Source organism: Corapipo altera, unplaced genomic scaffold, assembly GCF_003945725.1.
Source record: "Corapipo altera isolate COAL_440 unplaced genomic scaffold, ASM394572v1 1, whole genome shotgun sequence".
In the NCBI taxonomy this organism is placed as follows: Eukaryota; Metazoa; Chordata; class Aves; order Passeriformes; family Pipridae; genus Corapipo; species Corapipo altera.
The window spans coordinates 42,480,907-42,625,085 of record NW_020884873.1 but is presented as its reverse complement, the minus strand read 5'-3'; the positions used below and the strand labels follow the sequence as shown (position 1 = coordinate 42,625,085).

The window sequence follows — 144,179 nt, the reverse complement described above, 5'->3', positions numbered from 1 at the left end:
TGCATAAGCCCCTTAGAAGAAGATTTCCATTTTTAATGGTTTTAATTAGCATTTATGAAAAACTGGTTTCACATGATATAAAGCAACAGATTAAATTTGTAAAGTGGATAACAATAAAATGTGAGTTGATTTGTTTCACTGGAGTTTAAAAGACTTTTGCTCAGTGGGGCCTCTATGTTAATTCATTAAGCATGCTTTAGACCTTATGGAGATTTTTTTTTGATTTAATTAACAGAGATCAAACTCCCAGGAGATTTTATGTCCTCCACAGCAGTGTGTGTTAGACACAGTAACTTAGAACTTATTTATAGGTCTTTGTGTTCATTTACTTGAAAAAGGGATTTAAAATACTCTATGAAATCATTCTAATACAGCAGAAGCTACTGAAGTTCTTTAGAGTAGGCACCAAATGTGTTTATAAATGATGAAATGGCAGGGGCTAGGGCCAGGCTTCGGAGATCCAGTTTATTTTCCTAGTCCCCACTAACCAAGTTGAGTACCCATTTTCTCCATTAATGTTTTAATCTGTGATGCATAATAGGCCTTTGAGTAGGGTCCAATACCTCTATCTCTCCTTCTCATGGTGTTCATTGGTGGGCCTGGCTGAGCTCTGGCCTAGTTGAAGACAAGAGATGAAAAGCTGTGGCGTGGTTAGGGCAATCTCCTGGGAGGCAGTGGGTTGTAGGTTTCAGTGCTCAGGCTGGAGCACTGTAAAAATTTCTTAATCTAAGAAATTACTCAAGAGACTTTTTCTTCTCTCAGTGTGATTACTGTTGTTTTTCATTGAAGTCAGTGATTTCTAAGAACATTAGATATAGTCTGAGAATGCATCACAGATCAGTTCCCTTCTGCCTGTTTTTGATAATGTTTTACCTGAACTGAGGTATCCAGCTTCTACATGTAAGTTGTTTCTCAGACGATTTGAATTAAAATCAAGGAGGGGGAAAAAATAAAAGTCACTTGCCTGCAAAAAAATAATAATAATAAGGGAGAGAGAAAGAAGCAATCATTGAGGAGTATAATGGCAAAGAACATGACAAATACTCCCAGAAAGATTCTGTAAATCATATAAAAACCGTGGAAGGAGATCTCAACAAGTGTGCAGTGTCTTCTGTGCCTGAAATTCTCCTTTTATCACATGTACCATCAGACTTCTACACTGAATAAAACAGGGACTGGAGAGAAAATATAACAGCATATGATATTGCAATTAAATAATATATCCTGTCTCATACAAAAAGTTCAGAAGTAAATCAATTGCATGCCTTCACTGGCATACAGCATTTAATTTGTTCTTCCAATCTAGGGACAGCACTGAATCTTAGTGGAAGCAGGTTGGAACAGAATGAAACTATGCTGTACTCAGGAAGGTCCCTAATATCGTGCTATAGTCCTTTAAAGAGATGGAATTTGCTTTGGGATTCAGACGTCTGTGTGTCTCCCTGTGAGCTAACTGTCTAAACTCTGTTAAACTTAATGGATATCTGGTCAATATGGTCAGAGCTGCCTGGAGAGTGTTTCAACTGACTAGCTTCTCCAAGGTGAACTAAATTACTATTGGATTGCTACCTTAAAATCACTGACTGTAATGGAAGCTCAGACACCTAAGGCAGTGAGAATTTTTATGAATAGGCATTCTAACTGACATCTCTTAATCTTGAGTTGAACCTCAGCCAAAGAGTCCCCTTGATATAGATGGTTTTTAAACAGTTGATACCTGAAGTACTTCTGCAGCAGTGCACTTTAATCTGTATGGTCTGATATAAAAGTAGATGAGTGCTGGTTTTTACATTGTATTTTATGATTGTACTGATGGCTACTTTATACTATTTAGAGTTCAGTAAAGATTTTTCAGTGGTGGGTAGAATTCTGTGCCTGCTAAAAGGTTTAATGATGAGTATTTTACTATTCTACTCTCCCAGCAATTCTCTGAGAAATATGGATGCTACGTGATAGTAATCAGGCAGAGCTGTATTTCGGTACTTAGATATGGGATTGCTGTCATTCCGTGTTCCTGTTCTTTGATAGTAAGAAAAATCTGGAGCTCTATCTCCTTCGTTGGTTTAGTCGATGACAAATACAAAACGTAAGATTGTATTGAAGGGCTGCTGCTCCTCAGATAAAATGTCAGCACCATCCATCCCAAGCTTGATTTTATACATCTCACAGTTAAGTCGTTATTATTATTATTATTATTATTATTACAGTTATTATTATTCTAATCTGTTGCACTTTGCAGATTTTAGCAGTATTCCTGGGGGATTTTTTTGCATTCCTTAAAATGTGCAATTGTGCAATTATGATCCCAAAGGATCATAAGGATTTTCTCTGCCCAGTGCTATGCCTTTCAATAAAGCATTTGTTTTGTCTTTGAGGACTGTTTTTAGGGACTCCCAGAGGATTACTGTAATTTCCTCTTCACTGCTGTTAATTCTTGGGAATATTTTAATCTGCATAAAAAAAAAAAGAAAAAAGAAATAAAGAAGTGTGAAACAAGCATCTTTTAGGATTGTTCCTAGACTGTAATGATTTAGTACAGGGTCTGAGGCCTGCCTGAGGTCTAGCAGAACATCTGATGGTTTGCCAGCTTTTATATTAGAAAAGAGAATTACATTCAGAAGGAATTCCTAGCAAGGTAACTAACAGAGCTGTTAAAATTGGACTTTCAAGGGAAACTATGTGTCACATATTTATGTGAAATAGTACTTGTGTTGGCAGTTCCTCATATAGGATCCTGGAGCTATATATGTAAGGCAATCTGTTCATGACTTTAAACTCATTACAGTATTAGACAATTGGCCTGTGCATGGAATCATGAGTTATGGTAATCTGAATGTTCTTTTTGAGGGTGCAACTTAGTGTTTTCCTGGTTTCTAACTTTTAATTTTTGAGGAGTAAAGCAAAGGTGACAGTTCTTGGAAGTAAAATATCCCCTTTTTCTGGACATCCTATCTTTTGCAGAGATAAACACGACAGGCAACAATAACCTTTTCAAGGGGAGAAGATTGTATAGTATTTCTAGTCCTTTTTTGGCTCAGTGGATCAATTGCATAGCAAGCTTTATAAATCATGGCATGACTCCTTCCTTTTGAGGCTCCTTGAGAAGCCTCTGCAATTTACAAAACTACTAGTGAGTGGAGGAGCAGAGCTACTACTTAAGGGGAGCTTTTGCTAAGTGGGACTGAAAGTCATCCCACCTAATTTTTATCCAAGAAATGTTAAACATTCACTCTAAACTTTTGTCTAGACTTCCTCTAGAGAGAGAGAGGAGAAGAGGTAGAAAAAGTCCTCCCAAAGTGAGTAATTTTATCCTCTGAAAATTTAAACAGACATGAAATGAATTATTTTCTATGTCTCTATTAAGGAGCCTAGATGGCGAGCTTAGACCACACATGAACTTTCAGCAAGATGAATGTAGTCTGGAAAAAGATGAGAAGGATAAATAAAGCAGAGCTCAACTCAGTAGAAAAGGATAATGAGTGGGCTTATGTAGTCAATGAACTTTCCCTGCTTTATGCTATCAGGACACTTGAGCCACTGAGAAAGCTTCTGGTTTTCTAATTGGGAGAAGACAAAGCATTGGGAACACTGAAGGAAAAATTTATGATTGTAGCATATGACAGAAAGAAAAGCTGAGGTTTTTACCTTGTCCACTAGATGAACTCTAGGGGGTATTGAAGGGGAGTTCTGTCTGCAGACAGGAAAGAGTAGAAAAAAAAGAGATGATCTGATATATTTGGCAATATTTCCACTGCTTGAAGTCTGCAGAAGGGGAACCCCCAGAGAGCTTTAGTCAGCCTACCACGTGAACTTCAGGGAGGAAATGTTCTCCTTTTACATTGTCAAACATCCCTTGTGAGCAAGTTACATTTTGAGCACTCTGAACACTATTTCTACCACAAAAAAGTCACAGAAATTTTGCACTGTGTTAATTCAGATACTCTGTCCTGGTTTTGGAGAAAATCCAGACAATCAAAGTCCTCCTCAGCTCTCAGTTTTGGAAATATTGGGGTGCTTCTACAAGTTTTAGGGTACAGAGGAGGTAAAAGTAAACCCCTTCACATTATTCAGGGAAACCTTAACTCTGTTATAACTTACCTCACTCTGTGAGAGTTTGCTAGTCATTATAAGATGCAATGAGCATGCAGAACATATAAAAAAAGATTAGTTCCTAGAAGCTGCTACACTCTTACAGACTCACACAGAATGGTTGCATATTATCTCCACTTTGCAGCTGGGGATGCTCAGATAGGCAGCTCTTCAGGGACTTGAAGGTGACACAGGAAGCCAGCAGTAAAACTATGCTGTAAGCCCTTGTGACTTTAGGAGTAATGCCCTGCCCACTTATCGCGATTTGTTTGGCTTAATTTGCTTGAGGCCTAAGTGAAGAAGTACCAAACTAGCCCTTTCACAAGGTGCTGCCTCCAGCTAGTTTTGTATAGAAGAGCATATACACTGCTCCAGCTGGTTTAGTTAAAAATGTTGAAAAAAAAAGAACTAGGGATCTAATCTGGCCTATATTTAGCCAGGATGGCTACTTTTTCTAAGATATTTGTGGCATTGATGTTTCTCTGTTTGATTTCTCTGCCTAAACAAGAAGGAACTGGGGCTGCATGTTGCTGTGGGAGGGAGAAACACCTCATTTGGTAAGACAGGGCGAGCACAGTAGGAATGACTCTGCTCCCACTATACCTGTGCTGTCTTGCTGCTCTTGTCTCCCCCATGCCTGTTTCCCTCTGCCAGCACAGACTCCCCCAGCTTCTGTCCCCAGCCCAGCAAAGGGACTGGAGCCTGGCCCACCCCATGGCACAGGGGCAGAGAGATGCCACAGCCCACAGGTGCCCAGTGAGGCATGTGGGGGGAGTCCAGCAGCATGGCTGTTCCTCCCCAGGGCTACCTGCCACCCCTCAGGCTGCTCACTCTGTAGCTGGATGTGGCAAGCACAGGCTACCTTGGGTGTCCAGCTGTCCCCTGGGGAAAAGGCTGGTGGCAAAGTCATATCAACAAGATGGGGTCAAGAACAGACAGCTCTTAAGAGTCTAATATGAAAGTTTTATTTCCAGTCTCCTACGCTTTGTTGCAGAGGCCATTTTGGGGAGGTGAGAAAGGCTTAAAATGATATTGGTGATCATTCCAGATTTTGCTCTCATCTTACTTTAAAGAGCCATTAAAACTCAAATTAAGCAAGACTCCTGCTGTTAGCTCAGTCAGCTGTGAATGGTTCTGTAAAACTCTTACACATCCTTTGAAAGTAACTGAGTAACAGGAGAAAACCAAACTTGTTAAGACTTCCCTTTTGATATAGAAGGATTTATTCAACAAGGATTTTTGTTTGTTTTAAGGCTTTGATTACTTACATATTTTCAGAGAAGAAAATATGCATGATTCTTAGTTGCTTCCTGAATTGGGAAGCTGCTGTATCTTAAGCAGAGAATTAAATTGTTGTGTTCTTCTTGAGGATCTGTGTCTTGCTAATCTTCCAGATAAAGTGAACTCTGCAGTGCAAGTCACTTATCATGATATCTTAATAATATGCACTTCGAAAGAAGTATCTACCCTTTCAGATTACGAAGAGACGAGCAGTGAAAGCAAACAGTACGGTGACTGGCTGGGGACATCTAGTGGAGGAAAAGTAAAATACTAAAAATACCAGGAACGTTTCCTGCTGTCGCTGTAAAATCAAAATCAGGACTTACATGACTGAGCAAAGGTTAGTTCTGCTCTGTTTAAACCCTGAATTAAATGTTGCTGGACAAAATAAAATTGTTTTTTATTTCTAGAAATAGAAATTGTAGTTGTCTTTAGGTAACACATTATGATTAATTTCATTTAATTATAGATGTAGGAGTTTATTTCATGTTGGGTCCTCCCCCCCATAGTTTCATTTATTTGGCAAGTAAATTGCTTACATTTATTTCAGATTCTTTTCCTGAATTAGAAGAATGGTAATACTTGCCAAAAAATAGTTACCAATTATTTTATTAATTTTGAGATGTTTGGATGGAAGATGTTAAAAGCAATATGTACAGGTAGCTTAAATATTCCTTTCTTAACATAGAATCATAGAATTCAGAATTGTCAGAATTAAAGTGGTCAATTAAGTTGATTTGTACCGCTGACACTACCAATGTTACTGCATTTCTTCTTTGACATTTTATATACAACCATACAACTCAACTTGGTTTTGGAACTGTTCTGTCATACTAGGAAGAAAATTGCTTACTTTGACTTCCCTCACCACAGATTTAGAATCCTGAGTCCTTCTCAGGACAAGTTTAAATCTCCAGGAAGTGTCATATTGACTTGCAATGGCTCTAATGAGAGTGCTATAACTTGAGATTGGTCAATTAAAGGACTGTGCATGTCTTAGAAGGTACTTGGGAGTAGTATAAAAACAATTACTGACACGCCATTATGAATATAGACAGGCCAAATAATATTTAATAAACACAATAACCATCCTCCCATCTATCTCATTACACTTACATACCCAATTCAGTTAGAAAGAAATCCACACAGGTATGTATAGGTAGGCTTGTAATATGCTAAATCACTTATGAAGCAGTCTGAGACTGATTTCAGGAGCCAAAGCCTGGGAGGGCAGGTGTTATGATATAATCTTAGAATCCTAGAATCTTCTGGGTTGCAGGGAACCTTTAATGATCAGCTAGTTCCAACTTCCCTGCCAAGTACAGGGACATATTGTGGTAGTGCAGCTGAACTGAGCTATACCAAGGCCCTGTAGGGAAGTAGTACACCACCAGTACATGTTGATTTCCATTTTCCTTGGTGAAAGTCAGCTATATTTTTGGCCAATAGCAGCAGCAGTTTCAGAGAGGGAATGTAACTGAGTAATGGATAAAGGAATGGTGCCATGGCTTTTTAGTTGAGCATAGAGCTTTTGCGGTAGTTCTTCAGAATGGCAAAATTTACAATTACTATTAAAGGGGAAAAGTCAAATAAATGTACCTGAACCCTGAGCCTTTCCCATTAGGAGTCATTATAAAAAGCAGCAATCAGGAAGGCAGGTAGATTGAGGGACAGTTATCTGTAAGCGTGAGTAAAACTGACTTCCTTAGAATCCTGGAATAGTGGTCTTCTTGTCTCCAGATAAATGCCATGATAACCCTTTCTCCCACAAATTGGGTTACATTAGCCAGGTTCTCACTAGTCCTGACTACTGTTTTCCAGAGACTGGTGAGAACAAGGCACTATTGCTATGGAGTTCTACTGTAAGATCAGCAGAGGAAGAGACTCAAATTTTCAGGTGTTGGAATCTATGGGATTGTGATAAATTGTTACTTTATCTGCTATTTGTTTACAGGAATTGTCCTCAGAAATCTTCCCTTCTACATCCTTCATTTTATAAGGACTGAGGGGATAGTAAAAGCCTCTTTGAAGGAAGAATCAGTAGCAAAAGTCTAATAGTTATTTAAATAAAATTTTAAGCTTAAAAGAAATTTAAGATTTGCCAAGATTATGCATCTTACAGCTAAATCACACAGTACAGAAATCCAGCTCTTACTGCAGTGACAAGCAGTCCACTAGGGTCTCTACGTGGCTAAATAAGACAAACTACATTTTTGGGATGTTTTTCGGATATTTCACACTGAGACAGTTTAAATTACAGCTTTGATGAAACGACATTTGAACCGGAAATAGTTAAGGCATAGTGATGTCTGAACAGTGGATTAGAAAAAAAAAATTAAACTCCGTTAGACAAAATTGCACCAGAGACTTTTTCCCTGCTGTAAGCTGAATCCCTCTTGGATCAGTTGACCTCTTTAATAGAAGGAGAGTCTGTCCTTCTGTTAAATCAAAGGGAACAAAAGTCAGTCCTGTAAGCAGGTGGTTGTCTCTGGGTGATGCCCAAGGTCAGACTTTCTAACTCTCGTATGAGTTACTGGGGAAACTGCCCATGAAATTGGAGACATTGTGAAGATAGAGGCTAAACAAGCTGTTCACTCCCCTGCTAGTGTTACTGGGACTCAAGACTAATAGGTCTTTGTGAAAACAGGAAGGCTTAAATTCTCACTCTAGGACTGATGAGATTTTAGACAAGCTACACAGTGCATTTTTCCTTATGGAAGGAAGTTAATTATGTGCTATTGCCCTCTAGACTCAGTTTCAACATCTGGTGAACGAGCTCATTGTGGAGAATAAAGGTATTTTCCCAATGATACATCAACAGCATCTTATTTCTATCTGAGCAAAAGAGAAATACGTTCTCTTGGGTAAAGGTGGGTTGGATCACCTTCAAAATCAGGTGCTAATTGCAAAAACTGAAAAATATTAAGTGAGATTTTTAGGACTGGTTTATCAAAGTGGCACACACAGTGATATAAAGCTACGTGTGGCATAGGTGGGATTTACTGAGGGTTGGTGCTAATCTCAAGACCATTCCTGGTCCCTTTCAAAACAGTGGAATTGTATGGAAGATCTCTGCACTTTTCGAATTTTGATAGGCTTAGGTAATAAAAAAGACAACATTTTCTGAACTCATTAATATGAAAAGTCTTTGCATGGCACTTGGAATAGAACATCACAAAAATCCAAGTCTTCTAAGTTCAGATTTTGACTTCTCAGTCTCAGATTTCTCAAAGCTCTGTGATGTTGCTAGTCCTGGGAGATAACCAATTGTATACTTGGAAAGATAAGAAAAATTTTGCTTGACAAGGAGGTTACTTGCAACTGTGGAAAAGGAGGGCCCTGAAATTTTTAATTCTTAGTGGAAGGGAAGCCTGGCAATATTTTTGTCTAGTCACTAATCTTTTGCCCTTTGTTCTGTTTAAAACACTCACTTCTAGAATTTTAGCTACTTGATTTGAAACAACTGGCCATCATTACTGCAAATTTCTTCATGTTTCTCATATCTCATATAATTTTTGGTTTTGGAGTTGCTGAATAGTTTTTTTTAAGAATAAATTCAGTCTAGTGAAATCTTGATATAATAAATCAAGGTAGAGTAAATAGTATAGGACAATACTAGGAAGATTGACCAAGTAGCGTATTGGGGATTTTTCAGCCTTGTCATTCTCTTTATCGAACCTACTCCTAAACACCTCCAATAATGTTTTCCAAGCAGCCTGTTCAAATATTTATCCATCTTAAATCTTAAAAGGTTCTTATTGGCAGCAAACCTTAATTCTTTTAGTTTTCATCAAATCTACAGAGGGCATAAGGGACAGTAGGTGACATACTACCTGTAAAACCTTTTCATACATTGAAAGAATATTCATGTTTCCTCTAATTTTTATTTTTTTTTAATAAAAGAGAACATTTCTTTTAACATACCTTGGAGATAATATTTTCTAAATTTCTTATGCTGTTAGTAACTGCTGGGCTGTCTCCCAAAGGAGAAGTAATCTCTGTATTACATTGCAGTGTCCAAAAGTGAACACTCTACCCTAGGTGATGTCTCCTACACAGAACTCTTGTGTCTTGTATATAATGCTCCTCAAAATGTGTTCTGGAATGTCCTTTTACAATAGTATCACGTTCTTTACTTAAATCAAGTATCTTATTTAGTGAAAACCCAAAGCCTTTTCTTCAGTATTGCTGACTAGTCAACTATTTCCCTGTTGTATTTATCACTTGAATGTTCCTTACTAGGCACTCTACTTAGCCTTTATTGAATTTCATCATGCTGCTTTCAAGTCATGCCTTTTGTTTATTAACACTGCTGAAAATTTAAATCCGAGTCTGCTAACATTTGCGACCTATTCTAGTTTGAACTCCTCTGCAAATGTGACAAATATGTTTCCTTGTCAGGCGTCCAAAGTATTGAGGAACTTACTGAATGCAGCCTGCAATGTATGTCTACAGCCCGTCACTTGATTTCCTCTCACAATTGGGTGGATAAATTTTAATAAATACCTTGCGAGTGCTTTCTTTTTCCTGGGTAGTTACATACCTATTTTGCAATGTTTATCTATATATACTCTGTTTGTGTATTTTGCTAGCAAAAATGATATTTAAAACAATGTCAGCAGCCTTACTAAGTGCAGTGTATATCAAATATCTGATCAAACCTCACCCTTTGTGAGTGCTGAAGCAAAGATTATACTAACTTTTCAGCCTTTACTATCTGCTGTTCTCTTTCTTACCTTGTTAAGCAATAGGCATTCTTTTTCTCTCTGTCCTCCCATTTCTAAAATACTTTTCTTATTGCATTTTATGTTAGATGGAACTCACATTCACTTTGATCTACACTGCATGTTATTTCTTTATAGTCTTTTTACATCTATATTTGTAGCTCCTTGTTCCTACTTTTGTATTTATATTTATATTTATATTTTTCTGCTTTCCTTTTTCTTTCCCTGGATCTTAAAGAGCTTTTGTTGGAGCCATATTGGTCTTTTACTATGCTCCATATGTTTCCTTTGCATCATGACAGTCTGCCATTATATCTTTAATATACTCCCTTTCAGTAACTCTGAACTCTCTTGCAGTCTTTTTTTCCTTAGAATAACTTCCCAAGAGACCCTACCTTCCAGTTCCCTCAAACTGATGAAGTCTGCTTTTTTTGAACTCCACTGTCCTTATTCTGCTGCTCTCATTCCTCCCTTTCTTTAGATTTATGAACTTTATAGTTTTGTAATTATTTTAACCAAAATTACTTTTTGCCTCTAACTTCTCAACCAGATTCTCCCTATTAGTCAGAATCAGTTCTAAAACACCTGCAAACTTCTCAGTACCTTCTTCCATCTTCCTAAAATAAAGTTGTCCTCAGTGTGTCCTGACATTATTTTCCAGCACTTATCTGTGTATAATTCAAGTCTTCCTTTACAAGTAAGAGGGCGCCCTTTGGATGCTTCTATTATTTGCAAAGAAAAAAAAACCTACCCCAAAAATGTACCAAATCCCACTCTGATATGTCCTTCCGATTACGTTATTTCTAGCATGTCCCTATTGTGACATTGCCTTTATTTTTTTCCTTTTTACATTTTCCCTGAGATGCTCAATGCACCTCTCACCTCTTCTGGCAGTTGAGCAAGGATCTACATTTTTGATGTACAGTGTGGCATCTACTTCTTTTTCCCCAGAGCCTGTCTTTCATAAACAAAGTGTACTCCTTTATCCCAGCAGTTAGAGGAAATAGCATGGAAACATAACCATTACACAGAAGCCACAGACAGCTGCTTAGTCCAACTGGGAATGTTTCTGTGTCACATTCAATAGCTACCTCAGTTCTAGGGAATCAGAAGACTTCAGAAACTTTCTCAGTTTTGTCATATCCTTATCTGTGATTTTTCATCAGAATGAAAGGTTTCAATAAGTTTGAGGCTTAGTAAAGTTGGAAAATTAGTTTATGGAGCAAAATATCTTTAGTGATTTACATACACACTTGCGAAAATTCTTACCTTAAATCTAGACCGAAATGGTGTTAACTGGTCAGAAGATCATGTAATAAACAGAGATAGTATTGTAAACACCAGATTTTAGGGGAGGAAGACATAATAATCTTCAAGCAAAATGGGACTGATTTTTTTTCCTTTCAAAATTCCAGCCTATCCCTGCTGCAGTAGGCTCTCTTTAGGTGTAAACAATTTCATTCACAAAGCTACAGAAATCTTCATACAATTGATGTATCTCTTTAACCCAGTAGGGGTTATTTGGATTACCTGGACTATGAACAAGACACAACAGTCCACTGACATCATCCTTTCCAACACTGAAAGGGCTTTTTATATTTTTATGATGGAAAACACAGCCTCTCCCTGTCTGGTAAATAGTTTTAATCCAAAAAACAATTGATGACGGTTACAGAGCTTCCCTGGGATTATTCCATGATTGTGGAAACTAATTCAGAACATTTTTCATTGTGTCAGAAGTTGTTCCTGGGTCTCTGATGCACCTGCACTGAAAAATCACAGAATCACTGAATGGTTGAATTTGAAGGATCTTTGGCAATCACCTAGTCCACCATCCCTACTCAGAACAGGGTGAGCTACAGCACATTGCCCATTGCCATGTCCAGCTGACTTTTGAATATCTCCAAGGACAGTGACTCCACAACCTCCCCAGACAACCTGCTCCAGCATTTGAACAGTAAAAAATATTTTTTTCTTATGTTTAATTGGAATTTCTTAGCTCAGTTTCTGCCCACTGTCTCTTAGGCCTGTCCCTGAGCACTACTGAGAAAGTCTGGATCTATTTCTTTATTCCCTGCCATCTGGCATTTAGACTTCTTCAGGCTGACTAGTCCCAGCCCTCTCAGCCTCTTCAGGTAGCTCATGTACTCCAAGTCCTAAATCATCTTCACGGTCTGCTGCCATACTCCCTCCAGTAAGCCTGTGTATCTCTCACTGGGGAGCCCAGGACTGGACCAGCACTCCAGCTGTGGTGTTCCAAGAGCTGAGGAGATCATGCCCTTGATTTGTAGGTGATGTGATACTGTTCCTGATGCAGACCAGGAGGAACTACTAGCCTTCCTTGTTGTAAGTGCTCATTGCTACCTCATTGTCTACCACAAACCCCAGGGCCTACTCTGCAAAGATCCTTTCCCACCAATCATTCCCCAGTCTGTACTAGTGGATGATGTTTTTCTTCCCAGGGCTATTTACCTTTATTTGAACTTCCTGAGATTCTTACTGGCCCATTTCTCCATGCTGCTGTGGTCCCTCCAAAAAGCAACACAACCATCTAGTAAATCAGCCTCTCCTCCCAGTTTTGTATCTTCAGTTTTACTAAGAGTACAGCCTGTCCCATCATTTAGGTCACTGATGAAGATGCTGAACAATATTGGACACAATGTTGAACCATGGGGGGACGCTGCTAATGACTGGCCTTCAGCTAGACTTTGTGCTCCTTTGAGTCCAACATTTCAGACAGTTTTTAGCCTACTTCACCCACTTTGCTTGTCTATTCTGAATGTCATCCTTTTGTCTATGAATACACTATGGCAAACAATTGTGGAAGTTAAAGTAGAAAATTGCCTACCTCTGAAGTGGAGGTAGGCATCTACTGTTCTCCCCTCGTTCATGAGGTAGTCATGTCACTGTAGAAGGCTATCAGGTTGGTCAGAAATTTTTTCCTCTTTGTAAATCCATGATGACTACTCCTCTTTGTAAATCCATGATGACTACTCCCAGACACCTTCCTGTGCTTAACTCCTTTGTAAATGGCTTCCAGAAGGATTTGCTTCATCAGTTTCACAGGGATTGAAGTGAGGCTGACTGATCGTTTTCTCTCTGTATCCTCCTCCTTGCCCATCTTGGAAGTAGTACTGATGTTTGCTTTCTTCTAGGAAAGATAATCAAGAGTGACCTCACAAATGACATGCTTCTAAGTCACACGCACTTAGGTAACATCCAGTGTTTTAAATGTTCCCTAATCTGATCCTTCTCCATCAAGGGAAAGTCTTGCTGCTCCAGAAAAATGTTGTAACAAGAGTTGCCAGAGTGTGATGGGGGACTTATCTAATGATATACAGCCCATTTTCTGTCGGAGATATGTTCACAAAACAGAATTTTCTTTGGCTAGAATTCCCTCTAATGTAGGCCATATTATTTATTTCAGACTTAATTTTAAAAATCAAACAGAAATGCCCCACCTTAAAATCCTATTCAATGATATTTCTCTTTCTTATGAAAAACATAAGCCCAGTCAAAGTAAAATGCATGCATTTTATCTTCTAACAAAGCTTGTTTATTCATATAAAGATAGGAGGAGTCATATAATATAGAATTGTCTCCTGAGCAATATGCTAGAACATTAACTTCATTCTGAATAGGACTGAATAAAACACGTAGATATTCTGTAGAAATACAGAATAACACATGTCAGCAAGAAAGTACTTGATGATGATTCGCTGATCCATACATGTACAAATGATACATGCAACTAAGCAGGGAAGTTGTGAATATAACTCTGCCTACTTCTTTGGGATTCTGAAAAATGCAATTGGTATTTACAGCTGTTCCTTGTAGAATGCAAGGTAGAAAGTTCTTCTGTAAAGCTAAGATTATTTGGATTTGAAAAATTTACACCAAGGGTAATGCAAGAGTTGGCAGAGAATTTGTTTTTTTTCTTGGTTGGTTTGTTGGTTTTGGTTTGGTCTTTTTATTTATTTTTTGTTTTTGTTTTTGCTTGCTCTATTGAGAAACTCCCTGTAGCCCAAGAATTCAAAACAAAGCTTCAAAAATAACCTTTTAGATGGGAACATCATATTCTAGAACCATGAATTTCCTTGCTTTGTAGAATACACAGCAGCAACCAAGAATGGTTAACTGGTTATGGCTTAATTTTCTCCAGATAATGGAATAGTTTATACTTCTGGGAAATATCCAGTACAATATTAAATAAATGGGTGAAATACTTCCTCGTTCTTAGTTCTGCAGATGAATAGCCATTGCTGGGAGCTGTGATACAGGTAATGCTGCTTCTGTGTTATTATCATCCTCTCCATCATTCTCAGAGCCTGTGACTACCCTGAGTAGTTTGGACCACAAAGTTCTGGAAACAGATAGCCAGATAGGATGGGGAGCAAGAATGGAGATTTACAGCAGACTTTCTTCAAGGAGAGTGGGTGTCTTTTCAGATCCTGTTATGCAGAGCTCCAGTGGCAGCATGATGGCAGTCCCTGTGGACATGATGTCTGCTCAGGCATGGAGTGGGCCCTGATGGATGTGTTCCCATAGAAGACACAGGAAAGCAGGAGAAAGTTCTGATGGGCAGGGAATTTCTCATTTTGCAGCTATCCCTGGGCTCCTGAGTCAGAACACCAAGCTTCTCTCCTCTTAAAAGGCAAGATTTAGTACTTTCTCTCCAAGACACTCCTGTCTGTTCTCTCTAAGACATTCCTGCCTGTTCTCTCCTTACTAAAAAAGCCTGAGAGGCTAAAAGCAATGCTAATTCATTACTTGAACCAAAATCAATGTGAGCAAAATGAAGCTCTCCATGAGTTTAGATAGCTTTGGATTTACAAAATGCACACGTTGTAACCAAAATATAGATTACTGATTAAAATGTCTTGATCGAAAATGAAATACAAGTAGCTGTCTGAAAAAATGACACTTTGTTGTAATGCAAATATGGCAACCCATACAGCCTTTCTTTCCAGGTATATACCTTATGTATTAAAAGCTAATGCCCTTAGAGTACCTTCTAAAGATTTGCATACACTGAATCAACTATGTAGACAAAAAATGACTTGCATAATGAATCGCACATGCACAAAAAAGAAAGTGTGCAAAATAAACACATCAACTAGCTGAATACTAATTACCTATATGCAAAATCTGGAGACATTCAGTATGCAGAACCAATCTGTTATCACAGTGAACACCTATAACTAATTTCCTGCAGGAAGAAAATTTTCCATTAGCTTTGGTGAATTTATACCCATTATAGAAAGGTTGTAGCTAAATAAATATTATTTTAGTTTAATTGGATTAAAAATTAGAAATGCAAATTCTGGAGCACCATGTCTCTAAGTCCTTGTCTCCCTTTTTATGGTAATACTCTTCTAATGGTTTAAGCCTATGAAGAAAAAACACTGAAGATTTTAACTAGCAGCTTTGCAGGGGGGCAGAAAGGAGCAAAGAAGATTTAGTGGTGAAAAGAGCAAATAAATAGGTGCTCCAAGATTAAAAAGAGGGTAGAAGTGCATGCTGAGCTGTTGAAAGACCTCTCTGTGTTTAAAGAAAAATATTGTTTGGTTCTTTCACCAGTGCATGATCAAAATAAGAGGTACAAATTAGTTCATGGCTGCTGAAGCTACAAAACATCATGCAGAGAGCTGTCTTTGGGAACGTTTTAATGAGGAGAAGAGGTCATCAGACTGTGACATTGCTTTTCAGAATTCTTCAAGAACAACACAGACTTCCTGTTCCAAATGTGGTAAAGAATAAAACAACCTTAGTAGTAATCGTACAACTTTTGAACCATGTTCCTTGGAAATACTGTACCGTGCTCATTTTGTAGCTTTAGTTAGCTATCTCAAAGGAACTCTTCCATATTTTCCATGTGCTCTTATTTCAAAAGTACAGTGAAATAGTAAAGCTTCAACAAGGATTATATTTATAAAATAAAGTTTTATTCAGTCTTCTAAAGAGATTTTAATGTTTTCATTGCTCTAGGTGAAATGGTACACTGTGGCTCTGTTCATTAACATTTAGCATCAGTGCAAAAATCAAGGATTACCACATGCAGCTTGAAAGGACATCCAAAATGACTTTGAAATTAAATTCACTACAATCTTAGTTTTGCAGCATTTCAAACGTGATTTTAAAATGTATAAGTTAAGTTAATGGTATTCCAGGTCAAATATCCCCAGCCCAATAACAAGTTCCACACAGAATATCATTATTTAAATTTGTGACATAGTGTATATGCTGACTAGGATTGGAGAAGTCCACTGTAAATTTAATAAATAAGATGTATTCCACTATGCAGTTTTTGAAAAAAGCTTCCTTGAGGATATTTAGAGAGACAATTAGCAGAGAGAAGATACTGGTTATGGGCATATCACAACTGAAATGTGTTCAGGATTGCCAATAATTATAAAAACCAAGTAACTAGCAATTGACAATGGTTTTACTCCTGATAAACAATTGCTCCTGTGAAAGAAATAGGTATTAAAATCATGATTTCTAAACCTCTTTTTCAAAGGTTTCTAGCAATAAGAAAGAATAAAAATGTATGCCAAAAAACTTTCATGAATCAGATATAATAGTTAATAATTTGGCTAAAACTTGACTTACTTATCTATTCGTTAAAATAGAGCTGTACAACAAACCAGCCCTTCTTTTTAGAATAGTTGTAATAAAATTTCATTTGAAAAAGCATCAGCAACAATAATACAAAGCTGTTGTAGATGGTATTGTATGTGCCATAGAAATTCTATTTTAATTATTTCATTGCATGTTCTTTTAAATTATAATCACAATGTTAAGAGAAGAAAGGATAACATAAGCCGTACTGTATGACACCTGTCTTTCTTTTTCCCCTAAATAATGGAAGAAAATGAATTTGGTAACTCTCTTCTGTAATCAGAAAGGCAACCTCTTTCACAGCAGTTTCTCTCATTTTTTTTAGGTGCAAAGAGCACTAATATCTGTCTGTCACCTGATGTATGTAATTCTAACCCGAATATTAAGAGTTTACAACAAAAACATATACATATTTGTTAACAAAGGTGTGTTCTTGTTGACAAATATATTTAGTAATGAATATTTATTTTTATGGCAATAATATTACAGCTTTAAATATTAATTTTTATCTAGTCATTGCACTCTGTAACATTCTCACATGAATCAGTTGACTTAAGCATTTACACTAATTTTGTCTTCTGTGGTATAGTTTCCTTCTCTTCCACATGAGGTACTAAATAGGCATTTGGGAATATTTTATTTGTCTGTTTTACCTCTAAAAAAATCCTGATACAAATTTTTCCCACAAAGGCTAACAAGTTTGTTGGTTTTCCGTTTAAACCTTTAATCCTGTTTGAATGGATTGATGTCTTTTTCCTTGATTTACCAGATTCTTCTGTCAGTGATTAGGGCCTGGGAGTTTGGACTAATCTGAGATTTCTCCTCTTCTTGTATTGTCATTCTAGTGCCCATTATTCTTCTCTTTTTTTCCCTTCCAAGAATACCACTGTATTCTATTTAATAACCATTGCTCACTGAAAGAAGATGTCTTAGAAAGCCAATTAGCCGTTATGCATAGAGATTTTAGCCAGCATGGTAGCAGTATTTGTTACAGGACTGTAAGCAAAGCATTGAAAAATAAATGTTAAAAAAAAAAGAGAGGGAAAGGAAAAGGAGATTCTGAAATTCTGAATTTTGCTTTCAATTATCCCAAGTACATCTAGTGGCAGTAACGATGTGTAAGTTTTGCAAATCAACACGGTAGGAGAAAAGACTTTGATTCAGTGAATAAGCTGTGATGTAGAAATCCTGGAGCAGTTTGACTAGTAAGTATGCTTTCATAATTAGAGTATCAATGATTCTCTGACTAAAGCAAAAGTGTTACAGGGTCCTTTAATAGCAAATGTGGGCAGTTCTTGGAAAGTTTTATGTAACTGCCATAAAACAAGACACTACTTAATGTTCCTGAATTGAATGCCGTTAAATCCAACTAATAACTTCATTGACTGCAATAGATGTCTTACTTCTCCTTGAGACATAAAAATGTAAGTTTTGAAAAAAATACCCACAACTGTAGACAGTTATTAAATAAGTGGGTACAATCGAGGAAAAAAATGTAAATATGTGTTTGCTGCAGTCAGAGTGTAAACTATCACTCTTCTGTTAAAATTAGTTTTGAATAAAGAAAACAAACAAGATGTACAACAATATCCAAAGCCAGTATTTTAGTTTTTTGGGTTTTTTATTTAGAAGTGATGTTCTTCATTAAATGGCAAACATATATCCTCAAAATGGAATGATTCATAAGCTAAAATATCCATAAGATTGTATAAGCATCATGATATTTGCATATAAAATTATGTTATTATTAGTTGAGTATTTATTTGTATTATTATTAGTGATTTGTTGTCGATTAATAATTTTGTGGTTTTCTTGCATGTATTTTATCTTTTGACTAAAAATGTATGAAATGCAATTTGATTTAGGAGTCTTCAAAAATATTTGTTTTGCTTACATAGGCATTTTCTTTAAAAGTTTTAGAAATATTTTGTAAAATTTATATTGTTATATAAATCTGAAATTTTATTGAATATCAATTGTACAGAGAAATAATTGGTAGTTTTATCAAAATTATTTTTGCAACTTCATTTCATATAGTTTTGGTTCTCAGTGTTTCAGTAAACAAAAGTGTAAAATTTTTGAAACAGACTTATGTGCTATTTTGGGCAAGGTATTACAATAGATCTTGAAAAAGAGAGGTCAAACGCTGTAATACAGAACAGGTTTCTCAAGAACTTTCTATTCTAGAGCATGATGTTTTGACACAGCATTTTTATGAAGAAGCCACTCTAAATGTCTACTGGTACTAAAAAAAATGTCTATTGGTACCAAAGTAAATGCACCTGTGTTTTAATATTGCTGGATTAAATCCACTACACCTCACTTCTTGTTGGATTGTTCCTTAAAATGTTAACTCAGTGAAAACAGACTCTTCCAGTGAGCTACATCTGATGGGTCCTTGGAAAGCAGATGTATGCATCTACATATGATTGTGCACTGCATAAAATAGCAACTGCATTATCATACTACTCATGCTTAGTGATCTTTTCAGGACTTAAGAAAGGTTTTTTATGAATGTGAGACATACAGAAGGACAGTCTAGGTGCTGTACATACCTATGGAAATGATTAAATCAAATGGTTAGCTGATTATATCAAGAAAGTACCAGTGTTACCATATGGAACTGTGAGATATTTTACATTGCTGAGTTATTGTTTGAAACATAAAGTTAACACTGAGTTTTATTGCAATCACCACAGAATACATGGTAGTTTTAGCAGGAGGAGGAATGCTGAACTGTACCCAGCCAAACTCCAGATGAATTTGTTAGACTCAACTGTTGCAGAAAAATACATCCATGGGGTTTCTCACTTCATAACCTATGGCACAGTCCTGCTTATGTCTTTTAAAAAGCTATTATGTGTTGCAGGTTGCAACCTTCTTAGAAGGAAGTTCTTGTACATAAATGGGAGAGGCCATTTATAAAACATGTTTCTATAAAGAACCCATTAGTGACAGGTGAGACAGGTGAATAGAGAGGATCCTAAATCATAGCATTATGAAAAAGGCAGCAGCTCTAATTAATACAGAATAAATCCCAAGAACTCAGTAACTGATGATTCTTCTAGCGATGTGTGTGTGTATATATATGTATATATATATATATTTAAATCCTGATGTCTATTTGTATTACGACAGTGTATGTGCAATCACTTACACTTAATCAGGTCCAAGGTTTCTAGAGTGCCAAGACAGGAGCACTGATCTCTGCTTCTGTCCGTAGAGAAGAGCTGGGATAGCATTTACTCTTCTGCTGAGGGTGATTCTGCTTGTCCTCAGGATCCTTCTATGCGGCCCTGCAGGTTCATGCTCAAAGACTGAAAGGTGAAATACAAGAGGAGAAAATCTTTCTGAAATCTAGCACAAGGAACCTAATAGACAGTCACAGTGTAGTGAGGCAAGGGCAACACATGGCTTGAAGGGGCCTCGAAACGTGAAGGTAAATGGCCTTATCATCTGTCATTATGACCCAATAATTTAGGAGGTCAAACATCCATCTTGCGGCAGTCATGAAAAAAGAAACTGTATCCCAGAAGAACAAGAAGGGAACTGTCTGAGTAAAAAGTATTGGCCCGTTATCCCTGCCAGTGCAGTACAGAAAAATATTATTAAGGGAGAGAAAACAGGAAGAGAAAGTCGCAAAGGGAAGGCAAGTAGTGAGAGGTATAAAGGATGTACAAGATCCTCATAATTGATACTATTCGCTTGATGCTGCCAATTTCATACTCAAGCTGGTAGCTTAAATGTAGTAATTATGCATCAGTGGTGGCATTTATTAAAGCCTCATCAATGAGATTTAAAATCCTGGTCTTAGGACTCAGAACTTATTTAATTATTATAACTGTGAGTAGGCAGAGACTTTGATCCTCTTGTCTAGCTTGTTGAATCTCACTCCATGATTGCTGGTGAGCTGAGAGTTCTACCCGGTGCCATGCACATAGCATATCAACCACCCAGTATGAGAAGTCAGGTGACATTTGCTTATATTTCTTTCCAATCTACTGCAGAACACTTGTGCTACTTATTCTAGAAAAAAAGTTTCAGACATTTTTCTGTTTCTCATTCTCTCAGATCTGCAGATACATATCTATTTTTAAAACTGAAATTTGGGCCCTGCATGTAAACTCTTGTTTACTCTCTAAGCTTTTGTCATGGTTTGAATATAAGTAATAAGAAACTATGAATGGTATCTGCAATCCCCAAGTCTTTTCAGCTATTTGAAAAGGTGCTTTTCTCTTCATGTGCCATGAGCCTTCAGAGTTGAGAAAATAAAAAATAAAGCATGTGAAACAAGAAGAGGGTAAAAACATTAGGTTTTTGTTCCTCTAAAGCAGTTTTCTGTAGTCACAAAATGATATTTATAATCTTGTCCAGGTTAAAGGTTGTCAGTTTTTGCAGATGTTATAACTGTCTAGCAAGGAAGATGAATGATTGCATATATCATTTTTACAACGTCATAGATAGAAGTAAAATTATGAGAGATCAAGTGTTCTGAGAAGTGAGTTCTGAATGCAGGAAACATATATCAACATTTACTTGATAACAGAACTCATCACTGAGATTAGCCATCCACCCCGCTTGTCACACCAGCATCTACCACAAGGAAAAAGAAATCTGAAGCAAGCAAGAAAGACATAACAAGTAAATATATTTGTCAGGATAGGGCAGCCTTAGAGAGTGATGCCATGCTCAATGCCTGAAGTTGTTAGATTAGAATAAAAGTTATCCTGAAACCTATGGAATGAAATACTTGTGCTTCATTAAAAGTTTTTTAAAAATATATGTGTGTTCTAGTGAACATGACAGAAATATCTATTGTTTAGGCTGTCTAAACTTGTTAACCATGTGATTGTTTCTGAATTATTGACTGTTTTTGTTGAAACATTCTCATTCCTGGACATGGACCCAGCCAAATTTCTGTGTGCATGTTTCTATAAAAAAGCACCATCATTTTTGAGAGAAGGTTATGGACAAAATAAATTAAGCCAATGTTAAAACCTCTTATAGTTCCCTATTTGAAAAGCAATTGTGGTACCATGAGGTGGAAATGGTTCTTTACCTTTGCCCAGCAGGCTATAGGGGATCAGAAAGGTCCTATCTACGTAAAACAAAATCTTCATTATCATCACCTCATATTAATGCATTCAATAGTTGTAGATTACATATAATTTCTTGGGGTTACTTAAACTATAGCTACAAAACTCTTGTATCTTTTTGAGCATTTCTCCAGAGTAAATTTGCAGAGATTAAGAAAAAATTATTGGACCACTGACCTTTTTTGTGACCTGCTGGAGGTCACAAAAAGGAGATTAAAGCGATACTTCAGCTTTGTTTTCTGGAGTACCCTTGGTACAGAGACAGGGAGATGGAGAAGAATATAGAAGCAGGAAAGTCAGCTATTGAAAACTGAGAAATATCAAGAACTTAAAACCAGCCAGCAGGTATTCACACTGTCCATGATTATCTGTGTGTTCCGTCTGTCTGTGGAGGAATTTTTGTGCTCTTGATCTGATTTAATATGTAGCAACTCTGCTTCTGGTAACAGGTCTGCTGCACACATTGTTACAGACTTCTCAGAGAAAATATAAGACTGACAGGATTCTGCCTTGCTCTCAATTTGTGTGGGTGGCTGCTGCAAGACTAGCCTATGGTCCTAGAGCATGAGAACCTGGTATTTTTTTCCTATACAAAGGTCACACAATGTATTAGAGTTCAAAGCCTCCTTGGGATATCGTGGCATAACTATTCATGCCATAGGCAGGTTTTATAACCTGTATGCGCCCATTTATTGAATATGTTACTTCTTCTTTCCCTCCCCCCTTAGTACTTGGCTTAAAAAGTTTAATACTTGGTGTAAAAATACAAACAGATGTATTCTTCGCAGACGTATCCCCCAACAAGTATTGTGATTTTATACACTACCTAGGTATTTTTGTTAGTTATGCTCTTTTTTTCTTAATGCCCCGTTCCCTCAAATTTTATGAATATAATACTATTTCATGCATTATGTCTTCCAAAAAAAAAAAAAAAGCTTTTGAAGAGTTAACAAGCTTAAACCCAAACTATGATTTTTAAAAATTTATTTCATTAAATAGCATGCTTTTTTTTACAATTATTGAAATCAGTGGATCCATAACACTGCTTTAGGTGTATTTTGGACAAGGATCTGATCTGAATTTGTACTCTGTACAGGATATAGTATATTTTCATTACAGGGTCTATGGAAATTAAATTCGTTCTTCATTCATCTGAAAGACACCTATTTTATCACAGGTCAAGGAGAACATTTTATTGCATTGCCTAGAAAGTCCTAAAGCCCTTACTGAAGGGACATCCAAAGGACTGCAGAAGGCACAGTTTGGGTCAGGAAGCAGTCTGTCCCTGTCCCCATTGTGCTGAGGCATCCCAACCAACATAAGGGTGACTGCTTCTGGGTGGAAGTGGGAACTCTGGAGGGTCCCATATGTCATGCCTTTTGATTTTAATGAGATACCTCTGTGCATGTCACTGTGCTTGGAGTCTGGTGGTGTCCATTGTCTGACTGTGGGAGGGAATGTTGTACATGGTTGGCTTGGGCAGTGGAGCTGCCTCTGGAAGGATCCAGAATCAGAGTTCCTGGCAATACACCTAGTTTTGATCAGGATGCCTGCAGACTGTCAGCAAAAGTGGTCTATCTTGGGAGGTAAGCTCTAGGAATGGAGAGTGCTGTGTGGAGTCTTCCTCATCTTCAGTAGTCCATATATAGTCCCAGGCATTTAATGTAAACTAATCCTGCTGCTTCACTGAGATAGGGACTCCATGGTGTGGTGCCAAAAATGTGGTGTAACTAGGAGAGGTTACTTCTTCCGTCTGTTTTGGCCAGACAGGATTCTCATGTCTTGACAGTATCAATGTACTGATCAAAGGACTATTGTTGGTGGTGAAAAGGATTAATTTCTTTTATGGAGTTACACAGTTCTTTAAGCATGTATCCTTACAGGCTGTATAAGTGTTCATGCTTTTATATTTTTAAACATATTTAGCTGTATTAATTAGTAAGTTATATAAATGGAAAAAAACCAAACTAAATTGAAGAGTGACATCATTCATCATCTGGACTCTGGATTGCTGGTGAAATTTGCTTCCTTCATATATCCCTGAGGAGCCCCTTCCCAAGGACTGAACTGCCCATCACAGTGGGATCGTCTGTCCCAAGCAGCCCTCACACAGAAGAGTTGCCATTGTGCTGATTTTGGTTCTGCGAGCTGGAAACCTAAATCTAACCGTATAAACAGTGTTGTTCCAAGCTGAAAAGGAATCTTTCAAATCAAACTCCATGCTCTGTGTCAATATACAGACTGATTATTTACAGCAGCTGTAATATTTTTAAAGAGATGCCTATACATAATATTCAGAGTCCCTAATGTTTTCATTAACAAAATTGACAGTACTAATCAGCATTTTAATATACTAATTGGCCATTTGCTGTATTAATTTCCATTTGGAGTGCTGTAAGGACATGTATCTCAGTTATGAACTGTGGATTGTTGCTAGTTTGTAGGGTAATATGGAGTTATCCATAAAATTACTGCAAAACCACCATATATGCTGATATACAATTGAAAAAATAGGGAAAATAAGTTTTTTTTAAAAAGAGGAAATGATGACATTTTAGCATGTTTTCCAGGACAAGAAAATAGATGGTCTTTGATTTAAAAAACCAGAAAATACTCTTTTTTTGTTTTGCTAGTCTTGACAAATGGATTAGTATCAAAGACCCTGGGACAAATATTTTAAGGAACACCCTCCACACCGGAAAGTGCTGTGACAGCTGAGGGCATCTAGAGCTAATGATTTAAAGGTCTCTATTAACTATATTATGGTCTCTGATGTCTGCTATTGTATTAAATATCTTTTGAATAGATTATTGTGATTTTTTTTGTCCTGCAATCCTGAATCTGCCATTGATGCTGAAGGCAGGAAAAGGCTCTGATGTGGAATTTTCAAAGCCTCTTGCTGACTGAGGAGCACGTGCCCTACTGAAAGGCTTCTGTTACAGAAACATTCTACTTAGAATTACACCACAACAGCATATTAGCTAACAGATTTAGATTGCAAACCGGTGGTGGAATTTTAATTTGAGTAGAAAATGTGCATGTATCTACATGAGTGTGCATGTAGGCATTCAAAAAGCAAAACAAAAGTCGAAAGCAAAAATATTGTAGAACACAAAGTGGATAGGCTGGGTAGGCTGTTTCTTATTAAGATAATGCTAACAGGTGACAGTATCTAGTTGTTATACACTGGAAAATAGAAAAAATAGCTGTTACCTTGCAAAAGACTTTGTGACTTTATCCTTTTTCCATGTTTTCTCCCAAAAGATGCTTTTCTGTGATTCCTCATAAGAATGTGATAATAGACCATAGTGGATCACATGAGGCATCTTTCTGGCTCAGTATCCAGTCTTCAGCAGTCAGTAGTAGAAGCCTAAATGTGTCAAAGGACATCTCCAGAAAGTAATTGTACTCTTTCAGGAAGCAATCCCATGTTCAAGCAATCTACAGTTCATGTAATTCCTGAGCCAGAGATATGGTATCTGTGATTTATAGCTCTTCATGTTTTTCCATCAGTTATCCCACAGACTTTTCAAACCTAAGTAACCTTTGCCTCTCTATGTAACCATCTGAAAAAAAGTTATACAGTTTAGATGTAGGTGAAATGTTTTGCTTTTGTTTGTTCTGTGCTCATTTCATCATGGACATAATGGTTTTTCTTCTTGACTAATGCAAAGTATGACATGTTTTCATCTTCAGTCCCTGCAAGTTTTAAACATATCTGTATCCTATCTTTTCTGAGATGTCTTTTCTCCAGGATGGAGAATTTTGCCTGTTTACTTGATCCTCATGATTAAGTCATGGCATAACTTCAACCACATTTGCTGTTCTTTTTAGCAGCTTTAAATTTCTGCAGTGTTGTTTTTCACATAGACAGACAAGAAGGAAATGGTATCTGAGGTATGAATACACTGCATCTAATTCATGACATTACCTGTTTTTCTGTGTAGTTTGTTTCTAATATTGTATCTGCTAATTTGACTGCCACTGGCCATTGGATTTGCCATCTTAGAGCTTCAAAACTTCAGAACTTAGAGCTTTTTATCTTCAAAAGTGTTTCCTAAGTGGTAACAACTAGTTACATAAGTGTATAAACAGTGTATAAACTCAGAAATATGTTCCCCCAAGCACCTCACATAATTTTTGCTGACAGTGAATTTCATCTGCTACTTTTTAACTGTTCAGTCAATGTCAGGAGCCTCTTCAGTTATACTACTTTCAATAACCAGAAAATTTCGTTACTTTCCTCACTATAGTTTTTAGAGATAACTTCTGAACATTTGGAGCATCCAGTGATACTTGTGGGATTTTGCTAGCAGCAACAAAAAGGAATCTAGATAGATTGGAGCACTGGGAAATGATTAATGGGATGCAATTAAACAATCCAAATGCTGGATTCTGTGTCTAGGATGGAGCAATGCCAGGCACAACTATAAACTGGGAGAGAAGCGGCTTGAAAGCAGCCTTGCAGAGAGGGATCTGGGTGTGCTGGCTGACAGCAGGATCAACATGAGTCAGCACGGCATGCTTGGGCAGCCAAAGAGGACAAGCCCCATATTAGGGTTCATCAAACACAGCATCACCAGCTGGGCAAAAGGGGTGATTATCCTGCTCTATTTAGCATTGGAGCAGCCTCACCTGGAGTGCTGTGTGCAGTTTTGGGCTCCACGTCTAAGAAGGATATGAAGGTCCTTGAGTGTGACCAGAGGAGGACAACAAAGCTGGTGAAAGGACTGGAGGGAATGTCCTGTGAGGAGTGGTCAGGGACTTTTGGCTTATCAAGTCTGGAGAAAAAGAGGCTGAGGGGTGACCTTATTGCTCTGTACAGCTTCTGGAGGAGGGTAAGGGGAGAAGAAGAAATGTAGGAGTTTTTTTTCAGCAAAAACCTTATCAGCTCTATCTCCTTGCATTGTGGTAGTTATTGTTGCAATGACCCACCCTTGAGGGGAAGGAAGCTTTCCTCTCCTCAAGAGTTGGTCACCGCAGTTGTGTGTGTTTAACAGTCTCTAACTTTTATAATTCTAACAATTAGTCTGGCCTGAACACCATATCCACACATGCAATCAGTTGAAGAAAGAACTAATGCTAAGCCTTCCCTCAGATGAAGCTGGCAGCAAATCACAGGGCTTTCTCTTCAGCTTCAGAAGACAGCAAGTGAGGGTTGCTACAGGCACAGCCATCCGCACTCCCGCTTCTGTAGGTCAGCAGCTGGACACTTACTGATGCTGCCTTTTCTCTGTTTTTACACTTGTGCATTAGGCTAGTCACTTCTACAGAAGGTCATCATGACACACAACCTTACTGGTGATGTGGGTGGTAATATTTAGTTGTCCCTTTCACACGCTGTAAGGCTGACACCCAATGCAATTGATCTAGAGAGGTGATAGAAGCCGTCAGTGAAATCTAGGGCTGATGGCCAGACCCTATAGCCAAAACAGACCCAGGCATTACATATCTTTATAATCAGTGGTTGCTATTTTGTGTCACCTCCTCCTGCCTTCATAAACAGAAACCCTAATTGTCAAGGGGGTATTGGATTTCCTTGAGCACCTTCATATGAAATAGCTTTCTTTGGTTCTAGTTTGTTTTTCAAACATTAATTTCTAAATCTTCTGACTGTTAAAGAAAGTTTAGAAACAGTACAGACAGGCAGTAACGAAGATGTTGGTAGGAGCTTTTCTTCTAAAACTTGTTTCTATGAGAATGGTAATCAGGGTAAAAAAGAAGTTTGTGCATGAAATCCTGCTACTGCCTTCCCTTTGAGACTTGCATTTTCAAAAAGCTGATGGCAGGGGACTGTACATTTTCTTTTGCTGCTACTCCAGCCTGATCCCTCTGCAGTAGTGACCTCTACACTTATTTTGATTTTCAATGTCTTAAAATTTAGTTTTCTGTACAGTCATTCACACTGAACCCTGAAAAGAAGTTACATATATATATTTATAACAATAAAAAAGAAAGAATTTCTTGACTTTTATGGGCTTCTGATATTTTATTAGCCAAGTCTACATTCACCCTCACCCTTATGGGTCTCCCTGTGGTAGCTCTAGCTCTGCTGATCTTGTAGACAAATGATGGAAGCATCTGACTTAGAGTCTTTTAGAATCAAAGAGGATTGAGAGGGAAAAGACCTGCTAGGTCATTTTGTCCATCCCCTGCCAATACAGGATCATGACCTACTGTACAATAACTTCACTAATGTTTTGCCAAGTCCCAATTTAAACAAATCAAATGGTGGGGATTATATCACTTTTTGGGGGACAATATATCCCTGTTGTTTCATGTTTTTTTATGAAAAATTGTTATTATATCCTACTTAATAGTCTTAATATTACCATAATTACAAGGCTAACTCATTTTCTTCTTGTAATATTTCTTTTTCTTGGTATGCATATTTTTCATATATATCATTTTAGAAGCACTTATTTGTCATGTAATTCTTTCCAGCTTTCTTCATAACTCAGTTCTTAAGTCCCTTATCAATGTTTGCTGTTTACCTTCATTTAATTTTCTTCCACTTCAATAATCTTTCTGGTATAGGCTGCTCAAAAAGATATGTATTGCTAATTAGTCTATTCTAGGTGTGATTCCTCGGTGTTAGTGTTCTACAGCAGGGCTTTTGTCTGAGTCATAATGTCATGTATCTGGATATATAATTCCAAATCTCCTTAGTGTCCCCCTTTATAGCTTTATGCAGCTTTCTGACCAGTTCTCATTCTTGTCTTTTACATACTGCTGAAATTCTATTTTAGTGAATCATCCTTTCAATTCTCAAGTTAAGTCCACTTGCTCATTATCTTCATCACTTAATATTCAAACTCATCCTATTCATTTCCCTATGCCCCTTTGTAAAACGTAAAACTTTTTTTCTCTTTCAGAATTTCCGTATCTTATATTTTACTCCAACTGGAAATTAAAAAAAAACAAAACAAAAAAGGCAGACTTTGAATTACATAAACTGTATTGAATTTTTAAAAATCAGTTTTATCTTTTCCAGAGTTGTAAGGACTAAACTGTTACCAGCATAAATACACATTTATTCCTTGCCATTGCTTCAGATCAGAGTTATGGTTATATTGGATTACATTTGAATATTTCCAAACCAGTATATAATGACCTCGCATTTAAACTTAACCTTCATGCAAAATTCTTATGAGATTTTTTACTTTGAAATAACTCATATATTTTAATGCAGCTTTCAAACTTTTTGGCTTCCGTTGGAATTCTTTGACTTGATAGTCTGAGGAGAAAATTTTGAAAACCCAAAATTATATATTAATAAAAGAAAATTATATTTTTTTTTGTGATACTACTTGATCACTTCAGAAGAAAGCACATCAGGTAGAGGCAAATTATATTTTAAATGACTGTAGGATTTCCTTTTTTAGCTATTTTTAAGATATTGTGCAAATCATGTAAGTTAAGTTGGATTTCAGTTTCAAAATACTAATTTAACTTACTTTTTTCTATTTTAATTGCAAAATTGCTGAGATAAATGAATAAATTATAAATGGAAGTATATTTGAAATGTCTGTATGTCCGTTATACATAACATTTGTATATGTGACTGTCCTCCTGTTTCCCCACTAACATAACTAAAGGATCATAAGTATGCATTCCTTATTAAACACAGATTCCTTCACTGTCAGAAGTAGCTCCAGGCAAAAAGTTGGCGAATAAAGAGTTAACAAAAAAGTCAATGAAATGTGAAGACATCTGGTCCTCAATGTGTACAAAAAATAATATTTTTGGGTTTTAGATGTCTTTTATGTTTCTACTGGTGCAAAACTAGATTTTTTTTTGATTGAACATTTCAGACTTCCATTGATTGAAATAGATGACTGCCTTAGGGCATTTTCGAAAGGGAAAACTAAAAGAAAAAATACTAAATTCCTTTGTTCAGAGCTGCTGTTCTGCATAGCCAGTAAATTTTTTAATACAAAAGACATATCAGTCAATGGGGAGTTTAATTTGCAAAAGGACTGCAAGATTAGGTTCTTAGTATGCAAGTGTGACCACCAAACAGGCATGATAAGACTGCAGTGACCAGGAAGGGTCAGGTACAGCCATCTTCTCAGTTTTCATATTTCAGAACTTTGTGGATATTCATGCTGAATTCGTTTGGTCAAAAAAGGAGAGGGGGCCAGTGAGGTAAAGAGAAATCGTTCACACTGCAGAACAGCTGGGAAGCAACACTAGCTAGTCCCTTGGCTGAGGCAGCCTGGTGCTCAGGCACAAGATGAAGGTGACCTAGGAACATGGGAAGACTTTGGTTTTTACTGGGCTTTAGTCAGGAGCTGACTATGCACATACCTGTAGAACAGGTAATTAATGCAGGCATAATAGATCAAAGTACGAAAGAACTCTCTGTGGCTAAGGAACAACATTAGCAATTAGGAGATATAGTACAATTTACTTTATTTTTGAATCAGCATAGATATGTTAGCTAGATTGTTCCCCAGCTTTTCCTCTTGCTTGTGTCTATTGGAAGGAAATGCTGTGGGAAGCTGCGCTGTAGTTTTTGTGATGTAAATAATATCAGAGCCTCGGTTGAAGGTGCTCTGAAAGAGCAAAGCCAGATCCTTGTCCTTACAATTATTCTAGACACTCAAACATTGCTCTATGCAGAATTGCAGGGGTCAGTATTAGTGGAGTAAGTTTCAGAAGTGATGTTTATTTTGTGAGCAAAAAGAAGAGGGGATACTGGAGTGTTGAAACTTGCATTTTTATGCAGTTACAGTTACTCTCTCTTTAGTGTATACTAGCTGGTAAAAAATACCTTGACAGAGCCTTGGTCAAAAGTAAAAATCTCCCAAGGCTTTGTTCTTCTCCACTGCTGTTGCTGGCACAACCAAGGATGTTCTACATAATATTTTAAAATTTTTGTTTTGTTCTTCAATATGTATTAGTGCATAACAGTTATTTAGTGGTTATTATAGTTTAACAGGTTTGTAAAATTTTTTTAAAGGACCCTAAGCAGGCATTGGCATAACAGGGAAGGAATTCTATGTGCCAGAAACATCACGCACATTTTAAAAGGCCCTGTTGATATACATTGAAACATTGGCTAAATTAATAATCTCCATTTGAATAGAATAGAATAGTTCAGTTGGAAGGGATCTACAGCGATCATCTAGCCTGACTGCATGGCCACTTCAGGCCTGAAGGCAGTGGCTGTTTGGGTTTTTTGGCATTGACTCTGGAGAGAGTCATGAATTGTTTCTACAGGTAGATCAACAGCAAAATGAAGACTAAAGAAAAAGAAAAATTATGCACAATCAACCTGATAGACTTCTACAGTGAGACTATTAGCCTGGTAGACCCACCTTAGAGCAGTGTGTGTTGTTTACCTTGACTTTCATAAGGCCTTTGAAGCTCTCTCCTACAGTGTCATCACAGACAAACTGATGAATTTTTAAATAGACAGTAGATGGTGATTAAATCGAAAATTGGGTGAACTGCTGAGCTCAAAGTGTTGTGATCAACTTTGCAAAGACTATCTGGACACCAGTAACTAGTAGTGTTCCTCAGGGCTTAGTACTGAGTCCAGTATAGCTAAAAATCTACATTCATAACCTAGATGATGGGACAGAGTTCAATTTTCCAAACAACAGAGAATCAGGAGGACTGGTTGCTCTATGAAATGATTGTGTTGCTCTTCAGAGGGACTATCTGGAGAAATGGGTTGACAGGAATCTCAAAAAATTCAACAAATGAACATGCCAAATTTCCAATGCACCTGGGGAGAAGTAACTGCATGAATGAGTGCAGGCTGACACTGGCCATCTAGGAAGGAGCTTTGCAGAGAAGGCCCTGGGGGTTCTGATGGGCCATGAGCCCACAGCACACCCTTTCAGCAAGGAAATCCAGCAGCCTCATCTTGGGTGCATCAGGGACAACACTGCATCACTACATTAAGGGTGTGATCCTTTTCCTCTCCTGAGCACCGTGGAGGCTACAGCTGGAGTGCTGGGTTCAGTTCTGGGCTGTGTGGTATGAGAAGGACATGGATGTACTGGAGTCAGTCTAGCAAGGGGCCACAAAGATATTAAAGAGCTTAGAGTTTGTGAGTTATGAGAAGAGAGTGAAAGAGCTACCATTGTTCAGTCTGGAGCACAGAAGGCTCAGGATGAATTTCATATATGTATACATACCTGCTGGACTGGGAGGACAAAATGTGGAGCCAGGGTCTTGGTGCCCAATGACAGGTCAAGAGTCAATAGGCACAAACTGTAATGGGCGGAATTTCAATTCCTCATGACAAAAAAAAATAGTGTATGCATGGTCATACACTGGAATAGGTTACTTGGGCAGGCTGTGGAGTCTCTGTCCTTGGAGATATTTAAAACTCAACATGGCCCTGAGAAACATACTGTGGTTGATCCTGTTTTGAGCAGGGCAGCTGGACTAGATGATGCCCAGAGGTCTTTCCAATCTCACCCATGATGGGATTTTGTGGTACATCATAATAAACTCTGCTGTGGTTATCAGAGATTTTAGAAAGCTTCTTTATTCCTTTTTTTTCTTCTCAACCTGAAGGAAAAATCTTGTCATCAATAAAAAAAGGGTTTCTCACACTGTGGTGTACCACTTCCCTCATTTTGCTTTCTGTTTAACTGATAGTGCTTTTTGCCAGGGCTTGGGCCAAGGAACCAGAGATCTAATGTCTCATGCTGTTCATATTACATAAAAACTTCACACTGCAGTGAATTAGTGATTGTGTTCAAGCCTCACTGTTTTTCCTGGGGGCAAAGGCAGTATACACCAGTATAAATGTGCTTTTATTTTGAGGAGTTGGAGGCTGATACTTTTTACTGTGAGTAGTTCAGATATAAGTTTTTTTCCCCAGAGTTATTTACTTTTGAAAGGGTGACTCTTTCCAGGAACCAATCCTTGTCTATATGTGGCAGTTTAGAAACCGGACTGTGAAAATATTTCTTCTTCTAAACATAGAATGATAATGTGGATGGTTGTTAGCAACGCAATTCCTCCAGCAAATGGGAATGGTTACTGCATACAGAATCAATTTTGCCTTCATTACTTTTCAAGTGGTTGCTTAAATATATATAGTATCTGCTATAGAGCAAGTAGAAAGCAGAATGGGGAAAAATGAAGGCTTCTCATTTCTGTTGTGGTCCTTTTTTTTTTTAACTGGCAGTTGTTCCTGTTTTCAAGTGTTTGTTTCTACTTTAATGAGGATACCAACTTTCATCCAGCGAGATGTGTGGGTCACTTTGTTAGCTCACTTGTGCACACCAAGGTAACACACCAGCTGGAAATTTTGACTTTTAGCGGAATTATTTTTCCTCAGCAAATGGCTTTCCTTTTGACACATTTTAATGTACTTGCACACTGAGAGGAAGAGTGGGTGAACAGAAAACAGACTGTTTTATTAACCCAGCAGTCACCTTTGAGATTCATACGTGTCCACTTTTTTCTTGCCTTTGTACCTAATCCCAAGAGACTGGTACCTGGCTTCCCTTGGAATAACAAAGTCAGTCACAAATCTCCAAACATGACTGTTAACTGAATGCCAACTGTTTCTTCTCATCTTTTTTTTTTTTTTTTCTTCAGTAGTATGTTAGGGATTGTGTCCTTATGGGTGCCCTATAATCATAACATTAATTTGGGTTTATATTTAAGGATTTTTTCTTTCAATAGTAGAGTAGAGTTCAAAAAAATAAATTGCTGCTTCTATTTTGTGTGTGTTTTATAGTGATTTTTTCAGCTCTGCTAATAGTGGAAAGGGAAGAAATAAAGCAATGCTGCAGGCACTGACTGGACTACAGTTTCAGCTCAGAGGAAAGCTACAGGATCAAAAGTGGCCAGACAAGCACCCTCGAGAAGAAACCCATGCACATTATTCACAGTGTCACATGCCAGTTTCACAGCATCCTGCATTTAATGGATCTTTTCCGATGGGAACTCACTTTTCATCAGACAAAGCTCCGGCAATTTCAGAGGTACCTATATTACCAACAGATATTTACAAAGCGTATTTTGGAATGCTGTGTTATCTGTAGAAAGCTATTCTTAATTGTAACATGATTAGCTCATTTTGGAGTGCACCTAAGTGAAATCCAGGAGGAAGGTGAGGGTGAAGCTGTTGAAATTAATATGTCCTAAAAAATACATAGGGCTCAAGCAAGGAAATATCAGGGTATTAACTACCTAGGTCTTGTCCCTGTGCTGCCTCAAAACATGTTCTTTGAATCATTAACCTTAGGATCAACTTTCTACTGATCCATGGCTGACAATTTACACTCTGTCTTCCTTTTGGATAATGGAATGTCTCTGGAGTTTTCTTTCCACATCACAACATAATTCAAGGCAGCAGACAAGCTAAGAGCCAGCCGGGGGGCAGCAGGAACAGGGTCCAGCAGCTCCCTGTTTGCTTCAACGCGCTGTGGCAGAGCAGGCAGCATCTCATGATAAGGGGAGAGAGGATGCTGCCTCCTGGCAAATCTGTGTCTGACAGATGTGGTTTTGGCATCAGCCATTTGGGTATTTTTTTCTTGCACTGTTGTTGACAGCCTAGGGCAGTTCTGGGCTGTAGTCTGGACTCCAAAGTCCAAGGACAGGTGATGGGCAAGTGGTTTGGTACAGTGGTGACGGTGTAAGGGACAATATTGCACAGGCTACCCACTCCTTCATCTCAGTAGAGTGTGTGCAGGGGTGCATAGCTACCCCACACCAGCCACATCACCTATTACAAGCTGTTACAGAATGGATGCTTAAAACCCATCACTGAACAGATCAGATGACACCACCATATTTCTCTCTATTTGGAAGTAACTGTGGTATTTCAAATACCACATGGTGGCAGCTGTTGATAAAGGCTGGTACTAGTTTGTTTTTCGTTTTTTAAACTGAGGGATGATAAATACCAGCCAGGTTTCAGACATTTCAGACGTTACATCAGGAATGTCCTGATAACTTGGTATCTGATGCACTGACCCTTTCTTTCCCATTTAACAGTGGGACTGAAAATAAAATATAAATAGAGATTCAACTACTATCTAAACTCTGAATCCAACAATGAATATTTTAAACCATTCTTTGACTGCTAATAAACTTTCCTCCAGTTCTTACCACTCCCTTTCACTTCTGGGTTATCTCCACTCTCCTGTTCCTCCAGTGTTCCTCACTGTAGCCTGGGGAAAAGAAGTTTTAGAAAAATAATAAAGTTTTTATTTATTCCTTGCAGCTTTTCTGCCCCTGTGGGCATTTGTCTGCCTGTCTGGCTAATGCGCTGTAATGAATCTTCTCTCTGCCATACACATACATATCGTCCTATCAATCAGTGAGAGGAAATGCTGAGTGTGGTGAGCACTAACAAGCACTCAGAGGGGGCAGTACACCAGTGCAGTGGCATGCTACTTTCCCTACAGACTGCTTTAATTGGGGGAACATAAATGAGGCAGCATGTGGCTGGCACCATGTCTTCTTACCAGTCTCTCTGCTTTGGCAAACTGACCCTTTCTGCTTCAACTTTCAGGGCAGTGCTAACCCTCCTCTAGCTCCTGTTGGAAGGCAAGTCCCTCTCAACCTCTTTGGAATCTCTGGGTTAACTCAGGCAGCTGGAGCTGCTGGAGGATCTCGGTTGCAGAGGCTGGCGGGTGCTGAAGAACCTGTGGGCATAGCGCTTTGCAAGTCAGAAATCACAATGAAAAGAGAAGTGGGGAAAGGTGGAGAAAAGGAGAGGCTAAGGAAAATTATAGCAAGGGGGAGACAGGAGAGGGAAATGGTGAAAGAAATAGGAGGTAGGTAAGCTGGAAGAACTGAGGAAAACTGGTGACAAAGCAAGTAAGTGGAGAGAAAAAGATAAAGAAGTAAAGAAAAAAAAGATGTGGAAAGTCATATATTACTGGAGAGAAATACTAGAAGCAAAAAATAAAAAAGAGAAAAAACTAAAAATATTCTTATGCATAAGTCAGGGTAGTCAGGGTGGACAGGAAGCAACATCTCCAGAAGGTCTCAAAGAAGATTGGGTCACCAGAGGAATTTTTCAAGACAGGTTTCAGGATTTAGACAAGAAATCATGCCCAATCCATATCTAAGTAGTAGCATTTTAAGGTACATATCTAAAGATAGGTTGACTTCTAGACATGATTTCTTTTCACCCTTTCGTGGAGTCCCAGCATGCCATTAAGGACTCACTGTCATTACCCTGTAGCAAGACATATGATTGAGTAAATTTTCTACTGGAGATTTCACAGCAAAACCAATCTCTCCTTTTTTGGCTGTCAAGAAGGAGAAAAGGGATTTGTTGAGAAGAATGGAGGACTTATAAACCTCTGAGGAATTATAACATATAAAGTGGGATCTTGGAGTTGACAGCATGTAAGGACAGACCATTATACCTTTCTACAAGTCCCAAATTTTCTTTGCATGCATGGAAGTTCTGGTGTTCATAAGTGTAGCATGTTTGCACTGCTGTCAAAGGATAAAAAATCTTTCATTGCCTAGAGTGAGCACAAATGTGTAATCTATCTTGAGTGAAGATTTACAATAGAATGCCACTGAGAACATTGTCTTTGAGATCAAGGATTTGGGAAGTAGCAAAAAAGGGTTAGTTTGGTATTTTAGGAAAACAGTAGCAAAGGCCTAAGAAAGAGAGTTTGAGGTCTGAGGCCTCTTTGTGACACAAAACTTGGATCCAGATTAATTTCTCTGTTGATCAAGGGAAGTCACCTCTGCTCTCCAGGAAGGCAGGTTAACTTATAGAAATACACAAGGAAGTAAAAGAGTGGCCAGATTTTCCTCTGCAGTATTTGTAAGCCCTATAAACTTCAGTTTTAGCAAGCATCCTGACTGAAGATTTTGAAAGAAAATCCGGATGAAAGCAGGATGCCATTTGTTACTCAAAAAGTGTGACTTCCGCTCCTGAATGAATACCTGATAAGGTGAAAGGCAATGTGTTGTGAGAAACGTCATCTGGCAGTCACTGGGCAAAGGACTAGGTTCCTGTTCTCTCTGTTTACACCCTGCTGCCCTTTTCTCAGGAGTGTTCAGTATATTAGTGAAAGTTCAGCTTAGATACTGACTAGAAACACATTTTGAAGGAAAATTTGTTTTTTCTAGGAATGGTTTTTAATAAATACTAGTTTTGGTGGAAATTTTTATTTGGCAAGCAATCAAAGGAAACTAACTATTTAGTATTTCAGGTTGCCACTCATCTTGTTTCCTGTCTCATCTTTTAATGGACACATTTGGATGGAGGTTGAATTATTTAATTTATATATATATTCCTTCTGCAGCTTATCCCATCTCCATGGTGTGCCTGTTTGTTGTCGTTAATAGAATGTGTGTTCCCAAGTTTTGCATTGTGTATGTCCTTTGCAAAGACCATTGGTGACTTTTAGTTAATTATCATTGCTAAAACCAGAAATAGTAATTAAAATACAAACATTCAAAGTATGATACATTCCCTGGTGAAGAGGTATTATGATAGGAAAAACTTAGTTGCTGTGACAGTATTTTAAAAGAGTTAGTTTATTCATAATAAATAGCAAAAAAATGGTTGATATGGGACTTTTTAAGAAAGCATGAAAAAAGATATGTGACTTATGGAAAACTGATTTTGTCAAAAAAAATTGTATCTCTTTGGATCTGATTTCAAGTTTGATTGATAGAACTAAGATTGTTCATATAGTATAGTCATGTTTCTTCAAGGTGCTTGATTAGTACCCATGCCAAATTTACTTTCTGTGCAATAACTGGATCAATAAACTAAATAACTGACAGATTTGAAAATGAATTTGGAAGTGGGAGATCATTGCTGATTTTTGACATAGTCCTTTAGAGTAGTACAATAGTAGTACAATAATGACCTTTTGGCCCAGTGCTACATAAATGTATTATCAACTATATCAAACATCTTGTCAACGACTGAAAACATTTTAAGTAAGTGACTTATTTGCTGAGGGGGTGGAGAAGAGTGCAGCATAGAATAGCATGGACTTTTCAAACTGTCAAACTATGTGCATAACTAAATAATGTGTATTTTAATGTGAAGTATAAAAACTGCACTTCAGAAAATGAAAAAAATCAAGATGGAATGGAATGGTGCGGAATGGAATGGTGCGGAATGGAATGGAACGGAGCAGAATAGAATAGAATCAAATGGAAAATAAAGATCATCAGGTCCATTGATAACCTAACACTGCCAAGTCCACTACTAAACCCTGTCCCTAGGTGCCATGTCTACATCTCTTTTAAATATCTCCCAGAATGGTGACTCAACCACTTCCCTGGGAAGCCTCTTTCAGTGCTTGACAACTCTTTATGTGAAGAAATTTTTTTCTAATATCCAATCTAAACCTCCCCTGGAGCAACTTGAAGACATTTCCTCTTGTCCTTTTGGGGCTTTTTATGCTAGAAACCTGTAATTTTGTCAAAGACATATGAGTCAGAGACCTTGAGCAACTGGAAATGAGCTGCCAGAGTAACACTGCAGCAAAATAATAAATCAGATTTTTATATCTAAAAATGTATATAAGCAAATAAACAATACTTTAATAGGGCTGTGGATTCTGATTTACCTTTGTATTTGAGGCTGGTCTGACCATTACTGGATGCTGTGTCAATTCATATCTCGAGAGACCCAGTAGGAAACTTGCAGGAAGATGAGGACTAGCCGAAGAGTCCAGCAAATTATAAAAGTATAAAAAATATTTAAATTATCATGAAAGATTTGAGGAGCATTATCTGTTTAACCAGTGCAAAATGAAATTTAAAGGCAACCCTCAGAAAAATCCACCAACAGCTAAGAGATACTAAAACACTGAGAACACGCTCTCCAATACACACAGCAAAGGTATGCAGGGGACAGTGATTGGAAGCTAATTTCAGGCACCTGAGTAATGAGTAATTACACAAGAGTAACACTTGACTGTATACATGGGGAAAAGCTGTGCATTAACCACTTTAAAATCCCCACTCTACTATGATTTTCTGTATGAGTGGCTAGGGAGAATAATACTGTTGCAGTGACCTGGGACACTGAGGAAGCTTGGAGACAAGCTTCTCACAAACATGTCTAAAATTGGCTACGTTTCTTTTGGAAATAATCGTCTTAAACTGTTGGGGCTTAATTTTAATACTTACTCTTTAAAAACCTTTCTGCAGGCAAATTTTATGTTTTAAAACAGAACAAGTCCAGTCCAGACATTGCTAGGAGGGAAGTCATGGCTTTTTAAAGTATTTTGAAAGTCACAAATACCTTAAAAGTCCTGTGCTGCCTACCTTATATTTCCCATGTCGAGAGTCTCATTTACCCAGTGTCTGCCACACTGACATCCTTTCAGTTCCTTTTTCAGATGTCTTCTGCTGATTGAAGCAACTCCCATACTTCATACAACAATGCAAACACTTTCTTAAGCTGATTTTTTTTTAGTGAATTGGCACATAATTTGATAGATTTTTGATGGATTAGGAGATGGTATGAGAGGGAGAATAGAATGGCAGTGTCTTACTACTCCCACAAAAATACATCATTTTAAAGCATGAAAATGCACTATGTATTCAAGAAGAACCTTTTCAGATCCATGCATATATCCCATCTGCTCAATAATCTGTTTCAGAATACCCTCACTGACATCTCTCCTATCTCTGAAACAGGTATCTACATCTGAACTAGATGCTTTATCAATTTTTTGTAGCCAGTGGGGCAAGCAGGCCTGTTTAAAATCCAATTTATCTGGTTTATCTTAGGCATTTACTTTGAAGTAAGATGGAACACACCCTCAAAGTGACTTTTTTCTTGCTGTTGACTTAAAGTCTAGATAATTAGCTTGGATGTAGGCATCTTCATTTTCTCATACACACAGTCAAATGAGTTCCACCTCTATGTCTTTTGCTTCAGAAAATGTATAGAATTTTTAAAACTTCCTGATTCCACTTTAAAATTAGCTTATGAGCTAATGCTTGAGGGTTAAAATTTAATTTTGTCAAATTGCCACAAGTAAAGTAATTGAGGCTATTATGCTTTTTAAGTCTTCCTAGACTGTTTGCTGAAGCAGTTTGTAGCAGCACAACTATCTGTGTCTGTAGCTTGTTTCATGGCAGTCATTTAAAATACATTACTTTTTAATTTTGTGCGCTATAGTATTTTTATTTTTAATGTAATACATTTATTAATACTAAGAAAATCTTTAGAGTTTATATTGATATTTATACCATGAGAAAGAGTATATAGAGAAGAGGAAGAGTGGAAATTATGTGAAGAGGCTCATAAATAAGAGAGAAAGGGCAAATGGGAAGGAGAGCAAAATACCTCTTGGAAAATCTGGAAAGAGGAGGAGCAGAATGGAGACCAAAAGATATGAGTAAGCGGGAAATAAATAGAGAGATCTGTCTAGGATCCTCAGGCTCACTCATTATTTTGTAGACTTTTATAATATCTCTTCTTTTCTTCTCCTTTTCAAACTTCACAGACTTCATCTTTTTAACCTTACAGTGTGTAAAGTCTACAGTCTCAATTCTTTCTCCCATATACCTCATCATTTTTTGGTCATTTTTTAGACCTCTTTATTTTTGCTATGTCTATTCTTGCACACTACTCTTCACGTCTGAGCACAGCTGTTGACCTACTTCTGTGCGATAATTCCCATAGCATGGAAATCACTGATGTCGCTGCGACTGAAAGAGTAAGTTCAGCAGGTCCATCACCTTCATCAGTTGAAGAAAGCATTAACGCTGAATCAAAAGCTGATTTTTGACTCAAAATTAGAATCACAGGTAACAATTTTCTAAGGACTTGAAGATGTCTACTGTAAGGATGGTTCAGTCTGAAGTCTATTGTGATTCTTTGTATAAAGGAGGCCAAGAATTGTGGAAGACAGATCTAAGAAGAAAAATAGCCATGATTTAATCATAGGATGTCCTGATTTCTATCCATGTGTTCCTAACTCAGAACCCTGAGCAACAGTAAGCTGTCTGTCCACACTTGCACATTTAAGTATGTCCAGGACATGTGCAGGCAGTCAGCCTCTCAGCAACTCTTAGAAGAGTTCCTGGCACGGTTTTAGCCTATGCCTACTAGTGCTCTCCCTCACTGAGGTTTGGAAGTTACAGGGTCCTGGGACAATTCATAACAGCATTTTGCAAACAGTTATGTTCTTCTAGTTGGTCAAGAATTCAGTGAAAAGAATATGGGCTCTTCCATGACTTCTGGGCTCAGTGTCCACCACCATTCCTAAGCCAATTTTATGAATAAAATTATAGCTTGAGTGGGTCCTGTAAAACTTCTCTTTTGACAACTATGTGCTCTTCAATGTATATTTCAAAATAGGTGGTACAAATAGGGGTAGAACCCATTTTCAAGCATTTTTTATTTTTACTTTTAATTTTTTTTTTCCATGGGGAATATGAACAGGTTTTACAATTGTAAAGTAGACAGCAATAGTGCAAACACTGCTGTCTCTACCTTGAAGGCATTTGGGCTTTTCTAGTGTTAATGAAAGGCGACTCAGTTTCTTGTCACCTGCAACAGAGAAAAGCTCCACAGACTTGCAAAAAAGATCAGCATTTTTTGAAATGCTGGCCCAGCATTAAAAGCATAACAGGACTGCCAGCCTACTATCGACTTCACTGTAAAAGTGAGGACCATGATGGGAGTTAGAAGTCCGATATAAGTCTACAGCTGACAGTCATACTATTCCTGAACTGACAAATGGCAGCCAGGCAAGAAGTAGTCAAGCTGAAGGGTCACTAGGGAAAAAAGAGCTTTGAAACAGCAGTGCTAGTCTCTATGACAAGGGTTATAGTAATTGAATTTTGAAAAGATCTGAATGTTGAGAATTAAGTATTATACACTGCATTACTAATTATATAACAGATAATATTAATGATTCTTATGCAAGTGTTTGTTAAACCTGTAATTCAGATTTAATGAATAACCAATGGTCTTTTTTATAAGAAAGAATCCCACACTTAATTTGTAAGATTAATCTTATTTAAAGCAAAAATTCTCTCTCTGAATAGCTGGTGGTATTCAACCTAAATTAGCATGTGCTGAAGTGAGCAGTTGAGACTGGTCTGACATTTATTAGGACAAATGCATAAAGGCTGTGCTGTGGCAATATCATTTAATTGTCAGGGCAATTAGTTGCCACTTTGGATATCAGAATTGTCACTGAGTTAAAAAAAAAATAAGGGAGGAAGACACAGCACAAATAGTTTCCTTTTTAACTGGAAATTGTGTCTGAATTTTATCTTGCTCATAGAATTGTGAATACGATAGCACAGATCAGACTCAGACATAACAGAGGAAAAGTTATCACTTTAAAAATGGTTGGTCTACTTGTGACTTCAAACCAATTCTTAATTTTATAAAAAAATGTATAAATCACTGGGTACTAGGGTAAAATTCCCTGTAGTGTTTATGGTTCCCTTACATCCCTAGAAAAATCAGGATTGTTTGTTTTCTTTTCAACTATATGAATATATTTAAAATAAAAAGCCCTTCATGCATTATTCTTTGAGCCTTAGTTCATTTGCTCTGAAGCTTGTGTAGATCTTAAGCAAATCATATGTGCATATTGTCCAGAAGCTTGACTCCTATCTCTTACTTTAAGAGCTTTCTTAGTTTGAAAAATATTCATAGAGTTATATTCTTTCAATATTCAAGTAAACTGTCCATTGCATGAGAAAGTCCTCTTCAACTGCCCTCCTTTATTTCTTTTTTGTTCTCATGTGTTTTCTAGGGAAATTTGCAATCAGTGTTGCATATCTGCCATGTAATGTTAACACAGTAGAGCCACAAAAATACAGCATAGAAATGGGAGTCTTTTTAGCTCAAGGCTCTGATTCCAAGTGCAGTGTCTGGAAGCCTATACTCTGGCAGCTTGTGCAATGGGTGGCTTTTGGATTAATATAGGAATGTAAAGCTATAAGTTCTTAATCTTCATAAAGAATGACAACCATCTCTAAATGGCTAGAGCCTATGTGTTCATCCTGTCCTCTGCTCCTCACTAAAGTGGGATTTATTTGTTTCAAATCTGTCCAGATCAACTTCTACAGACTATCCTTTTCATGTGTAGGCCACTTCTGTATCTGGACAGATTGGAAAAAGTGATTAGATGATTCTCTGCTTTAAAAGGGGGAAATTTAGGGAAATTTTAAATCAAACTTTGGGAAGAATTTAGTGAGATTTTTATTTTGGATATACTGGAGACCTCTGGGCTATATTGTGATCCAGCTGTGTGGAACGAGAATTTTGCTTATCTCAGCTGCCATTTACTAGCCCTGCAATGGTGGCAATATATCTCATACATTTTTTCAAAACTATTTCCAGCCATCCCAAAATGTCAGTATTTTTTACCATGAGGCAGATGATCTTTTCTAATTAACTAGCCTGTCTACTTTCTGAGCAGTACCAGACAGATTTCATTTATAGCTATATAATAATTGAATTAGCTTCTGTACATTATTTTCTGTGTAAGGGTGTAGGACTTGTGGAGGCCAGCACTTCAAAACTTGAGAAAGTGATACTTTTTTCAGAGACAGGACATTAAAAATGAGAGCTATAATAAAATTTATAGATTGATTGATTTGTGGTTTAACTTATTTTGTTAGAGTCAGAGGTAAACAGATTGAAATGAATGAAAATTCCAGATAGACTCACAGGTAGTTGAAATCAAACTGAAAATATGATTGCAGTAGTGTCAAGATGTCATGATTTATCTATGATTACATGCAAGTTCAACAAAACAACAGAGGTTGAAGCCAATCTGATTCAAGACATCTCACATATTTTCCATCATGGTGTTTCCTCTTTTATTGTCAGCCTTGTTTCTTCTAAACCGTTGTTGATCTCTGGTATGACGTGATCTTGAGTACACCATCTTTCCTCACACTGATTGCTGCTGTACCTACTGCCATGAAATTTTTTTATTAGTAAACTTAATACGAAGCAACCCTCAGTGATCAACTTTACCCATGAAAGTATTACTCTTTCTTTTCTTTTGCGTAGTTTTTATCTGTTATAATATCAGGGCCAGATTTTTGAAATATGCAGCAACTGATGCTTGTTTCCAAATCTCTGTAGCATCTTCCTGTACTATTTTGAAGAAGAGCACTTCATCATTCTCTGGTATTTCCTGAAGCGCATTTTTCCAGAAATGAAGTACATGGATTCTGTCAATAGAAACCTGTGGCAGATCTTGGTCTTGATTTCTCCACTGGTTGGAAGGAAACAAAAAAAGCTAAGCGTGTCTCCCATCTGTCCTGTTTCACAGCTGGTTCTGTACTAGTTTAGTTATACTTCAAATGTCCCGCTGTACGAACTTTTAATCAGTAAAACATGATGTGTCTCATATTTGCCTCTGAGAAAAGGATACAAACAGCTCTTTATAGCTGATGTCAGCATTTTTTGATTTTATAGGGAATTTTAGGACATTACAATTTTATTTCAGAAGTCAAATGTACTCCCTGAAACAGAAAGCATCTTCACTTTGGATCATTGTATCTTATGCTGTAGAGGTAGTTACTCAAAATGCAGGGGAAATTAAATGATTTATTGCCCATCAAATGCAAATACAAAATAAAGCACAAAAAATTCAGCATGAGTAAAGAAACACAGGAATTCTTTGTCAAAAATTCAGTTGCCTGCTCTTTACTTCATAGTATAGAAACATATGTTTGGTCCACCTAACATTTTTCACCTAATGTTTATCCTTTCTCAGGAGACAGCTATTTGAATGCAATAATTTGCATCTGTGAGATTGCTTAAATCTCACAAAGCTGAGAACCAGAGAAATTGGTAATGAAGAAAAGTGTAACAAACAGAAATGGCTTTGGTGCTCTTCAAAGGAGAATACCTGTTGTGAATGGTAACAACTTTTTCTTGTGTCCATAAATATAAAGGAAGAAAAGGCACTGTTATTCTACAGCCAAGATAGTTTTCAAAGCAATGCTACCTGTAGAGATTGTCAAGAAAGCAGAAAAACCACAATAACCCCCATATCTTTAGCATTCCACATTCCACTTATTTCACCCAGGGCTGCATATTTATTTTGAGATTAATTTAGTACATGTAGTGTACATTTGCCAAGTTTTTTTTTCCCCTATTTAAATCTTCAATTCCAAAGTTATGTATTAATCCTATTACTGCTAATTGAGAGAAGTCTGCAGTCTTTTTGAGTTAGGTGAAGTTCAAGTTGTAATTGGTATCAAAGAAAGGTACAATGCAAGAACTGCATATTAATATTTAACTCTTACCATTTTATTATTTCCACTTGAAAATTACAGCAGTGGTTAAAAGACCTTTTTATGAGTTCATGAGGGTAGTGAATTGGAGACTATGGGATGAGATTTTTCATTCATGCAGCAAGATCATCAAAAATTGCTCTGTAAGAAGTGTAAATGAAATATTATACTGGTGCCCAGTAGTACTGGTTATAGCTACAGGTCTCTCAGTACTCCCATTATGAAATTTTGCTTATAGGTTAAGTAGTTGCACTGTAAAATTTTGCTCAAGGCTAATACAGCATACAAGATTCTAACCCATGAGCTATTTTGTTTTAAATCTTCCATTTAGTCTTTTGCAGATAACTGGAAATTGTGCTAGCTGTAGATGATGTTTTGGATTTGAGTACTTTTTAAATGACTGTGCTTTTAAAGCAGAACATCTCATAAGATATGCACACAATGGTGGATTAATTCCTTATGACTGAAAATAAGCACAAAGACCACCCAGGACAAAGACCACCTCTTTGATTTCAGATTCCTAAACAAGAACATTTAATCATACATTTGTTCAAAGACGCAAATGATGAATTTGTTCAAAGGTCAAAGAAACAAAAAAAAAAGGCCATTGACTTGGTGGCTTTGGAAATAATTTCTACCCCTGATTAAACAATATTTATAAAATCAGTTAATGAAGAATTTCTGTAAGTTTTATTTTGCCATTTTTTCTGATTTTTATGCATTGGGAATTACAGGTTTTGGCTTTAATTATGCCTATAGTGCATGTTCACCATGATAACCTTGGGACTGCTATAATCAATGATTTGAGAATAAACTGGAGAGAGACCAGAACACAGGAATCATTTTAGAAGTGTATCTTGCTGAAATATCACAAAAAACATGCGAAAGAAAAGGTGCTTGAGAGGAAGAATAATGATAAGAAGTAATGCTGGAAGTCAGAGTAAACAAGTAAAGAGATCAAACACAGAAAGGAAGCAAAGAAGAGATGAAAAATTAGGGAGAAGAGCACTGAAAACAGCAGAGCAAAGTGGACACAGTTGGAAATACTGTATCTCAACCATTCACTTTACATTAGATGTGAAAAAGTGTGATAACAATTGCTTATTTTTTCTATTGAAAGTTTTGTCCATCACAGGAACATTGAAGATAGTATAAACAGGTGATTTGGCCAAAATGTATAACTAACAATGTTAGAAAAAGTTGTTCCAAAGTGAAATATTTGATTCTAAAACCCTACTCTATGCACTATGATTTCAGATATTCAAAGCTTTTTTATTTATTTGCCAATTTTTTTTGTTGCATTATAAGGTCAGACCAAAACTGCGTCCATGCAGGTCTGGTAACTTTGTGAGGTGCATTAATACAACTGCAATCATAGACAATTCCATATGCAGAAAAAATCTCAGTTGCTTTCTAAAGCAAATGGAAGCTTTAGGGTTTTTTGTGTTGTTTGGTTTGGGTTTTTTTGACAAAAGATTATGAAACTAATACTGGATTGGAACCACATGATAAACATAAGATTGTAACTTTTATTAGTGCTGTTGCAAATCATAGATATATTTCTAAAGAATAGACTTCACATCTTGTTCATATCTAGACCATGAATAATTGAACTGTGTCCTGCCTTTTTAATATTGAAAGAGGCAGATTACAGTTACAGGCCAAAGGGTGTGAATAATTAAAAATAGATTGCAATAGGTCTGGAGATAAGCTATGGTATCTAACACAGGAAGAATGAAAAAAAAAATAATGTTCCTGCAAAAACCTCCAACTGACTTAGTGAGAATTTACTTTGAAAAATTCAGTGGGATGGAATACAAATAAGCAATGTAATCCACTTTGTGTTACTGAAAATGTGAATTTTGTAGCTTAAGTGATAATATTAATAGTTAAAATACATTTCATACAGAGTGCTTGAAGTATCTTCCAGATCATTCAAACTCTAATATTAGTTCTGTTTCTAGATTTTTCCTTTAATTAGTAAAATTACCAACAAGATTACAATACAAATATTAAGTTCATACCTTTTAGGTGTTGGGGACCATTGACTCCAGCATCCTTTCATATATGTTTATGCTAAATAATTTTTTGTCCCCCACTGAGATTTTGACAATATAATATGAATTTTAAAGTTTCACCCCCCAGGCTTACTGTAAGAAAGGTGTCACACATTGCAGGTAATAATTTAAGATGCAGAGACACACATTCAATTCCTCATAGTATAAGGCTTATCTTCCAGAAACACCTAAATGGATCCAGCATTTTAGTAATGTAAATAATAGACATCTAATTAAAGTTAGTTGCCCAAGTCTCCCTCTGTGATGACCCATAAGAGACAAGCACCTCCTGAGGACTTAAAAAAAAAAAAAAAGAAATAATCCTGTCTTTATATAGTGTCTCTCAGAGGTATCTGAAAGCGATTTACTTTCTGGAGGTCCTTTCTCTTGCTATTGTCCAAAAGACAGACTTTTTCCTGACATAGACTAGAAAACTATCTCTTAGAGATGAATGTCATGTGTGATGAATGCACAAAATTATCCAGGGACCTGAGTTTAGGTAGGAAATTGCACCAGACTCTTTGATGTCTTTGTGTAGGAGGTAACCACTGAGCCATTCTTCTTGCAAGCCAGATGATCTTCCTTGAGAGACAGTCAACTTCTCTTATAGCCAAGTGAAGCACGAAGTCTTTTCTTCCCTTCAAGTCAGTAACATACACTTCATTCTTTCACAGCAGGATCAGCACCTCTTACAACAAATACAGCTCCACAAATGACTGTGAGATGCTAAAGCTCATATTTTAGGATAGTGATACAGACAACTTTATGACCCGCCTGACAAGTGTGCTCATCTTACAGCCTTCTGCTCCTCTGGTGCTGACCACTGCTGTAAGCAGAACAAGACGAACTGGTAATGTGATATCTTCCAATATCTAACACAAAATATTTCACGTTAGGTGCTATGTGTTAACTATCCGGAGTGTACACAATGCGAAAAAATTACCTACAGTAGTTCTGCAAAACACAAACATCACTTCCCTGCAGACGGGCTAAGGATTGCCACCTGTAAGCCAAGAGACCTGGGAACAATTTCAAAGTCCGCTGATAACCATTTGACTTTACTGACCTTTACTTTCAGTCTGCAAAAGCACTATATTTAGGGTTGCACAAAGAATCATTCTGTATTCAAAAAGAAAAATAAGCTGTGAAAACATTTTGAAAGCATTCCAGCCAGGGATACATTGAAGAGACTTGGCCTGACAAGACACTCCACTGGTTCATATTTAAATCATTATTAAAAAAACATGCTATGGAAGGTATTATTTTGGATCACAGGCAATAAAGCTTATGGGGAATCCAGCTCTTTGAAACCTTATGTTTTTATGAATAAAATTAAACACAAATAAAAAGAAAAAAAGTTCCACAAATCTGCAAAACTTTTCTGTGCTCTTATTTAAGATCTTTATATCAAGTCAGGCCTTGGTGTGTACGGGGGTAATTTAAGCACAGTTTCTGCCAAAAGAAGTGCTGGTGACAATTCAAAAGTGATTCCCTCACTGCTGTGCTACAGTTAATGGGTCATTCTTCTGGTAGAAGCAGTATTGCTTCTAAAAAATGTGATGATATTCTGCAGATAGAAACATCTTTCTCTGCATTATGCCCATTGATTCAAAAAACAATAAAAATCTGTGGAATACGGACTTGGAAGAAATGAAGCATAACTGGACTTTATTCTCAAAAATAACAAAATAAAAGAATCCACTAGAAGGTGTAGGCTCTTGTCAATAGTATTTTTCTGATTATTTGTTATACTCAATATATAAATATATATATCACCCCCTCTAAGCATACATACAAATGCTTAAAATATCCTCTATATATATGTGTGAATGTGTGGAAGTGTATATAAAGGTCAAAAGCTGTGATGAGTAGTCTGTTTCTTCTTTTGATGTCTGCTATTTACTACATATTAAATTCACTGAATTCATATTCTCAATCATATCTGTTCTTACTTAACATTAGAGAGTTGTTCCACAAGAATTCTTCACATTATGAGAAAACACAATTTTTTTAAAATAACATTTGCTGAAACAGCATTATTCCTTCTGTATTGTCTCATCTTCATATCACTGTAGATGTGTGGTTTTGTGGTTTTGTGGGATTCAAAGGATACCATGGTGACTTTGTAACTTCTCTGAAATCAGTTGAGAGTTTTGGATTTCATGTAAAACCTCCTAAAATTCCTATAAATTCAGATTCAACAAATACATTTGATTTTTGTTTTTATAAGGAGAGGTACTATGGAAATCCACAGTAGCCTATGCTAATAGCCTTCTGTTACCTCCCATAGGGAAGAAATCTGTGGTACTTCTTTAAGTTGTGTTGTATTAAATAAATAAAAAAACTTTTGAATATGCCTCATAGTGAAGCAATGTTCCTTTCAGGTTCAGTTTCAAAGTGACTTCCATCACTTTCCCAAGGCAGCAATATTTGATAATTTTTAACACAAGATTCCTAAAGAAAAGTGGCATGTTTTGATGGCAGTTTCCATCTGTTTCCTTGCCATCAACCTTTCTTTCCTTCCATCTCAATATTCTTGACCCTGCAGGCCAGTTTCAACAGAACTGCCTTGAGGTGTCATGGAAATCCACAGGTGGATAGGGAAAAAAAGCTTAAATTGTACAATAGGGAAAGTAAGCTCTTCATGAGTCTGCAGAGTCATGAGCAAGGGCAGCAGCTGTGTGGGGACTCTTGGCCTTATGTGGCGCTCTGGCTCAGAAGCCCATGGGCTGAAAGCTCCCTTCCCTGGCAGCAGATGTGATCAACTCTGGAAGATGCAGTGCAATGATCATGAGAAACAATCCAAAACAGGTGACTGGGAGTCCTGGGAGAGAAAGCTTTAAGGGAAGTATAACAGAAATCCATAGGAAACTGCAGTATCGTTCTCACTATTGCTTGTTAGTATGCAACATTCAAATTATATTGTGATGTGTGAAATTGTCATAAGAAGGACTACTGCTATACTTTATTTATCATAGTTCTCCAGCTTACACCCATTTTGAGGCTGATCCTCTGTGTCTATTTTTATACTGCAGTTGTTAAGGCAGTGTAACAAATCAATGCTTTTGACTGGTGTGTTGAATTTTGAACCAGGTTTTGTATTTTTTTTGCTATATTTCAGATATTCCACATCTGAAAATAGATATCCTTTTCCTCTGAACACTTGAGATCCCTCATTTACTTTATCACAGTCCTGTGCAGTGCAGAAAGTTCATGAAAAATGTATAATATTAATGATAATAATAATTCCTGTACTTATTATTCAGGCAAAGTTCCTAATCATTAGCAATAATTTAAAAACAGAACACTAGGCTTTTGCTACTGTTTAAATAAGATATACTGCTTACTAGATAAGAGACAGGATTTAAAATAAGATGCAATTCCCAGGGAAAAAGCTCAATTTCTGAATTGTGTTACTGAAAAAAGAAAGATTCATTAATGTGACTAGTTTCATAATCAGATAATATTCTTGGTGTATTTAACAAAGAGCTAACTTTGGACTGTAGTATTTTAAATGAATATAAGAAGAAGTTTATATATTTTATTTACTGTGTTACTGAGAAGATACTTAACTTGCTTCCACTTTGGAAAAATAGTTGTTTTTAGCTTAATGATGTTCAGTTCTTAAAATGTTCAGGTACTCAGGTTTAAGTCCACCAGGGCAACATATTTTACATACAGTTAAGAATCAAGTTGAGAATAACTACTCTTTCTTAAAGAGGTTTTGTTGCTGTTTGTACTCTTTTTCAAGCTCAAATCAATTGTTCTTGTAGGGAATCAATCCCTATTTCTGTTCTCTGCTGTATTCCATATCTAGTAGAAGTTCAGTTTGTGTCATGGCTCTTGGAGGCCCTTCATTAAAATTCAGAGTTAGGAGTTGAATATTAATCTGTAAGCTGTAATAAGACTATTCACATATGAATTTCTGTTCTTCCTAATTACTTAGGGAGGAAATAATTTACATTTCATACTGCTTTATACATAGAGAAAGGAGTCAAGAAGACTTTCAAACTTAGCTTCCACACATGATATGGGACTTGTGACAGACCTCTGCACTGGGCTGCTCCTGTGGAAGTTGTAAGGAATTGCTATTGACCTCAGCAACAGAGTAATTTCAGAAGGCTCAGCCGTGACTGAAACAGGTCATAGTCAGAAGTTACTGGATAATTCTGTTTGTTCAACCACATCAGTGCCCCAGAGTGCAAAGCATTATATAGACACAGCAAACCACTTCCTTAAGGGCCTTACAGCTAAAAAGGACTTTATTGACAGAAAACACATCTTAAACTTTTAAACTTTCAATGTCAAATCTAGTAATACAGAAAAAAAGTGGAAAGGATAGCAATAATCATTTAACGCAGATACTGAAGTTGTATGTTTGTTTAAATACTGTTGCTGATGTTTTACTTTTCTACATAAAAAAGTAGTTGGAGCTCTATCTGGAATAAGAAATTCCCTTTTCTCTGAAATAAAGAGATGTTTTCAGCTCTGGGATCACTTCGATGACTGGGGCTGGGGGTTCTGGAAAGTCCCGAGATACTCTTGTAACAGTGAAGTCTACCTTAAAAACTAGGACTCTGTGGAAATTAAATTTTATTGGTTTCTTCTGTGTAGAAAAGCAATATTTAGAAATTTAGAAAACTGACATATAGAAATTATCTGGTGAATAGAAACTGCAAATTCTCCACTGTCTTGCCTCAGAATGCGTTATTTCACCTCTTTAAATGTTATGATGGGTTCCAGGAGAGTAGGGTGTCAACCTATGTGCTCACATGCCCCTGCAGATATTGCCTTAATTTAACAGCAATATAAGAAATCATGCCAGCTGAGTTTTTCAAGTGAGAGAAGAGAAACTAGTGGGGGAGAGCAGACACATGCTGAATTGTGGCTAGTCTTCTGTGAGCATCATTCTGAGATAAGGTCCCAAAGGACCAGACCTCCTCCCCTCCCCTACCTGGTGAAGGTGTTCCTCAGCACAGCTGCTAGTAACATAATATGTGGTGGCTCCACCATGTGATATATTGAGTATTATCAAGGAATTAAAAACTGGAGGTTAGATTTTACAAAACCAGTTTTGGCAGTTTATGGATTTGGCATAAACTCTCTTCTAAGGAATAATTGTTCGGGAATATTTTAGTCTTTTGAATTTTTGACTGTAGTATCACAAGCCATTGACTTAGAATACTCTTCTGCTTTAGAGTTAGATAACGTTCTCTTATTTGTATAAACTATATTAATTTTCAGATATTAAAAAATTGGTGTTCCTTGAAGAGAAATGATTTGATATCTGGTTTACCTGAATTACTCATTAATGAGACAAAACTTTATGTTTGGTCTATATAATGAGGAAAAAGTCAAGTCACAGAGTGTGAAAGATATGTGTTTTATGCGTGGACATAAGTATGCAAAATACTTCACAGAATTCTTTGGTTTTTCATTTTGATGCTAACATATGAAACCAAGTTGAAACTGAATGCTTAACAAGTATGAATTCATGGATAATGAGTTTTGCACTAGTTCGGTCAACAGTTCAGTCTATAGAGTGTGGTCAGAGGTAGTATTTTGTTTAGACTAATAGAAATATTTTGCACACCATTCACCTGAAGATGGAGCTTGAGTGGTTCTGAATATAAACAAAAAGTATAACTCGTTTCACAGAGTTGCAATTAGTAACTTTCTCTTTAAACTTTATACGGAGAAAGAAGCACCATCTTAAGCTTATTTAGATTCTTGTGGCAGAAAAATGAAATCTATAAACAAACTTTCTTTCTTTAATCTTCCTCAACTACCCTATGCTCCTGGGTGTTTTACAGTTTCTCATATAAGACTCCTGTAATTATTGAACAGTTCTTTTGACCTGGTTGCTTGAAGGATATTGGATTTCTGTTATCTGCAAATGGAGATTAGCAGTCAGATCACTTGAAAAGCTAAAACAGTGTTATTTTTTTTCAGACAGATTTATTACGAAATCTTTCCCCCCACCCACCTTGGACTTCAGCATTCACATTTAATTCATTGTATTATCTGTTCAATGTAATTTGAGGATGACATTCCTGGGGCAAATTTTTACTAAGCACTCTAAGATCTCCAGTACAATCTTATAAGCTAACTGGTATCTTTGAAAAAGAACAGTTACATAGTTGGATAATTGCTTAGGTACATATAACTATGATTTAAAATACTTAGAGCATATTCTCTGTGGCTGCCCTTTTCTGTTTATTTCAGTGACCACTTTCTTAAAGGACCTATTGCCTGTGCATACTGCATCTCAGAGTACTCTCTGAGGACCCAGTTTTACCTCTACATTCCAGCTTTTCAGGTAGAGACATTGATTTCACAGTTCCCAGCCACATGGAAGTGTCTGTGAGGACCTAAAATTACTGACATTGCCTGCAGTGTAACTATTTAAAACATAGGGTATTCCTAACTGTGAATAGTCTTGGTCCTAATTCTGCTGCTTGTGATTCGTGCCCCCAAACTACTGTCTCATTTTCGTAATTTTCTAGGGTCTTAGGAGCAGGAATGTGGGTATCTGTGGCAACAGAACAACAAACATGGAATGAATGGCCAAAACCAGGAAACAGACAAAATTTTCCCATTTTGAGTGGAAATGAAGACAGTCCTAAGAATGAATTTTCTGAAATTTGAAGCCCGTGAACAGTTGCTGAGTTTGCAAACAGGAACCTGGGCTTTGATGTCACAGAACATAAAACTTTTGTTTCCCTTTTTTGCATTCTTATGATTAAAATTAATTCCTTTTTTGTTATGAAATTTTGGACATAGAAGCATTCCCAGTGCTAGTATCAATAACGAAATGTGACATGACAAGACTATTCCTAGAAATTCTCTCTTAAGTCACAAAGCGATATTTATCTCTCAATTTAACAAAGATCCTTTATGGCAAAAATGAAGAGTGGGGAGGGGCAGGGAGAGAAAAATGAAATACTGTAAAATAATTCTCATTTCTACAAATGCAGTAGTACTAGACACTATGTTTGTAAATAAAGTGACAGGCATGTGGGGAGGAATGCAGGGTCACTGGGGCCAGTGATCTCCACAAAGAATCAAGAAGACAGTTGTAAAACATTATCTGTCCAGTTTGCAAACCTTCTTCAGCCTCTGTTTACAAGCCTGAGTGAAAACATTTTAGGCAAAACTTTAAAAGAACCTGGAGGACTGTACAAAAATGCCAAGAATTGGATTAATTGGCATAATACAAGGTGGCTGGGCACAGTTGGGGAAAGTGTGAGTGTAGGGAGAATCCCCACCAAGTAAGACTGTCTGTGCAATTAGCTATCTGAACTCTAACCCTTCCAGAATAATTAATGAATAACAGAGGGGATCAAGACAAAGACACAAAGTGATTTGGTGGGTGCTAGCAAGTAATACATCAAAGAATGCTGGTAATTGGCCCTGTGGCTTTCATTCTTTGCCCTATTTCTTTCAATTCATTGACTCAAAATAATGGGTTCAGGTTCATTATCAACAGGTTTTAGCTGCAAGAGCACAACACTTCAACAAAGCCATGATTGTAGCAGTGCTGGTGGCTAAGCAAAAGTTGTAGACTTTAGCACACTCCCTTGAAAGGGAAAGTAGCAGCATAGTCATAGGCTTTGTCTTACATGAAACAGTTCGTATTCACGAATTTGCTCTGAGTTTTCTAAGACTTGGTGTTCACTGAGGTTACAATGCTGGAATACAGTTGGTATGGGCAGGTATGTATAACTCCACTTCAAACACTAATGTAGTAGCAGCATCTATATTCTGTTCCTTCAGCTGTAAGAAATGAAATAGAATTCCTGACATCATGTGTCACATGTACATGACATTATTTGCATACTAATGGCGACAGTTTGGAGGCTTTTCTCTCCCTGTTTGGAAGCATTGCAGTTAAAGGAAAATTAATTATTTTGAAGCCATAAAAATATTTTCATTATCTGCAAAATTTTACTTGGGGGTTTGAGGTTGGTTTTTTTCCATCAGAAATGGAATCTCCACTGTTCTGTTTTGTTTCTAGTGTAAATGCTGTCATAAGATGACAGTTTAGCTGATGAGGAGGTATTTAATTAATTAGAATGTCTTTTGATAAAGAGTAGAAGAAGGAGTAGGATATTAATCAGTTATCTTCAAAGAGTGAATGATGTGTATTTTTGCTCTGCTGTCATTTTGCTATTTTCCTCCTAGTGTATGCTGTTGTCTTCTAACCATCACAGTAAATACATTTGCATTTATGCTTAAAATCTGAATGGCTCTACAGCTAAAAACTACCCTTTTGGTTTAGTATTTGAGAAACACGAGAAGTAGCTTAAATTTTAGAACCTTGCTTATAACCACAAATGGATGTTAAATTATTTTTCTTCTAGGTTAAGTAATGTCATTCTAAATTTCAGTTCATTGCAAATATGCAAATATTTTAAATACCAAATTGTGCTCCTTATTCTTATGGACAACAATCTGAAAACTTCCCATTTCCTCTGACAGTCTGTTAGAACGTAGCTGCTGGTGCAACTGTTTTCTGTCTAAGTGTTACAGGTCAGAGTCTGATCTCCATTATTTCACTGTCTTTTTGAAAGAGCTTTAACAAACTTTCTGCACGATTGCATTTAAAGGGGACTATATTTTGTAATTGTGAAAGTAGAATACTGAAAAAAGTTACGTAAAAAGTTTCTGGTACAACTTGTTGTATTTAATTTTGATTTTAGTCATCTTTCTAAAAATAGCAGTTATGTACGAAATATTCAAATGAACATATGAATTACCAGTGTATAAATTCAGCTATAAATACAGGTATTTATACAGCAATCTCCCCCCAGCTGTTTAAATGCGCTCATATTGTTTGAAATAATGATGTCACTGATCTATGTGTAGTAGTTCTTTGTGGTCTTCTATAACGCAGATTCCTCCATTAGAATATATACCTTATCCATAACTTTGTCTGTGCCATGGAAAAAATATTACAGCTCTGGAAAATCTTTATTAACATATATTATAAATTACTTAGTCATTTTTTGATAAATTCTATGCAACATTTCTTAGATTTTTTTAAATTTTTAAATGTTTGTATTAGAACACTGCTTAGCACTGGGAATGGTGCTACAAGCCTAGTGTGACAAAGCTGTTAGTCAGAATGTTTGCTTTCCCCTCTCCCTGATTCCAGGTGGTTTTGATAGAGATTTCTTGTGTAAATCTCAGCATGACTCAGATAATATATGAAAGAGTTTGAGAGAATTTCAGAATTGTCATTACTTTAAATTCAAATTCTAATTCTTTTGGAGGCTTTTTATAACACTGATATAGTCTTTTCCATCTGTTCATATTGGGACATGAATGCCAAAAATTTAACATTTTCACAATAACAACGGTTAAAGATGATAGATTAAACTGTTATTTTTTTAGTCTTGCCACACCTATATGTTGTCAAAATAAATATTTAAAAACTACCTGCATTGTGAAAAGCCATACTCCAGGTGCCTTCTGTCACACATATAATTAAAGATCTTGAGTTCACAAAATACTGATTGATCTTGTCCCAGAGGTTCTTACACTTTTTCAGAAAGTTGCTCCTCTTTTTGTATAAGTTTGCCTTCAAGTGAATAACAAGAGAAGGAGAAGGAAAATCGTTATTAAAAATACACACAGACTTGATCAAAATAACTTTGATGGCTAGAATGACAAGAACAGTCATTCTCTTCCTTTGACAGATATTTTTTTGTCTGAGATTTGAGAGCACCAATATTGATTTAGAAAGCTCTGTGGCTCAATTTTAAATGAAATGTAAAACTTTTCCATTTTCTCACCTATCAACCTCCATAAAAGAGCAGCTGCTCTTACAGGGGAAAGCACTATTCTCACTTTGGATAGTACAACGCATTTATGATGTGGAGCTTAACTAAACAGCTCCCCTTATGTGACTAGGAAAGAAAGACTAAATTTATTTAGGGTTGGAGTTTTAACTGTAGCATCTGGATACAAGTCTGAATGCTAGGCTGGAATGTGCACTCTGGACCCCCTTGAGGGCATCATTTCCAGCAGTTACCCTATGCTTTTCTCCTCTCTGCTGGAAGACACAATAGTAGAAGGCTATTCCCTGCTCTCCCTCTCCTGCAAGAAGCTGCACCCCAGAGAAACAGCGGCAAGCTGCATGTGCAGGTGCAGCCACCAGGATCCTTGTTAGACCACAGCAAGTTTCCCAGAAACACACAGGGAGCTCTTTCTTTGTGCCTCAATTATCAAAATTACTCTTATACACTGAAAATGGTTTGGGTGCGACAGCAGAACTAACTGTAAATGGGAAACACAAAGGAAGAGGAGCTGAGGGACTGTCGTGTCTCTCAAACATGCTCAGTTCCTGTCTTTTAGTGAGAACAGGAACGACTCCAGACTTTTAAGGACGTTTAGCAGATGAGAATTAGAATATAACTCATTGCATTACTTTCTAATAGAAAGTGCAAAAAGCTTGCAAAGGAGAAGGGAGTCTTGGTTGATGAAGGTCAGTTCCTGTTTCAAAGGCTGACCTCGTTTGAAAAGGGTCTCTCTGCCTAGTGTTCCCATAGGAAGAGACCCAGGGGCTGGATTCACTCTGGCCTACGGTCAGGGAAGAGCTGAGCTTCCATTCAAATCACTGTTCCCCGTAAAAAAGGCATTCATAATAACCTCAGATGTCTGACTAAGAACAGGATGCTTTCTAAAGCAAGGTCTTCATTTGGCTGATATTATGTGTTTGAATATCTCAAAGGCTGTAAACTTCACAAAATCTGGATTCTTCTTCGCCGTAATTTTTTGAATCTTAATTTGGTGTGGTTTCATTTGGTTTATTATCCACTACACAGTGCCTTACTGGGATTATTAGTAAAATACGGGATAAATTGGTTTGGGAGAGAAAATAGTATTTTTTTTCTCAAATTTTTAGGTGCCAGAAAGGGGAATGTATAGAATGGTAGTAATTAGACTCAGGGAGTACAATCTGTATTGCTGAGCTTTATTCCTAACCTGTCATATACCAACTTTATTACCAAGTCTCTCAAAGATAACAATACTCACCAGGACAAAGCCTTTTGAGATTCTTAGGTAAAAGGTTCATATAGCAGGGAACTATTACAATAATGGCATTTAATTATTTCTCGAACAGTGATTAAAGGAAATATTCCTAGCTTGGGGAGAGAGCTGACCTTTGTAATCAATAATGTTTATACTTTCTCACAACGTGAATTTCTTAAACAAACGAATAAGGAATTGTATCTGGATCTCAGGGAAAAAGATAGGAAAAGGAGGGAATAAGGATGCTGAAAAAAGAATCCTGACCAGACACTTCTTATGGAAATCACTGAGGTGGAAGCCAGAAACAGGGAACAACCGAGGGGAATGTATCAGATATTGCATCTACTAACTTATCTTGGCCTACCAAGCAGAGCGTGACTAGCCCATCTCTTCTCTCTCCCTCAGGGCCAGGGCTTCCATTTTTGTCCCCTCTGCCATCCTGATCTCCTCTATGATGGTTTTTATATCATTTGCCAGAATTTTCTCTGGCTGGAGGTTCAAATGGGTTTTTTTCATTAAAACAACCCCAAAACTTCTGTGAATGTTGTGTTGTTTGTGGAGCATTTCAAGTACCCCGTGGGGGGCTAGGGTGTCCCTGTTTAGAACAGAGCTCAGATGAAGGCAAGTGCATGCCCTATTATCTCTTTTTAAGTTTTGCATTGCTGTGAGGATAGCAATGGTACCTTCAGCACTTTAAACAAGCAGCTCAGTTTCAGTGTCTGAGTGTTTTATCTGCCTGATGGTTTTGTCCTTGTTCAACTTTTGGCATATTGGATCTCATCCTTGCTTGGTGAGATCAGAAACACTGTTAACTCCTTTCAGTGTTGTTACCAGAAATTTTGAACTGCTGTTTGAATCTCAACCTCCTTGCTTTTGGTCTTGTGCATGTAATAAAAACTTGTTTGTTAGTGTGAGACCATTACAAGTATTTTTGCAGCGTTCAAGTAAAGAACAATTAAAACAGGAAAATACGACGCCTGTTGTATCCATAATGTGTATCCTCAATACTTGGCTCTCATGAAGGGTTAGATGAATCCTTTACTAATACATAGAGAATAATAGAGTGTGAGAGAAAATGTGCGTTCCCCGAACAGGACTTGGGGATGTAACTCCCACCTTTGAAAGTATTTGAATGTGAAAATTCAAATATGCCCATAGCACTCACAGCAGTGATAAAACTAGACTTTAAGAGACAAAATTGCCTCCTTGAAGGTTTTAGTATATAAGCATTACTGTAAGAATAAAAAAAAGGCTAAGGGAACTTAGCGTGATTTCTAGTTATTCTTAATCTGGAGGAAATAATTCCATTATACAAGCCTATCCTGATTACAAAATTTTTTAATCTCAATCCAAGGTAAACACGTCTTCAACACCACATACATCTGAGCTGCCCTATTAAATACTGAAAGCCTTGATCCATATTCAGGTTTTTTTTCCTTGAGTCTCCCTACTGTGATGAAAGTGCAATCTCATCTTGTATTAATTTTGTCTCAATACACAGAATATTATCATACTATAGCTTTTGAGGCAGGTTTACTCGTATATGTTTGAGAATTTTAAAACTGCTAAAGTAATACCTAGAATTTCCAGCTCACATCCAAAAACCATATTTGTTTGTGAGAGGAAGGTGGTGTTACGCAAACTTTGCCCTGAGCAATTGTCTTTAAGAGCTGTTGAAAGTCAAATATAGAACCAAATTTCTGGTAGTTCCTTAAGAGGCAAACCCTGTCCCCACCCTTTATAGGAAGGGAAGCAGGAGCTGTGAAACCCCTGGTGCTTGCTTCCCTCAGCATTACTGACATCCAGCTCTTCAGTCACGTCTGCCACCCATGATGTGGGTGAGGAGCTAGGGTGAGTACCTGGTGAGGCAATTATGCGCCTCCAGAGATCATTCTGCTTCTTGGTAGTGGGGACAACCAGCTGGCAGGGACTAACCTGGGTTCAGGGACTGTAGGAGAGTGTGTGGGGCCTTGCAGCAGTGGCAGCAGCCCTGGGGAGAGCCCAAGCACCCGTGCGAGCCTGGTGGGCAACACCCGCTTCTCGAGTGATTATGTGTGAGAGCAGCAACTCCACAACAGGACTTAATTGTGCAGTCATTAATAATCGATTTTAACGCTTGTATCTTAATTGCCACTGAAGTTGCAGTGTATTTTTGTGGCAGGAACTGGTTGGTTAAAAAGATATTTTCAACACCATCTGCATTTGGACCATATTGCAATCAAACCGTTGTACTTCTATGGTCATAGCACTGCACTATAGCTAACTGGGTTTAAATTAGACCAGTGACTTAATAAACTTCTTTCTGAGGAGACAAGAAGATTTAATTTCACTGTTTTATATAATTAAGTTTGTTTTGCTACATAAAAGAGTATACTTTTTACTGCTTTATAACACAAAGCTTCTGCCGAGTTCAGTGGAAGTTTTGCTGACAAATTCAGAGCAAGACTCTATTCAAAAAATATTCACATGACACCATACTTTTCCACTGTGCACTTCACTCATCCATTTTTTATTTAATTATTAAATAATTTTTAGAACTGTAGTGACTTTAGCAATCATGTATGTACAGGTATTAAATCCACATATATGGATGTATGGACAGCTATATTCTTTCACAGTTAAACTCTCTACCATAAAAGCCTGATTCTAAATATAAGCAATATGTACCCAAGGTAAAGTAAAATAAAACCCCCTGATCTAGGAAAAAAACCAATAACGCTTCTCTGTCTCCTAAACCTATAATTATAATTTGGTATCTAAAGAATTTAAAGGTACTTGGTCTTTTTGCCTTTGCAGTCATGGACAAATCTCTCAAATTTGGATGTCCAAAATATAAATGAATTTTCAAAGCCTGAAAGTGGTTTAAGAGTATGGTCTACAATAAGATCAGTGGAGACTGGCATTCTTCTGTCACTTTTGTGGTCCTCACAAGAATATCCTGAATGTATATTTTCACATCAAAGTCAATATGTTCCCTGCAATGCTGAGGGGAGCAATTGACTTTTGGAGAGCTATACTCAAAGGTATTCTGACACTACCGTGTCAACTGACAGGACTGAGTAGTAGTTTAGATGCCCAATTTTAAATCAAAGTTAATTAAATAAAATCTATAGTTATTTATCCCATATCATATTACAAAGATACTTCTAGTTAGCTCATCTTATCTGTGTCATTCTAAAAGTTTGACATCTGGACTAAGGCAGTTGTAATTGTGGAGAAGCAAGATCTAGCACAGAGCAATTCATCCACCTGTTTTAGACATAATCATCAGGACATAACTCTCTAATTTAATCCAAAACTTGTATTCTGGAACTGACATGCACTGATATGAAAGAAACATGGAAAAAAAATGGTAACAAGGTTAGATTTGAAGCCATTCTTTTCTCTTCATATTGACCTCTTACATGGTCCTCCACCTTAAGAATGCCCAACACCTTTGCTGAATGGGAGAAGAAAAATGTGACAAACAGCTGTAGGGAATGACACTTGCTTACTAGAGATACACATTTTCTTCTTCAGGGTAACTGGTTGTGTTGGGCAAAGGCAGATGTGAGGGTGTACACAATTGTAAATGGAAATGTATTTAAGAAAACGAAGATACAAATTAGAAGTTTCTAAACCAGATCAGGCAAGATTTCCCTTGAACTGTGTGTTACCCTGATGTGTTGTGTTTTAATCCATCAATCTAAATTGCTTCACCTTTATAGAGTGTTACTCCCAGTGCACAAGACTGTAAACTTCCCCAAACAGTTGTTTTCTCTGCACCAAAAGAGAACAGAACACTGTGAGGATCATTTTGCATGAAGGCATAGGAGGGCTGTATCACTGGAGTGCTGCAAAGCTATGTTGAAGCAGTCAGTGAGGAGCAAATGGACAGGGGACCAGGATTTGTTTCACAGTCATTCTGTTGCTCTGGGAGGCTTCTTGAGACTGTACCAGTATGTTGCCCGTCCAGATGATAGGTAAGCAGGGCTGGTTAACGTTGTGGTTAGATCTTCCTGTAACTGGCCTTGTTCCAATAGGACAGATTCAGCTGAGCTGTGAAAACACAGGGCTACAGGCTGTTGTCGGTACAAGGCTGGGAACTGAACAAACTCTTTTCTACAAGTGATAATAATACCATGGTTAAGTAAAGGCATGCTTGCAAAACCCAGCACAGCGAAGCGCAAAATAACCTTGCTGATCAAGTAGCCATACCCATTGGGACCTATTAACTTTTCATTTGGCAGAGATTATACAGGTTTGTTCAAAACCTGTGAGTTTGATGTTTATTTCTGGAAAAAATGATGTATAGGACAGGAGAAGCTGCTTCTCAAGTCTCAGGCTACACATATTGTAAGGAAGTATTTGTTGTTTTCCTCAGTTTTGCATGATGTTTCTAAGCCTCACTTTTTCAGAGGATGTTCAATCCAGCTTTCTGCCTTTGCATGAGTGGAATCCCCTCTTCACCTTCCTGCACGGCTGGATGTGCTACAAAGGATTTATGGGATGAAGTGATATATTGCAGTGCAAAATAATTTTCCCCTTTTTTGGCATTTAATGGATTGTGACTTTGAAATGAAGAGTAATTCTGCTCAGCTAAAGCAAGTCAAACCAAACTCAGATAAAACTTTACTTAGGGATTTGTTAAGTGTCTAAATGGCCACACAGCTTGCATTAGAGGCACTTCATCTGCCACAGGGATCCAGTCCCTCAGTCATCACATTAGAATACACCCTTGCTGTCCTGAGATAAAGTTCTTCATCATATATCTTGGATCAATTTTAATCAAGTGTGTTATTGATTTTGTCCTACTTCTCTGAACTTCCTTGTTAACTTAGAGTCTTAAGCAATAGCTGAAAGTTTGGGGTGGGGAAGGGGAGATAAAGGATGAGAAAAGACTTCTCAGACTTTACAGCCTATTCTGAAAAAGGAAGTGTTGAAGGTTTTGCAAGATAATCAGGCCCTCAAAAAAAAAAAAAAAGTTCAGCATGTTTTAGAGCAAGTTTCAGTTTCAGAGCCAGTTTAAGGGTTGTGGTAAGCCAATTGCAATTCCACTGCAAACCAGTTCAACAACACATCAGGACTCTCTGTTGTACTGATTTGAAAATGGCCAAAGAAAAAGGGGGAGAATTATTTTTTCTGATTATTATACAATCTGATGATGAAGTGATCAGTGGAAATTACAATCTATAGCACATGGGTTATGGGTTGGAAATGCAGATGTACCTTTCAGATCACTTTGTGTTCTTTCTCTTCATAACTTCCATTGCCTAAATGTAATCAATATGCATGAGAATTATGAAATATTCCTCTAGCCTTGATTTTTTCAGAAATGCAATTGCTTTAGCTGCGTCATAAATGGTGTGTAAATGTAAATACAGGCAGGCACTGGTCTATATTGACAGTAGTCAACATTAAATGTGTTTCACACTGGGAAAAAAAAAGAGGAAAAGCAGAAATAATGTGAAAATAGTTTGAAAATCAGGGAGCTCACCATCCAAAAAAAACATGGATGGGATGGCAAACTCAAAAAATGACAATTAGGAACAATTTGCAGAATAAAAAAGAAAGATGTTGATAAAATTTCAAAACATCTGCACTCCAGATGTTTACTTACAGAAAATCTAAACTGTGAATTGAGTAAATGTTGCCTCCTTGTTCTAAAATGAGTCTTCTAATAAAAAATTTCAATGTTCTTTTTCATCTTAACTTTCCTAAATCTTCAGTCTCTGGGCTTGACATCTATTTAAAAAAAAAAAGTCTAAAAATAGGAAAGTGAAATGTAATGACTTTGAGCAATAATAGCATGACTCAGACTACTTTTTCTTGGACTCCACTGTCAATTCAAACTAAGGGTGGTCTCTGTTCAGTTTTAATTTCTAACATTAGGCTATCTTTCTTGCAAAACTTTGGTAGAGACAGCTCAAATTTTTGTTGTATAAATTATGATGCCATATAAACTTCAATTAAAGGGATTCAGTTACTCAGCTACCCTATCTCAGTATTTAATGAAATGAGTTATAGTAAGTCAAGATCTCAGACAGTGTGACCAGTGTACAGAGATAAGGATGATCATTTACCTTACACATGTGAGATAACTCCAAAACCATATAATTGACAGCATCTGTAGCTCATTGGCATTAGTGTAGTTAACGATGATTAAAAAAAGCTTTTCCACTGTATTTTGGGAAATTTTCAAGTTTTGTTTCTGGAAATGTTCCTGCTGCTGGTATCTGCGTGCTTAAGGCCCTGCTCAAGGAGGAATGTCTTGAGATGGGTGGTGATAGATGTGAAGCTGGTACCATAGTGAGAGTAGCTATTTAGGGAGCCACAGGCAACTGGGATTGACTTTGTCACATGTGTGCCAAATGTCTCTGGGTTGTTTTCTGCTCCCTCTCAGAGTAGATGATGTTGGGGTTGTTGCTCAGGGCACCCATGAGCCATTCAACAGCTGTAAAGAAAGTTACTCTTTCTGAAAAGAATCCCTGAGAAAAGGCAGAACATAATTATCTGTTTTCTCCTCTCTGGAGTAAATCATTCTGGAAGTGCCTTTGCTCCCACAGGTAAAGGGAACATCCTTAAGTGCTTACAGACGTTTGATCAGGTCTGCAGCTTCTCTTGCTTTGTAGTGAAGGCCTTGAAAAAAGATGTCTAACCAACTATAAACACCAACAGGAATTTTATTTTATAGTTACTAAAATGATAGCAAGTTGAAACACTCCCACTTTTTAACCAAATTTAATTAATCAAATTTATCTTTTTCTTTGATGCACATAAGTCCTGTTCATTCTATGAAATGCTCAAAGGGTTAAATTAGAGATGAAATAGAGCGCAGTAACACGCAGGAACACCTACCCCTCCTTCAAATCATATTTAAATGATAAAAAGCCTTCCTATATGGTTAGAGTAAAACTGTAGCTTTCCTGTTATATTTAATAATGTAACCTCATACACATTGATAAAACTTTATTCTTCTAAATTCAATTTTTGGATTTACCTTAATTGTGTATGCCTGAAAATAATCAAAGCAATTTATTTTCTGTTTGTTTGAATACTGTTTAAAGTTGACTATTTTTTATGCACATTTTTCCATCAGTTTTATTTAAAGGATTTTAATTTTAAAGATTTTCTTTCAAGTTAATTCTATTGATTCATTATCCTTCTCCATAATTTTATTTCTGAATTCATAAAATTTGAGTTAGATTTTCTTTTAAGTTATGTTACATTTGCATGTTAGAGAGCTACTGAAAGTCTAGGTATACCATTGATGTTTGCTCCTTTTTGTCAAACAGATGCAAGGAAAAATGTCAAGGAAATTAAAAATATCATGTAAACATTGTTATTTAAGATTTTTGAACATCACTTTATATGCCTATAGATGTGCAGAATTTGTGCAAGTAAGAAATATTCATAACTGCATGTTATGGAACACTAAAGTAAAACATCTTCAAAGAACTCCTATTCAGAACTTCCTATTCTACCATTACTAACTTTCAGCTGGAAGTTGCTAGTCACTAACTTTCATCTCAATGAATCCCATACTTATTTGCATTGTCTGTATGGCTCTTCTCATGATCAAATAACTTTCCTGAACACCTGAAAGTGGACACGATTTGAGACAAGTAGATAAGCTGGACTCCTTTTCCTCATTGTTGTGTTAGCTTAAGTCACCTACACTGAGCTAGATTTGTCCAAAACTCATAGCAACTCAAGTTTAAGTGACCAAACCAAACTCTGATTAGAGATGTCTGTATATATATATTTAATTAATTAGACAGGATTAAAATACTGATCCACAATGATGCTTAGGGTATATTTAGGAACCAGTTTTTACTGGCTTCCATAAAATTTAAGTATTTAAAAAGGAGTGATCCACCTGGAACATGGAATAGGGCTCTCTTTTTCTACTGATGGGACATAACAAACACTCTGCCTTTCAAATTAAACTAATGTCTCTAGAAAATGAAATTAAAATTGGCGGAAGTAATGTTTCAACTACTTTTACAAAGACTAGAATAACATAATGTGATAATAACTAATAAAATGCTGAACTACTGCAATCTGCATAAAAACTGACAGTGGGATTGAGAGTATGCACAAGAGCTCAATGAAGCTAGGTGGTCACTGTACGTAATGTCCAAAGGAGCTCTCTCTGTCCGCATCACTCATATTTCTCTTTGCATGGTAAAGATCAACACCTAACTCCTCTTTCTGCTCACATTTCCTTAAAGTACTTGTGTCTGTACAGAGTGTGAAGCTGCTATCTGCATCCAGGACAGGAGATTCAGTGACTTTGTTCTGCTCTAATTGCCTTTGTTCTCACACTTTTGTCAATGTTATGTTTCTTTGTTTTAAAGTGCACATATTTTTAGGTTTAGCAAGATTAAACCAAACCAAAATCAAAGGAATACTATCATGCAATTCGTGTTACAGGTCATTTGAATCTATGAGAGTTAGCAAGATTAATTCATTTAATTTTGATTAAGAAATTCAAAGCACACTTACTCGCCAAGATATGAACACATCTAGGATAGCAGAGGCATGTATTTAATGCTAGCTATCTTTGTAGGCCATGTGTGCACATGGCCTCTAATTCCTCAGTTAAGGTCATCTTATGTTCAGTCACCCCTCTAGATAAAAGTGCTCCTGCGAGTGGCCATTGCCTATGGTATTTTGTAGCCCATGAAGCTTTCCACAGTGGTAATTCTCCATACTTGTAAGAAGCAGTTCACTTGCACTGAATGTCTTAAAGAAGAAGTGAAACATAACTTTCAAAGTACATGAGTTTAAATATTTTGCTCCATCATGTGTGTGAAGCGCATTGATCTGCAACTTCAGAAGTAGATGAGAAGCTGGATATGAGCCAGAAATGCATGCTCACCGCCCAGAAAGCCACCTCTATCCTGGGCTACATCAAAAGAAACATGACAAGCAGGTCAAGGGAGGTGATTCTGCCACTCTGCTTGGTTCTGCTGAGACCCCACCTGTAGTACTGCATCCACCTCTGGGGTCCTTAGCACAGGAGAGTGGGACCAGAGGACATTCCAGGGGGACCTTATTGTGACCTTTTAGTAATTAAAGGGGGTTTACAAGGAAGATGGGGGTAGACTTTTTAGCAGGGCCCGTAATAAAACAAGGGGTAATGATTTTAAACTAAAAGAGGATAGAAAGAGATTAGGTATAAGGAAGAAATTTTTTACAATGAGGGTGGTAAAATACTGGCACAGGTTGCCCAGAGAGACATGATAACATGGTAGGGCTGTACAGGAAGAATAATCATGGAAAAGGTCAGATTAAGAGTCAAACTCACAATAACAGACACTCTGATTTACAAAGAATTTTTTATTAGATTTTAATGCAATTTAACTCAGTTCACTCACTTATAAATGTGTAAGACCAAGTTAGAAAAAAATTAAATCAATAATCTGAATACTGCAAATGTCTGTCTGCCTTCGCTTTGTGCTCAGGGACAGAGCTCTCATTTGGAAGAGAGAGTGGAGAGGGAAAGGAGTAGCGAAAAAACTTCACATAAAATTTTGGATCCAAACTAGCTTATAAATGGACAACACTAGCTTGTTTGGTCTCAACTTTATTGAGTATTATTGTTTTAAAATTCCTATATTGAAAGATGTGGGTCTACAAAACTGCTGTAGTTTTGAAAAATTGTTTGTGTATGTTAATCAGCAAATTAACCATGTAGTCCTGTTGTGCAAAAGCTGCATAACATTGTGTGGATTGTAGAGTTAAGCCCCAGTAATTGAATAACTGGTGTTCCAGGTGGAGTCTGAGGTGGGATGCAAGTATTAGTGGTGTTTGCCTGACTTCTTCCTACATCTATCTCACTTTCATGAGCAAAACAATTCACTCACAATTAATTTTTTCCGTTAGAAAAGTTGAACAGTTGGTGCCAGCCTACATAATGGTTGGCTGTTATAATACCTTCTTTTTTATTAACAAAAGTGCTCTGAATATTCGTAAAAAGTTGACATTATTTCATTAGCTGTTGCAAGTCTATGAGTAAGCCTACTGAAAAGAGTATCATGTTCTCTGCTGGATATCTCTATGAATGTTTCTAAAACATGACTTCCCACAAGCATGGAGGACCATATAGCAAGGCAATTAGTAGGACTGTATGTGTATTCCCTGTCTCTGTTCCTGCTCTCTTGTTAGTTCAGAGTTGTATTTATTATTATGTCTTTCATAAATGTGTGAGGCCCTAATCAAGCACTCCAGTAGACAGACAGAAATGGGTGTTTGACGAAATTCTCAGCCCTTTTGACTTCCTCAGTTTTAACAAAGGGGCTTTTATATGTTGGATTTTTACAAGCCTTACAGAAACAAAACTTTCAGAGTTTATTCCAAAATCAGTTTCACTCTAGGAGCCAAAAAAATTCCAGTCATATTCAGAAAGTAGGAAACCTGACACATTGTCAATCTGGTGGTCATAACTATTGGCTGCTTGTGTCTCCTGAGCAACCTGTGATGTGGGACAGAGCCTGAAATTTTATTCTGAGTTTGCAAAATGTATACCGTGAGGGGCTTCTGGCATATCATAGGGTCTTAAAAGTGACATGACTACTGAGTGACAATGTGGTACAGATGTATGGATGAAGGAGGTGGCAGGTACTGGGCTGCCAAGACAGCAGAAAGTAGGCATGAGTGCTATGATGGGCTGGAACTGCATTGCATTCCTTTTGTGCACTCTACTCCTGCTTCTTTGTGCTGTTATAATGCAATTAATAAATAATAATAAGCTGTAATGGGCAAATTTGGCCTGATGACATTTTGAAGTAGTATAAATGGGTGAAGAACTTATGATAAGAGAGGTAGGATGTGCAAAAAATCACCCTGTATTGGGCTCACAGAAGAGCTATTAGAAAGAAAGTTCCATCAATCTCTGCTGTAGTGAACATTAATCAGTCTGGGGATCTGATGCATATGATCAGGTCTCCTGGTTTTCCCATGAACTCCAGAGTTTTGTTTTCAAGAATAATAACTACTTTCTGAATTTTGGCTTCCTACTCTGAAAGAGTCTTCTGGTCTTGACGTTGCTGAAGGATTCAAATACACTCTAACTCTGTCACATCTATAATGAAAAAGTGAGTAACCATATACAAAAGCAAATAAAAATGACACAGTAAAGACAGAACATCAGATTTTTTTTTTCTAAATTCTGCACTTTGCAATAAAACTCCAGCAATTGAGGTTTGTGATTTCAAAGTCCCTATGCTAATTTTTATCCATTGCTTTTCACCTCTGCATGGATTAGCATCTGCCTGTGAACTTTCAGCCTACAGAGCCACAGAATATGTTGTAAGAACTGCAAATCAATAGAAAGAAGCTGCTTTGCATCCCTACATCACCCTACTCAGAGCTACACACACACTGGGGGAGGAAGCAGGCATGCAGAGGGAGTATAGTGATGTTGAACATTTGTTAGCTATTCCTTGCTCTTCTTGACCAGGATTCAAGGGTCATGGAAAACATAACTGCCATAATAATGATCCAGCAGGAATAATTTCCACGAACTAAACCCAGAACATTTTTCTACATGTACATGAACTAAATGGCCAGACCTCTTATTAAGGAAATTATTTGTTCTGATGCCTCCCTGTATATTCTGTTGTTGCTGTGAAGGGCAGGCTTACTCCTAAATTCTCACTATAACACTGTGTTTAAGATTAGGCTTAAAAAATAATAAAAACCCAAATATATATATATATGTATGTATGTATATACACCCCCCCCCCCCCAATAACAAAACTAGGTTTGAATCTCAGGTGTATCTGAACTAGTTTTGTAGGAACTACTAGTTATTTTAGTTGGAAAACTTATGAATGTTTATTATCCATCAATGCACTAAGTAATTTTGTATATTAATGACAGTGAGCATTAGTGAAATATTAGGAGCAGTTGATGGACTTGCTGGAACCACAAGTTGCAGAGCCTGGTTCTGGGCTTATCTGGGGCTTGAAGCTGAGTACTACTGCAGAAACTGTGCTAGGAGCCATGTCTTCCTGCAGTAGATTCATAATGTGTATTTTTTTCCTACAGCAGGCTGCAAAAGCCATGAATTTGAACAGAATGGGCAGCTGTGCTCTGCACAGGGGTTGAGGGCCAAGTCGAGACTGTCAATCAGTTGTGTACTTGATCATGTGGTGCTGCTGCTTGTAGAAACAAAGCTTTTAAATTCAAATTTTAGGGTTAAACAGGAAAAAAAGAATGGCATTTTCCTAATAAGTGAAGCCAACTTAGAGATTTTTGAAACACTTTTGGGAAACAGGGTTGACAGAAAGATATTTTGTGGACATGCTCCACCATTTCATAACAGACTTGTTCTGAGCTAAAAGAACTATCTCCATTTCTTATTTATGAGGCCAAGTCTCAGTACTCTGTTACACAGCTCTCATATAGGTACAAAAATGAAGACGAATAAAAAGCCCAAAATATATTTGTGTGTTTGTGTTGAAGACACTGACCTTGAAAATTATAAAAGTGTAACTTGTCATCAGGTAAGTGGGCTTGGCCCCTCTGTAGCTGCATTGAATGACACAACCTAAAGATCCGAGTGTAATTTTTTTTTCCTCTCATAGTTTGGAAAGCAAACTCACTGTTCAAGTCTTTCTTTTAAAACAAAGAATGCATGTAAAAACATGTCCTCTATATTCATCAGACATACTGTTGAATTTGATAGACTTATCATTTGTACACTACGTATATTGTTGCTTTAATGCATTCCCTCACTACTTTGATAAAAACCTGTTGCCACTAGTCCTTTGACGTTTTCTTCTGATGTTACAGTACCTCTTTTTTCTTTTTTTTTCTTCTCTTCCAAAAAATCTGTTTTGCATAAACATGAGCAAGAAAGACATTTCTAGTTAAGGATAGAAACATCAAGTTCTATCAATAAAAGGACAAAACAAGAAACTATATCCAGACCTTTACATGCTCTTGTGAATAGAGGAAAAACATTGTAAATATTTTAGAACAAATATGTTCCATTAGTAAAAAAAAAAAAAAGTCAATCTACGCTGCAGTGAATTTTCTTGTGATACAACAATTCACTTTCTAATAACCTGAGAGAATCAGTCTAACAATGGTAAGAAAATAATTGCATTTCTAGTCTTGCCTATAAATTCCAGTCTACTAACAGGGATTAATTGGTTGTCATACAAGAGAAAAGACTGAATTTTTATATTTAGTCTCAAAGTCTTATGTTGTATTTTGAAAAATAAAGTTGCTTAGTCTGTTTTTTTTAACTGCAAATAAATAAAACATTGTTATTATTATTGGTAGTAGTAGTAATAGTAGTAGAAGAAGAGGAAGAAGAAGAAGAAGAGGTGTTTCAACTCAAGTTCCCAGTGAAGAGGTGGTGTCTTTGTCCCAAGGGGACTGGAATAATCCTTGGCCTCAAAATTTTCCAAGATGAAAAAACATACAAACAGTGATAAATAGATGTTATTACTCAAATTTATCAAGGAAAGTAGATTAAATGTTTTTCTTAAGGCCATATAAGGAAAATTTAGCAAGGGCAGGGAATATATAGCACTTCTGAATGCCAATCTGCTGTAATTTAAATTATTGACAAGTATTGTGGAAAAAGTGATTTTCCTATGAATGGCATGACTGTTTTGGTACATTCAGGAAGAACATAGCGTAGTAGAGCCACAACAAGGTCTGGTGATTAAAGAAAGTTAACTTAAACCAAGAAATACCAGTTTGTCATCTTACTTCTTGCACGACATACATATCCTTTGGCTAGTCAAAATTTTACAATCAATTCTCAGTAATGTATATAGGCATAAAATATGACTTTATCAAACAGCTGAAGCATGGCACACTTCTTAAAGACTTTTTTCATGGCTCACAGATGCAGGATGCCCTTGACAACTGCTGATTAAAGTTCCAATCCTACAAGCAATTGTCCATGTGACTATTTCCTTGAAATCAGTGAAAGCCCTTCATAGAATACAATGGAAAAAGTCTGGGAAGATGCAGGATCAGGGCCTAGAAGGGTACTAGCAAGGATAAAGACATTCTTGTACCTATGAGCAATGAATAAACAAAACCAAACACTTTCACCATCCCACCTCCATTGAGATGGATGAAAGTAGACAAAAAATAATTGCTACTTAACTAAGGGAAAATTTGAGAGCTGGAAATAAGTAGGTTAAAAACCCCTCCTATTTACCTGTGGAATCAAAGACTATGCAACTACAAAAAGTTTCAGAGGAACAGAAAAATGGAAGGAATTCTTGAGAATTAATGTTTATTAAATACATCATTTTCATCCCCCTTCCTCAAATCACCTGCTACTTTTGTGTCTACCTTCTGTATTTACTGTGTTGCTAAAGCTATTGATTTCAGACTTGGGAGGATGGAGACACGGCCCCTGGCCTTCAACTTCCACTGGTCACTAGTAAAGAACACCTACAAGTACCCCTCTCCCTTTTTTTTTAATCTGCAATACTCTACATACTCTATTTTAATACTGATTGATTTTACTGTTCAACTGTAAAACAGAATCTGGAATTTATATCGTTGATGAGACTGTGAACAATCTCTGTATATGAAGGTTTATATGTAGATTTCTGTTTCCTACTGCTGTGCAGGCTACTTCTTGCTGCAATCCTCTTCCTATCAGACTTTCTCTTTTGTTTACCCTTCACACATTTGCTTCAGAGACAGTGTCCAGATATGAAGCCTACAGTAAAATGACTTAGAATTTTACTATACAGCAGCCACTGGTACCATGAATCATTTTAACTTCTCTTGGTTCTATGCAAAGACTTTTTCCTCTGTCATATCAAAGGAATCCCAGAGTGTCTTATATCAGATCTCCCAGACAGTGGACTTTAAAAGTAGGTTTAGGAAACTACTAAAGCTTCTACTCTACTAAATTCTACTCTTCTACTAAATTCTACTTTCTCCTAACACATACTTCTCAATACTGAAATCTAAATCCTAGGACTACTGGAACTGAGATCTGTGTACAGGAATTGAGAGAAAAAAATGTTTAATATGGAATTTTCTGTGGTAATGAATTCTCAGACAAAAAAAAAAAATAAAAAACCCATGTTCCTCACTGCTCAGTATTTGAAGTATGGTTAGTAACCAAATTAGCTGCTGTCCAGGGCTTCTCTTCCATGAGACACCTTTCCCCTTCCAGCCACAGCACTTTTTGCACAGTGGACACACACACCTTTCACACTTTGACATAAAATCTATTTCAAATAAGTTTCCGTGTACATCGTCTACACAGTGAAACTGTGCTACTGGTACTCCTCCTTGTCTGTGAGGGAACACTGGGATTTGCTTTAATGAAACAATAAAACCTTTAAATTATTTGCCTGCCTATCTGCTGTCTGTTCCAAAATTTACCATCTTGAAGAAAATCCTAGCAACAAAACAACCACATTTTGTTTGTATCCATAAAATGATGAAAACCCCTGCTGAAAGTATTACTGTTTCTGGTTTAGCAGGTAGTCTTTTGTATCATTTCCAGCTCATGCTGGCAAAGAACTTTCTGGCCGAAGTGCTTCTGCGGTGTATTGAGTTTCACATCTAACATCAGGATCCTTTGTTCTGTGCAAATACATAGAAGTCTTCTCTTCTCCAGTTTTCCTTTTATTTTGTTAAGGTTGTTTAGATTTCATTATGATGATGGACTAATCTTTCTTTTCCTTTACAGTTATTGTTGTTCAACCCCAGCAGACAACTAAGTACCATGCAACCGCTTGTTCACTTCACCTTCTCTGCCACCCACTGATGGGATGGGGAGGAGAATCAGGAAAGAAAAGAAAATACAACTCATGGGTTGAGATAAGAATAGTTTAATAATTGAAACAAAGTATAAGATCATATTAATAACAACAACAATACTAATACTAATTTTAATAATTGTAATAGAAAGGAGAGGAAGAAAGGGAGATAAAACTCAAGAAAGACAAATGATGCACAGTACAATTGCTCTCCACCTGCTGAACAGTGCCAAGCCCATCTCTAAGCCACAACTGGCCCTCCTCTGCAGGTGACTCTCCCCAGTTTATATGTTGGGCATGACATTCTGTGGTGTGGAATATCCCTTTGACCATTTCAGGTTAGCTGTCCCGGCCATGCTCCCTCCCAGCTTCTTGTTCAGCTCCTCACTGGCAGAGCATGACCCACTGAAAAGTCCTTGACTTAGATTAGGTACTACTTAGTGACAGCTAAAATATCAGTGTGTTATCAACATTATTCTCACACTGAATCCAAAACACTGGACCAGCTACTGAGAAGAAAATTAACTCTCTCAACTGTAGCCAGGACAGTAGTTTTGTTCCAGTTATTTTCTTTTCAAGGCCTTTATTTTTGCTTTCAAGTATTATGGCTAGGAATAGAGGGATACCCAAAATACCTTTGAAATAGAAACTGAACTTAATGTGTTTTTTGTTTTTTTTTCTGATGCTTCATCTTCTGATGGCATTTTTTTTTCTACTTATATTATTATAGTGTCTTCCTCTTTCATAATGGTATTAAACTCAGTTCTTGTTTGTGCCTATTCATCCTGAATCAGCATATCCTGCTCCTCCCACTACTCTGAACCTTGTCTCAAAGCTTTCCGGTAAATAGGAGGATAATATCTGCAAATCTCAGGTGACTTGAGTATTCTCTGTTGATAGTGCTATGCTTAGTTTCTTGTTCAAGGTTTGCAGTGACCTTCATGCAGGAGAAAAGTGGGTTGGTGACATAATTGGAAAGGACCTTTTCATTTACCTTGGTAAATGTAAATTTCTACTGAACTGCACTATAAAAGTTTTAGAAGAGAGAAAATCTACAATAATGTAGAATGTGTCTTTAGAAGTGAATATGAAACTTTAGTAGTCTATATGAAAATCTTGCTTCAGGAATTGAAAATGCAGGTTAAATTAACTGGGCTGGAGATTCATGGATTAATGTGACAAGCTAAATTCTTCTACTGGAGATCCAGCTGTGAGGATGGACAGCAGCAACTTATACACTTCAGGTAGTAGGATTTTGTAATCTTTAGGGAGGGATACTCCTGACCAATAAAGACACCATTCTGACTGTAACAGTGGGCTGTGCACTTGTGCATGTGTGGTCAAAGGAGGAACAAGGCAAAAAACCATCTCAGAGACCAGCACAGCTACAGTCTGAGGTCATGTTTACCTATGCTGTCCTTTGTGCTAGTTTTCTGTTAGAAAGCTTTCCCCACTCCAGCAAGCATTTATGCATCTGTTAATTCAGTGGGATGGTCCTGAGGGCCACTAACGTAAGGATAAAATCTGGACCTGACTGAGAAAAAGACGAGTATTACCAAATAACAGCTGTCTTATACACATGCTCCGCACAAAGCTAATAAAAAGGTGACAAGTCTAAGTAAATCTCAGTAAATTGTGTTGTTAAACTACTTTGAGATATTGCTGAATAAACTTTACCTGTGAACTGGGTGGGACCTTAGTGTTTTATGTTGGAGATAATTATCTCATTTCAGAATAAAATAATAATAAGACTGTATTATGAAGAATTCTGCATCTGGGTTTTGTCTTTGTGGTCTTTTGAATGGCAACAGTGCTGACAGAGTGATAAAACGATTGAAGAAAACTGCTAACATGGTCATACTATTACGCTATTGATTTCTTTCGGTATCTATTCTTCAGTTAATAATGCATTTAAAACACAGATAGAAAGTTTCTTTCCTTAGAAGTGCTGTATCGTTTCTTCTTCTTTAACTGCAATTCCAGCCAGAGTTAAGGAAATGCCCTTATGGACCATTTCTCCTTTTTCTCCCTTGAACAGACTGAATATACACAGACATACATTATTCATGGCCAGATTTGTACTAGTCTTTTCTTGTTTGCCCTACTGTGTTTGGGTACCCAGGCTATGGGGTGATACTGTTGTGTAGAGGTGATAAAACTGATAGAAATCCAACTACTGCAGGTAAGTAATGATGCTGTCAAACCAGTGTTTTTGTACTTTATATTGTGTGATAAAAATTCAAGCTATTAGGTTCTTGCTTTATTTTGTGATGGAATCATAGTTTTATCTCCCAACTTCTTAAGCCAGACCAAAGAGACCAGCACTTGCTTTCTCTCTGTAACACGGTCTACTGATTATGCTGCTAAATGCTAATTAACTCACTTGATAATTAAATAAATTTGTTAATATTAGTAAACTCACTAAATCTTATCATTAACATTCACAGCACAGCACTTTGTTGCAGTATAAACACTGTGAGGTTTCCCTGCTGAAAGTTCTGTGGCAAAATACTAACGACTCTTTAAAATAGCTATCATTATTAAATATTCTTACTTTCAACTAAAATTATTTCACGCATATATAGGTATCACAATAATTTTCAGGCAATTCTAGCAACCTCTTTTTGACTTGTACATTCCTTTTCACATGAGGATCATTTCATTTGAAAGACTTGTTCTGTACAATACAGCTTATAAATAATGCTCTTAGTAATGGCTTACTATTAGTAAGCTTTAATTCCATATTCACACAGAACTCTCATTTAAACTAAGTGGGAGTTTCTCTTGATCAATCTCAGTAAAATCAATCATCTTTTGTTAACGTTTTTATTTAGTGACTGTTAGCCGAAAACTGTTAAGTAGTTTGAGCTTAGTCTAATATCACTCCTCTGGCTCCTATTCTATAGTGTCTACTAAGTGCACAAATGTTTGTTGTACCTAACTTGAAATGGAAATGCTGCAGAATACAACTCTAACACTGAAGGATGTGTACTTGTTTCTGCTAGGCTGCCTTTTGATTCTATTTATACTGCTTTTACAGCAGTTCTTTTTCTAAGAAATTTTTAAAGGCTGATTTCAGAATTTAAATAATTTTAAAAGGCATTGAATTTTGATCTGTTGCATATTAGAAACGATATAATCTTTCTTTATTTTTTTTTCCTAATTGCGTCAGTACTGAATGGAACATATTGTGAACTAACATTAATTTAAATACACGTCAAAAGGCAAGACTGCTTTCTCAGTTCAGTACTGAAAGTACCGATTATGCTATTTTTGCGAGATTTCCCATCAACTGTGGAGTACAGTAAAATATAAATATTTGGAGTTTTGCATGCTGTAAGTGTTCCCTGAATGAATTGTTGGCTTCCCTTCTTTTCAGCAGATGTTTGTCAGTGTTAGACTGAAATGTGTATTTCCAGGCTCAAATATAAAAAAAACTACAGTTCAGAAAATATTCCTCAAAATAAATTAAATTTTTTTAAGTAAGCATTTATATTCATTATAGTTTCTCGTTATATTAGGTTTTTTTCACTGACAGACAGGTTGCTTATTTAACACTTATTTGTAAGAATAGTGGCAAACTTAAATGCTATGAAACTATTAAAATATTTCAAGGGTAACATAATTGATGTACTGTAAATCCACTGCTACTACTCTCAGAACATAAGTGGAAGTGTATTGCCAAAAGATTACACTGATTTGTAACTGTTGTTCACGTACTAAAGGTAATGTTTGCAAACCCCATGAACAGCATGACAGCAGCATCCTGAAGCATGAATATGCTCAAACTCATTGCTGCTTACATCCATAACATATATTTGGACACAAAATGGATCAGGTAGATTTTTTTAAAAATGCTCTTAACAACTAACATGAAATATTTTTGTTACTTTTTTCTCATATAGTTATCCTTGAAGTGCCATTCTTATTTTTGATGGAAGCATCCCCTACTGCTGCCAGCTAACCTAATCTGCTTGTCTTGTATGAAAGCATACTTTGTGGACAGATCCTAAGCTGGCTGAAAATGATGTTGCTGCCTTGATTTCACAAAAATCGTGTTGTGAACCTGAACCTAAGATGCCCACTTTGAAGGCTCTCCCCCTTGCCCTCTTTATCATTCTGAGACTGAGGAAATAGAAATAGAAAGCACATTTCTCAGGCTGAAGCTGGTTTTGTCTGTGCCTTTACAGGAGCTATAACCCTTCACAGACTTAAAATATCTTGTCTAACAGATTAGCCTCCCTGATGTGACTGTCTCACCAAACCATCTTATGCCTCTGGCTTTGTTTCCTCTGTTCTTGCCGTTCATGGGCTCGGGGGTGCATACCCCTTTACAGTTTGTTTTCAAAATGAAGGAGGACTGAAACACACAAAAATAGGGTTAGTAATAAGCAGTGCTGTCATCTGGTGGTGAAATTATCACTTTGAACAAACTGACTATGCTTTTCAACAAATGGGTTTCAGTTTTGGAGGATGTTGATATAGTCTCCTTGGCATACAGACATGAATCTTGTATATTAGAAATAGGCAAAAACAGTGATTTTGCCCAAATTCACTAAGCCTTTTGAACTTCATTTTTGAAGAAGAATAGCACACCAGAGGTAGGATCACTGTGTTCAGGCTTTAAATTTTTCTTCAACTTCTGCAGCCAAAACACGACAATGTTATTGCAATATGCATTAGAAATGTTACTTGTTGTGTGCAAATAGTAATGGAATGGAACACTGATAGTCAAACGGAATGAAGCAAGTGCAAAAAGAAATTTCTCCGAGAAATATATTAAATGTCAAAGTACTATTTACTACTCTTACAGTTTTACCATCAGTACTTTTTTGCCACATTATACTTGATGTCCATACCTTTATATACCAGGAAAATACACTTTTTAGATCTAGCTTCAAAGGTTGTTTGTCTGTCTGTAACTGAACTGTAACAGTAACTGTATTACTGCCATCATTTAATCTCAAATGATACAGTGTCTGCTCACCTGGGGAGCCAGCAAAAGTGTACAGGGGTGACAAAATTGTTGCCTAATGATCCCTCTTTATACTTTTTAAGGCTGACTTCTTTTTGAGTTCTCTTAACCTTTAAAGTTAGACACAAGTGAAGAATTATAGTTGCCACATGAAAACAATCAGAAATCAAAGAACAGACCAAAATATTTTGCAACTATTCTTATCTACACATAAAGGTAGTACACCTGCCAACTGGTTTTCTCTGATATTAGACTTTTATTACAAACTTTTTGGATGGATAACAAAATAGACTGTGTGGATTTCATAATATAGTCATCTTTTGTCTTTTCCGAGTGCTTTCGCCTGAAGCTAAATGGTTAAAAATGCTGAAATTAAAATATAAGCTTTCACATCTGCAAGAATTTTCCTTATTGCTGATCCATGTATCAGTTTGTGTTATGTACATCCTATATTTTGGAGTAGATTTATTTTAGATGCATGACACCTGTCAGAAAATCTTAAATTGCTGAATAAAATGCATTGTTCTAGTTATGGATTTCCCATGCTGCTATAACTGTAATTTCTATGGGTCTGTGCTAATTATTGCAGTTGATAAATAGAGAACATAGCTAACCATACAAAAAGTTTCTTTACATTCTTGAAATGCAAGAGTCATATTTGCTGTCCTGTAATAACACCAGCAATAAAGAGGAAGTGAAACAGTAAAGATTAATTGTATTAAACGGATCTCATGAATAAGTGAGAGCATGGACAGGGTAACTGTTCAGAGTCAAAGTAAAGATATTAGCTGGGGTTTCATAATTTGATTGCAACCCATTGTTACACTTCTGTGGTCTATTAACTGTAGTGGTTGGTTTTATTCACAGTTTAGATTTGCAGCTTAAATTCCAACTTAAATCAAAGGGATAGTTTTGTAAAAATACTTCCTGTAGTTTGCTTTGCTTAACTTTATAACCTGTTTTTATAGATGGTATGTCTCCACCTGTTTTTATAGTGCAGTGTTAAAAAACTTGATTCTTTTCTGCCACCGAAGACCACAAAGTCATTGAGACCCATTGTTATTTTAAAACATGACAAGCTGGCCTTAAGACCTTAGGGATCCTTTCTTCAGAAGTCAAACTGGTGATGGATAAGGAGCCATCAGAGCTATCTTAACTGCAGGAGTTCAATTAAGAAGCCAAGACTGTCTCAGGTATGCTGGTGCAAATGGAAGTACTTGCTTTGATAATGTCTCTGTAGTTGCTCATTGCAGGTAGTTGGCTTCCCCCAACTCATTTCTGATTGCACAAGGAGGTTAGCCCAGAGGAAAAACTGAAAGGACTGAGCTCCATCAATGCTGAGTGAGTGCTAGAGAACACCACAATGGGGAAATGCTATCGAAATCCCTGCGCCTGCACGACGATTTGTCAGGAAACGGTGAGCTGTAAGATCTAGCATCTATCAGCCACAGCCCTGAGAGCTCTGCTGCCTTTCTCCTCCTTAGAGAAACACTGTTCTGCTGCCTATGCTGTGTAAAGAAAGTTTCCTTAGCCAGCGCTGATTTCTGCAAAGTCTGTTTTGCAGTTATTTTGCTACCACATTCCTCTGGGTTTTCATAATGCTTGGCAGTATGATGGAGAATTTCCAATTGCTCCCACTCTACCCCACATCTATACTTATCAGCTCTTTTTAGATATTGAGATACCAAAACACACAAGTAGTAGCCATTCTTGAAGACATAGCCTTTGTCAATGAACTTTTAAATGTTTCTTCTTCAGTCCCTTCACCCTTGAAAGAGTATTCACAAGTTCCTGATGGGTATGACGTCAAAGGTTAAATAAGATGAAAAATAGTGCACTAGAGTCACATGAGAATATTTTCTTAACTTGAAAGCTACTCTAAGGCATCAACTAAACAGCCGTAAGTTTCTGGACTGGATGTCTTTTACTTTGTATTTTCTCTTCATGCATATTAATAGGAAGGTCTTTTCTAGTCAGATCAAAGTTTCTATAGGAAATATATTCACATTTAAAAATTAATTACTGTGTTTAGCTTAAGTAATTAATTGGCATAATCACACATGCTTTTATAAACTAAACATTAACGTGAATATTGTATTTGGTGATAGTTCTTAAGATAGAACAGAAGTGTATAATTCCTAAGTTAAATTGATTTTTCATTTTATTATGAAATAGTTTTACAAATAGTGTTTCCTCAAAAAGTTTAATAAGAAGAGTAGGACAAGCAAACAACTGACATTCATTTGTAATAAATTAAAAAGCGTTATTTCATAACTAAAAATGCTTTTTTCCTAACCCTTAAAACATGTTTGAAAGCCCTCGGAAATAGACCAAAAATTGTGTTGTGACTGTGTTTCATATCCTAAAATGGAATTAGACTTTTTGGGTGCTTGGAGAACATTTTAATAATTAAAAGTTCATAATTAGATGCTTATTTTCTGGTACAGTGGCTGAAAAGAACATGAAGCCCCATAACTCATTTGCAGAGAAGTGTTGCATTCAGGACTGATGATAAATGACGTGTTCCCCTCAGGATGAGAAATTTTGCTTCAGAAGCTATTAAAAACACTGGAACAAATTAACATTCAGCATAAATGGCAAACTATAGTGAAGTCTGCTGAGTTCTGTCCAGTATGTTATGATCATCTTTAAGTGTATTATTTTGTAGCAGAGATTTAAACATTTATTACATTCAGAGTAAATTTTCATCAAAGAAAATTTTGCTATTAAAATAGCTATTTCTCAGATCCCAAAATCCATAAAATCTTAACACAGAAAGGGTTATTAGACCATTCATTCTAATTCTTCTAAAATCACAGGCTTTTGTATTCCATTCAACTATTATTCTAGTACTCAATTCTGAGTCCGAGAATGTGTATGATAAAAATATATTTTGGATTTGGCTACTATAACTCTTCCAGAAAGTCATAAATCCTTAGTTGGAAGAAAACAGCAGATAGAACATTTCCTTTTGAGTGTTTCAGTGTTTATGCACACAATTTCTGATATGTGCTTGCCTAGCATCAGCTTGTGGCCAGTGGCTCTTACCACAGCTCTTCTGTGCTTGCTGAAAGTCCCTTTTACATTCAAGATCTCCCAAGATTTTCACAATTTTTTTCACAAATTGACAAGAACATAGCTGAGTTTCTTTAGCTTTCATTCAAACACCCTTTTCTCAACCTACAATTACCTCCATAGTTCTTTTCTACATACTTTCTATTTTTCAATATCTATGTTTCAAAAATGTTTAGGATAGAAATATTTTTAGGCTTCCATTATTGATCTGTCCTGAGCCATAAATAAAAGCAGAGTTAAGCCAGGCTCCTATTCGCTACTTCCTTTATGTTATTTTCCCTTTCTTCCTTTAGTGTCAGTGGGACACTCCTGTTGAGTTGCTGGTTTGTTATGACGCCAAATTCTTTACAGACAGACTCATTGCTTGAGGTGTTTTCATCATTGATGGCTCCTGTATTTCTTCCTCCAGCATATGCAAATTTGTATTTTTCTGACTGGGAACACTGTTCTAAAAATATTTATTCTTTTTAGTCTGTTATATTTTTCATTGGTCCCAAAACTCTGATGGTTAAATTGAGTAGTACAAGACTGAACAACCCCTCTTTCTGATGCCAAGCCTTTGCTAATCACTTTCTTATGAATGTTTGCTAGCCAGTGCTTAAACTGGTTAAAACACGCTTTATTGATATTGTGTAGTACTATATTTTTAATTAGAATATTGAATGATGCTAAGTCAAAAGGCACACAAAAGTTGAAGTATATTATACCTACATCGTTACCTTTGGCAATCTAACTTAAAATCTCATCAAAGAACAGAAGTAGATTTGTTTGACAAGGCTTATTTTGCACAGAACTATGTTGACAAGCATTAATTATATTCCTATCTTTTAATAATTTATTAATTAAATCTCTTTCCAGTTTTCCTATTATTTCTCTTGGGACTGATGGTGGGCGAAGCAGCCTAGGAGTACAGATATCATCTGTTTGCCCTTAGTGGAACGCCAAAAAAGATGTAGCACTGCTGCTTACTGGAAAATCAGTGACATTGTTCATGCCTCCTTTAGGTCCCCTAAATATGTCCTCTTTCTTACTTTTGACATGCTACATATTCTTTCACTTGCGGAAGAAAAATCCCATCAGAAAATGCTGAAGGCCTAGTTATGCCATTGAGCAACATATTAGAAACGAAAGTAAACTTAGTGTGACTGTGGGAAAAAATGTTGCACAACTCTACCACAGTTTTACAACATGATGATGTGTGCTCAAGTTAGAAAGAGCAGTTGAAGAAGCTTGAATATGAATCTGTAACTCTTAAAGGCTGCTATGTTCTTGTTCCCAGAACAGACTTGTCAGTGAGGTATAAAACAGAAAGGGGTACATCAGTTACATGTGCATTGGGATCTTTTTCTGGATTACAAAATCCATCTCAGAGTGTTCATTTCTGTTTCAGCTTTGTGGAACTGGTGGAGTTATATTTACATTTGTGTTGGATGCTTTCAACTTCCTTCATGCTTGGTGTTTCTGGTTCTGAATAGACTTTAAATTCATTGTGATTAAGAAAGCCAGGTAATAGACAACAGGAGTACCTAGGAGGGGGATGGATAGTCTACTAACCAATCGATTTTATGATGTCCTTCACTCCTCAAATAATCTGAAATAATGTCTGCTGCTGTTGATATCATTTGAAGTTGGATTATATTTTATTATATAATATTTATTGGTTGGATTATATTTTTCTTCATGCATTTATTTACTCTTTCATGTACAAAGGATTAAATACATTGTGATATTAATTTTAGAGTACATATGTGCTTGTAGATTTGATTGTAGTAATCTCAAGAAAGATAATTTTTAAATTAGAAGAGAAAAATGTATAGCATATTTCTGGTATTTTCTCAGGATCGTGGTTATATTTTCTAATTATATTTTTCTTTATAATTATTCAGAGGGTTGTTCAGCTGTGTAAGGGGAAAATGGTACACAAATAAGAAAACTGAAAAAAAGACTAAGGTTATTAATTCTATCCAAGTGTTATTAAAATTGAATCTATTGTTTTGAAGTATTGTTAAGTAAGCATATTGGGAAATACTGATACTAGCAACTTGAAAATTCAGCAATTATTTCTATTCCTCCCCAGGTGCAAACACACTTGGAAAATCAGTCTAGATACCACATACAGCAGAGCCAGAGGCACCAAGTGAAGCAGTACTTGACCCTTGATACCAAGCTGTCCAGCCAGACACTTTCCCTCTCCCACTCTCACACAATCCAGCCTGTGGGAGTGACCTCTATTCTCAGAAACGGACACATGCCTCCAGTCAGTGATATTGGCACACCGGAAAGCCCCGTTACCAAGCTGCTGGCCCTTGGAGGCAAACACGAAAATGCGGTAGGGCAGGGCCGGTGAAAGGAAAGGGGAACTGGGCTTTGTCTACTTCTACAGAAACGTCACATGACCCATCTTGTACTAACAGTGGGCAAGAGATGACTTTCTTTACTTTCAGGGGGCCTTTGGTTACAGCACTTGCTTCCTGCATTCTTTTGGATTAAGTGGGTTATTTCCTTGAATGCCTGTGAATAGCTTATTGCATGGTCAAGTTTTTAAGCTGCTGCCATCTAAAATGTACTGTTGCATCTTTTTATAGGTGTGTCATGTTACTGTATGTTTTCTGAATATGGACTTTGCAAAGGAAAACTTTTTTCCAGATGAGAGTTATTTCTGTCTAAAAGTATTATTCTAGCTGCATTAAAAAGTTAAATACTAATTACCTTCAAGATGTAACTGAAAGAATCACTCATTCATTTTTCAGTTAGCTGATATATTTATACATGGGTTATCTTGAGTAAATTGACATATATATGCTAACTTTAATGCCACCATTGACTTTAATAGAGGGACAGCTATTATACAATATTACATTCTCAGCCAGTGTGAGATGTAGATCGTTATGTCCTTTTGTACTTCAATAGATTTCAAAAGAGACTGCTTATTAGGTAAAGGGGGAATTCCTACAGAAATGAGACATGGAGATGTGTATTATATCTTGGACTCTAAAAGAATAGAAGAATCTTACAAATATATTGTGACTCATCTGAGCATTTGGATGTTATGCAGCTAAGCATGAGGGAGCTGAAAAAACCCACAAAGCTTCCTGGAGAGTTCTTCTGGGGCCTCTCCATCCCTTCTGCATTGACAATCGATATTTTAAGCCAGGTTTATGGACTACTGGAGCTACTAGTCTGCAAAGATTATTTTAGATGGCCTCTGTGGAGGCTTTTATGGTCACATCTGTGCTGGCAAGTGCAGTTGCTGGAACTACTGTCAGGTATTTTGGGTATCTGACCAGGAATAACTGGAGCCTACCCTTCTACCAATCTCTGTCCTGGAAAGCAAGATGACTGCTTGCAAATCCCTCTCCAGACCTGTGCCTGGAGAAGACTGAGAGAGTGACAGTTGGCACTGGCCAAAATTCTCACGGGTATCTTCTTGATGATTTGAATAATCCCATCCCAGAGTCTCAGGGAGATGACTGGCACAGTGTAATTTCCTAATGTGGATATGCCTTGTGGTTGAGAATAGGCTAGTGTTACATTAGCAGATAATATAGAACCAACACCCAGGTGGTGCAGTAAACACCAGTAGTCATTCCTATTGTCTAATTGCTGGCATTTCTCGGCATCCTTTTGGCCCTGACAATGCTTTCCTGGGTAAGTTTGGGCACAACTCCTGGCAGAGCACTTCTCTGGTTTTAGAGAGGGAGGTAGAACCTCCATTTATGTTATGGTTTGAGAGCTCTAAAATCCAATTCTCGAGTCCAAGCCCCTCTCCCACAACTCAGAGCAGTGTGAGATAGGTTTTCCAGACAGAAACACAAGACTCAATATGGGGGGAAAGGAAATTATATTACAAACACTGTAGAAATAAATATTATAATACATCATATACAATCTTAACTCTCTCCTATAATAAATCAGTGGATCCATTACAATGAATCAATCTCTTCTCCTTTCAATAAAAGTACAGAAGGGAAAAGGAAAGATCCTCTTCACTCTCAGAGCAGCAGTCTCTCTAGGGTAGTAGTCCCCCTTCCTCCATGCAGCAGCTGTAGCTGGATTTCTTTTCATTACACACGAGAGGGGTCTCCAAGCCCCTCTCAGCCCTTCGACTCCAAGCGAGGGTCTTTCTCTTCCATGCTCTGTGTTCACCGGGACAAAGGTCACTTCACCATGTCATATCACGAAGTGCAGGAGTCTTTGTGATGGTCCCTATCCTCAGGGGATTCAAACTCCCTTGCAGAGCTCCCGTGCTCTGTCATCAGGCTGCTAGCTTAGCAGCAGCAGCGGGGGGGCAAAGCCCTCCTCTGCATTCCTTTTGGCTGTCCCAGTCCAGCTTTCCAGGACGCCTGAGCTTCTTAGCTCTTCTCCATCTCTCTGGTGCTGCATTTTAGGACTCCTCTCAAGTGCGAATCCACCACCCCTCCTCTCTATGAGAGGTCTCCAAGGAGTTTGGGGAGTTTGTTTCAGTTATTACCCAAACTCTCTCTCTCTGTAGAGGTTAGTCCTGCTCTGTCTCCATCAGACATTTCTCTGTGTCTCTCCTCCTTGGCTGCAATGCCAACTTTGCTGCTTCTTCAGCTTTTATCTCTTGGCTTTCAGCCATAGCCTCTGTTCACTGCTGTTTCTGTCACTGCTTCTGCTGCTGCTTATAGTGGAGAAACATCCCCCAGCTCTTAGCTACAGATACTTAGCCCAGTCTAACACTGTTCCAAGTCCCTGTAGCCACCCAACCAGGGGCTGGGGGGGCCCAGCCCCCAGTGGGGCTCCGCACCGCTTCTTGTGGCCTCAGAACATGGCCACCTCTCCAACAACAACATCACCTTCTTTTCTGATCTGCTTGCGATATGTTTATATTTTGCGGGAGCGCTGATTGGGTCAACCTCAAGAGAGACACCATCCCCCTCGGGGATTACCACTTTTTATAACTCCAGAGAGGAAAACGTTTTTCCCCCACCATAGCTGTGCTGGGCCATGTGACCTAAAAGTCTGTGTCGAAATGTCTCATGGCTGTGTGATACTTTCTTTTGTTGCAGAGGACCCTCTACACTTCCTTCAGCTCCCAAGAGCTGCAGACAGTCGAGTTAACAGTGACATGTTCAGCATGGGATCTTTCCCAAAGCTATTTTTGTGAATGGAACAAGACCACAATTATCATCGAAAACTCATGCTGTACTTTGTCCAAATCTGTATAAGTCTATGGGTCTGCAAGCTATTCACGTTTCATCCCAAGTAATTAATGAGCTATTCCATCTGTTTCAGTAGTTTTTAACTCAGATTAGAGCAAAAATGGGAGCAGAAAATGTCTAGAAAAGTATCCAGTGTAAACACAACAAAAACCTCTGCCTGCTGAATCTTGAGACCAGCGTGTAACACCAAACCTTGACAGACTCACACTCTTGCAGAACCACAGGTTCCTTTCAGCGTTCCTGCACTGTTGCAGAAATGCACTGTGGATATGATGCATTTGATCGAGATGACAGGTCACAGTGACAACATAGCAGTGCACTCCTGTCATCTGGTCATGGTGTTGCAATAAGGGGTTAAAATAGGAGAATGGACTGGTGCTTAAGAGGAAAGATGTGATTTGTTGAACCACAGCTGTTTTCATGAGAAGTAAAAAATGTGAATGTTGTGTAGAAGTGTTTGAATTATTTGAATTTTAAGATATAAACTTCTAAAATTCAGTTTCATTGATGGAATAAATACTCAAGATTAATTCATCTGTATTTTCAAAATAACTTTTTTCCATTATTATTTGTAATGATTTGTCTTAAAATATTATTTTATCAGATGGAAGAGGTGATTGAAGACATAATCAATATGGAATCAAATTTTAATGATGAAGGCATAGGTTGTTCTGAAACTCCTTTACTAATGCAAAGAACTGTAAGTATTTTGTTGAATTCATCTTGCTGTTTATACTAGAAAAAATTTTTGAGTGATTTAAGCACATCACAGTTCAGAAACTAAGGCATGGCATCAGTGGACTCTTCTCATTTCTATTCAGTTGTTTGTCCTTTTGTCAATGTTAGAAAAGTTAGAAATGTAGAATACTAGAAAAAGGGCTTCAGTGTGGTGTGACACAGCTGTTTTAAGTGGTTTGAATAGCATTTAGGGTTCTAGCCCAGGAAAGATCTGGTGCATAAGTCATTGGAGTTAGTAATTCCTATGCAGGACCATGGATAAAAGGAGTCTCTGAACACTATAAGACCTTTTACAGTCTTGCTGAAAGATCCTTCTACCTCGACTAAAACAAAACTCAGATCTTCCCCATGTAACAGTTTCTATTGTACAGTGTCTTATGCTGAAGCAAGGGTGGGTTCTATTTCTTGTTTTTCATACAGACAAGCTGCATTTAGTTGAATAAATTCAAGGAAAAATAAGAGAAATGTAACTTTTCAAATGAAGTGCTTTATCGGAATTAATGTAACAAACTTTAATTTTGTAATGTCTTTTTGTAAAGAAATGTCAGAGGACTAACAAAGGCTACTTACGTTTCCATAAATCTTACATTTTTGAAGAGGAAGGATGGACCTTTTCTGGACACAACAAAAACAGAGCATTATTATTTATGAAAGTAATACCTATCAATAACTGTAATGCACTTTATAGAAGGATGTACTCTGTACTCTCAACCCTAATTTAAAATGTACACTGATGTACACAGGGTTTTAAAATGTACACTGATAAAGGGAGACTTGAAACTTCACTCTGGTGAAGGCAGAAGGCTTTGACAATCTACCAAGTTAATTTCAGAATATGGTGTCAGGTGCTTGCTCTTAATCATCCTCTGGAGGAACATCTTTTTCTGACTCTACAGAACATCACTGGCTACAAATATATCTTAGGAGATAAGATCTCTACTACTCTATGTTACCCACTATACAGTCCAGTATTGATGCCAATTAATAGTTCCATGAACACCTTATATTTGCATGTCAGCTAGAGAACTAGTACAGCTTGACTGATTTATACATATCTCAGTACAGAACATAGCAAAGAAATACCTCCTGGGAGTGAATTAATATTTTGGCTCAAATTAATGTGAGGCAGGGGAGGATTCTTTCGGGTGTGGTGCTGTGGGATGGTGATGAGAGGTATGAATTCTGGGTTTTAGACTGAAGTCATACTCCCTTAATACCTTTTAAAAATGGATGATGTTAATCTATGCTAATTCCAGGCTCATTAGCCTTTATCTTTGGCCATGAAGGACATATCTCTCTAAAATATATTGAATATCCTATTCTTGATGAGCAAGGAAATATGCAATGACTTTTAGGCCTTGCTGGTATTATATTTGAAAAGATTTGGGGCTCCTGCCGTGCCTTTGGTCCAAGTAATGGTATTTGGATTTTTGTTTGTGCTAAGGAAATCATCAGGCTGGCAGGTAAGTCGGGGAACAGCATACATTTCCCAATCTCTCTGTTCAATAATATGGCAAAATAAAGCCTGCCTTCAACAAGGCAAGTGAACTGCACCAGTGTGGAACAAATTGAACAGTGCCTCTGCCTCTTCTATCTTGTTTTTTGGTATTGTGTACTCCAAAAATATACAAAAGAAATACGCATACAGAGGTGATCTCAGGCATTTGGTTCATGGCACATGGTTTTATGGCACCTTTCAGGTAACATTCTAAATCTGCCTGCAAAATTTTGGTCATAAGCTGTGCAATAGAGAATGATAGAGAGGCAGGTGAAAAGTAAGTTTTTTAGATACAGTTTTTCATTATCACATTAAGCATAATGAAATTTTCTTTATCTGAGCTAAAAATGTACCAACTACAAGACTGTTGGACTAGGAGACATGATCAGGAATAAGAGAACATCTAATTTCCCTGAGAAGGCATGCTGGGTTTGAGCTGTACTTAAGCAAAGACTTAAATTAGCTCTTATGTACTTCTGCACAAGGTGCCTTGCTATGGTGGCTACCATGAATGTAAAGTGAGTGAGATCAAAGGTGAAAATTGAGTTGCCCGTGCAACTGTCTGATTTGGTGTTTGCTTTCTCTTTACACTTCTCCAGTGTAATGTTTAAGTATTTTTTAGAGTTTCATCTTATATTTGCCTTACTTTGGATTGTCTTGATTTTTCAAACTCTGCAGAGTAGTCACTCTGAAGTTCTGAAATAATCTGACTGTCTTTCAGAACGTGTTATAAGACTCGGGTGTTCCAAATTCACAAAGCCATTTCCTTTTCTTATTGTTCTCAATAGACAGAGGCTGACTAATCTTTCCATTTTTTACAGTGCTACTTGTTGTGTGTTGCAGTGCATTAATGTTGCTTTAGTTAGACGCACCCATGTACCATTTTAATGGCACATTAAATGAGGACATTGAATTCAGTGAGACCACTCATGTGAATAATTGCTCAAAGGCTCATTGTCTGACCCTGAATTAATGAATTACGGTTATGTATTAGTAGAATCAGAGAAGTGAAAACAAGAACATTCCTCCATCTCTCATTAAAATAATTACAGCTTCTGAAGCTGTAATTCTGGATTATGTGGCTTTTATTATCTTTGAACCCAAATTTATAATTTCATAAAACTGTCTGTCTTGTGTAGTGTGGCAGTTTGAGCCACATTAGAAATCCAAAATCCAATTTCCAGGCTTCCCCCACCCCTTCCCACAATTTATCTCAACACCGAAGAGAAAACTTTCAGGCAAGAGGCTTCTATAGGGGAAGGGGGAAGCATATATACATTTTATTTACACAAATAAATACTATACAAGCTAAAAGAAACTATATATATATTATTATACATTTCTATCAATCCCTTTGAAACTTCTCCCTCAATTAGTCCAGGAAAAGCCTTTTCAGGTTGATAGGTAACCAGTCTCTTTCTGGTGGGAGTGTTTGGGTCCCCTGAACACTCCCCCACCAACCTTCAACTGTTTGCTGCAGTTCTTTCTTCTTCATGAAGTCCAAGAAGATGGCTTTGAGTCTGTCCACTCATACCTCTGTTCGTAGGCTGCTGTAGTGTAGTCAGTTTATCAAGGGTCCTCCAAGTCAGTTTTTGGCTGCCCTTGGTCAAACCGCAGCAGGGCAACTCCCGAGCCTCTCTTTCTGACCCGTCTCCAATTTCGCCTGGGATTCTTCTCCCTGGCACCGAGCTGCATTCAGCCCGTCCACTTTGGCTCCGCTTCAGTGCTGAGCCTTGCATCCACTCCCACTTAACAGTGAGAGAGAAAAACCCCCTAGCCTTGGCCACAGGCAGCTCAGTCCAGTTATACACTGTCCCAAGCGTCCCACAGCTGTAGGGAGGGGGAAGAGGGCCTGACCTCCTCCCTCTTACCTCAGGTATTGTGAGTCGCGTCCCTCACAAACACTCACTCCAAATGCTGCCTCTAACTCTGGTTTAGGCAGAGCTGGGGGGGGCTGCAGGGCTCCCCCCCCCCCAAAAAGGGGGGAAGAAAGAGGCCCAGCCACCCCCTGGCCTTCTATACCCACATGCAGCAGCAGACACAGACAGAAAATTGCCAACAGCTTCCGTTGCTGTGTATATATGATTTTTTTTCAGCAGAAGCGAACAAGATGAGTGGTGATTCGCTCTCTGGGGAACACTGCCCTGGCACCCAATCACCTCTGAGCCCCCGGCTCTCAGGGGGGCCAATCTCAACCCATGACAGGTGACAACTTAAGAATTGTTTAAAATAGGGAATTCTCTGTCTGTGTTTCTGTTTCTCTTCACAGTACACTAATGGCAGAAACCTACTTTTTATAACAAGTTTTTAGAAGTTCAGTTAAAATATAAGACCAGGTCCTCCCTATATATGAGTTCTTGATTCCTCTGAAAGTATAACACCCCATGAAGATGACACCAATTTAAAGCCATTTTTCCTTGTTGTAATAATTACTTTTATGATGCTTTTATTAACAGACAGAAGTATATTTATCTATATTATAAGAAATTAAATTTTTTTCTGAATATCAAATTAGGAGCAACATATTTATTCCCAACCTTATATCAATCATTAGAAAAATGAAAGAAAGAATATATGAGTGAATTTTAGAAGTGAACTAATACCATGTGTGTCAGCTATGGTGACAGACATTTGAAAAGCAAATACTTTTCATTTTTATCAGAATTTCATTTTTATTCAAAATCCTTAAAGTCTATTAAATATTTGCTAGTGAATTTAAAGTTTATTAACTTTCAAATGTTCAGAACATAGTAAATTTAGATATTTAGGTTAATGTAAAATGTATATTATACCATCATCAAAAATTCAGGGCAGGTAGTAAAAAGCTGTGCTCTACATTGCTTTCAGTATCTGAAAAAGGGAAATTTAAGAACCATGCTGTATTAAGGCAGATTTGGAGAGCACTAGTCACAGTGAAGAGAAACAGAAAAGGGCAAAGTTGAAAAATAGGATCTCTGTTTTTCAGGGTGTGATTTAACAGTGTGTGACTTTGTGAACCACTTCTTGGCACTAAATGTTGTTTTGTTTTGACAGTATGTGTATACAGGCCTAGGACTCACCAGAAAACCCAGTAATCTAGCAAACACAGTGGAGATCTGTATGAAAACAGATACTTTCATTGAGAAATAACTGTTGCAGCCCAGATAATCACTGTGCAACTGTGATATGTCCTCTGCTTGACATGCTGTCCAATAAAACTTACATCAACAGTATTAGGAGATTGACAGGCTAGGAATAAGAATGAAAGGAGAGGATATTAATGTTTTGCAAGGGTACAGGCCTCTCTTGCACAGTACTGGGTGGGACCAGCCAGGAAAACAATTTAATTTTGTGAACATTTTCAAGGATTCTAAGTTGTCATTTTTCTGGCAGACAAAAAACCATAAGCTTTCAGTAGTATTCTTGAAGAAACCTGAGGGGAGAGGCTCTGTAGCAGGTAGATGGCTGGTGATGAGAGCTAAGAAGTAGTTGCAGAGCAGTGCTTTGGGCAGAGCACTACCATGAAACTGGACTTTAAGAAATTGAAAAGGAGCAGGTTCTTTCAGATTGCTTGATAGAAAATTGAAAGCTTCTCTATGGAAAACCTTTTCGTTGATTGTTTTTAACATGTCCACTACTAAATAGAGCCAAGAAAAAGTGTTTCCATGTTGATGTAGGAAGAAATTCTTTACTTTGAGGGTGCTGAGACACTGAAACAGGCTGCCCAGAGAAGCTGTGGATGCCCCAACCCTGGCAGCATTCAATGCCAGGTTGCTTAAGGACTTAAGCAGCCAGGTCTAGTAGGCGATGTCCCTGCCCATGGCAGGGAGAGTTGGGAATACATGATCTTTAAGGTCCATACCAACCCCTTAGCATTCTATGATTCTATGATTTATTTGTAATATGTGTTATTTAATTACCTCCTTGAATGAGCTTTCTAGCAGGAATGTTTCCTGAAAGCAATGGCTTCTATCCACTAGAAACAGAATATTGTTATTATATATGGATAAATGCACCATAAGTGTGATCTGAAGAATTATTCTCAGTCAGGAAGCAGAATAGTCTTGGTAGTCCGAGACAAAGGTAGATAGAGCATATATAATTTAAAAAAAGTTATTTAAAAAAAAACTCTCAAAAATATTTTCCAAAAAATGATTCTTTCCTTTAAAGGAAATAAATACTTAGAGACTCGAAACAGCATTAATTCCTCCAACAGTTCCAGCTATAACAGTGTACTGAAGTAATTATGATGATATAGGTGCTTTGAAGTTTGCATCACCTCAGATATTTAGAGCTATCACGAACAACGAATCTTTTGTTGAGAATTTTGTCTATTTGTGAAGCTAACCAAATTTCTTCAGTCCTCATTTGCATCTAACTAGATGCATGTGGTATTTATATACTGGGAAAAGAAGAATTAAATCACTAACAGAGAAAGGAAGCAAAAGTACCTGAGCATGCTGAAAGGCAGGAGTTGTGCCAGCCGTGAGCTGGGGGGCCCACTGGCAGGGGGAAGGGTGGCAGAGAGGGGAGCACAATGCTGTGCGAAGGTGATGCCTTGAAATGAGTCAACTCTTGAGGGGTCCTGTGAGGTTTCACCGCTTCACTTTCATGACTTCATTTCATACACTTACAGTTTAGTATTTCACTAAGATTGGGAGCTACTCTCTGCTTCCAGTCCACTTGGGAGTCAAGTCAGTGGGATTGCTTCACTTTTGTCACTCCTGCAGGAAAAGTTGCAGAGAAAATCTTCAGTTGCCCTGTGGCTTGCTTGTGTTTGTTTTGCTCCTACGGCATTTGAAAAAAATCTTGTGTTCTACAGGCATGGAGTAGATGTTAGATCAGGACAGGACAGGATAGATATTTTCCTTTTTTAATTTTTATGATTCTATTAACTACAGTTGGTATAAAGTCTTGGTAAATCTGTTAACTCTACCTTTGATTTTATGAAGACACTATTTATTGGTAAAGCACAGTTCACTCAGTCTGCAAATCTCACTGCCATTACAAGGTCTTTGAGGTCACAGTTTCTCATCATGACATTAATAATTTGTATTTGTATTAATTATTTGTCAAATACTGATGGTTACCATCTGGATGGATTACAAAAATTGCTGTCTCTCCCATTCTCAGAAATCATACAGAAAGAAGAAACCCAAGTAGGAATGCTCTAAAGTATTTTATTCAATAATTGCTGTGATTATTCAATCATGAAGTAAACCTGGCTTTGCTTTAGAGGTGCATATAGTATTGCTGATCTAGGCAGTCCCCTGCTGCATAATCATATTTTATTTAGTGACTACTGATGTCATTTGGCAAACTTTATAAGTTGATAACATCTGCTAAAGTTCAAAACCATTATAGGGAAAGGGTCAGAGTAAACATTAACAACCTCGTTTGTTTAGGTTGGGTAACTCGAAAAGGCTGCATAACATCCATGAAAACGCTTTGTCAGTCACATTCTACACTAGATTAGTCTTAAAGTCCAAGGAAGCATCAAAGTTCACCTACATATATAAACTTCTTTCTAGCACTCTCTGGCATCATTTCCAAGTTTAATGAAAAAGAAAAATGAAGCAGAAGGAACAGTCAGTAGCTATTGAGGAAATAATAGACTCCTCAAAAATAAAACTGGTGAGCAAATATTTTGTTTGTCTTTCTTCAATACTATAAAGATGCTAGTGAGGAAATTGTGTCTTTCAGTTGCTTCAGTTGCAAAAAACTAACAATGAAAAGCAAAAATGGAGAATTCAGGCTAGTTTCCTGCAACTGGAGGTGTCTCTTGTTAGCACTGCCTCTGCAGTTTTGAATGTCATATGAATGTCAGATAAAGGTTTTCTTTTGATATTTCACACAATTTAGTAGTTTGAGGCTGAAATGGGCAGTGTACAGCTCTCATGCCTGCTCTAAGTACTCCAAATAGATTAGGTATGAGTGTTTGAAATTTACCTTATGGTGTAGAAAAGGTATTCATAGCACACAGCATATACATTACTTTGGGTCAGGAGAAGAACTGTGGTCCACTTTTACATAGCTGCAGCACTCAACAGCTATGCAAAATGCCCAAATAGTTAATCTCTCTCTCTAACACTCTAACATGGCCAACGTCGACTAACCCTTCTCAATTTTGGGGATAGAAGTCTCTGGCTAAAGGGAGACAAGACTCCATAACTCTGAACTGAAGGGAAAATTTCTCTTTGGTTTCCTCTTTTTAAAAGGTAAATAGACAGAAATGAAAGTATTATTCTAAAATATACAGCTGTTTGTATACAAGTATCTCTTATAAACATGGTCTTTATCTCAGACCTTAATGTTTATTGGACAGAGGTAAGTGAAAAGGATAGTTAAAACAAATTTCTAATTCTCCTAATATTCATACCTTACTAATTCTAAGCAAATTCCTGCTGTTTGGGGCCACCAAGTAGATTCTGTCATATCCTAAGGCCTCTGCTGCTTGTCTCATGCTGTTGTCTGCATACAGCAATGCAAGACTTGAAGTCCCTAGTAGACAACAGGGAATAAAGAAAGCTACATTAAGCTCATTGGGGTCCTCAGTGTATAGGTTACAATCACTTCTGGAAATAAACTTTATGAATTTCTGTCAATGGAATTTACATAGGTTGAATAAAAGACTGAATACTCAGAGGTAACAACAAAGGCCATTTTGTTCTCCAAGTGCAGTCAAACTTTTTAGTGCAAGATAAAGCTAACTTGCAGAAAAATCCAGATTTTTTGAAGTCCATTTTGAGAAGCAAACTTCTGAAAAATACAATAGATTTTTTTAACACTTCCTTCTCTATCAGTCAAGGCCTTCTACGCCCTTTAATATATGTGTACAGTACTTTATGAAGTATTTGACTATTATATTTATACTAGAAATAAGCATTTGTGAATATATCTGAAATCAACCACTACAGCAAGGAGTTTCAATCAAAATTGAACTCTGCATGGTACACCCATGTAAACACACTAGGTCATTGAAATCAGTAAATACCTTACTGTAATATACTCAGATATTTAGATGATAAGTGAAATCTAAGAGGACATAATAAAAAGCATATATATATAATATAAATACTGGCAATAGAGATATTAACACACACACACACATATATATATATTTATGTATATATGAGCAAATGCCTCATATTCTAATTCTGAAAAAAAATCTCTTTTTCACTTCTTCCTCAGCCTCAATTTTTCACTTTTCTTGTATTTTTGTGCTTATCTTAAGTCATTGTTTTTAGAGGAAGAATTTGAATTATTTGGTATATGCATTTATGTATGGTATCCAGCAAAATTGAAGTCAGATGGAACCAGGAATTAGTACATTAGCTGGTGTTACTAGTGAAACAATCTTAGCAAAACAGCTAACAGATCTGTCATTTAATTGTCATCTTTAGGTTTCAGAACCTGGGGGTTAGTGGGCAGTAATCCCATTTCCAGCTGGAAGTTGGATGATGACATAATCAGAGTATCACTTTACTTCTGGACTGTGTGTTATGCTAATTTTATAATCAGAAATGCCAAGAATATCTAAAAACATACAATTAAGAGATAATAATTGAACGAGCAGATATCTCCTGCAAAGGGTTGATTCTCCAGAAAATTCCTTTGCATGGTCATATTTGATCAGACATTTATCTAGACAATGGACTTCTATGTATATGATCAGGGCAGGAATGTACTGTGACTGGGAATATGAACAGAGTTCATTTTTCTCTGATGAATAATGAACAAGCTTGATGATCATTGTTTGAAGATAAAAAATGAACCAGTTTTCATGCATAATATATAATATGTAATATAATATATCTGAACATTAAGTCCCTGGTTGAGGAGTCTGTAATTATGAACCATGTTAAAGATAAATATAGAAGAAGATACAATTTATTCAAATGAAAACAAGTCTGAGAAGGCTAGAATTTTCTGCTGTTCTCCTTAGATAATAAAAAGAGAAACTAGAACATTTGAGTATTTGTTAGTGAAAACCATATATTCTCAAATATAAGTATTTTGTATTGCAATTACGAAAGGACCTAAAACATTTAGCTGCGAATGATATCTTCTTGTTCTAGACTCCAAAACCAGTGTACTACAACTTCTTTGGCAACTGAAAGTGTAAACAAATCCTTGCAAATAGAAAGGATAACAGAGCTTATGTCCAGCTTTCTTCAAGTAGCACAACAACTGAAAAAGAAAGCCAGAGGCTGAACCCTAGTCTTCTCAGCACAGGACTTGATTGATTCACAAGTTTAACACATCCTGTCTGCAATATCTTTGAAAAAATGAAAATCACAATTTACTAGAACACACATTAAAGATACAAGAATTACCCCAGTTTTTGTACTGTTTAAACTTGGAAACACCCTCTATACCATATCTTGCTATTTAGAAAATGGATTTTCGATGGATGGATTAATATAAACTTATTGATCAACCACTATTTGGTCAAATTCAGTGCACATTTTGATGTCAATCTGTGAACTTGAAAGACAGAAAAAATGTTTTGTTTACCTGTCATGAATAAATAGTAAAGCCATGACAAGCAATTAACTGTGTTCTCATGTTTTGTACCCCAGTAACACAAATACTGAACAAACTTTTACTCAATGTGTAAAATGGACTGTGGACACTATTCCAAAATTAGATTTTTATACTTGGGATGCATATATGGGATAAGAATATAAAAATTTTACATCCCTGTTTTTTTTTTTTAAACGAATGAGAAAGAACCACATCAAAATAGATGGGTGCTAACATATTTTTGGGGCTAAGAAGAGGAAGCAGCCTCGTTTTACAAAACCATTCTTGGAAGTGATGCTATCAACTAAGCTCATGAAAACATGACTGAAGTTGGGATGTATTTAGGGGTGGGAAATGATGAAGTATTGCACTAGTCTTTCGTTTTAGATACAGTCTGAGCAAGTACCAATTTTTACCTAGCACAGAAAGAAACTTTCTCTTGCAGATGCAGTACTCAGCCTTTCAGGGTAGGCAGCTGCATAGTCGCAACGTGTGACAAGTAAAGCAGCATGTGTTGTGGTTCACTGTTACTTGAGTTTGCTGAGTCTACTGGTGCAGTACAGGTAATCTGATCACATGTAATAGGGTCAATGATTCTCAGAATGGTCTGTACTGCACTGCAGCTGCTGTGGATGCATACCATACCTCTGTTACTGCAGGAAACATAGGCATGTAGGCACACTTTGTAGGTTGTGTGTCTGCAGTTATTAGGACTGGAAAAGAGAGTAGCAAAGGAAGTTTCTTCAGGACTATTTCTGCAATATGCTTCCCACTTGTTTTTTTTCATGGACACTTCTGACCTGGGCAGAATGAAGACCTCTGATAGAGACTGATCCTTACCTCTGTAGCTGGCACATCTTGACCCTTCTGATCTTACACGTGGGCTTCTGAGTGGAACTGCGAAGAAGTAAGGCTCTGGGAGAAACGGTAGCAGAAATAAGCCTCCACTAATAGGACAGTCCATTCTGCTGTCTGTTCGCAGGTTCCTCAAGGGAAAGCAGGATAGCTGATGAACTGTTTTGGCCTGTTAGGACAGTCCAGATACCTTTGATGAAAAACTCTTGCTATCCTAGAGTTTAGCCATTTTTGACAACTAGAAAATGTGTGGTGTCTGCTCTTTAAAAATGTACACCCTCCGTCATCCTTGATTACTGGCATCCTTTGGATGTATGGAGAGCTGTTTCCTACTGGAATTAGTCTTTCTTGTTAGTCCTGCATATCCAAGATTTGTTGATTGTAACCTTCTTGTATGAATGCATATTAGTAAAATTCAATACAGATTATCTAAAAAGTAACCAAACAGAATTGTTTTCAGGTTAAGGAGCAAGATAAAGAGATTATAAAGATTTTTTTCTGCAACTAAAAGATATTAATGAAGTACACCAATAATCAATCCTCGGCCTCAGTTTATTTAATATTTTTACTAGTGATACAAAAATACATTTATGCTGATGAAATTCACTGAGGTAGCAAAAGTGGGAAGTATTGCCAATACAAAGGAGGATAAGGATATCATAGAGGAAGAATTATATAAGAATATAAGACTGTGATGACAGAATAGTCTAAATGGAAGGAGTGTAATAGTACTGAGTGCAAGGTCATTTATTCAAATACTAATAACAGGAATGTCTGCAGAAAGCTGAGAGCTCATTAAGTGGAGATGACAGAAAAAGATCTGGTTATATTAGCTGCCCAGAGGATAACTGTAAGCCATCAAAATGATGGGAGTGCAAAACACAGATAACTATGATCTTAGTATCCATCACGAGACATATTTCCAAGAGACATAAGGAAATATTCACTGTGGGATTCACTGAGCACAAAACTTCTGGAATGCTCTAGACAGATAAAGGTGTCCACCCTTCAGAAAGACTAATTCAAAGCAGGAAAGGTAGAGAGAGGCTTGTTAGTACATATAATATCATGGGAATTCTGTCTAAAGGAGCATGACCTGTTTTATTAATCAAAGCAAACTCTTAAGGGAGCTATGTTCACTCACAGTAGTCACATGGGGAAATAACATGGTGTTTACCAACAGCTATCATGCTATGGGATTTGGAATACTACATTATTTCCCTTAATAAGGTAGTATCTTTCATATCTTAGTAATGGTTTCCTTCAAAGAAAAAACCCCAAAACTTGGTATTAGAGACTGCAAACTGTGATCACAGCTGTCCATTGGTAGTTATCCATACTAACAAACCCTTAGTATTTGCTACACTTTCCTGACTGCTTAGCAGTTCAGACCCAAGTATTGGATGTAACAACCTTCTCTCGACTAGACCTTCACGGTACTTGCCTTGAACACTGCCAGCAAGCACGAGGTCACAGGCTCTTGTGAGGTGTACTCATTCAGGTACTGCAGCTGAAGGTTGCTTTTATAATTGATCTAAGCTTCAAAGTCGAGCATCTTTCAGGACTGAGCCCCATAAATTGAAATTCTCATGTTCCAGTCTTTGCACACAGGAATTGAAGATCCCATGACACTTTATACAAAAGGAAGAATGTTAACCCCAGTGTCCTTGCCAAATGCTAACTTTGTTAATTACAGTCTTTAATTCTCCTTGCAGTTTTAATTATTCTCTTATTCTATTATTCTCTTCCTATACCAAATTGTAACTGGTTATTCCCACTTAATCATTTGCTGTGCTGAAGGTAGTTGATCTTTTCTCCGAAGCTGGCTGTATTTTAGAAGTAGGAAAGATGCCTTATTATATTCTGTTATTTTCAATATTTGTCTTCTCATCCCTTACAAGCTGCTAGCATCTAAATTCTCAGATCCATAAACATAAATATATGTATCATGAATTCAAGGTTTGGAAATTATGTGACTTACCAGGACTTCTCAAAACAACACAGGTGTGAATCAATACAGGTTATGACAACTGCGGGATAATTTCCTTGGACTTATGAATTTTCATACCCAAATGTCTGTTTTCATATCTCTAAACTGGAAGCAAGAACGTGCTTTTGATGCAGTAGAATCAGCTGGAATTTTAAAGTGCTTTGGGATTAATCAGTTTTGACAGTGCTATAGAATTTATTGTAAGATCATCACTGTACGCATATCATATAATTGTGCCATTGCAAATGATTTGAACTTGTAGTAAGATTGTGTTGGATTTTTGTGAGATTTATGTATACATATATATATATAGATAGATAGATATAGATATATTCCGTAATGTGAGACTAGAAGCTGTTTGGAGCCTCAGTACTGCAAAAACTTTCCCAACTTAAATGACACTGTAAGAAATAAATTGCATTATGGTGTATGAGCTTTAGTGCACATCCAAAAAACTAGAAATATTTTGACCCACAATTTCTATAATACATTATGATATATATTTTGATTTAATAATTTAAAAATTAGTTATTACAGATGTCTGCATTTCTAACAGAGTTTCCTGCTTCGTTAGACAAAAATAGTGTCTTTCCTCATACTGTATCAAAATTGGCCAATTTCTACTATAAGACTGTTCTCAGTGTTCAGTAACACTAGCAAAGAAATTACTTGGAATCTTCCACGTTTGATATAAATGCAGAGCAAATTCAGGTAGAGAGTTTCAGCAAAATACTATGATACATTTTTTACTTCATTTTAAAAAATCCCTGATAATCAGAAATGTGAATATCTTTAAAGGAAGTTCCTCTTCCGTGGTTTTTAGACCAATAGTTTATGTGGAAATTTTCACACTAGGAGCACGGTGAGGTTTCATGAGAAGGTACACATAGAAAGCCTGCAGTAGTCACCCCAGACTGTCTTTTGAGTCAAGAAAAAGAAACAGAGGTTATTCAGTTCATTCTAAGTGTCCAAGACAGGTCAGATTAATCATCCTCTGTTTCTTCTCCTGATCCTGAATCCTGACACTGAGAGTTATTAATTGCATGCTAATTCATAGCACATTTTTCATGCTGGCTAACTGTGAATGAAGACTGTATCAAAGGGAGATCACCAGTGGCCCTATCCACAAACCCACTTATCCTTAATAGTGCCCACTACAATATACTTGATTTCTACTAAATTCACAAAAGAAAGAGGCAGTTGATAGTGCAATTGGCACTAACTTTCTACAACATTTCCTGTCACTTAGGTCAGGATGATAGGCCTGTAGTTCCTCCACCCTCCTTCTGGCCCTTCTTGTAGATGGGTGTCACATTTGCTCGCCTACAGTCAACTGGTACCTCCTCAGTTAGTCAGGACTGCTAATAAATGATTGAAAGCAGCTCAGTGAGTTCTTTTACCAGCTCCCTCAGTGCCTTTGGGTGCATCCCATCTGGCATCATAAATCTGTGTGTGTCTAAGTGGTATAACCATTTTCCTTGGATTATGAGGTCTTCATTTTGCTCTCTGTCTTCCAGCTGAGGCAAAAAAGGTATTAAGTACCTCAGTCTTTTCCTCATCCTTTGTCACTGTGTTTCCTCCTACATCCAATAAACCATGGAAATTCTCCTTAACCCTCCTTTTGTTGGTGATATATTTATAAAAACACTTTTAATTGTCTTTTACAATTAATTTCTAGTTGAGTTTTGGCCCTTCTAATTTTCTCCCTGCATAACCTCACAACATCCTTGCTGTCCTCCTGAGTTGCCTGCCCCTTCTTTCAAAGGATACACTGAGTTTCAGCCAAAGCTCTCTGTTCAGCCTGGCCAGTCTTCCTCACTGGCTCATCTTTTCGCACATGAAGATGCTCTGCTCCTGTAACATTTCCTTCTTGATCCAGTCTTCCTGGACTCCTTTCCCCTCAGGACCACCTCAAAGGAACTCTCTCAATCAGCTCCCTAAACAGGCTGAAGTCTGCCCTCTGGAAGTCCAAGTCCAATTCTGCTCACTCCGCTCCTCACTTCACCAAGAATCAAATACTCTACCATCTCATGATCACTGTGCCCAAGACAGCCTCCAGCTGTTACATCATTCACCAGTCCTTCTCTGTTCACAGACAGGTCCATTGGGCACCTTCCCTAGTTGCCTCACTCACCAGTTGTGTCAGGAAGTTACCTTTCACGCGCTCCAGGAACGTCCTGGACTGTTTCCTCTTGGCTGTTTTATTTCCAGCTGACATTTGGTAAGCTGTAGTTCCCCATGAGAACAAGGGCCAGCAATCATAAGACTTTGCTCAGCTATTTGTAGAATATTTCAGTTGCCTCTTCATCCTAGTTGGGTGGTCTATAACAGCTGGCTTGTTGGCCTTCCTCCTGATTCTTACCGATAAACACTCAAGCCTATCATCACCATTATTCAGTTCTGGACAATCAAAACACTATAAAATACAGGAAGGCCCCATGTCTCTCCTTTCTCGCCAATCCCTTTTGGAGTAATGCTTATGTGAATCATTGAATTAGTGACATGATAGAACTCTAGTCATCAGTAGCTGAATGACTTGGGTTTGGGCTTCATTTTCATCATCATCACATTGAATGATGATTCTGTTTTCCTGATGGCTGACAAAAATTCTGAAATTATGAGGGGAAAAGTGCTGAAACACTGCAGAAAACAAAGGTGATATGGGACATTTCGCAGAGAGGCTCTGCCAAGAGACCTAGACATATTAGAAGGCTGGACAATCACCGACTGTATGAAATTTGACGAAGTGCTGGATTTCACACCAGAGACAGAGTAACCCTGGGATGCATGTATAGAGTGGGGAATGAGAGGCTGGAGAACAGCACTGCAGAAACGATCCTGGGGGTCGTGGTTGATGGCAAATTGCATATGAGTCAGTAGTGTCCTGACAACCAGGAGAGCCAACCGTGTCCTGGGATGCATCAGAAACAGCATCACCAGTTGGTCAAAGGAGGTAATTGTCCTCCTCTCTCTGCACTAGTGTGGCCTCACCTTGAATACTGTGTGCGGTTTTGGGAAGATGTGTCCAAAGGAGGGCCCAAGAGATGGTGAAGGACCTTGGGGGAAGCCATATGGGGAGCAGCTGAGGTCACTTGGTTTGTTCAGCCTGAAGAAGAGACTGAGGGGAGACCTCATTGTGGTCTACAACTTCCTCATGAGCAGAAGTGAAGGGGCAGGCACTGATCCCTTTTCTCTGGTGACCAGTAACAGGACCAGGGAGGGAACAGCATGAAACTGTGTCAGGGAAGGTTTAGGTTAGGTATTAGGAAATGGTTCCTCATCCAGAGGGTGGTGGGTGGTTGAGTACTGGAAGAGATTCCCTAGGGAAGTTGTCACAGCACCAAGCCCGACAGAGTTCAAGAAGAATTTGGACAATACTTTCAGGCACATGGTGTGATTCTTGGGGTTGTCTTGTGCAGGGCCAGGAGCTGGACTTTGTTGATCCATGTGTGTCCATTTAAAATCAGGATATTCTATGATTCTATGATATTTCGTGCCTTTTGCTGCTTAATGAAAGTACTAGTGTAGTCAGATATAGACCATGGACAGATACCTGATTGCAGCCCCTGCCCCCGTGGTTTTGCTGATGGAAGAGGGTATATGAACTGTTATCACTTCAAACAATGGCAGCAGTCACATGCAATTGCTTTCATCAACTGTGTAATCAAATTCATCTGAAATATCTACCTGTGGTTTTAGTTTGAATTTACCCATGTTCTTTTGAATGCTCACATAATTCTGAACTTTCAGGTGTGTTGGTTTTGTTTTTTTTCATTAACAGTTAAGTAGGCCTTTCATGACCTTTAATCTTGGATTTGGACATTGTCATTTAAATTCACACCTTTGTGAACAGACTGTTGAGATTTAACTATCTTTCAAGGATAAATGTGAATTATACTTTGAAAATTAGAAGTGAAATATACAAAATACGATAGATAAGCATTTCTCATTTGTTAGATTATTTATTAGGTTATATTATTTTTGGGGGTTACTATTTCCTAGCATTTCACAAAAACAGTAACCTAAATCATATAACAACCCTTTAGGAAGTCCACTGGAATGAGTGTAGTAGTCACATTGACTCTCAATTTTTTATGTCATTCTGTTTTCATATAATTTCAATAAGCCAAATTCATTTACATGACTGTAGGAAGTAACTAAATATGTGTCTAGAGCTAACATGAGTTCACTCTTGTAATATAGTTATCCTATCACTGGAACAAAGGAAACGCAAAGGTAAAGCTGCAGTGAATTCTGTAATACTTGTCAGTTTACCCCTCTGAAATGAAACAAAGGTGCTTAATGTGGTATGCTTATGTGGCTTGAATGCTCTTAGCATTCAAATCCTACCTATTACACATTGCTTGTTCTTCAGTAATACTCATCTGAATTCCAAACATTCTTTTAAAAAATATTTTCATTGAGAGGTCAAATATGTAAGCAAATTTTTAAAATGACTTAGTGTTGTGATTTTTAATGGTATTCAAGAATTATCAGTTTTCTTAAGTAATAAACATCTACTTAAAAATAGCATGTTATTTATGTACATTCAAAAAGAATTCTGATTGCTTCATTTAATTGCATGAAATAGAACTGGGTGAATTTAAACTAGGATCTCAGGTGGTCTAGTAAAGTTATTAGTTAATTTAATAAAATCATTTAAAATTAAAACATTTAAGATTTCAGATTTAATATAAAAATACAGGAAGCACTGCTGTAGAAATATTTCACACTAAGTAACTGGGAAATTGTCTCCATTCAAAATAACTTGTGGTGAAGCTCACAGTCTCTACAAAAAAATAAATTATCAGTATAAAATGAGCTGTTTACCAGTATAATTATGGTTGGTGTCTCGGTGTCCTGCCTGGAAAATTCCAGTATGTTTCAGGATCCATGGCTGTAGGGCATATCTTTAATAACGTTTGCTTGTCTATGAAAAACTATTTCCTTTACCAGCTCATAATTTCCTTTCACGTTTTTCTGTCTAAAGTCAGTAGTTTTACCCACATTTTTTCACCCACATTTTTCCACCCACATTTTTCACCCACTTTTTAATCCTTTTTTTTTTTCCTGTTGTCTTGGCCAGCTGAACCCAAATTCAATTTCTGAGTCCACGTGTGTTGGCCACAAAAGAAAACAAATATCTCATCACAAATTTTATATGCATGATAAAATAAAATTAAAAAAAAATTTACTCTTACTGTCATAGAAGTCAAGAAGAATACAAATCAATTTTTTGTGGATCTGGACTTGGACGTTTTCATACAGTTGTTTTCACAAGAACTTACAGAAATAATAAGATATATAAGATAATGATCAATGCTGAAAACTTAATTATAGGGTCATTGAAACTGAACAAAGCCTGAACTGTTCTTTACTAAACTTTTACATATTTTACAGTTATTATATATATGTAAAATTATTCAAGTAAAGGTAATATTTATGTAATTATCTGAAATCCGTAGAAACATATTTTAGCCTTACTTCTCTTTGAGTGCATTCTCTGGGTTTATTAAATAATGTTATATTAAAATTTTGAAGGTAATAAGGATACTGGTCGAATATGTTATGCATGTTAAAACCATTAGATTATCTGGTCTATCCTGACAACAGCACAGTTTCTTTCCTTAAAGCATATTCTTCGATGTTCTGTCTACTCTAATTTTAACTATTGCATATAACTGGGTACCTGAGTCTTTATACTGCTAAAGCAGGTACAGTATGAAGTACTAATTCAGAGTTAAGTGATGCGGTGAAAAATCACTGAGGTGTATGTCAAAATTGGCAAGGTGATTTTGACTTTCAACCTAATTCATGTTTGAAGTGCAGTCATGGTAATCCTGGTTTTAGAGAATATAGTATAGAAACAACTGAAAAGCAGAGATGGGAGCCTATATCTTGCCATCACTCTGCATCTGAAACCCACTCACAACACCTAGAAAGTTGCTTGTGGAACAGTGGCAGGCTGTGATCCTTTGCTTTCAATTTTACTTAATACCACAGAATGGTAAACTTTCTCTTTAGACACATATACACATCTTCTAAAGAGCACCAGACTCACATCCAAAGATGTTTGCTCCTTGAATTTATGCTGGATTTTTTTAAAATCTTTTAAGTCTTTAACTTATTTTAATATTATCTTATTTTTCTTATTATTCTTTCCTTCTGTACCCCTCAAGCTATCTAGCAGCATTTTGGATATATATAACAGTGACCAGGGAATGGCACCAGCTAATATGAGTCTCACAAATGCTTCTTGCCCAGCTAATCTACCAGTAAAAAGGGAACTCACAGGTAAAAGAACTCTGTGATTTTAGTATTTTATAATTGCAAAAGTGATGGTGTGTCTCTTAAAAGTTGCATAAATCTTACCCATGAAAAACATATCCATAATTAAATTCCTGAGAATTTTGCACTTTGTAGTTTTGTTTAAGGGAAAGAACAAAGAGCAAGGAGAAATGTTTTCTTTCTGTTCTCCTGTTTAGCAGCTCAGAAACCATGCTTTTCTTCTGTTTTTAATGAACATTATACTTCTAATAAGCCTTAATATTTAGAAAACATAGTATATTCTTCCACATGTTGGCTCCTGACCCAGAGTATAAATAAATTATCATCCTTTTAATTTGTTCTAGGGTAGAACAAATGATTCTTTTAAAACTTTACAATAAGTCTATTCAAGGTAAATCTATATTAGTGGATTAAGAACTTTAAAAGTTGCATTCAATTAATCCAAAGAATGCTAAAAATCATGTACAGTTTATTAGTGTCACTCAGAGGAAACAGTGAGTTTGTTCAATATCTAACAAATCTGATTAACTCTTGCATTATGGGATATAGAAAATCCATATTCACATTAGTGTATTGTAAGTTTATCTTGATGTAAAATGCAGCAAATTGGAGAAAAATACCCCTCCATGATATTTCTATATTCCTAAATAAAAAATATTGTGCAATAAAAAGGTCTTAAGCAACCTGCTAGCTTGTGCAAAATTTAGTATTGGTAGAATATAGATTTGCCTATGATCTGCTTTAATAATAGTAATGTAGTAAAAGGACTGGAAGTAAAAGGACTGGAAGTCTGGTCTTTGTGACAAGAGGCCATTTTGGAAAGGTGAAAAAGTACTGAAATTTCATCTTAAGAACTATTTTAATAAATGTTACTTTCTGTCAGAAGCAGATACAAGAGCAATGGCAAAGGAGAGACAAAAAAAGGATAACCACAATCTCAGTAAGTATATGTTAATCTTCCATCTCATTAATTGGAATGTATGGAGAATGCAAAAATATTAGACATTAGCTACCCCATCTCTGCTCATCTTCTAGATCAGCATATTACTAGGCTAATCAAGTTGAACTCAGACTCCAAACGCAGCCAACCACAGAGCTTTCTTTCCTGAAATTAGTTTCATTCTTTGAATATTGTAATTAATTTATTTCCTTGTATTTAATGCTATTATGTTTTTATCCTATGACTGTACACTTGATGTTGTCTCTAAGAATTACAGTGTAAAACAGACAAGAAAGGAGGGAGATGATGAGAAAAACAACAGTGAACATCCAGTTTTCATACCTTATTTACTGAAATATCCGAGAAAGGGGCTCTATCTCTCGATGGGTGATGTGGAGGGAAAAAAAAATTGCATAGTATATCAGATAATTACGAATGGTTGTTAAGCACTTAAAGTTACGAAAATTGTACATCACAAAAGGAGATCAGAGCAGGACTGGGTGAGACTCACGGTGTTCTGACTCTGACACAAAACCCCTGTAACCTCTGTAATCTGGGATACACTTCTGTTTCCTTTATGGAGAGCAGTGCATCCAGGTACAGACGTTAGGCACTTTGATTTAGAGGAATAGTCTTCTTAGAACATAGTGAAATTCATAGTTCAGAGTCTAAATATTTAAAAAATAAAAACCAGTTTATACAGAATAGAAAAAAAAAATCAGTTTTATTGAGAGAAGATTGCCTATAAAGTTAGGCAACTTTTCCCTCTAAAGGATAATCTGAAACAAAAAGCCTGGAGGATTCTTTTTGGAAATTTGGAAATTTCTGTTGAATAAAGCAGTTACATTTCCCAGTTCTCCTTTCCACTTTTTCCAGCAGAAATATTATAGGAGTTGCATTTGATGATCCTTTTGAATCACTTCCCACTCAAGATATTCTATGATTCTATGAATTTAAATCCAAATTAGTAATTACTTAATAGCCACTATTTATATCTTTATTCTCTTATACCTTGGTTCTCTGGCCATTCCAGTAATCTTAGAGGCTTTACTTGCATGAAATTACATACCTAGAAGTGCACATCCACTGGCATAATGTGCTAGCAACCGCTGTGGACAACTTTCTGCTACATAAAATTTCTGGAAGGCATCCTTATGTCTATCTGTAATTTTTTTGTGTACTACAGACAGACCATGTAGATTGTTAGAACTGTTGCTAGCATATAATCTCTGAAATGCTAATGCAGCTGCTCTCTGTCTTCTTTGGGCAGGAATGGGGAGTTTTTGCTGGTCTAGGAAAGGTGGTGGGTAGGAGTTGTCTGGAACTACAAGGGGAAAGACAGGCTCATACATACATTAGGGATGGCTGGTCCTACCATTTCCTCCATCGTTTATTTTGGCTCTGAGGTCTTCCTTCCTAATCTCAGAAGAAATGTCTGAGAACTTTCCCTCACTACTGGCGACTAAGCTGAAGGCAGTATGCCATGATGATAGCATCACAGACAGGCAGCGTCTGTTTTGGTTTGGCTCCAGTCATACACTTCAGAGCTCAGAGTCTCTCTGGAGATAGCTATACTATCTAATGGCTTGGACATAATAATGTGTTGCATATAAAGGCTTTATTAGTGTAATTTACTCTTTTATAAGGACCAGGTTTCTTAGACATGATCTGAAAAATCTGTTTGTGGAACTTCATTGGAACTATACAAACATTCAATATTCAGGTTGAATTTAAGTCCACATTTTGAAAAAATGTTCTTGTACATTCTCATACCAAGGAGGAACAAAGGAACTACAAAAAATTTCCTGTTGAAAGGTTATATCCTCAATGAAACCATGAGAAGGGATTTAGATTTAGGAAATTGAACCATGTCACACAGCAAGAGTTTAAACCATTACAAAACATTTCCTTTTTTTTTTTTTCTTCCAAGTAAAGAATGTTTTATTATCAACCCATCCACATAGTTTGAAAAATCATTTTCTGGTTTGGTTTATGTATAATTTTGACACTTGAAATATTATTGATAACTCAGGATATCACTGGAACTCTAGCAGACATATATCAGGAAAACTCTATTAAAATATGTTTCCAAGCTTCAAAATTTTCCCCTAACTCATTAGCACAACCACTGAAAGTTTCTTTTCGGGAAAACATAAAAAAGAATAGAAATAAAAAGAATTCTGTAGGTGTTCACTTGTAAAGATATTTTTTTTTAACTTGGTTTTTAGCCAGTGTTTAGTTGACCACTTTTTGATGAGTATCTTGCAGAGCTTTTCCACACTGTAAATATTAATGAAACAACAGCTATTATGCCATAGGACTTTATAGCTAAGGCACATTCTTTAACTCTGTTTGCTCTGCCATTATTTTGCCAACATAACTGAAATATATATTTTAATTTTTTCAGTTGCTATGTGCTTTTGTACACTGTGCTCTCCTACAAGATCCAGCACATTCATGCCAATGGGATACAAGAGTTCACTTAGCAGTACACTCAGGAGGATTATATTACCTGTCTTCTGCACATGTGAATCATGTATGCAAAACCTGAGATGCTTTAATTTGTTGAGAGAAATTCCTATTTCTAGAGAGATCAAGACAAGATAATACATCCCACCAAGGTAGAACACTTCATCAGAATAAATAACAACACTCAGGGAGTTCCTGGAGCTGTAATCAGCTAGGGAGGAAACAACTGACTGCTGCACAAATCTAAGAGCCTCACAGAGACAGGAAGAAAACACTTTTATGTACTGGAAGAAGTAAAGGACTAAAAGTGACCTAAGTGGTGGGGCTGAGACTGAAAGCAACATGCTCATGTGACTGTGAGAAGACTGAAGTCAGCCTTGAAAGACCAGCCAGGATGTCTTTGGCTGAACACGTATACTTTAGCTCTGCTGGGCTTTTTGTATTTATATTTAAAATTAGGACATTAAATTTTAAGTGAACATCTCCATATGTGGAGTACTTATCTGTTTTGCCCATGTTCTAAGCTGGACAGGGCTAGTCTGGCAGAGTACAGTGGCACTAGCATATTGAGCACAAGGTAAGGTCTTCCAAGATGAAAAGGATAAAAGGAGCAGCTCAGTGTGATGTTAGTGATGGACCAAAACTGAATCCTGCTCATTCAGTGAGATTTGGATTGAGTTAAAGTATAAAGTGGAGGGAACGGACAAAAGTGCGAGTTCACGTCAGTAGAGACTGCTGGTCTTTGACAGCACCCCAACGGGACTATATTCTCACTGAATATACTTTCCATGTCACAATTATATACAAGTAATCCCCCAAAGTGTTGAGATGTCCTTTGGACCTATACATTAGAAAATGTTAAGTTTCTCAAGGGTCACATACTCCAGCCTGGATACCAGTACAATGCTGGTAAAGTGAACTGAGAGTACAGAGAGTCAGACATAATTTTAAGAGGCTTATCTTCTGTTTTTCTCTTTCTAACTAAACTACAAAGTAAACTGAGATAGCCTACATAGCTTATCTTAGAAGAAGTATAAATTTAAATCCATAAAATATATTTTTATTATTTAAACTGTGTTTTTATTCATTTTCTGTGTGTTTTAAAAGTTATTGTAAGCATGCTTGTGCTTTCCATACCCGAAGGAAAGAGATGTGCCGGTGATGAAGTGTTTCTGGGACACAATCTTTCTCTGATTCAGTGAGGGGATATGGTTGCAGTTATGTCCTCTTTCTGGTTTGAAATGCTGACAACTGTAACTAAGGGATAGTGGAGCTCTTACCTGTGATCTGTAACATGAGTTCTGCCAAACTATGAATTGCTAGATGAGTTGTCTTGTGACCCTGTTGAAGTCACCAGCAAAACTCTGCCAAACTGATATCTCTGTTCTGTACAAGCATGGTGGAGAAAGGCTACAGAGACATTAGGAAAAAGAAGTGTTAGCTCACGTTTAGACAATATGTGACTATTTAATTCTCTAGAAGTCTAGTGGCTAATGGAGGAAAAAAACTGATAGGCAAGGTAAGATACAGATGGTACTAATCACGCAGTTTGTCCTGAGAATAAGTCAGAGACAGGTAGGAGCTCATGTTGGGACTGCTATTTGAGGAAGAAATTTTCTGTGCATCGACTGACTGACTTATTTATAACTAATTAAAATGTTCTACGTTGAATTTCACCAAGAATATTTCACTATAAATATAGTAACTGTTTCTTTTTAACAGTTGAGAGAAGAAGAAGGTATAATATTAACTACCGAATCAAGGAGCTTGGCACCCTCATCCCCAAGTCCAATGATCCGTGAGTTCAACAGTCTTTCCTAAAACAACATTTATAGTTTAAATACAAGAATAAAAGAGACAGTAGTATATACTGGCTATAGGATTGAGTAATGGGATACAAAATCTTCCATGCCAGGTCACTGGCTCAGATCAGGCTGTTAAAGTAACAAGCCTTTAACAGATTTTTGGTGCCTGTTGGAAAAACTCATCTGAAATTATAATAAAATGAAAAAAATTCCAGGGTGTTTAAGAGTGACTGCCACATCAAGGGAAAACAAGCAAACAAATTAAAACCAAACAAAACCAAAAATAGAAAAGAAAAAAAAGATAAGCCAAACAGCAGAAAGTCCATCTCTCTGTCCCTGGGCACAATTGTGTGATGTCACTGGAGAAGGAAGGAGTGGTGCTTTTAGCCCTTGCTATGGCCCTCTAGTGGGATAACACAAAATTCACATTGTCACTGTCTGCCCTTTGACTAAGGCAAAAAAAATCAGTACAAGAGTCTGTAGACTGAGCATTTTTCAAAAGTCCTGCACTCAGTGCAGGGAAAACACCAGTCCTAAAATGCAAGGATTAAAGTAATAATTGATACAATTGCTATAATAATATCATATTATATTAATGCATACACTGACAGTAACACAAAATGCATATTGCTTGACCACTACCTGCATTCCCTTAAAGCTTATATTTGTCATCAATACGAAAAAGGTTGTCTTGTAGGAAAACCCACTGCAGGATTAGCAATAACAGTTCAGTGTGATATTTAAAGTTGAACTTTAGCCTTAGTCACTCGGGGAAGACTTAAGACCATGCACTACCATGACTGTGACTTGCATAAAATTGATTATACAGATTTTGTCTTTATCATTTGCATGTCAATACAGACCTGCGTGATACTTCAAATGAAAACATCTATTGATATTTCAGCCTTTTTTTTCCTTAGCACTAAGAAACTTTTTTTCTATTAAGGATTTCAGCAACAATATAAAGCTGTGTGAGACTTACAAAAGTGCAAGATTGGCTTCACTTGGAGTGAAATCACCAGAGACAAAGTTAACATACTCCATCCATTTTAGAGAATTCACCAACCTGGTTCCTTCTATAGCATTCACCCAAGATTAGATAAATGGGCATGTTTTTGTTATTAATATAGAATTAGGTGTTACAGCTGAGTAAAAATAAAAAGGGCTTTAAGTACCTAAAAAAAGTTTGGGCACTATTGCAAGAACAGACTGGTAGAAGCATTTTAATTTTGCTGATGCATCTTTCAGTATCAATACTATTTGGGCAAATAATTGAAAGATTTCTCAGATAAACAGTGGATGGCACTGTTGGTTTGCAGCTATAAAGCAATAACAGAAGGCAGTTACACTGCAATTAGAGATGAGCATGAGGTACAAATTCCAGTTGCGATTTTTGGTTGCCTACAGAGGTGTTTCAGTTACATGTTTTGTTCTGGATTCAGGTTTAGTTTGTGAACTTAATCAAAACATTAATACCAAGAGCAATCACTTAGGCTGTTCTTAAAATGAATTATCTGGGCCTGCAGTTTTGCTCCAGCAAGTGGATGGTGGACTTTACCCACAGATTCTGGTGGTGTTGCCTGATGAAAAAGTTTCAGGTATAGATTCTGAAGTCATTGCCTTATCTTGTTTTAATCTGCAAACCCATGACTGAGTTCAATAGTGTGACAGACCCAGAGTGGTTTATGTTTACAAAAGCACAAGGTAAGCCTAAGTATCTCACATTCTGAAGACTGCTGTCTTCAAAAGGCTGGTAATCAGTACTCCTTTTGAAAGTAAGCCTATTTAAAAGTTTTCAAGATGGTGTTAAGAAAAGAAAGGCATAAAAAGTACAGGGCTTTTGAAACACTAGCTTGCAACATAACTTTACCATAGCTTGGTGCTAGGATAAATTAATCCAAAGTGTAAACACTTTTTTTTGTATTTGTATTTTTAGGTGGAAATATACGATTTGAGCATGTTGTTTTGTTAGCTAAACAGATTAAAATTATTATTATTTCCTTTTGGTTTGGTCCTGTGTTGCCAAATCATAACTCAATGTTCTTACCCTCTCTTTCAGTTCTTGTTTTTCCCTTCATAACACCTTACTGTGCCCCCAATCTCCCCCTCTTCTTTGAAAGAAAGAGATTTATCATGTCTTACAATACTTCATCTGTAGCATTTTATCACATATAGCATTTTCACTCTTATATTTATTTTAGAAAATTCTTCTTATAGTGGAAACTTAGCTGTAAAAGGAGAAGCCTAACTGATGCTTAGACTAATGACAGTGAGAAAAATCAGCCTTTGTATTGAAGAGCAAATATTGCTATAAGTAAGCCATTGTGGTTAGCATGCCTGTCCCAGATGGCTTGCTTCAAGAATATTACATTCAGAGTCAGGAACAGAAAAGGACATTTTTTATACCATTTGGAAACCTTTTATGATTTATATTTCTTAGAAGTGCTGTGTGGGGTTTTTATTTCACTTTTGTTTTGTTAGTTATATAGTGAACTTGTTTGGCTCCTGTAGAGCTTCTGCAGGGACTTTCTTTTGACTGGCTTAAACCCCTATTCTTTTCACTTTTTCTTTTTTTTTTTTTTTTTTAATTTAACAATAAAAGTGTGGATTACATTGCTTAAATGAATGGGTATTTTAAGTTCACTTCATCAGCACTAGAAAATGGACATAAGTATGAGTTAAAAAGAACTTTGACTCTTTTGTTTAATCTTCAATGCTTAGATATTCAAGTGCTAGATGATTCAGAAATGCAAATCAGTTATACAGAATAATTCAAAAATAGACTTTTAAAAATGCCAGAAATAGTCATATTTTGTTTGAAAGCTCATAAAATGCTCCTTTAATATACTCACTTTTCCATTTGTGTTCAGCCTTTCGGAATCCACCTTTTAGGTGGTTAACAGGACTTCACACTGTGATGGAGTCTGAAAGTGCCTACACAAGAATGGTTTTATGGTCGATGGACTTCAATTATCAGAAAGCCAAAGAAGAAAGAAACCCCTTCCTTCAAGAATTCTAGTCATTTGACAGACCTAGGATGTTAGGAGAACCACTGAGGATTTGGGCATAAGCAGTGGTTTGCTCTCACTCTCTCCTCTTTGCTCTCTGCATCTGCCTGAACCTGATCTTCTCTCTGCTCTCTGGGTGCTCCAGCAGCCAGCACAGCCATATTTCTTGTACAGGAAAAGCTTGTGTATGCTCCTGCTATTACAAAGTGGAAACTTACTGCCTCTTTCAGAATACACTTTGCAATTGTGCAAGTCATCAAAACAAGTACAAAGTCCTTCAAAGTATTTCTTTGAGGAAGAACACGTTACCATAAATTTCTCAAGAAACAGGAAAAGAAATGGTCTGCAAGCATGGTTTCAACTTTGCAAACGTCTTTGTTATTAGTAACTGTCCTGTGCCTGGCAAACCCTGTGACTATCACACTCACAAATGCTGTTTTTGTTAATTAGTTCTAATCTTATATGACTAAATGCTCTGGTTCTTCCTACAGGAGTTCAACTTCTTTAAATTAGTGAAGCTCCTTTGACTTAACAAAGTTAAATTAATGTAAATGAGTTGAAGATCAATCTCTTGTCTATGTTTTGTTTCTCCAAAATGGGAAACTCTCCTAGATGAGTTACATATTTTGTTCTGAGCATTTGAGTTTTCTAGAGAGATTCAGATCTTAAAGTTAGGAGAAGCCAGGGTTCAGAGACAATAAAACGTGGGTTTTTACTTATTTTTTACTTCTCCATGCAAATCTTCTGAAGTGTGGTAGACCTCTGTTAGTTAAACTCAAGAACACATGTAGCTTGCTAAAAATTTCAAATTATTGTACCACATGCACACACAGAAACAAAAATGAAATCCTCCTTTGCAGAGGCCATTGCTGATGACCAGACCTGCAAAACTTCTTACTGTTTTCAAATGACTTTATTCACATGTAGAATTTCCCATGTGTTTCAATATCTACAGAATGAAGTATTATATGCATTCAATAAAAATGAAGGCTAAGAAAAACAAAAGCAAAGCAAAACAAAACAACAACAAATAAAACAACACACACAACCCCCTAAAAAAAATCCCCCCCCCCAAAAAAAAAAGAAAACCAAACAAGAAAGGAATTGATAGACAGTGAAAAAGTAAAATGAAAAAAAATTCCTGCTATCTCTAAAACTCAGTAGATCTATATCTTACTTTGTCGATTCAAGCCAGTTAAGAATGCAAGTATTTTTTCTGTTTTTATAAAGTGGTTTCCAATTAAATGAGTAACAACTGCCAATGATTGTTCAGATTTTAAAGGTTCTCAAATGGGTTTGTAGGCCTTTTCATTTCAATTTTTATCTCTATTATATATAAGCACAATATATAAATCTCTAAAAGCAAACCCCATAATTTCCTAGTGCCTCTTTTATAATTTTTCAGATGGCTTTCTTCATTTGCACCCTATTTAGAAAGCATTGTTTTCAGAGAAATAACAGAAACCTAATAACCGATCACAGAATTCCTGAATTCTTCTTATGCACTTTTTGTGCTTTGAGATAATCCCTTTTCAAATGCTAGGTTGTTTTTATTTCCCATCATAGATGAATCTGCTTGCCCACCTGCTGGATGCATTGTAGGCTGTTGCTAAACAGGAACCTCAATTGCACTATTGCCCTGTTTGCCTTCATCCCCACCAGTTATGTTGCTACTCTTCCAGCACTGCACATCTGTGTAGAGCCTCTGTTTCTCCGCAGCACTGTCCTGTGACTGCTGTGTGGTGCTCTGGGCTAGAATGGATGAGGAACACCTGCAATGCAGAATTAGCACAGACAACTTCAATATTTTCTTTAGATCCTGGTATAGAGAGACACAAAGTGAAATTCATGTTGGCTACTAAGGTCACCAGCTGATCCATTGCCATGTTGCCTTCAGACATTGGGAGATTTCACTTCAATACTTTTCATTCAATAAGACATCAACCAGTATGTGTATATATGAGAAAAGATGTAGAAGACATATGGGATACATGCATACACGCAGACACACACACACACACACACACATACACAGGTTAAATAATAGTCTCTTAAATGATAATAATAACTACTGCAATTTCATCCTGTGATGGTTTTGCTTCTCAGATCTGTAAATATTACCACAAGAGATATCTATCCATATGTATCTCATGCAGAAGCTGACCAGATCCATCTGTCTGGCAGTTTGAATCTAGGAACTGGTCTTCCAGTGAAAATTTATTTCATCCTGTGACAAAAAATGTCATTGCTATAGAAATAAAAACCTCAAATTATCAAGGTAATATGAACTAAAAGAAAGCAATATCACAAAGGTTGCAAATTATGTGTAACATGAATGATTGCAGATTGCATTTCTCCATAGTATATACTCTAGGCATTCTTACTCCTCTAGTGCTTTTCAAAGTTGCCATGAGCTGGTGATGGCAGTCAAAGATTTTTCCAGAAAATATGCATTACTATGCATACTAAAAACTTCCTTAACATTTACAGTTTGAATGTAAACCACATGTGAGAAGAAAGTCCTCTGCTAGGAGGGAGCCCATGGGATACTGACAGGGAAATGTTCTGTCCTCCCACCTGGGCAAGAAATTCAGGGACAAGAAGAAAGGGGCAGAGGAACTGCCAAGATATGACTCAGCTGTCATGAGGGAGACATGTTCTGTTCTTGGCTCCCAGTCCCCTCTCTGTTCTAGTGTTTTTGACCATGGAATGTCTAAATAAGAATACACACCCACTTCAGTGAGCAGCTTCTGATGTTTTGGCTTTGCAGACAGCAGGATCTGAGACAATAATTATTTTCTCTCTGACCTCCTCACCTTCTAATCCCAAAAAGCTGTGCATTCCTGGCACATATCACTGAGGTGAGGGGAGGTCCTATATGCTGAAGCCCCACACTCTGTGTGCTTCCCAGAGAGAACAGACGTGAGTTTGAGCACTCTTGGATCAAAACATGTTTCTCCCAAATCTCTAGCAAATTGTCTGAATTTTATGATATAGTTAAACACTGTAATGCTTTATCACAAATAATTTTGTGTATTCTTGTGAGTGCCTTAAAGCTATCAGCTCTGTAAGATTTTATGCCTAGTAAAGTGCATCAGCAAAGGCTGAGTGGCCTGGATCCCTAAATCCTGTACTTGCCTGGCTTTTGCCCTATATATTTGGTAGAAAAACAACTGCATTGGCAGAAGTCTATTGGGGTAAGGGTGCAAGGTTCCTTAGGCACTTACTCTGAGAAGCTAAATACAAAACATCTGCAAAAATTTTATTCACCATAGGTGAACACAAGAGTAGGGGCAAATCTCATTAACTGAAACAACCAAGGACAATAGAAAAAACCCCAAAACAATAAGCTATTAGAGAATGTCTGAAAGAGGGCCATGAGAATTGGGAAGGGACTGGAGAGGAAGCCTTATGAGGGGCGGCTGACATCACTTGGTTTGTTCAGCCTGGAGAAGAGGAGACTGAATGGAGACCTCATTGTAGTCTACAACTTCCTCGTGAAGGGAAGCGGAGGGGCAGGTACCAATCTCTTCACTCTGTTGGCCAGTGACAGGACCCAAAGAAACAACATGAAGCTGAGTCAGGAGACATTTAGGTTGGGTGTCAGGAAAAGGTTTTTCACCCAGAGAGTGGTTGAGCACCCAGGGATGTGGTCACAGCAGCAAGCCTGTCTGAGTTCAAGAAGCATTTGGACAATGCTCTCAGGCACATGGTGTGATTCTTGAGGTGTCTTGTGCAGGGCCAGGCGCTGGACTTGATTGTCCTGATGGATCCCTTCCAACTCAGCATATTCTATGATTCTATGATTTTATGAATAAGGAAAAGTGATGATAGACTGGAGTATAATTTATATTTCTTTTTGACTCTATAAATGCCAACGAGTAAATATATGGTATTATAGATTTTAAAAAAATACATGTGTCAGATTCTTAGTTGCAAAAATAACTTTTCCTTCTCAGGGTGGTGTTATAGGGCCAGAACCTTGGCCAACCTTCTGCTCAGCCTAAGCTGAGTGGATATCCACTAAGTGGATAGTTTGGATAAACCCTTATATCTGTGTATTTAATGCATCAGATGAATTCTGTATCTTAAAATATTGAAATGTATTAGAAATTAAACATTTTCCACAAATTTCATTCCTGTTCCAAGGCCTCCAAGAACTGAGTTAAAGGAATGCATGAAAAGTTGATAAATGCATACATGAAAATCCTTGAACAGATGCGTTTAAACAAGTGTTTTATTGCTGTAAGGCTGCTTGTAAGCTGGAAGTTAAACCATTATTTCCTGAATGATGGGCAGATTTAATCTAATTTTTTTGCAAGGCTTTTATTTTGAGTTAGGGTCTGCATGTAGCTGCGTATTTTATATTGTTTCAAGATTTTTGAACATGATTTGTGTCATTCCCTAGTCATTATGGTTAAAGAAGTGTGATTTTTCTAGTCTGTCATCAATGAGGAGTGGCATTCAGCACAGATAATATTTTTCTCTACAAGCATAAAAGCAACCTCATTAGTAAGTCAGGTAAAAGGAGTAGTATATTCAAAATGATCTTTAAAAATTTAGGTTTAAGTCCTCAGTAATGTATATTTCCTAGTTCATTAATGCAGAAATACTGCACATAGATTTTAATCTTAGAGTTAATAATAAAAGCAATTTTCACTAAAAATATAAAAACTGTAATGGTAGAATCATGATATTGCATTTAGCTCTCCCACAAAAAGTCACTTTATTACTTTCTTTTGACACTTATTTTCATTCTGGGATTAATTTTACTATATAAGGGCTTCTTAACTATTCTATTAAAATTTCCATTCAGAAGCAATAATATCTAAGAGTGAATAATAGTCATGTAAATCATTATTTCATATTAATGTAAAAGATTTTGTAAGTTCTTATGAATTCTGCTGACATGTACAATTGTGAAAAGGTTATCTCTACATTCTACAGTGATATGCGCTGGAACAAAGGGACTATTTTAAAAGCATCAGTGGAGTACATCAAGTGGCTACAAAAAGAACAACAGAGAGCCAGAGAATTAGAACATAGGCAAAAGAAATTAGAGCATGCTAACAGAAGACTCCTACTCCGAATTCAGGTTTGTATAAGTGTTGCCATGAACTACAAAGCTTTCTTAGTACTTATCCCTCATCAAATTTTATTAATGTATGTAATTTTTCCCCAAATGGCATTTATTAAAAATGAACTGGCTTTCCTATTTATTTTTGTGTATATTGGAGAGGGGGAATTTTTTAGATTTCTAGGAAATTTCTTTGATAATTATACCTTACATAAAGGAATTCATGGAAAGTTAATAAAGTATTTGTAAAAACAGTTTCATTATGTACGTGTTAGAGTCAGAGAAAGACAAAAAAGATAAGGAAAAAAAATACGTCCCTGCAGCCAAAAATAAATACTGGACACAAAATTCCCTTCAGTATTTTCATTTTCCCTTTGTAGCCATTTCACACATTATACTTCCTTGGTTACAGTGTGCTATGTTATATCTACTTTTGACATGAAGAGATAGAATACAGCCCTTCATAGCTTGAAAGGCAAGATTCTAATATAGACACACACGTATGAAAATGGGATGAATGGATAGGTAGATAGACAGACAGACATTAAATCGATCAACTTACATATGTTGATTTACTTATGTAACTGCATATCATAAGCATCACCAAGTAAAGAATCTTCTGTTTCTCTGGATAGCAGTGGATAACAAATTTTCAAGTTGCAACATTTTCCTATCATTTTCATTGGTTTCACTATGCAGTGGGTGTAGAGGCTGTCCTATCTCTTATTTTCCTGTAGGATAGTTGCTTAAAGACAGAGGGGGAGATGAAAACACTTGAGTGGCAAATTCTCATAGACTAAGAATTTAATATTTTAAAATGTAGTCTCACAACTGGATAAAAGGTATAATTAATTTGCATGCATGATTCCTGTACTTACTGCAATAGTTCTGAAGAAACTCTGTCTTAAAGTTGTTGTCTAATCATTTTCATTTGAAATGTTAGGAACTGGAGATCCAGGCACGTGCACACGGCCTCCCAGTCATGTCTTCACTCACTGCTGTCGATTTAGCTGCACAGGTCATCAAGCAACAGTCTTATCCAGAGGAGAACTCTGTAGACTACTCTCAACAAATGCCTCTGGTACATGGACAAAATTCTGATGTTTGCGATGGATCTACAGCCTTTTCTGATCCACTTTCACACTTCACGGATTTGTCCTTCAGTGCAGCTTTAAAAGAAGAACAACGTCTAGAGGAAATTTTATTAGATGACACAGTGTCGCCATTTGGAACAGATCCACTCTTGTCCTCCACGTCCCCAGCTGCATCAAAAGAGAGCAGCAGGAGAAGCAGCTTTAGCACAGATGATGGAGATGATTTATAAAAACAGGAGTGGTCTCATATTTCTCTAAACCACTTGCTAAAAGACTGCGTTGAATGTAAGCATGTTGTTTGTTCTTACTTTAAATACTTATAAGGAGAAACACTGTGAAGATGTTACATGACAAAGGTTTAAATCAGCCCTTACTTCACAGGAAAATGAGATGGACATGAACTCATATCACTTTGGCCCAAATTTACCTTCTGTTCACAGCTGACGTTTGCACAAATCTTTCTTCACTGGGAATATTTCTACTATCATTTCATGACTTACAGTACTACAAAAGTGGTTACCGTAAAAGTAATACCCATGTTACAAAACTGTATTCAAACTCTTTTCAATCTACTTACACTTTTTCTGCTAAAAACATGAGTTTTAGTAATTTGCTAATTTCTTTCTTTTATATAACTAAAAATTCTACAAAATGTGAAGCAACAGAGAACTATTTAAGCTGGGAACTGCAGAGATGTCACAGATATTAAAATTTAAAAATAAAGGTGGTAATGCTTTCACACAAGTAAAGTAAGCATGCAGTTTAAACTGTGTAGGCTTCTCTTTAAAAAGAGAAAATCCATTAAGCTTTCCATGGAATGCCATTAGTTGTTTTTGGTTTTTTTTTTTATTTCATTTGTAGAAAAAGAACACTCTTTTAATATATATTTTAATGACACAGAAGAAAAATGAAAGTTAACATAATGACGGAGACTCAAATGAACTGAGACAGAAAAAGATATAGTATTGCAGCAGAAAGGCTGTATGGATGTACAAGACAGCACAGACACTCCATGTTACAATTAGCACAGTTTAAAAGTACTGGTAATAGTGCTATGTCAGCTGCTTATTTCAAGAATATTCAAACTGTGTCCTTTTTTATGTAGAAGAGATTGGAATTCAGAGATATAATCCTGTGCTTTTGGATGATGCTTTCAATTCCTTTGGCAGCATAGTGAGATTTTTCCAAAGGGACTCTATCCATATGCCTTTGATCCATTTGGACTTGAGGTAAATGACAAGATTCTCATTCCATACACTTGAAACAAAGATAATGTAATTTTAAATTTGGCTTTAGATTCACCACAGAAAAGCTGAAAAGGAAGACTTTTCAAACTAAAGGGGATATTCAGAAGCACTGACGTGATGCACTGCCTCTCATAACTAGCTTGCTAGGAGGGGGCATTCAGAAAACCTGTTCTGATGACTCAGTAAAGACTTGTCAGTTAGAGGGCAGGTAGAAGTCATAGCACTTCTATATACAGTGAAATTCTGAAGAGTGATATATGTTCCTGGAGGACATTAAGTGTAATCATTCTAATTGTAATATTAATAAATGGGAAAATAAACTGGCATAGGTCTTCAAAGCTCTTCCTCAACCAAAGCCAAAAGATCACATCAGGGAATTCTCTAATGATTCAAAATATGTTTCAAAAGTGTGTATTAATTTTGCCACCACTGAGCCTGCCTCACAGCCCAGAAATGTCACAGGTTTGGAAACATTAAGAAAAGATTAAAGTAGATGGCTGTTTGTATTAACATTTTAAATGCCTCTAAACTTATTAACAAAAACCAGAGCAATTGTTTCTTACTGTTCTGTTATGGGTATCTGGGTCCTCCTCACAGTCCTTGTGAGGTTCATGTTCCTCCCATGTCATAGCACGTTCCTGACCAACACAGTTAGTGTCACGATAGTTTCATAACTGTAAATTTAGCAGCTGGATAATAAATGACATCCAGATGGCTATGAAAGATGATGGAGTGTCCTATTTCAGAAGAATATTTATAATTTTAGGAAACTCAAGGTTTTCTATGAGCCTGTGCAAACTACGTGGATATAAGCTGGTCTGTAAGGACAGATCCGACCATTAGAAGAGGTTATGATATGCTCCCACTTCATGGTTAAAAATAATAACAACAACAAACAGGATTCTTGCAAGGTTTTTGTTTTTTTGTTTGGGGGTTTTGTGTTTGTTTGTTTGTTTTTTGGTTTTGTAGTATGTAGGAAAGGACTGCAAAAGACAGATGAGTATTATCCAAAGATAATTGGATGTAGGACTGAACACCATCTTAATTGGAGTGCTTCTATAAATTGGATTAATTAAAAGAGGAAGCTTTTTGTCATAGTTTTCCCAAAGACTAGCTAATATTGATATCTGAATACAAAACATGATGAATTAAAAGTAACATTTAGGAGCATATTATGTCTAGTATAGTATGAGTATTTCCATTTAATCTGAGTATTGTCCATATTCAGGAAGGGATATTTGGTTGATATCAAATGCCATTTGTCCTTGTACTGCAGTTTCTACTACATTAGTTTTAAATATACCAGTGTGGATTGCTCATAATGGAGAAAAAGAAATTAAATATGAATGTATTACATGATTTTCCCATTGAACTTTTACATGTGAGTTAGACCATACTTCTGAACTATATTGACTTTAAATAACTCCTGAATTTCATCACTTTTATAAGCACTGTTCTAAAAAAACATTATAGTGCACCCATTAAATTTTTTAAAGTTGATTTTCATTCTTCTGACAATTGCTTCAGTTTAAAGCACCAGAATTTTTCTCTCTCTTCTTGCATGAGAAACTTGACAAAAGATAGTGAATGCTCTTTTTGCAATATACTGTATTTCATCTATCCTCAAACATATTCAAGCTGTCTTCCTTCACACAAAATCCCCAGCCCCCTTGCTTAAAACACGAAATGTAGATGTTTATTATGGCAATGGTGTTTCGCCAACATTGCATTTTTTCTAGTAGAAAGTCATCATAATTAGCGTGTTAGCTAATGGCTATGGACTGGCTTACAGCTTCACCTTTGAAATTAAGTAGCGGTACAGGGTGCAAAACTAATCTAGGACATTCTGGGGATTAATAGGTGCCACTGAAGGTATTTAGGAGATGTGTGTGCTGGCAGCCACATTCCTCACTTTTTAGAGTAAGCCCTCCCTCTCCCATCGCAGGTTCGGTGATGCTACTGAGAGGACTGTTATGGCAGAGCTGAGTACCTTCCTAATAGCTTCCACAGAGGAAAGGGATTTTATGACTACTGGGACAAATCTTGACATTCTTGATCAGGCAGAATTTCTTTGCTGTCCATGCAAGTATTAATGGGCTGAAACATGGTGCAAGTGAAATACACTCTTTGGCTATTTCCTACAGAGATCTATTCAGTAAAATCTCGTGAAAGACATGCATAATGTCTGTGGCTCTGGGACCAGAAAAGAATTTAAAGTCTTACAGAGCTTGACCTCCAGCTGGGCAGGGGGTAGGAAACCTGGACATTTTTGTCAAGATGTATTAAATGAGAAGTTCTTACTTTTGTTTTCAGTAGCAGCTATTCAAAGCTGGTGGACATGTTCCTACAAAATACACAAAACAACAGACTAATAATTACAAAAAAGGAAAGGGACTCACAATATTAACATCTTGTTTAATTCATGAGATGCATATAGAGCTATACTAAGAACAGAAAACTAAACTATTTCATTGTGCATAGCGTGGATTCTGTGAAAAGCTACAGTAAGTGCAAACAGTTTTAACAAACAGGAACACAGTTGCTCTATATAGTAAAATAACTATAGTTCCTTCACTTAATCTTAATATGACCATTGCTATTATAATACCTTTTGAATTTAATAGGATTGTATATATGAATGGAGGATGTAAAATTATTGTAATTTAAAATTATGTTGTCTCTTATATAAGTAAAAGCATTTACATTAGTATTATGAGACTGTAGAATATTTTTATAATAATTGCCATTTTTCATTGTTAACCATATAGTATCTTGTTTTCCAAGTCATTGTATGCAGACAGAATGTACTTTATTACGCACTGTACATGCAATCTTTTTACAGTTATGTTTTATATATACTGCTATTTTATGTTTATTATATGAATATAATTAAAGGACTGAAATTAAAACATCTCTTTATATGCCACTTATGAAACTTCACTGTCCAGACCCTCAAAAAATGCTGTCACAAGACATTATAGTAACATCCACTAAGAACATCTAAGATACCTAACAGACAAAACACAACTGTTAAAAATTTAGACCATTATGATAGATCATGATCCAGTAGCATCCCATTAATAAAAATAATTGATACATTCTTTAATATGGTCTCCTGCCATCTGCTTATTCCTGCTGCTAAGGCTTTGATTTATGGAAAGTGTTTTCAGAATGTTGCAAAATTGCTAGCAGGCATGATGATATCAGTTAAATCACTAAGAAGCTCTACAAAAACCTTTTAATGTACTAGATGTTCCCCAGACAATCTAGAATAAACAGAATATTGTATTTTAAGATATAAAACATTTTTAAAGCTGATAATTAGGTAGCATTTGGCACTAAAAGATACTTTTACTTAATGAAGTAAGGATTCGGATTTCATTTTGAATTCCTAATATCAAGAGTGCTGCTTTCTTTGGAAGATATTTGGTGCTTTCTGTGCATGAAAAGTTGTAAAGTTTGTTGAGTAATACTATGCATTTAATCTATAGTTTTGTAATAGTTCATTGTTTCTTATAAAATAGTGCTCATTATTTGTATACATCAGATAAACATTCTATTTGTAATAAAGATTTTTCCAGGCTCTTTATTTTGACAAATCATTAAGACATCTGCATCAGTTCTAAAATTAAATATTATTTTAAATATTATTTAAAGTTCAGTGATTAGCTATGTAAAGAAGCTTTGCTCTTTTGCATATTTTTTATGAATTTAGGATTTGACCATAAAAGATACTCAGTTTCTTTGTGATGGACTGAGAGCCCTCCGTTTCCTTTGTAGAAAGGTAATGCTCAGACTGTTGCAGACTCAGACACTTAATGATTAAATAAACAGCATCAGGAAATAAAATCAGAAGTTATTTCAGAGATTAGAAAAGCCCTTTTGATACACTGCTTGATTAAAAGTAGTGATGTTTGCAATTGACAGACAAACAGATCTAATGTCAGCATCATTTGTACTGACAACCAATGGGAGATTAGAGAAAAATATATGAAGTTGTGATAATAATCAGATCAAAGGTCTTATTATAAAGGAGACTACAGTAGTGAAGTATGCTAAGGCTTATTGGTTAAATCACTGGTACCCATCAAGTTAAATATATATCAGTTTCATTAATTGGCAACCACAAGACAAGTGTTTTATATTCAAGGTGATGATGATTTTGATATAATCCACCACATTGTGGTTAAGTATATGATTCATGTAATAAGAAAAAGGTGCCTCCAGGCTATTGTTCCTAGCATGGATTAAAATTTACATATTGCTTCTCCTTATGTCAAAACATCTGGTGCCTGCAAATGCTAACATTTTGTTAAAAAGTTTCACAAGATAGGAAAAGTGGATTGGAAATATTGCATGTGAATCATTCAAGCATTATAATGGAATAAGAGGCTGAGTTATGAACAGGCATATGAACAGTAGTCAAAGAAATTCATATGCTTATGAGTTTGATAGACAACACTTTGTATAAGAAGGGGAAATGCCTTAAATCATAAGAAATAAGCAGTGGGTTATTTCAAATGTCTTTGAAATATACGGTCTTGGTTGCTATCCAAACTGCATTTTCCCCCCAAATAAAATCCCTGTACATGTGCTAAAGTGCTAAGACTCTGTTTGATACATTAATTTAATTCATGCACTTTCAGATGCTGGCATCCCTACCTGCCATGTAGTTTCCCCAGAAAATTTCATGACTCTTCTTTTTACTTTCTTATTTTACAGCAGTATATCAGTGTATAGCAGGGTAAATCTCAAAAGATTTCAATGGCCAGTTATCCTAATTATCTTGCTTCCTTGGAAAACCTATCAGTCCTTGCATTAGCACCTAGACCTAGACTTTTGACCTTTTTCCCTTTGATTTCCAGGGGGCTTGTAAGATGTTAATTTTCAATTATTAAAAAATTTACTTTTTTTGCTGCAGGGTTATCAAGAAAGCTACACATCACAGATTGCTATGATTAGCTGGTACATTACTGTTGGAAACTTTCCTCTTTGTGAACGAAGGAAATAAGCAGTGTTTTCTGTGAAGTTCCTTGATTCAAGTGATGTATCTATTAATTTTCTGGAATTCATAAATAAACATTCCTAGATGGGCATTGTGTTTGCAGTAGAGGAACTACTCAGAAAATAATGGTTCCTCCAAAGTGCTTTTGTGTTTTTAAAACATACTCCTTGGATTAGAAATTTACTTTCCTTTTTAGGCCTCCAGAGTTCTAGCATGTAACCTTTGTGTGCCCAAAATCACCAAACGATGAGGCCCCAGAGATGTCTCAGGACCACGTGCCTGCGCAACTCAGCAGTCACTCTATTCGGCAACCAATCCCACTGCCAGCAGATTCAAATGAACCAAGCCTCTAGTGGTGAGCCCCATCCTCCCATCTCTCTAAGGAGGGACACCTCTTCCCAGTCTCACTTTCCACCTCAGGGCTGGGACTTTCTTCCTCAGGGCTGGCATGAGCCTCCTAATCATTCTGCCTCAAATCCAGACCTGGATCATCTTTCAACCCTGCTTACATCCAAGAAGTTCAAAATCAGTAAGTATAAAACTGACGTAACACAACTTGGTATTGGTCCATCAAAGCAAGCCAGGACTTGGCAACATGCTTGAGCTCTTCTGCAGACCCCCCAGCCTGAGGATATTTGAACAAGAGGGCTGCTAAACCCTAGCTCAGACCAAGAGCTGTCCCTAGTACAAACCCTGTGAGAACATTAATTTTGTTGATGGTGGTTAACAGGACTTTTGTTGATGGTTTGGGGTTTTTTTATCATTTTGCATAAAAATATGTTTGTACATTGTATTGACTTGTAATGGACTTGTCTTCAGTTACCAAAGATTCCTAATTATTTAAGTTTAATATTCAGAGTTGGACAAAAATCTGTTAGCTAAAGTATTTTATACACTCTTCCAGAAGTAGGTTGAGTTAAAGGAAATGTTTCTTTTTAAAACATAAAATGATAACCTTAAAAATTCTTTATGTAATGTCTTTTTATCAATTAGTTAGTCTGTGACATGGGCACCTCCTGTCATCATTAAGGAGAGGAACATCAAGAAGAAAAAATCTTGTATTGCTACAGAGCCATTTGGAAAATAAAGTGAATAATGAAAGTCATTGCAGAAATACCATTCCATCATATTCACTGGAAAATAGTTTCTACTGTAGAACAATTAATATACACAGCTGGCTTGCTATAAAAACAAATTGACACAATTTAGTCTTACCGCAAAGTAAAGTAAGCATGGTCAATTGTAAGCACGGACCAGAGAACTGACTTCTGCAATAAACACTCAAGGGGCATTGTCTCCATTTGAGAATTTACAATCCAACTTACACTAAATTCAACTTGCTCTTTTGCAGTAGGCAGAGCATCCTTTGAGCAAGTAAAAGCACAGTATGGGACAACTCAGGTTAAGGGGCAAGAAAAAAAGAAGGTACATTCTTGATCCCAAAATGTTACAAATGGGATCTGGTACAACCAAAGCAAGATCTCTGCTCAAAGGCAAATATCAGCCTGAAAAGCAGGCAGAGGAGTACCGGGCTGGGCTCTGGCAGAGCCTGTCCCTTCCCAAAGGAAAAGAAATGAGCTTATTTTGTGGTACTCCCAGCTTCTGGTTGGTTAAGTTATGAGTACCCTTGCTCATCCATGTCTTTCACATTAATCTCTAACTTTTCAAACTCTGCCAAATTCTGAAAGACAAAACAAAAATACCTGCCCTCCCTTGCTCACTGCTCTTCCTTCTCCAGAGGCTAGTGAAAGTGTGAGGAGCATCAGCTCCTCCTGTTTGTCAGGGACCAGCTGCAGCCTCAGTTGAACCTGGCAGACCAGTCAGTGGTTTAACAGGCTGGTAGCTGGGAAACAGCACTAATGTATGTGAAACACTGGATCAATAAAGTATTACTGAGTTGGAACCAACTTGTGTGTGTTTGAGGAAGGGCAGCCCTGGAACACATATGGAGCAGCTGTCAGCCAAAAGGGCAGCCTGGGAGCCTGTCCACACCCACTGGAACTCCAGCCTCTGATTGCTTACACCACCTCTCACTCTGGCTTGGAGACACTGAGTAGTCAGTAAGCCAGCCGTCCCACCTGGGAGGAGAGGACATGGTGGCTAAAGCACACAAACACAGGAGCACATAAGCTCCATCTTGCCTTTTCTCCCGGGACCTGCCAGCACCCTGTGGAGATGTACCACCATAGGACTCTTTGGTGGTAGCTATTTAATCTAATTTTCTCTTATTCCCCTCTCTTCTTCTCTTTCTTTACTTCTGTTTCTTCACTTAATCTCTTTCTTGACTCTTTTCTTAATGTCTTTTGGGTAACTTAAAACCAGTGGGTTGGATTCTGCTAAGTTGTACGAGGTGGTGTGTGTTGGATCAGTGCTTTGTAGAATACTCTACCTTGGTTGTATATTACTCCTTTTAAAATTTTAAACTTTTGCCAAGATCCTTACTTCCTCCCATATTAAAAGTGTCTCCTGACAATAGTGTGTAGCTTCTTCTCTTGAAGTTCTCTATCAATCTGCCCCTCAGGAAGTCTTCCATCATCCCCATATCACCAGTGGTGAATCAGAGCTCAAATCAGTCCAGCAGTTTAATTACCTAGGTAGCCTCATCTCCTCAGATGGTAAAAGTGACAGAGAGATAGACAACAGGTTAGCAAAGGCATATAGTACTTTCAGAAGACTCCACAAAAGAGTTTGGCAAAATAAACACTTGAAGAAAAGTACAAAAATCAGTGTTTACAGAGCCATTGTGCTGTCTACTCTTTTATGTGGATCCAAATCATGGTCATCTACCGCCACCACCTGCGTCTCCTAGAACGCTTCCATCAGCGCTGTCTCCGTACAATCCTAAACATCCATATTATGTGACTAATACATCTGTTCTAGAACAAGCAGCAATCACAACTATTGAGGCCATGTTGCTGAGAACACAACTGCGCTAGGCAGGACATGTCTCAAGGATGAAGGACCACAGCCTCCCTAAGCTCATGCTCTGTGGTGAACTTGCCACCGGCTGCCGCATGAGAGGAGCCCCAAAGAGAAGACACAAGGACTTCCCGAAACAACATCTCAGCCTTGGCCATATTGATCAACATAACTGGTCTACTCTGGCCTCCAATTGGGAGGTCTGGAGACACACTGTCTTTAACACTGCTGATGCTTTTGAGAAAGCACGCAGGATCACTCTTGAGGAGAAAAGACAATGCAGAAAGAATCGTGCCTTGCAGAATATACCACCTAAGGAGTCCTTCTGCTGTGCCTTTTGCAACCGGACATGTCTATCTCGTATTGGCCTTTCTAGCCACCAACGCGCTTGTAACAAACGTGGGTAGAGCCCTCCCCAAATCTTCATTCGCAAAGCCCAGCCATGATGATGACTCCCAGTTAAGCTTGTGGCTGTGGGACTGGGATCTTACAATGCATTACTGGTAACAAGCACTTATGTGATTATTTAAAAGGCCAGAAATGGTTTTCTACATATCTTGATACTCAAAGTTATCAAGCATGGGAATAAAACAAAGGTATTTGCCCTTTAAGCTCTGTTGTTTCAGTGGAACTAACTTTGATGTTCAGCATGTTGAAATCCAGTAAGAAATAGACATTTGTTTCCCTTAGGCCCCTGAAATCCCAAACAGGATTGTTGTTGGATTCAGGTACTCTTAGTGTTACTAGGAGGTGTATATGACTTGCTCTTATAACCTTTCTGGTGGGAGCAGGCTTTGTATCAAGTGCCTGTTTGCTTTACTGAGGACTTCCTTCTAAACAGAGGTGTTTATGCTTGCCCATACGAAATTACCTTTTTGGTAGGTCAATAAAAATATAGCTATTACTGCAAACATCAGCCTTATGTCCTGTTTTGCCAGTGAAGTAATGCAGAGATTTAAGTAAATTTCACACTAAAATATTTGCAAAAATGTGCCTATTTGGACTTTCCCCTTCAAGCCCATTTCCTGAAGCAGATGTTTGGAGTCTGAATACATGCCATGGATTACTTCGTTTTGGGGAATTAAATTCTTAAGTGAATTGAGAACAAGTGCTTATGGGACCATTCATAGGTTGTTTCAGTTAGACTGTAACTTTCTCATTATTCTTTCTCTCTTTGCTCAACGGTGTTCTTAAAGTGCTCGTGCTAGCCAGTAGCTGCCAGAAAATTTGAAAGTAGAAACAGAGACAGTGATCTGATTGACAGCCAAATAAGACTTCTGTATGTACTCTGAAATAGGGACACAGATTTTGTGTAGAGAAATAGTAAAGGTCCTAAGCATCCTCCTCATATTCAATATGATGGTATTTTGGAGCTAAGATGCTACTCAGAGAGTGGCACGAGGGATTGATCTTGTAGAAAGCATTGCAGTGCTATCATACTTTCCAAGACTTAGAGACCTGTGTTTCTTTCCTCCTTTATGAAGTAACTTTATAAACATCAATTCTATTCCATTTTTGGAGCACATCTGCTACCAAGAAGGATGCAAAAGCCCTGTCCTATATAGTACAAGGTCCTACATTATTTTCCTTGTCAATAAAATACAGGGATACTTAGGTCTGTATTATAAATAATAATACATGCATGTGATGCATGATTCTAATAGTGTAATTCAGTTTCAGGTTTTTACTGCCATTCATAAACTGCTTCAGCAGACTTCTTGTAATTTACGATACCAATAGAGCCCCTTAAATTACATCCTAGATTCTGCCAGGTATTGTCCTGTGAAAGAAAATGGCTTTATATCCAATATCACTGTAAGAGGAGTGCTAAGTCAAGTGCCCTTTGTTGAGAGTGAATATTGCTGTCATACTGTGCAATATGTGAGAACTGAGCACTTGGAAACAACTGCTGTAATCCTCAATTTAATTGTTTGTTTTACAACTATGCGTAGCTCCCTAAAACTAGTTTGAAATAAGATTGTCAGGATCATAAGTAAGGTGAGGGCATCTTTCACTGTGTTTTACTTTTTGGATCTGCAGCTTTTATCTCTGAGAATGTCAGGGCCAAAATACCTGCTGCAATACTTTTGCATTGTCCAGTCTGGTTTGGAGTTTCTATGTCTTGCCAGGGACTGTGTACCATGCCAGGACCTGCTGGGGGAGAGTAGAGCTCCCAGACTGAAAATATTAATCATGAAGCCCGCGTTGCCCAGAGTAGTGATTGCACTTTTACAAGAATCAAATATTCTTGGCTGTAGCATGAATCTGCACTGACAGTTTTGAGTATTTCCAGTCTTAACCCATGTAGAAGTTGTCTCATCTGCCTTTGTTAGGCAAGGGGATAAATCCCAATGCAGCCATTAGAAGGTGGATCACAGCATGGTAGGCTATTGCCTCCACAGCTTTTTTTTCCCTTTATTCATCTTCCCCCTATAAAACCCTCTAAGGAGGTCAAGAACTGCAGGTAGTGAGGGGACTCTTCAAAACTAACTAGAGAGAACTGGCCAATTTAGCACTGAGTTATTTTAATTCAGGTGCTTTCTTCCTCTGCAATGTGTAAACCTTCCTTGAGCAGAGCACTCCTGGGGGCAGTGGCTGGAGGGGATCCATCACTGCCTTGGCTCCATCAAAGCCCTTCTGGGGACCGGGTGATGGTGAGAAGGCACTGAACCTTGCTGGGGGACAGCTCATGCCATTCTCCACCACATGAATGCTTTTATTCCTGCCTGAGTAATTATATTCTACTGTTAAAAATCATCATAAAATGAAGTTTTATAGAAGCTATACTTGTAGAATCAGACAAGCTTCTGATTTCAGAACAGTAAGCACATTCAAATTTTTGCTGTGTTTCAGCAACAAAAGCCATTTGTATAAGACATTAAAACTGGATTCAGAAGAAACACTGTATGCAGAATACTGGCTAAAATATTTGAAATGTTAATAGGATTTCTAGTTGGCTATTTTTACTACTTGCATGTCCCTCTGATTTTTCAAAGTATTTAAATGGAGTTTGACCGTTATTGTTACCTCTTAGGAAAGGTGGCTTTACAGCTGTTCCCTTGCAGAAGGTGCAAAACACGAACTTAGCTGGTTTTACATATGGATGGAAACTCTTGTAGTTTTTAAGACTGTTCAGCTGACATTAGGGGAGAACTATCAGATTTATTTTGTCTAAAAAACAAAGGAAACATGAAGAAAAGACTTGTTCTGAATGCTCCAGTAAGTTTGAAAAGACTTGGTCTTGGACTTAACTTTGAGTATTAGATGTACTGGCACCTGAAAACCTAGAAGTGCAGGAGGAAAACGAGACATAACATGTGAAAATTTCTTGGCTTTTTAGGTAGTCCTCTAATCTTATTTTACCTAAAAATTTATATAGGACAACATATCAACTCATAGGAATGTTATCTAGACTACTTTTTATGGCATTTACTGTTTTATTTTTTTATTTTTTATTTTTTCCAGTGCAATTTAATTCAAGTGACATTGTGTAATTTTCACCAACAAAAGAGATTAAATGTATACCATAAAAAATGGATCCTGTTTTAAAATGCTCAGACCTGTCAGATGTCCGTTAATCTACATATATTCTATGAAGGAAGTAGAACGCAATATATGTTTTCGTATCCTTTGCATTTAATATTTACCTGTGGGCACGTATAAAAAAATTCTAATAAATCCACAGCTACTTACAATTTACAGAATGGGACTAATGCTGGTAGTTGATCCTAAACTGACACAAACCAGATATTCTCTTAACGTTACTCCAAGGAATTTTAAACTGACTCTGTTAAAGCCAAGGTTATTTGCCTTGGGGATGCCTAATGGAAGGGTTATTATAACACTGTCCAAAAATAGGTGTCTTGAGAGAGCCAGGGCCATAATACTTCATTGACAGCTAATAGATTGTGCTATTGCTGCATCATAGTCATCTTTGAGGCCAAAGGTCACACCTCTTCCTTAATATTTAAATAAAGATACTTGACTAGAACAGAAAACAGCTTATTGCCAGTGATGGCTGCTGCTCAATTTACAAGAACCTTTACAAAGTCATGCTAATTCCTGGCCTCCTTAGAATGCACGATAACCTTTCATAAATCCATCTTTTCCAGATGTCCTTGGAAATGACAGTTATAAAAGTACAAATGATTTGTAATGCAAAATGGGACTGACAGACTTAGAGATTACTTCTCAACGTACTAAAATGACTAAAGACTATTGCTAACAGAAGACTGCATCAGTAAGTATCTGCCGAAACAGCTCATGAGTATCTTGAACATATTCAGTAACAGCCAGAAAATAAAGAATACTCATGATTGCAATATGTCAAGAGGTTATTTTCCCTCTAAGGATTTCAGAGCAGAACTTTGTTTCTGTGGGTCAGTTGGGGAGGCAGACTTTGAACTGCTCATGCTTCAAGTTAGCATTTTATTTGTCTGTATCGTTGTCTTCATGAACAGGACTGTTGGTTCATGAACCAACCAGTCATTTATGAGGTTTACATTCTGTTTAGACTTACACTCATCACAGTTTGAATCATTTATAGAGTATATTTAAATTTAGAAAGTCCTCCGGAAAATGCACTTGCTTAAAAAAGAAATACTCCTCCCACATTTAGGGAAAATACCCTCTTCTAAATTTTGAAAGAGTATATGATCAAAGTTTCTGAGTTTCCCTAAAAACATACACTATAATTCACTGTAATTTGTATTTATGGATAATTTTGTTTTCTGTTACTCCAGAGGATGTTTATAATTCGGAAAAATAATAAGGAATTTTTAAATATACTTTTATAAATTATCTATGTATTCTTCAATATTTCCAAGAGTCTATAGAAATCAAAATAAATAAGAGTTGTTGACAGGCATTCCTAGAAATGCATCCTGCATTATGGCTTGTATTCATGACCTCTTTCTTCCTTGATTTTCTCTCTTAGTTTCAATGTATTTTTTCTCAGATCCTTTATCTAAAAGGCTTTAACCCTGGCAAGTGTTATTTTTGGAACTTGGAAGTATTCCTTGAGTTAATGAATCATAGAATCATAGAATCAACTGGGCTGGAAAAGACACCTCTGAGATCATGAAGTCCAACTCTTGATCCAACAGCACCATGGTTACTAGACCATGACACTAAGTGCAACATCCAATCTCATCTTAAAAACCTCCAGGGATGGTGAATCCATCACCTCCCTGGGCAACCCATTCCAATATCTGATTACTCTCTCTGTAAAAATTTCTCCCTAATATCTAACCTAAACCTCCCCTGGCACAGCTTAAGATCGTGTCCTCTTGTCCTACTGCTGGTTGCCTGGGAGAAGAGACCGATGCCAACCTGGCTACAACCTCCTTTCAGGTAGTTGTAGAGAGTGATGAGGTCTCCCCTGAGCCTCCTCTTCTCTGGGCTGAACAACCCCAGCTCCCTCAGCCTCTCCTCATAGGACTTGTGCCCCAGACCCTTCACCAGCCTTGTTGCTCTTCTCTGGACATGCTGTACCACCTCAATATCCTTCCTGAACTGAGGGGCCTAGAACTGGACAGAGTACTCGAGGTATGGCCTCACCAGTGCTGAGTACAGGGGAAGAATCACTTCCCTGGTCCTGTTGGCAATACTGTTCCGCATACAAGCCAGGATGCCATTGGCCTTCTTGGCCACCTGGGCACACTGCTGGCTTGTGTTCAGCCTGCTGTCAATCAGTAACCCCAGGTCCCTTTCTGCCTGGCTGCTCTCCAGTTACTCTGTCCCCAGCCTGCAGCGCTGCATGGGGTTGTTTTGGCCAAAGTGCAGGACCTGGTACTTGGCCTTGTTGAACCTCATCCTGTTGGAACGAGACTCTCTCTCCAGCTTGTTCAGGTCCCTCTAAAGAGCCCTCTTGCCTTCCAGCTGATCAACACTCCCTTCCAACTTGGTATCATCTGCAAATTTGCTAATGGTACACTCAATCCCCTCATCCAGATCACCAATAAAGATATCAAATAGAACTGGGCCCAACACTGATCCCTGGGGGACACCACTAGTGACCGGCCACCAACTGGATGCAGTACCATTCCCCACCACTCTCTGGGCCAGACCTCTGGCCAGTTCTCAACCCAGTAGAGAGTGCCCCTGTCCAAGCTGTGGGCTGCCAGCTTTTCCAGGAGTATGCTATGGGAGACGGTGTCAAAGGCTTTGCTGAAGTCCAGATAGACACATCCACAGCCTTCCCCTCATCCACCAGGTGGGTCACCTGATCATAAAAGGAGATCAGGTTGGTCAGACAGGACCTACTCTTCTTAAACCTGTGCTGGCTGGGTCTGATCCCTTGCCCATCCTGTAGGTGTTGTGTGATTGCACTCAGGATGATCTGCTCCATAACCTTGCTGGGCACTGAGGTCAGGCTGACAGGCCTGTAGTTTCTCAGGTCCTCCTTGCAGTCCTTTTTGTGGATGACTGTGACATTTGCCAACTTCCAATCATCTGGGACCTCCCCAGTGAGCCAGGACTGTTGGTAAATGATGAAGAGTGACTTGGTGAGCTCTTCTGCCAGCTCCGTCATCACTCTAGGATGGATTCCATTTGATCTCATAGACTTGTGGGGATCCAAGTGGCTCAGCAGGTTGCTGACTGTTTCCTCCTGGATTACAGGGGGACTATTCGGCTTCCTGTCTCTGTCTACCAGCTCCACAGGCCAATTGTCCTGAAGACAAACTATCTTACTGTTGAAAACTGAGGCAAAGAAGGTGTTAAGTACCTCACCTCATCTTTGGTGACTATGTTCCTCCCCATATCCAACAAAGAATGGAGGTTTTCCTTGCCTCTCCTTTAGCTATTGATGTATTTGTAGAAGCATGTCTTGTTATCCTTAACAGAAGTGGCAAGATTGAATTCAAATTGTGCCTCTATCTCTCTAATTTTCTTTCTACATGACCTAACTATATTCCTAAACTCTTCATGAGTAGCCAGCCCTTTCTTCCATAGTCAGTAAGTTCTCTTTTTTCCCCTAATTTCCTTCAAAATCTCCCTGTTCAGCCAGACCGGTCGTCTTCCCCACCAGCTCACCTTTCGGCAGACTGGGACAGCCTGCTCCTGTGCTTTCAAGACTTCTTTCTGGAAGCATGTCCATCCCTCCTGGACCCCTTTGTTTTTAAGGGCTGTTTCCCAAGGTACCCTCTGAACCATTCTTCTGAATAGGCCAAAATCTGCCCTGTGGAAGTCCAGAGTAGAAGTTTTATTGATGGCCCTCTTTGTGTCCCTGTGTATTGAATACTCTATTACTTCATGGTCACTGTGCCCCAGACGGCCTCCGACCACCACATCTCCCACCAGCCCCTCTCTGTTTGTGAACAGCAGGTCTAGCAGGGCCCCATCCCTGGTAAGCTCATTTACCAGCTAGAGCAGGAAATTATCCTTTATACACTCTAGGAATCTCCTAGACTGCCTTTTCTCTGCTATGTTGAGTTTCCAGCAGACATCCGGCAGGTTAAAATGAAGTATTAGATAAAACAAATAATAAATGTTATCCAGGATGCTAAGGATGTATGTTATTATGAAAGTAATTTTGTTCATATTTTCATACTTTTAAAGCTACTTGGGAAAATGATAATGTATATATTAGAACAAATCATATAGCTTAGTTGGTCACAAAATATGTTCGTAGCTTTTGCTCATTTGGGAATTATTTCACAGTCCTTGTTTCTGTCATCATGGCTGGGCTTCGCGAACGAAGATTTGGGAAGGCTTTATCCACATTTGTTACAGGCTCGTTCGTGACTTATGAGGCCAATACGTGACAGACATATCCGATTGCAAAAGGCACAACAGAAAGACTCCTTAGATGGTGTATTCCGCAAGACACTGTTCTTCCTGCGTTGCCTTTTCTCCTTGAGAGTGATCCTGCGTGTGTTCTCAAAGGCATCCGCAGCGTTATAGATGGTGTGTTGTTTCTGTAGAGGTATTTGTAATTGCCAAGTTTTATATGGATTATCAGAACATATTTGAGCCAATTTTCTTTTCACAGACATTTTACCTCTTCGGTATAGCCTTTCTTTCATGGCAATGATTGTTTGCCAAGTCATAATGATGTTGTTCCTGCTCCCAGATTGAAATAGTGAAAGTTATTAATCACACTTTATGAAAAAAATCCCTATTTGTATAGATATTAAGGAATAATTTATTGCAAACCATAGCTAAACCAACATTGCCAAGAGGAGGGGGACATGGATTTTGAGAGAATCTGATGCTCTGTCTGAGGACCAGCATGAATTTGGTAGGTGTGTGCATGTTCATGAAAAGACAGTGTGAGAGCTGGCTTAACCTTTTTTGCAAAAGAGCTACAGCTCTGTGAAATGAAACCACACTTCAGACACTGGTTGTCATCCTTCAGGTTTCTGAATGTGAAGAGGAGCAGGACCCTCCAATATTGGAGTCCAGTGAGAGGAAAACCAGGTTCGCCTGAGTCAAGCTCTGTAGAGGCTGTAGTGAAGGTGATCAGCAATAGCCTCAGAGCAGCTACATATACCTTGCAAGCAAATGTCTCACTAGTATGGTGCAAACGTGAAGCACGTACAGACCAGGGTGACAGAGGTTTGTGAATGCCACAAAATGTTGCCCAGATGTTCAAAGACAATTTTAGATGCCCAGTAACAATAATGTAAATTCAGTGATGACTGAGGTGTTCTTTCATATATACACTGGAATATTTGTGTCTGGTGTTTTTTAATAGTGATAAAAGGGATTAAAGTGTTTTCTAGGTGTTTTCCCTGACAATAGAAGTAACGATGATATATGTTGTTAACCTAATTCCCCCAAAAAAGCATACTTCTACACATATTCTTCTCCTTTGGGGAACACAGGAACAAAGTGTTTGTCTGCATAGATGTTTAAGAAAAATATACTCAAAAAGTGAGGAAAATAATTCTCTGATATTTTAAGTTTAGAAAGTCTTATCTCTTTGTATTATCAGAAAGTGAAAAATGAAAAGTGTGAAAAAATATCACAGTGTGAGACTCCTTTGGTTTGGGATTCCTTGACTCCAGAAAACAATCTCTGAATTTGCCAGATATATTTGGAGATTAAAAAGAAAGGGAGGGAGTATTGGGTGGCTACATATGAAATGTTTTTACTCTGCCAACTTGTTTTAAACCAATAATTCAATTTCAATAAGAAAATTGAAACCGTGTGTCTCTTTATAGGAATGATTGTTAAATTGCATTGGTTAACAATTTTCTTCCTACTTGTTCCCAATATGATGTTCTTCCTCACTTTCTTTTACCTTTTTTGCAGGATTAGCAATGAATCTTTTCATGTTTAAAAGATCAGCACATGTTTTATGCACAAAGATCACAGCGCCAAATACCTTTCTGCAATAGACTACCTCCAGCAATACTCTAAATAATATTTAGAGAGGAGTCCACCTACAGGGGAAAAGTAGCCCAGACACCTATCTGATCAGAGATGAGGAGGCAAAGATGATGAAGTTATTCACTAAAGTAGACTCCATAGTTCTTCTGCCACCAGCAATATATTCAAGGAACTTATTGATAAGACTTGTTTTCATGCAATAAACATTTGAAGGATGAAGAGTGAAAATTGAAGATACACCATGTAAGAGTAAATGTGATTGGAACACAAAAACAGGTGGCTCAGAGGAGATAATACAGCATATGAACTGTACCATTAACTTGTGTTTTGTCTTTCGTCTTTCAAACAGAAAGAGAAAACAAGAAGTAAAAAAAAAGTAAAAATAAAAAAGTTAATTCAGAAAGAATAAAATCAAGATTTTACTCCCTTTTTAAAGTCATTGCTAACTTAAACTACTATGTACTTATTCCTTTCCCTAGTGATGTACTATTTTCATCTAGAAAACAAAGCCGTATGCTATTAAAACTGAATCTATTGGAAAAGATAAATGCTCTCACTGCAAATTCCACACTGCCAGTTATCCAATTCCTGGGCTTGCTGAAATACTCACACACAAGTAACAAATGGGTTGTCTGGGCAAATTGCTGAGAACTGCTGGTAAAATTCTTGAAAGAACTGTGAATAACCTGTGTAATGAATGGGGTCGAGAAATCTCATCGTCTTCATATATCTGAGGAGAGCTTAATTAATTCAAATGAAGAAATAAAAGGTGTATGAAGGGGATTAAAGCAAAAGCTGAAAATAAAAATAGATCTGCAAAATGTTAGATCTCTCCTAGCCTCAAAAGAGATCAATTAAATATCTACAAGAGAAAAGGCACTGAAGAGGTCTCCTGTGGGGCCAGCAAAAGTCTGATGTGTAATGTTTTGGAAATGCTGTAATTTAAGGAGAATACAATGTGTTATTTTTATATGCTGCAGAACCCACAACTCCACTTCCCTCTCCTGTTAAACATGCTACCCAACTAGCTTAATATTGAAAACTCTTTGACAGAGTATCCTGTATTTTAACACTTTCTGTCTATTTTATTTTCCAGATCTGCAATAGTTCCACAAGTCAGGCATCTCAGTGTTATTATCCTCCATAAATCAGAGATGAGTGATTGATTCCTTTATAAATTATGTGTGCCATATGGGAGATTGGTTGGTAAACATTGCGATAGTAAACAGGCCTTCCCTTTATACCTATATTTTTGAGAACCCTGAACAAAGAGTTTAAATTTCTGATGAACTGCTTGCTCCATCTCTAATTAGCATTAAGACTAAAAGCACTATTCACTATTCATATTTGCTCATCTCCTTATCTTAGATTAACCACTGTTTAATATGTGGTTAAAATTATTCTGCACATCATCAACTGATCAATGTGAAACAGCACAGAGAACAAAAGAAGCTTAATCTTCCATGAAGCTTCAGTCAAGTGAAACTGTACATAATCCAGAGACAGTTTCTTTTTGATAACCTGCACCTAATACACACTTCATGTCTCCCCTCTCTCTCTCTCTCTCTCCATTATTTCGAATCTGCTTATTAACACAAAAAATAGTCCTAATTATTATTATTATTAATTTGCTAGATGCCACATGCTTTGAGTCTAATTGTGTAAATGCTTTGCATCAGGCATGATGGTTGAGCTGTCCCATGGACACGACTACATGTTAACAGACATGACATCAGCAGGACCACTACATCCAGGAAGAAAGAGAGAGAAGACTTTCAATAGTGACTGTAGCTGCAAATGACTTAAGACAAATAGTTGTTGTTTGAGCTGGTAAGATGAAATACAAATTAAAAAAATAAACAAGATGCTTCACATAACAAGTAAAGCAACAGGATATCAATATATGGAATCGTTAAGGTGCGACGGCAGAGGGTAGGCTCTTGTTAGTAAGAACACAAATTGCATCACTGAATTCCGCGTTTTTCCAAATTACTCACTTAAGTAAGTCTAAGACAGCTCAACAAACAGGTGGAGTAAAACAACTCAATTTTTCTGTAACTTGAAATATTTTATATTTTAAAAAAAAGTCACATTGGATTTATAGCAACACTTTAATTTTCACTATCACGTCCCGCAGTGCACTGCTGCATAATACGGTAAACTAAAGGCAGTTCTGACCCTTTACCCGAACCCTCCTCTGGCAGGAACAGGACGCCGGCGGGCAGCACCGCAGAGAAGTGGGAAGCCATTTCCACGCAGCCCCTGCCCCGCAGCCCGTCCTCCGCACAGGGGCGAGGTCTGGCGGGGCGAGGCGCCTTGCGCGATGGTGTGGTGCGCGATGCGGTGCGACGTGGGGCGGTGCGGGACGGGGCGGTGCGGTGCCAGGACAATAAGTGCCGTCCCGTCCCGGGCGCGGTGCTCCCGCCGCTAGAGGTCTCTCTTGTTACAGCTTTCTCGCTCCTGCACCGCTAATTATTTTACTCAAAGGAACAATTCTGCCTTTTAGATTGGAATGCCTCACTTTAAGTGGTGTGCTAGAGAAAGATATAATACCTCCTTAGCTTGTTCTCCTGCTGATGAGTAGATGTTGGGTTGACTGAATGAATCATCCTGAGTATTTTAATACACAATGGATATACTTTAGCAAAGAAGTCTGAGTTTCACCTTGGCTTCCAAAAGGTTGAAAATTTGACCAGACAAAACAATATGCCCTCTGAAAAAGGGCATATTAAGAGACAGGCAGCATGATACTTGAAACTCTCATGAGAACACCTAGGATCTGGTATATACTTAGATCCCATACTTGCAAATGTGAACCCTTTTACAGTTATTTCTATTCCTTTTTTTGGGGGAAAAAAAAGGCATATTTTTCCCTATGAATTGACACTAAACTTCTAGTGTATGACTACTTCCACTTTCTCAAAGCTCTGTCAAATTTCTTTGTTTACTTTGTTCTTACTGTTTTCAATGCTTGTAGGATTTTGCTTCCCTGATGCTTGCTACACAGATGAAGCACATAATCCAACTTACATAAAGTTACGTTATTCTGATTAATAAAAGCTAAGGACAAGAAAAAACCTGAATGAAATGCAAACAGAACCCCATCCCCATAATCAAGGCAAATCATGTTTGAAGAAAGCACAGCAAAGCACGTTAATGTCAACTATAATGGAATATAAAGATCCATGGGATAGAAGAATCTTGTGATTTCCAAGGACAGTAGAGGAAGACAGGTGGAGACCATCTTAGCACAGGGTGGGGAATGTAGGTGGTAAAGATGAACATACTGCAGCAATCACTGACAGTATCGTGCTGGAGGAAGTCAGAATAAGGAAGGAGATTTCTCTATTAAACAGAGAAGTAGGCATTGTGAAACAGCAGGAGGAAACAAAAAGGGCTTGATTTAGTAGCAGTAAGGTGATACAACTTGGTCAAAATTAGGAGACAAAAAGAAGCCAGAAAGTTATGGAAAAAGATACCATATCAAAACTTACTGTGAACTGAGTAAGTACCATAAGGAAATGTTATGAGGCCATAATCATACCATTTGGGCTGTGCTGAAAGACTCAAGCTGAAGCCTATTTCCTACTAACAAACTGATAAGTGGAGTTACAGCATGAATTCATACTCCCCACAAAATCTTATTGGGATTGTTAAAATGATAGTCTAGGTCTGGATTCTGATTTCACTTACACTACTTTCACTGTAGTGCAGCTGGAAATCTCAGTGGAGTTATTGCTTGTTTACAGTCCTGTGAGATCACACTCAGTGTCTTAAAAAGCAAAGATATTCTCAATACTCCTTTTATGATTTCAAATTACTTGTTCAGTAAAAAAAAATACCGTTCTCCTAAAGATTTTAAAGGGCCTCATTTTCCATTTCCATCTCCCTAACTCTTCCCACTTTTCCAGAGTGAGTGGAGAATACTACCTGCCCAGTTTTACCTCTTGGCACTATGTTTGCCTAAGCACATAAAGCTATGCAGGTGCTAGGCAGTAGAAAATCATGCAGTCATAATTCTTAGTGTAATTGTGGTGTTTAAATGTTTAATAGACCAAACTCTGGACTGTGATACTCCTACCACAAGAGTTATGAAGAGCCAGACACCCTGATTAGGCTATATACATATTGTGAGGCTATTGGCTTGCTTTAAGGAAGCTGATGGCACCTGGGGAGACGTTATTTTACCTCTGCAGAGGGGAATGGGATTTTGCAGATGCCAACTTGTGTATTTAAATTTTGTTCTTCAAGTGAGGAAAAAGTAGGTTTTTGAAACCAGAGAGGACAAAGTTGAGAGTAAAACCAGTAGCCTGTAG

At 37.2% G+C, this 144,179-nt stretch overlaps 1 protein-coding gene across 2 annotated transcripts; it reads left to right on the top strand.

Annotated features, from left to right (window-relative positions):
• The first annotated feature begins 33,570 nt into the window (after positions 1 to 33,570).
• Positions 33,571 to 125,512, top strand: TFEC (transcription factor EC). 2 transcript variants are annotated; one of them, XM_027667574.1, is made up of 8 exons: positions 33,571 to 33,771; positions 83,984 to 84,235; positions 87,694 to 87,789; positions 106,855 to 106,969; positions 107,847 to 107,903; positions 112,095 to 112,170; positions 120,133 to 120,280; positions 121,206 to 125,512. In XM_027667574.1, exons 1-8 carry the CDS (start codon positions 33,571 to 33,573, stop codon positions 121,584 to 121,586), a joined length of 1,326 nt encoding a protein of 441 aa, XP_027523375.1. In that variant the 3' UTR covers positions 121,587 to 125,512. The 2 variants fall into 2 exon arrangements, with proteins under 2 accessions (XP_027523375.1, XP_027523381.1); XM_027667580.1 differs by lacking the exons at positions 33,571 to 33,771; positions 83,984 to 84,235; positions 87,694 to 87,789 and adding an exon at positions 94,848 to 94,938.
• Positions 125,513 to 144,179: the final 18,667 nt, after the last annotated feature.

Bases quoted from the DNA above. Each gene is read 5' to 3' on its own strand.
- TFEC (XM_027667574.1), top strand. From the start codon at position 33,571: ATGCTGCAGGCACTGACTGGACTACAGTTTCAGCTCAGAGGAAAGCTA. The intron at 84,236-87,693 runs GTAGGGCAGGGC...TTATTTTATCAG, and splicing joins GAGGCAAACACGAAAATGCG to ATGGAAGAGGTGATTGAAGA. The intron at 112,171-120,132 runs GTGAGTTCAACA...TACATTCTACAG, and splicing joins ATCCCCAAGTCCAATGATCC to TGATATGCGCTGGAACAAAG.